Source organism: Ranitomeya variabilis, chromosome 2 (assembly GCF_051348905.1).
Source record: "Ranitomeya variabilis isolate aRanVar5 chromosome 2, aRanVar5.hap1, whole genome shotgun sequence".
NCBI lineage: Eukaryota > Metazoa > Chordata > Amphibia > Anura > Dendrobatidae > Ranitomeya > Ranitomeya variabilis.
In genome coordinates this window covers 845,734,110-845,878,288 of record NC_135233.1, presented here as the reverse complement: position 1 = coordinate 845,878,288, position 144,179 = coordinate 845,734,110, and the positions used below count along the sequence as shown (strand labels likewise).

The following is a 144,179-nucleotide window of genomic DNA, read 5'->3' as shown; positions in this document are numbered from 1 at the left end:
GCTCCAGCTATTAAGGATCAGGCGGTGCTGTAATTTAGATAAAAACCCAGTCTAAAGAAATGGCATGTACCAGGTAATGTAACATGCAATCACAGCAAATAGTGAAATAAATATAAAGGGAAAAAATGAAAAGATTTATTAATTTAAAATGGTTATGTGTAAAATTTAAGAATTCACAGTTTTGTAAGATTTTCTGACATCCCTCTCACACCTCAAAAAAACTATCAAAGTCATAGAGGATACATACAATTTATAACATGTAATTTATGCAAAGTAACAACCTGTTAAATGAAGACACAGGAAAATTGCTAAACTTGCTTTGGTCATTAAATCCCTGATTCCATGCAGGAGGAAGGACTTAATCTGCTATATAGCAGTATTTTTTTTATTGCCATAACAAATATGCTAAAAACGTATGGTCAGTATTTTACCTCAGTATTTGTAAGCCAAAACCAAGAGTGCGTGAAAAATGCAGAAGTGGTGACGTGTTTCTGTGAACATGGCTTTTGGGTGTCTGTACAATTCTGTCTCTGAGCTCCTTGGCCAGTTCTTTTGACCTCATGATTCTCATTTGGTCTGACATGCACTGTGATCTGTGAGGTCTTATTTAGACAGGTGTGTGCCTTTCCAAATCAAATCCTATCAGTTTAATTAAACACAGCTGGACTCCAATCTAACAAATCTAATAGGTACATATTACTTGGATAGAAATAGTGTTCCCCAATGTCCTGCCGCGTGGCACGCTATACCTCTGCACCCCCGACACGCGTTTCGCGACTGCTTCCTCCAGGAAGATTTGTTAAATCTCCTTCCAGACTGAATATGCGGTACCCATGGGGTGAATGAGTATGTAACATTGCGGTTTCATACCGTTTAGTTAGCAACAGGTTTTGGTTCCATATTGTGTGTTTTGGCGGTGGAATCAGCCTTGTGTTTAGGAGATCTCATTTATACCTAATATGTAGTCGCACTTCCTTGCAATATGGTTTTCCTATGAGTAACCTGCACTGTCATCCTGAATTTTTGGAATGTCTGCTGCAAGCATGTGATACCTGAGAGGTTGATAATTACGTAATATATCTGACGGTTCTGATGCTTAATTTAGCAACAGATTATGGTCCCATATTGCATATTGCGCGGTTTGGCGGTGGGAATCAGTTTTTGTGGCCAGGAGAACTCATTTACAACTAATATGCATTTGCACCTTATTGCGATATAGTCTACTAATGAGCAATGTGCACTGTCACTTTAAAATTCTGAGATGTTTTTACTACAAGAGATTTTTCTATGATCAAAGGGTTCTCATGAATGTTCATGGACACTGCTGCATGATAGGGGATAGAGTTGATTAACCCTTCCTGGATATTTATTTCCTTCGCTTACCTTATATGCATGATTCGGTCTGGTTTTGAGGCACTAATTTTAATTGTATGTACTGTTTGTGTTAATAAAGTTGTATCTTTTATTAAACAAAAACACTCCTTGACTAAGCGCAGTTTAATAACTAGCCTTTGCAGTCGGTATGTTTATATATAGTTTGGAGTGTTGCCCTTCCTGAGGTTAAGGAGATGGGCTGGTGTGTTATGTTTATGATATATAAGTTCAGGAATACCAAAAGTTCCAACTGCACGGGACAAGACCAGGACGTGCCCCCTACACTGGTCAAGACTCAGAGACCAGATGCCACCAGTCAAGAGCCGAGGCCCAGTTGTTTCCACTCCCGGCCCAGGAGACATTCGCGACTGTCAAGCAGTAAAGACCTGCGAGGAGACAATGACAACATGCCTGCAATTGCAGGGCCATCACTTCCAGCGTTAACATACAGTATCGGAGTCAAGACAACAGGTTGGGAGGGGGCTGGTCAGTTCGAACCTGAAGCGCATTAATAAAAGTATTGACACATGTGCTTCATAGCAGCATGGCCAACTAGAATGTCTATATCTTACTTCTCTTTAATTCGTTATTTTTAGCAATAGATCACAAACCCATTACAATCAATGAGTCTTTTCACATGTAAAAACAGACAATGCCCTATGAAAATTGGAAAACACACAGAGGTGATCCATGTGCCAGCTGTAATTTAACGGCTTAAAGCCTTATTCAAACATCTGTGTTGTACGTATGTGTTCTATCCATGTTTTTTTTTTTTAAAAAGCGAAGTGTAAAACATAGTGAGCGGAAGCTGTAACCGCACCCCCAGCACTGACTGATAGCCAGCTCTAAAATCCTTGTTTTTATGAGCAACTGCGAACAAAGAGATTTCTCCATCTTTGTCTCGTTGCGCTTATATGACATCAAAGTACAGTCCGATGTTTCACATGCTTCCATAGACTTGTATATCGGAGCCACGTGCTGTGATTGTTTTCTCATGCTGAATCTGCAAAATAAAAAAACGCAGATCAGCACTGCTCTATAGTATAATGTAACACCCCAGGTTCCTGGTTGTCACAGTGGCATTGCTTTCCTTACTGGGAGAGTGATGTCATGCTTGGAAGCGAGGAAGGATTCCTTTTATCAGGTATTCACAAACATGCAACATGCTCTTACTCCAGGCCAGAAGGGGGAGCTCTGATCCAGCTTGTGGGTGGCTCCCCTATATATATATTCTGGCTGGAGGGAAAGTAGTCAGTCAGTGAGAGGAGTCTGTGAGAGAGACAGAGGAAAGGAGGGGCCATGCAGCCACGAAAAGTGCTGCAGCTCCTGTGAGGGAAGTAGGGGCTGTGCAGACTAAGTTCTGGAGCTCCTGGAAAGGAAAGGATGGAATAAGTTGTAGAGAGCATGAAGGAGGAAGGAGCAAAGGTGAAGTGAAGAGCTGGAGAGAGAATCTGCGACTGGGCTTCCTCCATGCTGAGCGCAGATACCGGTAGCCGGAAGACCGAGGTTGTGGGGGTAACTCTATGCCCCACGGCAGAAACCGGCGGACAGCAGAAAGTTACCTGTCCACCATTGACACCTGAGGACACAGTAGCAAATAGAGCCTGGGTCGTAATAGAGATCCTGTAAAAAGGCTCGAGCTACCTGTCGTACAGGTAGTGTCCTACACAGAGAAAATGTGAGGACCATGTGAGAGGCCTAAGGCAGCAAGGGACTACAACACCACAGCGCTAGAGGGAAGGCTTCCAACCCCACCTGGTAAGAGGGATTCCAGACACTCTTCCAAGCCGACCATCAACACCTGTGATCCAATACCCTGGACTGTGGATGCCTGAACCCTTCAGTAAAGATGTAAAGAGACTGCAACCCCGTGTCCTTCGTTTCTTTTTAACACCACACCATCCTTGCCAAACACACCTGGAGCCCCGGAAGACCCAGTTTCACCTGACGGAAGCCATATCATCCCAGCTGCCATAACATCTCCCCAGCGGACCCCTTTAAGCAGCGTCAGTCACCCCTGACCGAGTTCCACAGGTGGCGTCACGAACTTTTATTATTTTACAATCCCCTTTAAAGACCATCCCTTTTACTTGGGTGCCCAGGGCCACGGACCGGGTCGCCGCCGCCATGACACATCCCTTTAAGTACCGGTACCGAGTACCCCACGGCCCTGGCGGGTGTTCCAATAACATTGGGCCAAGTGTTATCCGATAAAACATCGGATGGCACTTGGCCATGTTATATGCCAGTGTGAGCGAACCCTTTTTTCCTTCGACTCTAAGGTTGCATTCACATGTCTATGTTTAATATGTATGGCACATTGATACATAGAGTTTAATCTCTTAACGACCAATGACGGACAAAACAGATCATGAGCAGGTGTCCGTTCCCGCACAATGACATGCTGTGTCTGTCATGCATTTAAATTGTTACTGTGTGAAAGTCACTGACAGCTGAGTAGCACGAGAATAGGTGCGGGGACCGATGCCATTATTCCTCGCACTCAGGGCAATGTGATCAATCATCCAATCTGACTGACCGATCACAGCATGATCACGCAGGAGGTGCTGAAATATCAGCACCTCCCACCTGATCACGGACAAAGCTCAGCACTGCTACTGGCTGAGCTCCTGCGGTAACAGCTAGAGACAGTGCCAGCATCGCCCCAGGTTGTTTACCCCCTAAATGCTGTGATTGAGAGTGATTGCAACATTTAGGCCATGTTCACACTTCGCGGTTTTTACCGCGGATCCGCGGCGATTTTGATGCTGCGGGTCCGCAGCAGTTTCCATTGCATTTACATTAACATGTAAACCCTATGGAAACCGCAAACCGCTGTGCACATGCTGCGGGAAAAACCGCGCAGAAACGCAGCGGTTTAAAACCCACAGCATGTCACTTCTTTGTGCAGAATCGCTGCGATTCTGCACCCATAGAAATGCATTGAACCGCTTACTTCCCGCATGGGGCTGTGCCCACTTTGCGGGAAGTAAGCGGATAATGCGCGGTTGCTACCCGGGGTGGAGGAGAGGAGACTCTCCTCCAGGCCCTGGGAAGCATGAATAGTGTAAAAAAAAAGAATTAAAATAAAAAATGATGCTATACTCACCTCTCAGCACTGCCCACGGCCGTCCCCGGTCTTCGGTTTGCTGTGCGAGCAGGACCTGTGGTGACGTCGCGGTCACATGACCGTGATGATGCCGCGGTCACATGACCGTGACGTCACGAAGGTCCTTCTCGGCACAGCAGCTTTGGAATCGGACCGCCGAGTGCAGCGCCGAGGAGATCGGGATGTCAGAGGGTGAGTATAACCAATTTTTATTATTTTTATCATTACTATTGATGCTGCATATTGCTGCATATGCAGCATCAATAGTACAGGAGTAATCCCGCAGCGGAAACCGCAGAACAAACCGCGATAAATCTGCAGGGATAACCGCAGCGGTTTTGCCCTGCAGATTTATCAATTCCGCTGCGGGAAAAACCCGCAGAGCACACCGCAAAGTGTGCACATGGCCTTAGGAGACTTGGAGAGGGAGGGGGATATCTCTCCCTTCAGATCGGTGACCCTGCAATGTCATCGCGTGGGCCTGACTGTTGCCATGGTGACCCGAGGTCATCATGACGACCCCCGGTTCGCCAAACTACAGAAAGCCTCTTGGAGTATCCTCTAACTATGGTCTAAGAAGCATCTGTCAGTGAAGAACTGAAAGGTATACCTCATTGCACTGCTAGTGCATTGCAGTGCTTTATACCAGTGATCAAAGTGGAAAAAATGAAAGTCCCATAGGGATTAAGTAATAAAGTAAATAAAGGTAATTTAAAAAAAATATGTACAATATATACAGAAAAAAAATTACAATAATATGTAGATTATATCAATAATTACACATTTTTATATAAAAAAATAAACAAAAACATACACATATTTTGTATCACCTTGTCTTGAATGACCCGATCTATAAAACTGTCACAGTAGATAACCCCTTCAGTGAAAGCCATAAGAAAAAAAATAACGTGTTAAACTATGATTTTTCATCATACCACTGGAAAGAAGTGAAATAAAAGCTGATCAGAAAGATGAATGTAAATAAATGTAAAAAAAACCAAACCACCATACAGCTCCATCAGCGGAGAAATTGAAAAGTTAAAGCTCTCAGAATATAGCGATGCTTTTTTTTGTGGGAAAAATGTGATTTCTTTATTTTCACGGCTCTACATTATAAATTTCTGTGAAGCACCTGTGGGTTCAAGGTGTTCAACACACATCTAGATACATTGCTTGAGGGGACTAGTTTTCCAAAATGGGTTCACTTGTGGGGAGTTTCCACAGTTTAGGCACATCAGGGGCTCTCCAAATGTGACATGGCATCCGCTCTTGATTCCAGCCATTTTTGCGTTCAAAAAGTCAAAGGGTGCTCCTTCCCTTCTGAGCCCTGCCATGCGCCCAAACAGTAGTTGTCCCCCACATATGGGGTATCGGCGTACTCAGGAGAAATTGAACAACAATATTTAGGGTCCAGTTTCTCATGTCTCTCTTGTAAAAATAAAAATATTGGGGCAAAATGAAAATTTTTGTGAAAGAAAAAGTAAAATGCTAATTTTTTCCTTCCACATCTGCATTAATTCCTGTGAAGCACCTGAAGGATTAATAAACTTCTTGAATGTGGTGTTGAGGGGGTGCAGATTTTAGAATGGTGTCACTTTGGGGTATTTTCTGCCATATAGGACACCCAGAGTTACTGTCGTTGAATACAGCCCTGTATGTTATGTTGTATTTTATTTTCTGTAGGTTTAATCCCTATGTATACTTCAATGTTTGTCAGTCTAAAGTAATGTATACACTGTTTGTTGTTATTTTCTTAAAACCAAGTAAAAAGATATTGTTAATAAATAACATTTCCCACATGTCTACTTTACATCAGCACAATTTTTTTAAACTATTTTGTGTGACACATCTCTCTGATTTAAGGGCATAAGAATTAAAAGTTTGAAAATTGCTAAAATTTCATCAAATTTCCAACATTTTCACAAATAAATGCAAGTCATATAGAACAAATTTTACCACTATCCTGAAGCACAATATGTCACAAGAAAAAAGTCTCAAAATCGGTGGGATCCTTTGAAGTGTTCCACAGTTATTACCACATAAAGTGACACTGGTCAGTTTACATTTTTTTGCCTTTTCCTTAACGTACAAAGTGGCTCGGTCCTTAAGGGGTTAATGGAACCATTCACATATTCTATTCTTTAATGGATCTATGTGTCCATTTTCTAAGGCTTCTTTCACAGGGAGTTTTTGAATAAAAAAATTGATAAATGCATGGAAAACTTTCAATTAATTTTAAAGGGAAATCCAATTTACTATTTATATGTGTTTGAGCTTTTTTTTCCAGAAGAGGTTTTGAATTCTGCTTGGTAGAAAAAAACATCTAACTGTCAAATCCAAAGGCAGAAAAATTCACTTCAGTAAAAAAAACTCTTCCAACACTATTACAAATCTCCCCAGAAAAACATTTCAGAAGGAACAAAAAACTCCCCCAAAGAAGGAACGTTTACTGGAGCAGCTTTTGCGTGAAAGACTCATAGTTTTTGAACTTCTCAAAAATCTCCATGTGAACATAGCCTTAACAAATTCTCATCGGTTTTTATGGATCAGGCTCAATGACTGCGGATTTGAAACATGAATCGCTGGTCAGGTCGGGTCATTATGCTGCTTTGAGATAGGGTAGCAAAACCTGGTGACAGATTCCCTTTAGGCTACATTCACACGATGAGTTTTTGGTGAGTTTTCTACCCTGCGTATTTTTTTTTTTAAAAATGCAAGTTTGCTACTTAATGTGTGCAGAAATGGTGCAGAAAATCTTCATTAAGCAAAATAAATTACTTGCGTTTTTTTGAAAATATGCAGAGTGAAAAATTCACCAAAAACTCATTGTGGGAATGTAGCCTAACAGTACAAGATTTCTAAGTGTTTTTTTGTGAATGGGATTTCCGTGAGCTTACTTCATAATATAGTCAGTCAGAATTTTCTCTGTCCTGAACTTCCACGTACCACTCTATAGATGGAGCTCTGTACAGATTACAAAGTTACAGCTTTTCCACACATATCTATTTGTAATGAACATGTTCCTTTGTTTGGAAACAGATTATAAATGCGGTTCTATATTACAACAGGACATATCTAGCAAATCTGACATTGTTATTGAACATTCATAATATCTGCACTTTGTAATTAATTACATACTAATAAGTTGAAATGACTGCCTTGATGATAACAGATTAACTCCTTAAAGGGAACCTCTCACTAGAAAGAATGCTATTAACCTGCCGATATGGGATTCATCTGCAGGTTAATAGTGTTACTAACCTACCCAGCGCCTGCACGTAGCCGAATGCTAGCAAACAAAACCTTAAGGACAATATTAATGTAAATGTGGGTGACTAGCAGCCTAAATAACCCAGCCACCACATGCAAAAGCCATGGAACCACTCCCGACAGTATCTTAAACAAGAAAAAAATGGAGTACCAAGATCCACCAAAAAGTAAAATCATAACAGTTTATTTATTGAAAATCATACATATAAAGCACCGAAAAGAGTTACAAAAAACATATCAAGACACAAGTTTTTCTGAGATTGAGAACAGAGGTGCAGCAATCACGGACAGTCAGACCAAGCAGCAGGGTAGGATAAAGTAAACCCTCATAAAGTGCCAGTGCTTCAAGTGTAGTTTACATACCCATATAAGTGGTAAGAATAGCCATAAGGATGCTAGTATAATCACAGTGAAATCCAATAATATGAATATAAGTTACCATATCCCATGGCACCCACTCAGAGTATGAATATACAGTTAGTGTTCCTTACCCATAGCTTTGAAGTCCGCACATATATATACAGACCTCCCCGTTCATCTGTAAATGATCACCATCAACAGCGCATGACGCGACTTCCGGCTCCTGTTTGCGAGGAACATGCGCCGTTGATGGTGATCATTTACAGCGGAACAGGGAGGTCTGTATATAAGGCTGGTTTCACATTTGCGTTTAAAAACGCAGCGTTTTTAACGCAAACGCATTTGGTGCAAAAACGCATGTAAACGCGTTTAAACGCTGCGTTTTTTAGACACATGCGTTTTTGCATGTGGTAAAAAAACGCGGCGTTTTGATGCGTTTACAAGCGTTTTTTCCTGCGTTTGCGTTTTTGAAACGCATGATGAGAAGTGTGTGACAGCTGCCAATCATCAAAATCAACTAGAAAACCCACTATAAACAGAAATAGCTAGGGTTAGGGTTAGGATCCCTAGTAACCCTAGGGATCCTAACCCTAGGGATCCTAACCCTAACCCTAACCCTAAGGGTTAGGATCCTAAACCTAACCCTAAGGGTTAGGGTTAGGATCCCTAGTAACCCTAGGGATCCTAACCCTAACCCTAACCCTAACCCTAGGGATCCTAACCCTAACCCTAACCCTAGGGATCCTAACCCTAACCCCCTAGGGTTAGGGTTAGGATCTCTAGGGTTACTAGGGATCCTAACCTCAGGGTTAGGGTTAGGGTTAGGGTTAGGATCCCTAGTAACCCTAGGGTTAGGGTTAGGGTTTTCTTGTTTTTTCTTGTGTTTTCTTGTGTTTTTCTATACAAACGCATGTTCTTAAAAGGCATGCGTTTACATAGACAGCAATACATGTTTTTGCCGCCAAAAAACGCATGCATTTTTTTGCGGCAAAAAAACGCAGCTAGAAATTACTACAGGTTGCATTTCTGCAACAAAACGCAAGCATAAAAAAAACCGCATGCGTTGCCAAAAACGCATCAAAACGCATGCAAAAAAACGCATGCGTTTTTTTATGTTAAGTATAGAAAAAAAACGCATGCATTCAGAGGTATTACAAAAATTAATGGAGAGAGCCATACATGTGCATCATCCTCTCCATTCCTGACAGCTTGAGCTTTGGGACACAAATGAGTAAGCCTCCTTACCTTGACAAGCCAGAGATGGTATGTCACTCTCCATAAGGAGAAACGATACCCCTTAGACCCCAGTCCAGAGCCCCTCACCTAGCTAAATCGGTACTCATGCTTCGCACTGATGAGGGCCAACAGCCCGAAACACCGTGTCTGCGAATTGAGATACTGATTTGGCTTTTATCCTAAGTCATATTGCACGACTCGTTAGAGGGTTGATTGTGACTTGTAGGATCGCTACTTCCAACAGGTGGCGCTATAGAGTTAAGTCCTCTTTTTCTCAGAAGAGGCAATTTGCATATTTAATTTCCCAGAGGAGCATTGTTCGGCCAATAAGCCTCCTTACCTTGACAAGCCAGAGATGGTATGTCACTCTCCATAAGGAGAAATGATACCCCTTAGACCCCAGGCCAGAGCCTCTCACCTAGCCAAATCAGTTCTCATGCTTCGCACTGACGAGGGCCAACAGCCCGAAACACCGTGTCTGCGAATTGAGATACTGATTTGGCTTTTATCCTAAGTCATATTGCACGACTCGTTAGAGGGTTGATTGTGACTTGTAGGATCGCTACTTCCAACAGGTGGCGCTATAGAGTTAAGTCCTCTTTTTCTCAGAAGAGGCAATTTGCATATTTAATTTCCCAGAGGAGCATTGTACGGCAAATAAGCCTCCTTACCTTGACAAGCCAGAGATGGTATGTCACTCTCCATAAGGAGAAATGATACCCCTTAGACCCCAGGCCAGAGCCTCTCACCTAGCCAAATCAGTTCTCATGCTTCGCACTGACGAGGGCCAACAGCCCGAAACACCGTGTCTGCGAATTGAGATACTGATTTGGCTTTTATCCTAAGTCATATTGCACGACTCATTAGAGGGTTGATTGTGACTTGTAGGATCGCTACTTCCAACAGGTGGCACTATAGAGTTAAGTCCTCTTTTTCTCAGAAGAGGCAATTTGCATATTTAATTTCCCAGAGGAGCATTGTACGGCAAATAAGCCTCCTTACCTTGACAAGCCAGAGATGGTATGTCACTCTCCATAAGGAGAAACGATACCCCTTAGACCCCAGGCCAGAGCCTCTCACCTAGCCAAATCAGTTCTCATGCTTCGCACTGACGAGGGCCAACAGCCCGAAACACCGTGTCTGCGAATTGAGATACTGATTTGGCTTTTATCCTAAGTCATATTGCATGACTCATTAGAGGGTTGATTGTGACTTGTAGGATCGCTACTTCCAACAGGTGGCGCTATAGAGTTAAGTCCTCTTTTTCTCAGAAGAGGCAATTTGCATATTCAAAATTACTGGCATGTCCTATCAATATGCTGTCAGATGAGACAATCCCTTGATATTTTATTCAATTGGGAGAGGGGGCTAATAATGCTTCAAAGCAATTTGATCACATTGCACATGATGATGGGCCAACACCTTAGATGCTGGAGTTTTTTTAAAGTTAGTATCTAAGCATCTAAGGGTTTAAATAATTGGAGACTAAAATGGTGTTCCATAATTGCCTGATGGTGCAGCACATAGTGTAGGAATCTTCTTTTGATGTGTTGCTATTAAAATAGAAAAGACATCCCCTTAAATCCTAAATTGTTAACATTGCTAATTGCTTGTAATTAAAAACCCTCTCAGTTTTTATAAATGGAGGAATTTTTCATCCAATTGTTAACTACTTGATATGTAGGTTATTAGACACTGCTGCAGTCTAATAGCAGTGGGTGGTCTTCTACGGTAGAAGCAGAGTGCTTGCAAGCTGTTTTCAACAGAGCTCGTAAGCAGTGCACTGAAGCATTGTTACTCTGTAGAGAGGATGCCCAGCAGGTGGCGCAACATGAGGGGAACACCAGGGAAGATACACAAGGAAGGCCCTGGCGATAGGGAGAAGGGAGAGGGGTCACCGCCTAAATCTGAGTTAGATCCCTGCAATCCCTATTGTCCTTTCCCTTGTGCGCGATCACGTGCCTATGTAAGGAGACTGGTACATGTCCCTACCCCTTTAAGTATGTCCCTGTTGCTGCACTGCGTAAAGATCATTTTGTTTTGCAATGTATATGGTGTCTTCTATTGTTATATGAATGTTTAATACTACTATGTATAGTGTTTTTCCATAATCGTATAGAGACATTGTAGTACCTTAGTTGGGCCACAAGATGGGTACATTATAAATAGTTTATTATAGGAAGAGTTTACTGGGGTAAGGCACGAACAGTTTCCTGGTTAGAGTCAGAGGGGCTAGGGAGCCCAAACAGCTTGGGTGGGCCTTAGAGTCCGAGCTACCCAGTAGCTCCCTAATGTTATAGGTGAGTAGCCCAGCCATACAGGGCCCAGGAGGGTCAGAAGTACAGCGTGTGGCAGTAGTGTGGAGCAGAAGCGAGAGGAGAGGTCCTATACAGTACAGGGACACAGGTCGCTCATCATATGGCAGATCATCGCATGGGCTGATGCCCTCAGATCCAGACGAGGGAACCCCCAAGTGCAGTGAGTCTGGACAGGGAGGACGCTGCTTTACCACAAGAGGCGGTACAACCCGGGCATGTACTGAGGACCGTAGAAGGAAGTGCAGAGAATGTGGACTGTAAGAAACTCTATGCTGATGGTTTATCTGAAAAGGATGTGCTGCAAGCCAAGGAAAGTAAAGTTTTACGTTATAAGTTTGAAATGGACTCTGTCTCTTTATATGCAACAACGCCAGCTGCAGAATTTCAACCAGCCGGATGGAACCCTGATGGTGCAGAAGATAGATGCGCCATTTCTGGCACTTTACCCAGCTCACCCCACTTGGTGTTGGCATGTGGGATTTATATTTGTGGGTTGATATCACCTTTGCATTGTCCGGTGGCATCAAGCCCAGAGGTTAGTAATGGAGAGGCGTCTATAAGACACCCCCATTACTAACCCCGTAGTATTGTATAAAAAAACACAGACACAGAATAAAGTCCTTTATTTGAAATAATGACACAGACTCCTTTACAGACTCTAAATTAAACCATACCCACGTCATCGCCCAGTACACTGAAGCCAATTTCCCCTGCAAATGAATTAAAATAATAAATAACAAACGAATTTAAAAAAAAATAAAATAAATAAATAACGATATTCCTCAGCTGTCCGAAGTGAAGAGATAATAATGTCCCACATCAATCCTGATGACTTTGAGAGCAGTCACATTACTGTCAGTGTGTCACCGGCTGTTGGGTAGAGCAGTCACATTAGTGACTGCTCTACCCAACAGCCGGTGACACACTGACAGGAGCGTATAATTAGTATAATTAGCCCTGCAGTGTGTAGCGCTGAGCTGCAGTGAGAAAGTTCACTGGAGTTCATCAGCTGATGAGCCCCAGTGATCACACTTATGGCATCTCTGCTGCGTGAGAACTTTCTAACAGCGGTGCTATAAGTGAAGTCACCGGGGCTCATCAGCTGATAAACTCTAGTGAACTTTCTCACCGCAGCTCAGTGCTACACACTGCAGGAGTCAGAGGCGTAGCTAGGGGCTTGGTTCAGGGGGGGGGGCAAAACTTCTGAGTGGTCCACTGACCATGCAACCCTGATAACAACTATGGTGGCACACCCTAATAGTGGATGTAGTGGAATCAAAGCAGATCACTGCGCTGTTACTGAAAAAATTTCCATACAAAGACAAACATCAATATTACCGCCATATGGTGACAGTTGTAGATACCAGCCCTGCAGAACAATAAGACTACAGCACAGTTATAGATGATGACTTACAGCTGACAATCTTTCTGGTAGAGTCATTCACTTTTTCCGTCTTTTCCATCTGGCCTCGACTGACATGATGAATTCTCCAGCCAGGACTCGTCTGCAGAGACTACAACAAAAACACATCTGACTTCTCACATTTCCTGCACCGTCTCCATCTATCCACAACCTCCTCAACCTGCTGATACCCCAATATTGTGCAGCTGCTGTTGCATGTGTCCCTTTTATTGCACCTACAGTGTGGTACTGTGTGCCCCTCTATTTTTCCTCCTACTGAAACACTAGATTTCATTGTCATTGCACTTGTAAAGTATGATGTCAACAAAGGTGCCCAACAAACACTAAGATACCCCCATAGAGAATTCCTCCACAGTACCCTCTACACGCACAGTATGATGACCCTACTGTACCCCACCTCGCAACTGTCCCGGAAAAGTATGGTGACCCCAACACAGTATGATCCCCCAACTGTGACTCCCACAGAGCCCTCCATATAGTATAATGGCCCCACACCTCTCCACACTGTATATTGCCCCCACAAAGTATGATGGACCCTGCACAAACCTTCACACTGTATAATAGCTTGCATACAGTTTAAAGACTCCCATGTAAGCCTCCAAATGTTTGAATAGCCCTTCAAAGTCCTCCATACAGCATAATGCACCCCATGTCCCATACAGTATAATGTATCCTCCCATGGCCCATACAGTATAATGCATCCCCACATGGTCCATACAGCATAATACATCCCCACATGATCCATACAGCATAATGCATCCCCACATGGTCCATACAGTATAATACATCCCCTCATGGTCCATACTGTATAATGCATCACCCATTGTCTATACAGTATATTGCATCCCCTCCATGGTCCTCAATACAGTTTTATCGGCAGACCGTTGTAAAAAACAATAAAATACAATACTCACCTATCCTCCTCGTTCTTCTGATGCTCTGGTCTCTGCAGCACCAGCTTGTCTTCTGAAACGTTGCACATCTCAGCGTACAGGACGCCATTTAGTGACGTAATCGCACTTAGATGTCAGACGCGGAAGAAGAATGATGGGGGAGGAAGCGACAGCTGACGCGCACTCCTCCAACTTGCTTTCATCTGTATCGACACTCGGCAGGTGCACTGGAAACAGCTCCTCCCCCAGCTCCTGGGCCCCAAGGGCCCACAGTTTAACTACCGATTCAGTTAAAAGTAGGATAGCTCTGGGTGGGCCTCTTCAGAGCAATGGGCCCGGGGCGGCCGCACCCTCTGCCCCTCCAGTAGCTACACTACTGGCAGGAGTGATTATACTCTCCTGTCAGTGTGTAGCCGGCTGCCGGGTAGATCAATCGCATCAGCTGATGTGACTGCTCTACCAGTGATCCGAATCGCCATGGGACAGTATGAATTACGGCGAATAGGTGAAGCATATGATACTTTATTATTTTTCCTCTTTTCCAGATGACATGGTCATCGGGGATTAGGCATTAAGGTGAGAATGTGGTGTTTTTTTAATTTTTTACAGAAGACAGTGATTAGGTCTACGGGGTCAGTATATACTGTGCCTTTTGTTTTTATTTCAATATTTATTTCAACTTTTTTTTTCTTGCTTACTTCGAGCACAGGCGTCGGCTGATGACTACACCCATCCCCCCACTCACCATACTGTGTCTGCACCCATCCCCACACTCACTTCCCATACTGCATTCAAACCAATCCCCCCTTTCACCATACTGTGTCTTCATCCATCCCCCATAAGGTTTCCACATACATGCCCACATTTTCCCTCCTTACTAATCATACTTTGTCTCCAAAGTTCTCCCACTCGCCATATTCTGTCTGAACCTGTCCCTTCCCTGCTTCCCAAACTTGTGTCCTCAAATATTCCTACAGCGCCCCAGAGTCCTGGTCATTGCAGTACTGACGCTCCGCCGCTAAGGGGAGTGATGGTACGTCTGATGGCACTTAAGGAGTTCACCTGACCAGGTATCACAGACACCAATACACTTCATAGTCTGGCCTCCAGGGGGAGCAAAGGGCACTATGTATTAGGCCACTCCTCACAATTTGGTAAAACTGGGGGTTGGATAGAAAGTTAGACAGAAGCTGACTGGGTTGGAACCAGGCAACATCCTGTAGCAGAGGGTGTTGCGGGGGAAGATTCAGGGGGGTCCCTGTCAGGGGTGGGATCCTGACAGAGGCCTAGCGAACAAGACAGAACATTAAGGAACCACGCCTGCACTACATCGCGGCGGTATCTCAAGAAAGGACAAGAAGCGAGGTTTATTGTGAAGAGTGAGAAACGAGATCATAGCAAAAAGGAGATAACACCAGTAGGAGTCGTGCCGTAAGATCGAGGCAACATCCTACTGAGGCGCGTAGCCGGTGGCCGGAACGCCGAGGAAGTATTGGGCTCCAAGCATTACTTCAAACCAACGGCAGGACAGTTAATTATAGGTTGGCTGTCTCACCTAAATCACCTAAGCAGACATAGGGGGCAACTGTGGGAGAGGGGCATCACTAGGGTCCCGGAAGAACTCCAGGCCTACCCGTCATATGGGTGCGTCCTAGCCATATCATCTGGGGACGGAGAAGAACATCAGAACAGATATAAGTTGTGGGAAAGAACATCAGAAACAGACACAACAGTTGTGAGGACTATCCCGTGGTGCTCAGCAGGGAAGTACTACAACACACAGGCGCTAGAAGGTAGGCACAGATTTCCACCTGCAAAGGGAACTCTGGAGGTGCTATCGGACCGGCCGGTCTCAGCCAGCCCTGTTAACCTTACTCTGAATTGAGGATCTTGAAGCCTTCAGTAAAGAGGTAAAGAGACTGCAACCCTGTGTCCTCGTTATTCACCGCGACCTGCACCACGCACCACCACCTACACCTTTCATTGGATGCCCCTTAGCAGGGTCACGGACCGGGTCTAGCCACCGTGACAACCCCAGAGCTGAGACAGAGAGGCCCGGTACCGAGTACCCCACGGCCCTGCGCCTGGGGGCGCTCCATTCCACAGTTACATTAAGTCTCCCCGCCCTTCCCCTCCACACTAAATCCCTCACACAGACTAAACTTTTGTGCAGCGCATAACACTTAAACTTCAGTGTCTTCAGCTCCACTGGGCTGGAACACTTACCAAGCAATGTTCTGCACGCCGCAAGTGATGTCCGCAGCGTGATCACACAACTTGATTACACTGCGGATGTCCCTCTGACCCGGCAGTCAGAGCTTCAATTGTACTCACGTCTTTCAGATGTGAGTACAATTTTTAACTGGGAAACAGCACATTGCACCTTCAGGGAGCTGGTCCAGAGAATGGCCCAGTCCAGAAGGTGGCAAAATCCAGCCCAACGACACTTCCCTGCAAGATGCGCCCTGGGCTGATGCCCCATCTACCCACCCTAGATACGCCTCTGGCCTAAGTCCTCGCTGGCCCTGAACTTAACATGTCTAGTGTTTAGGCCAGCAAGACACTAGTCCCACTACTAAAATAAGACAACACAAGGAACGTAAGACAAACAGATGGGAAAATGCACAACAAATACCTCAGCTTATCCAGAGACTGGCTCCTTCAAAGAGGTCAGTATAGAAGATCTATAAGTAGCAAGGAGTGAAGCTGCAGTGGTTACAAGATGCTACAGCTAGGAGTGGTCACAAGGAGCTACAATGCTACAAGTTCACAGCCAGAAGGGAAAGGATCTTTAACCTTTTCAGCACTGAATGAAAGTAAATCCACTCCAATTCAAGTTACTAGACAAACAGACAAAGAGGACCTGCGATCTATTAAACGTTGTGACTTTCTGATGCCAGATCCCACCAGGGGTCACATCAGGATGTGACACACTTGTAACAGTACCTCCCTTTTATGAGGGGCCACTGGATCAGGTTTATTCGGATGAGCCAGATGGGAAAAACATACTAAGCTACAAGTTTGACTTCCAATCAGGCACGGACTGGGGCTGAAATTCAGCCCTGGCATTTGAAATCACACAGGCCCATGCTGTCCCCATCCCCAAGCACTAGATGGGAATATATTGCTAATATTACCCTGGATGGAAGAAAGCAAGATTTACTACAAGACCAATATTTTTAATGATACCCATGGCCTGCTGGGGTAAATGACCGAGTCCGCGACTTTGTGCTCCATCACAACTCTTAACAGTATGGGTGTCTTGAGAACACAGATTCTGCTAACAACGTAGCAGACAAGGCAGCCCACGACCAGACAGGCCCTTCTGGCATTTGCCAGAATTGCCAGATGGCCAGTCCGGCCCTGTGTCCAATGCAAGTAGCCACACCCTTCCTCCAGGAATATAACCCCTACAGTGCAACAAATATTGGAGAGAGCAATGAGGAAAATGAGAGTCAACAATTCTTGTCACCTGAAATTCTATATTACTATCAATAATAACAGGAGGCGGCAATAGGGATGACAGCTCGAAAGGCACAACATATTTTTTGAGCAATGACCTGTTAAAAACATTATGGATTTTAAATGCTTCAGGTAGCTCAAGATGAGAAGCCACAGGGTTAATTACGGTGACCAATTTATATGGACCAATGAACCTAAGACCTAATTTCCAAGAAGGAATCTTCAATATAATATTTCTGGTGGACAGCTATACATAATCATTAACACACAGGTCTGGACCTGACAAATGTTTTTTTATCAGCCATGCGTTTGTATCTGTCCCCCTATAACCCACCATAACCTTAAGTTGTTCTGTACCCTTTGTCATACAGAAGAGAACGATGAAGAAAAACGTTCATCCCAGGAACCCCCAAATACCCAATTCTATTGAAAGCAATGAACTGAGGGTGGAAACCATACGCACCAAAAAATGGTGACCTACCAGTAGATTCGTTGCAATGACTGTTCAACGCAAACTCAGCCAGTGGTAAGTAAGATGACCAATTTTCCTGATTATCAGACACAAAACACTTAAGATATGTCTCTAAACTTTGATTTAAACGTTCCGTCTGACCATTACTTTGGGGATGGAACGCCAAGGAAAAGAATAGATGCATCCTCAGACGAGAATAAAATGCCCTCCAAAACTTTGGGACAAAGCATCAGCTTTAAAGTACTTGATCCCAGAACGATAAATAACAATAAAATTAAACCTGGTAAAAAATATAGACTATCTAGCTTGTCTAAGATAAAGACTTTTAGCGGATTAGAAGCAAAGTAGATTTTTATGGTAATTACTCTGACAGAGTGAACTGCCCCCTCCAAGAAAAGACACAAATGGCTGGAAGACATTGGGTTAAATGAGTACAGAAGCCGTGGCAAAGCATCTCTTCAAGGAGAAAAATGCCCAACTTTCTACCACCTCGAAGCGTCCCTTGACAATCGATGGTAAGTTCGGAATAAACTTCCGATAGTGGTTGGCAAACCCCAGAATGTGTTGCATGGCTTTCAGATTTTCCAGAGGATCCCATTTCAGAACTGTGTGGACTTTATCTGGATCTATCCGGGTACCCGCAGATGACAAAAGGTAGCCCAAAAATTGAACCTCCGGTATGGCTTATACACATTGTTCCAGTTTGGCACTCAGTTTATTATCCCTTAATAGCTGTAACACCTGACTGACATGCATCTGATGTGTTTTGAAATATCATCGAGATAAATCACCACATATCTACCCACCAGATGACACAAAATGTAATTGACAAACTGCTGAAAAACAGCGGGTACATTAATCAGACCAAAATGCATGACAAGGTTTTCATAATAGCTTTCAGGAGTCTTTAAAGGCCGTTGTCCACTCATCCCCCTTTCTGATTCTAATCAGATTATAGGCTCCCATGAGATCCAACTTGGAGAACCATTTAGCCCCAACAATTTGATTTAAAAAAAAGGCAAGGATGAGTGGGAGAGGATAAGGGTCTCTGATGGTAATTCCGTTCAACTCGTGAAAATCTAAACAAGGACGCAGACCCCCATTTTTCTTCTTAACAAATAGGAAACCCGTTGCCACAGGAGTTTTTTAGCAAGACTCTCAGAGATGTAATCTTTCATTGTCTACCTTTCTGGACCATTTTCCTTTTTGTAATTTTTAAAATGTAAAAGATGAAAATAAATATATATATTTTTTGCCTAAAATACCAAGGAAATGTTTCATCTTTAACTTTAGGCCTTTTAGAGATCATTTCATCTTCAACAGTAGGGATTTAATTGTTCACAATAACAGTAGTTTTGACCAAGGGTGCCCAAACTTTTATATGCCACTGTATATAATCTGGTCTTGGGTAGTTAGGCTCCCTTGCGCAAGTTAATGGGGCAATCATATGCAGTTCTTAGCACCCTTTTCCTGAGAATACATTCATAAAATCAGACAAAAAGAGGGTATAGATTTAGTGAAGATGGCAGAGATAATTGTACTCAGGCAATTATTCTTGAAAATCACTCCACCTAACTATTTACCAGGACTGCCAGTCAACCACAGGATTATGCATCATCAAACAGGGAAGGCCTAGTACAATAGGACTAGAAAGACCTTGCAAAACATACCAAGAAAGGAGCTCCTACATGTGCAGCGCCCCAGAGTCCTGGTCGTTACAGTACTGTGGCTCCGCCACTATGGGGAGCTATGGTGCGTCTGATGGCACTGAAGGAGTTCATCTGATCAGGTATCACAGACACCAATACATTTCACAGCCGGGCCTCCGGGGGGAGCTAAGGGTTCTATTCACTAGGCCACTCCCCACCATAGTGGGTAAACTGGGGGTCAGGCAGGAAGTTAGATGAGAAAGCTGACTGGGTTGGAACCAGGCAACACCTTGTGGCAGAGGGTGTTGTGGGGGAAGATACAGTAGGGTCTCTGTCAGGGGTGGGATCCTGACAGAGGCTTGGCAACTTGAACGAACGTAACGGGACCGTGCCTGCTCCGGGTAGCGGCGGTGCCCAAGGAAGGATTAGAAGCGAGATAGATTGTGCTGAGTGAGAAACGAGATCACGCAAAAGGAGAAATACCAGTAGGAGTCGTGCTGTAAGACCGAAGCAACATCCTACTGAGGCGCACTACCGGTGGCCGGAACGCCGAGGGAGTATCATAACATTCAGCTTCAAGCAATACTCCAAACAGCGGCAGGACAGTCAGTCTAAGGCGGGCTGTCTAACTTTAATCACCTATGCAGTCTTGGGGGGCAACTTGTGGAGAGGGGCGACTCTAGGGTCCCGGAAGAGCTCCGAGCCTACCCGTCAAACGGGTGCCGTCCCAACCAGAACACCAGGGAGGGACGGAGGATTAGCAAAACATCATCTAATCGAGTTGTGAGGGAACTTAAGAAACAGACACAACAGTTGTGGGGACTTTCTGTAAGCACAGCAGGGAAGGACCACAACACATAGCGCTAGAAGGAAGGCACAGATTTCCACCTGCTAAGAGAACTCTGGAGGTGCCATTGGGCCGGCCGGACTTGCGCAGCCTGGTTATCCGGATTCCGGACTGAGGACCTAGAGACCTTCAGTAAAGAGGTAAAGAGACTGCAACCTGGTGTCCTCGTTATTTACTGCACCGCACCACTACAGCCTCACCACCACCTTCACCCGTCACATCATTCACCGCGCACCCCTCGGCAGGGTCACAGACTGGGCCTAGCCACCGTGACAACCCCAGAGCAGAGACTCAAAGGCCCGGTACCGGGTACCCCTCGGCCCTGCGGCAGTGGGGGCACTGCAAATTTTGGCGTCACGAACAGGATCTACTTAAGCCTGAAGAACCAGGTCATGTGTGCCTTGGGACTGTGATTTGTTGTGCTTGGACTGTACTTTATTACAAAGACTGTGGATTGTCACTTGCCGTCAAAAGTTCGCGCCAAAACCGCCGCCATTGCGGCGTCACAGGGAGCGCAGAGGAAGAAGAAGGGCGTGCCATGGGAGGAGACTACCAAAGCGGCGCCAGAAGTAGCGACCGCCCCCTCGAACTCCTGCTGCGAGAGGACAACCTACCCAGCAGCAGAGGAGAACCGCCCCCTGACTTGTAACGGCGGGAACGAGGTGAAGGAGGAGCTCGACCTCGGAGAAATGGCGGAGCCAGGTGCATGCATTGCCGCCGAATGCCAGACAGCGATGATGAGCAGCAAGTGCCCGAGCAATGGCGAGGTGATCCCGGCTTGCTCTCACCCATCAGAAGCGGACTCGCGTCCACCGCCGGTGAGGGACCCGAACTCCTTGGAGCCGCCAATGGAGGAGCCGAGCCAACCTATCCCAGCCACGGAACCAGGGAGGGCGGAGTTACATCAAGAGGTGACTCCGGAGGAGCCGCGGTCCGGGCTGCAGCCGATTCCAGTGCCCTTGTCAACGGACCGGAGCGACATCGGTGGAATCACATCAGGCGCAGGTATGGACGGCATCCCTACTCCCCTGGCCGATTCTGCTCCCCCGACCGATCCGGCTCCCCTGAGCGATCCCGCCCCTGTGACCGCTCCTCACCCCAGCAATGATCGTTCCTTCTTGGTGGAGCGGGTCATCCTTACCTCTAACGCGATGGGGAAGCTAGTGCCTCCGCTACCAACCAAGATGGGAGAACCCCTAGATGTGGGCCTAGACGGGGTGATCCTCCGGTGGGACACCCCCTGGACCGGGCCAGATGGGACCCGGGAGGATGGCCTCACCCTTGCGGTACTTACCTGGGAACAGTATAAGCAATGTCTAATACAACACTGGAAAGATCGAGACGAGACCGAACAACCTGACACACAACGTAAGAAGTCTGCTCCCGGCAGGAAAGACGTGGTAAAGCGGGGAACTGTGCTGGCCTACCACCCGAAGAGGGGATGGGGCTCCATACAGGAACCGGGGCTACCAAATGATGTCTTTGTTACTAGCTATAACGTGAAAACCCCCTGCTGCAGTCGAGATGGCGACCCATTACAAAGGGGGGATTAGGTGACCTACACCCGTCATCGGAATGCACGAGGATGGTGTGCCCGGAACGTTCGACGGTGTGAACCTGAGAGAGCGCCCCCTGTTGCCCCGATCGTGACTGATCCCGATTTGCCAGACCTTGTTCCTATCACCACTGTACGCCTTGTAGCGGCTACCGAACTTGCAAGCAGGATTAGCCTTCAAATCCAGACACCGGCTGATCTGATGGCATCTGAGAGACCAACTACCAGTACAGGTGCTGCGTTGGCCGGGGAACAAAGATCACCCCCAGATTTAGAAGGATAAACCTCGATACCATGAATATGTACATAGTTTCTTAACTGTTTGTTTGTTTCCTGATTTGGCTGCTAAAACCCGTTTAGGGTTAACTCTTAAGGGGATCCTTTTGTTGACCCGGGATCCCTATTGTTTTGTTTGTTTTTTCTAAGTTTTGCACAAGTTTCCAGAACTGCCGCAATCATGAACAGTGCATGATACAAACTTTTTGTACATAGTTTGCACCTTATTAAAGGTGCTCCCTACTGGTTTTACTTCAAAAAGGACTCTTTGTGAAGATACCACACTGGAACCTTTGCCGAGTACGGACTGGTAGCTTGAGAAGATATGCTACCTCATAGAGACTTGGTTCCCTCTTAAAGAGGATGTTCATTTATTGCACTTAAATGGTGATATTGCTTTAAAGGCTAAGAGATAGCAATAATGTTTGATGAAAGAAAGTGATGATAATGTTTATATGAGAAAGTTATATGTATCCAACTAGTTAATTGTAAAATGCTGATGATGTTCTCCGAAAGAAAGTGAAAGATAGAAGAAGGATGCAGTGGGCCCGTAGGGGTAGACGTGGTGTCCAGCATGCATGTTAGTGAGAAAGATAATGAGAAGAATTAATGTTCGATAAAAGAAACTGTTTTTGATAATGTTGACAGATAGTGGGGATAGAAGGTGAACCCTGAGTCCTCAGAGGAGTCATGTAAAAATGGCTTGGTGCTCTTAAACTGGAAGTAATGTTATGTTCTATACTGTGTATAGTAGTTGAAAAGGCAGTAGGCCCGGGCTGAACGGGGCGGTCCTGCATAGAAGGGAGAGGCAGTAGGTCTGGTGCCGTTAGGACAGGCGGTCCTGCAGATTTTAAGAAGGAGAATGGAAAAGTTAAATTGCCTTATAATGTGATTATAAGAAGGTCTTTAGTGGATGCAGAGTGTATGTCCTTAAAGGCAATGTTAAATTATTGTTCAACAATTTTGCACTTAGTAGAATACCCGGTTGGGTAAAAGGAAAGTTAATTATAGCATGTTGCTATGATATTTAACCATGTTTGTAACGTTCAAGTGTCCTCACCTCCCATAAAGGGAAGCTCTGTTTAAGTATACTTATTGTTATTGCACTCAACAAAACTGTATGTCTTTTTGCTAACTTGTATTGTTGTTTTCTTCTCAGTCCCAGAGTACTGTGTTTAACCAGGGGGGAGTGCAGCGCCCCAGAGTCCTGGTCGTTGCAGTACTGTGGCTCCGCCACTATGGGGAGCTATGGTGCGTCTGATGGCACTGAAGGAGTTCATCTGATCAGGTATCACAGACACCAATACATTTCACAGCCGGGCCTCCGGGGGGAGCTAAGGGTTCTATTCACTAGGCCACTCCCCACCATAGTGGGTAAACTGGGGGTCAGGCAGGAAGTTAGATGAGAAAGCTGACTGGGTTGGAACCAGGCAACACCTTGTGGCAGAGGGTGTTGTGGGGGAAGATACAGTAGGGTCTCTGTCAGGGGTAGGATCCTGACAGAGGCTTGGCAACTTGAACGAACGTAACGGGACCGTGCCTGCTCCGGGTAGCGGCGGTGCCCAAGGAAGGATTAGAAGCGAGATAGATTGTGCTGAGTGAGAAACGAGATCACGCAAAAGGAGAAATACCAGTAGGAGTCGTGCTGTAAGACCGAAGCAACATCCTACTGAGGCGCACTACCGGTGGCCGGAACGCCGAGGGAGTATCATAACATTCAGCTTCAAGCAATACTCCAAACAGCGGCAGGACAGTCAGTCTAAGGCGGGCTGTCTAACTTTAATCACCTATGCAGTCTTGGGGGGCAACTTGTGGAGAGGGGCGACTCTAGGGTCCCGGAAGAGCTCCGAGCCTACCCGTCAAACGGGTGCCGTCCCAACCAGAACACCAGGGAGGGACGGAGGATTAGCAGAACATCATCTAATCGAGTTGTGAGGGAACTTAAGAAACAGACACAACAGTTGTGGGGACTTTCTGTAAGCACAGCAGGGAAGGACCACAACACATAGCGCTAGAAGGAAGGCACAGATTTCCACCTGCTAAGAGAACTCTGGAGGTGCCATTGGGCCGGCCGGACTTGCGCAGCCTGGTTATCCGGATTCCGGACTGAGGACCTAGAGACCTTCAGTAAAGAGGTAAAGAGACTGCAACCTGGTGTCCTCGTTATTTACTGCACCGCACCACTACAGCCTCACCACCACCTTCACCCGTCACATCATTCACCGCGCGCCCCTCGGCAGGGTCACGGACTGGGCCTAGCCACCGTGACAACCCCAGAGCAGAGACTCAAAGGCCCGGTACCGGGTACCCCTCGGCCCTGCGGCAGTGGGGGCGCTGCACATGCACTACATGAGTAAAACTTCCCTGACCAAGAGGTACAGAGTTGATCGCAAAAAATGAGGATGGACTTCTCCAGCATGCTATGGGAGAGACCAAGGGTCTGAGCTAACCGAGCATTTACCATATTGGCTCCCATCCCACTATCCAAGAGAACAGATCTCCGTTTTCGTACCTAAATCCACCACTGCAGGTAAGATAAACTGAGATGTATATGCGGAGGAGATATATACGCTCAGGTTGTAATCCTCCACACAACCTGGTGTCAGTAATTTTTCAATGGTTTCTTGTGCATAGGTACAGAAGGGAAGACCCTAATAAAATGACCCTTTCGACCACAGAAGAAACACCCCCCCATCTTGCGGCGAACCGCAATAGAACCATTCTGAGGAGAGGCCCACCCTAACTGCACTGGTTCATCCGAGCACACGGGAACTTTCAGCTTTTGGAAGTACAACTGGAGGTGGAGTGATTACAAGTCTATCCCTGAAGCATCTATCAATTCGTATGTCTAGAGCCATAGTGGCCTCAGGAGACTAAGGAGTTTCTTATAGCACCAGTGCGTCTTTTAAGCTGTCAGACAGACCTTGACAAAAATGGTTTCTCAAGGCAGGGTCATTACATCCGATGTCAGTAGCCCATGTACGAAATTTTAAGCAAAAGTCCTCAGCTGGCCGATTCCCCTGCTGGACCTTATGTAGCTTGGACTCAGCAAGGGAAATACAGTCCGGATCATCATAAAGAAGGCCTATAGGCGCAAAAAAAATCAACCATGATCGGAGTGACTGTGAATCGGACGCAAGTGAAAAGGCCCAGGATTGAGAGTCTCCCTGTAAGAGAGAGATAACAATTCCCACCCGTTGTTCCTCCCCCTCAGACGATCGTGAACGAAGCTTATAATAGAGCTTGCAAGTGTCATGACACAGCTATTTGATGACCTGGGACCAGGGGCTCTTTCTCTCTCCCTAACACTAGGGGGCACCCTAGCCCGCCCTGTTCCCCAGGATACTTCAAATGGAAAAGATGCCGGGGCTTCCGCCCCTGCCTTATCTCCTAAGTTAGCCCTCCATCTGTTCTCCTCCCTCACCCAGGGAAGAGGGGGCGCTACTGTGCACCGTAGTACACCAACCCGACAAACAAGGCAACACGGACAAGGGCTAACAGAAAACTCCTGGCATACAAAATATTCACTCACATACAGTATAACAGAGGAATGTACCGAAGTGAGGAGGTAGGGGAATAAACAAAAACAGAAAAGGATAAGGAATTACCATGCATACAAACCAAGCAACAGCCACTAATAACTCCTTCAACTCTTCTTTTCATATGTACTCCTCTCGCACCGATAGCCATGCAGCAAATGCTAGCTCTGATGAGGATTAGCAACAGAGCCCAGATTATAAAGGGAAAGGAGTGGCTAACCGAGCTCCGCTGTGAACACATGGATTTCCAACATGGCCAATTAACCCCTGTTCTGCCAGAAGAAATAAACACATTTAAAATGAAAGAGTAGTGCTTCTTCTCAACCGTAGTAATCAGACGCTGCGGTCTTCTGGCTCCACACTGTCACGGTAACTCCGTGACAGCAAGCTTCATGAAAAAGATCAAATTTATCCTGTCCCCCCCCCCCCGAAAACCTATCCAGGAGGGCCACTTTGGGTTCAGGTTCAGCATGGCTGGCTGCCAGACCCATGGTCTGCTGTTGCAAAACCCTATATCACAGGTCTGAGGGTCTGTCAGTTCAAGAGACAGACTTTGCATCTGTTTTGCCAAGGCCACTACGGAATCCATATTAAGATCCAGAAAAATGTGGGCCGATTATAATGTTGCACTGTAGGCGAGAGAACGCCTAGAGTACAGCGCAACTCGAGGGGAACACCATGGAAAATGTACAAGTAAGGACCTGGCAAAAGGGAGAGGGGTCACCTGCTATCATAAACCTGAGTCAGATCTCTGCACTCTCCATCGCCCCTAGAAATTACCCTGTCTAGTACGTAGGCCAGCGAAACACTAATTCCACTACTACAATAAGACCACATGAGGAAGGTAAGACAAACCGGTGGAAAAAGTCACAACAAATAACACTCCTTAGCTTCTCCAAAAGGAAACTCCACTGCTGCAACAGAATGAACACCTGAAGTTATCCAGAGACAACTGACTTCAAAGAGGTCAGTATAGAAGAGCTATAACCGGCAAGGAATGAAGCTAGCAGTGGGTTTATATAGTGGAAGGGAGTGGTCACAAGGTGCTACAGCTGAGTACTCGTGCTACAAGTTCACAGTCAGAAGGGAAAGGATCGCTAGTGATGAGCGAACATGCTCGGATAACGTCTTATCCGAAAATGCTTGGGTGTTATCCGAGCATCTGGGAGTGCTCTTATATTATGTTCAAGTCCCTGCAGCCGCATGATTAGCGGCTGCTAGACAACCTCAACACATGTGGGGAATTCCTTTTTGTTAGGGAATCCCCCCATGTGCTCAGGCTGTCTAACCTCCGCAAATCATGTAGCCGCAGGGACTCGAACATAATATGCGAGCACTCCCAGATGCTCAGATAACACCCGATCATGCTCAGATAAGATGCTATCCGAGTACGTTTGCTCATCACTAATCCTTTACCCTTTCAGCACTGAATGAAAGTAGTTCCATTCCAATTCAAGGTACTAGACAAACGGACACTAAAGAGGACCTGCGATTGATTAAACATGACTTTCTGATCCGAGATCTCCCTGTGGTCACATTAGGACATGACACACTTGTGATAAGCTCCCTGTGTCTGGCTATCTTCAGTGGCCCTGCTATCCTATGATACTGCAGAGGCAATGCTACCTTTGCTTGCAGCACCTGAGAGCACACAGTTTGAGCCGGTGATGATTGCTGCTGGTTTGAACTGTCAATCAAACTATAGCAAACAGCTGTGAGGAAGCGCCAGAGCCGTAGTCGTAGCTGAGCATATCAGATCTTGTGCGCTCTGGTCTCCTTTCACATAAAATGACCGTCCATTAGTCAGGGTACTTGCCTCTCTGTTCTCCACCTCTTCAGGTTCTCCTCCAGGTTGTTGGGGGTCTTCTCCATACATTTGTGCACAAACAGAGACACAGTCCAGTTGTAACTTAAAGTGTAAAGCTTTACTTGTCTCTCTTCGCAGCACATCCTTATTCGATACAACAACAGCATAGGGTTCCATACGGTCCTCATTCTCCACTTTCCCTGCACCTCTTCCTACGGTACGTGCCCGGGTCCTACCGTCTCTTGTGGTAACGCAGTGTCCTCCCTGTTCAGACTCGCTATGCTTAGGAGTTCCCTCATCCATTTTGCCTGGATCTGAGGGCATCTGCCACATTATATAGTTATTAAGGTTGAAGGAAGTCCATCTAGTTCAACCCATAGCCTAACCTAACATGCCCTAACATGTTGATCCAGAGGAAGGCAAAAAAATCCCATGTGGCAAAGAGGAAGCTCCACATTGGGGAAAAAATTCCTTCCTTCCTTATAGAGCCACCTGCGTCCCTGTACTGTTGTGACCTCTTCTGTAGCCTCTTCTCCACCACTGCTGTCACACTGCTGCTCAAGCTGTACTTCTGGCCCACTGGGCCCTGGATGGCTGGTCTTCTCTCTTTCAATAGGTAGCTCGGGCTCTAAAGCCCACCCGAGCTGTACGGGCTCTTTAGCCCCCTCTGACTCTCACCAGGAAACTGTTCCGGCCTTACCCCAGTTAACTCCTCCTATAATTAACTATTTATTATGTACCCATCTTGTGGCCCAACTAATGTACCACACTGTCCCTATACACCTATGTAGAAACTATGCACAATAAACATTCATATAGCAGCATACCGTTAGAAGACACTATATACATTGCAGAATGAGATTACAATTGCGGGACATACTTAAAGGGGTAGGGGTGTGTACCACTCTTTGTGACCCCTTATACAGGCACCCGCAAACAGGTAGATAATGGCACAGTGTACGCCAGAATACAAGATGTGTAAAAACACAAGGAAGGTCAGTAAGCAGTAAGGTTGTCAGGTTTCTTCTAAACATGTCATCTTGCATTTCATGCTGGATTCTGATATGAGAGAGCGGGCCATAAGACACACCTTTTATAAGATACATCCTTGAAAAGTTTTCACATCATTAGTCCTTTGTATTTAAAAAAGTATAATATAAGGCATGTAACTGTAAACAAGGGTGAACTGAATGTTCATAGGGTAAATCCTCAATTTATTTCAACTGTGCCTGGATTAAACCAAGATAGATGTGTGCTAAGGGAGAGCGTGGTGGAAAAATAAATATAAACAGGTGCAGAATATATTTATATATTTGCTATGCAAGTCCTGCTGGAAGGAACGTAACCATAAAATACTCATACGGTATAGAGAAGTGGCATCTGCTGCCTCTGTAGAACCTAGTAAGAAACTGACACATGCACTTGATGTGATATAAACTGATGAAATAGGATGATAAACAGAAATATTCAAAAACAACAAAAAAGTGAAATACATCTCAGTTAACCCCTTCATCCCTAAGCCTGTTTTCACCTCTATAACCAGGCCAAATTTTACAACTCTGACCAGTGTCAAGTTATGTGGTAATAACTCTGGAACGCTTCAACGGGTCCCATTGATTCTGAGAAATCTTTTTTGCGACATATTGTACTTCATGATAGTCGTAAAATTTGTTCGATATGACTTGCGTTTACTTGTAGAAAAATCTAAAATTTGGGAAAAATGTTGCAATTTTCTAAATTTTAAGTTTTATGTCCTTAAACCAGAGAGTTATGTCACACATAATAGTTAATAAATAACATTTCCCACATGTCTACTTTATATCAGTACAATTTTTGAAAATTAATTTTTTTTTGATAGGATGTTAGAAGGGTTAAAAGTTGACCAGCGACTTCTCATTTTTCCAACAAAATTTACAAAACCATTTTTTTAGGGAACATCTCACATTTGAAGTGACTTAGAAGGGCCAATATGACAGAAAATACCTAAAAGTTACACCATGATAAAAACTGCACCACTCAAGGTACTCAAAACCATATTTAAGAAGTTCATTAAACCTTCAGGTGATTCACAGGAATTTATGGAATGTGGAAAGAAAAAATGAACATTTAACTTTTTTCACAAAAATTTTAATTAAGACCCTAATTTTTTTATTTTCACAAGGGTAACAGGAGAAATGGACCCCAACCTTTGTTCTGCAATTTCTCCTGAGCACATTGATACCCCATATGTGGGAAAAAACTACTGTTTGGGACACACAGCAGGGCATGTCACATTTGTAGAGCTCCTGATGTGCATAAGCAGTGAAAACCCCCGACAAGTGACACTATTTTGGAAACTAGACCAACTCAAGAAACTTATCTAGATGTGTGATGAGCACCTTGAACCCTCCTTGTGCTTCAGAGAAACTTATAACGTTCAGCCAAGAAAATTAAAAAATGTTTTTGCCACAATTTTTTTATTTTTAAAAGGGTAAGACGGGAAATGGACCTCAAAATTTGTTGTGCAATTCCTCCTGAGCACGCCGACACACCATATGTGGAGGAAACTACTGTTTGGGTGCACTATAAGGCTCGGAAGAGAAAGAGCGCCATTTGACTTTTTGAACGCAAAATTAGTTGGAATCATTAGCAGATGTCATGACGCAATTGGAGAGCCCCTGATGTAGGCCAGGGTCACACTTGCGAGTGTGATGCAAGAAACTCAGGCGAGTCTCTCGCATCAATACCCGGCACTGCCGCCGGCACTCAGGACCAGAGCGTGCTGCTACATAGAAATACATGCAGCCACATGCTCCAGTCCTAAGTGCTGGCAGCAGTACCGGGTATTGATACGAGAGACCGGCGCGAGTTTCTCGCATCACACTTGCAAATGTGACCCCGGCCATACCTAAAGAGTGTAATCCCCCCACATGTGACCCCATCTTGGAAACTAGACCCCTCAAGGAATGTATCTAGGTTTGTGGTGAGCACCTTGGACCCACAGGTGCTTCACAAACGTTTATAACGTAGAGCCATGAAAATATCAAATATTACATTTTCCCACAAAAATGTTCTTTAAGCCTCAAATTTTTTTCTCAATTTTTTTAATTTCACAAGGGTAACATGAGAAAATGGAACCCAAAATAAATTGTACAATTTCTCCTGAGTATGCAAATACCCCATATGTGTGGGAATACTACTGTTTTGGCACACTGAAGAGCTCAGAAATGAAGAAGTGACATTTTGGAACTCAAACTTTGATGGAATGGTCTGTGGGTGTCATGTCGCATTTGGAGAGCCTCTGATGTGCCTAAACAGTGTAAAACCTCCGCAAGTGACTCCATTTTAGAAACTAGACCCCTCAAGGAGTGTATCTTGATGTGTGGTGAGCACCTTGAACTCACAGGTGCTTCACAAATTTTACAATGTAACATATGCGGTCAAAAACTGCTTTTGAGCCACAGGGCAAAGCTCAGAAGAGAAGATGCACCATATTAGAGTTCAGATTTTGCTTGACTGGTTTGAGGGTGCCATGTCACATTCGCAGAGCCCTTGAGGTGCCAGAACATCTGGAATCTCCCATAAGTGACCTCATTTACAAACTACACCCCCAATGAATTCATCTCTGGGTGCTGTTGTAATAGAGTGCAGGGTTGCGTATGTCACCACGGAACAGACAGACCAACTGTTGAGGGGAATTTATTAACAGGAGTAGATTCTCCTCGCAGGGAGTAAACAGGGGGTTAATAGAGGTAAATCAATAGTAAACAGTTAAATGGAAACGAAAGGGTTAACGAGTGTTCTTGTAACTTATCAGTCCAGGGAGGTCCTGACTGAAGGGTCCTTATTCCAATGTGGGTACAGTCACCAGCAGCACTTGAAAAGTCTGAAGTCTTTCCTGCCTTCTGAGAACTGGAGACTCCTGAAGACTCCGGGGTTAAACTTTTGCAGCCTGTTCTTCTCAAAGTGAAACTGGAACCAGGAAATAGCACAGTCTCGTCGCTGCTGCAAGAGCCTCTGTGCACCAGGCTGACAGTCTCTCTGTAGTAACGCTGTCACACACACACTGGGTAGTTACTTATCACACTCAGGGATTCTTTGCTTGTCACTGCGGTCACCAGGGATTCTTTGCTTGTCACTGCGGTCACCAGGGCTGTACAGTCACTGTCTCTGATTCTGGAGGCTTCCAAATCTACACCCCCACATCCAGCCTTCACTCTGGTGGGTATCTCAGCCTCAGTGCCCTCACGGGGAGCACTATTTTTCGGCGAGCGCGGCGCTGCAGCCTGCCCTCTCTTTGGCGCGCTGCCTTCTCTCTGCTCTCCCGCTCTTTTCTGTCCACACCTCTCTCTTCCCAGCAGTCACCTCGTCCCCTCTGTCCAGGGCAGAAAGTCTTCCCCCCAACAACCCAGCTGTCTGACTAAGTGGTTCCAGGTAAGGAGCAGGGAAAGCAACCTCTTTAAATTCCCCCTCTCTTAAAGCTCGCCATTCCACGGGCGAGGACTCTTCGTGCTTCTCTTTGTTCTTTGGAGGGGAGTCAGATACCTGCGATTATCGCATCTTCTTCTGCCTTTCTTCTTGTACATACTCCCAGACTAAATGGTTTAGGAGCTGCTCATCAGTCAGGTTGAGATATGCTTTCTCTGCTTCATCAACAACTGCTGTCTTCTTCTTTTTCTTCTTCTTCTTCTTCTTAGCTTTGCCGCTAGCAGATGTCTGCGTAGATGATTCTTCCTCCTCCTTGTCGTTATCGGAAACTTTAGGGACTTCTTGTTCGGGCTCCTCAGTTTGGGGGCTTAGTACAAGCAATTCTTCTCCATGGCTCCCCCTCTCTTTGACAGGAGCATTCTCGTCGAAGCTTGAGCCAGATGAATTAAGACCATGCAGGCCGGACTCTGCGGACATCACTTCCCAGGGCTTCTCAACCACACGCCCTGTCTCACACAGCTGTTCCATTTCCCCTGTCCGATCAGGAACTGGTGAGCTGACAGCCAGCACATTCTTCACCTCAGGGGACAACATCAGTGGTTCCTCCTTCTCATCGGCTCGGACCTTGAAAACGAGTGTCGCAGGAACACTTGGCACTTTCTCTCCTTCTTCAGGAACTCGTGCTGGACAGGGTAGTAAAGCACTTTGGTGGTCTTCTCGAGTGAACGTCACTTTCTTTCCTCCGGACTGAGTCTCACCAACAAAACCTTCAGACCCAGGCTGTAGATCCACCAGGTTCGCCTTTACACGTTGGGACAGCACAGTCATTTCACCAGAGATGCTTGACACCTTCTCCACCTCTCCTTGGCGTCCGACATTGTGGTACTGTCTTGCCCTAGGTGGAACTCTCCTCTTCCTGCCGTACCATTCCCTCCAGGGGCGACGTTCCCTCCAGTTAGCAGGACCCTCAGAGGGGTAAGCGGATCTCTGCCACCGCTCTTCTCGGGTAGGGCAATTTCTGGACATGTGTCCCACCTTTCTGCACGTCCAGCACTCACGTCTGCGTCTGTCTGGAGGGCGCTTCAGTCTGGATCGTTGACCTCGGCAGGGGACATCTTTCATCTGCGGTTGCTCTTCACCCCAGGATACGGAGTTACACTCTGGGGCCACCACCGAAGCCTTCTTCATGCTGCGCACCTCTCCTCTAACTCTTTCTGGCGGCTTCCAGACGTTAACTCGGGGTATGCCGCTGGTCCCCAAAACGGCAGTAAGGGCTTTTCCCAGACTCTCAATTTCCTCCCAGATTCTTCTTATCTTCAGCTGGGAATCTAGGGTCCACATCGCCTCCTCTTCATTTTGACTGGGTGCTCCGCAGTTGTAGCATCTAGGCAGTCTTCTTCGCCGAGCAGCACTAGTCTCACTTTGGGGGGCGGTCTCTCTTTCTCGCACCGGAGGGCTGTACTCTGCAGCAGGGATCTTCTTATATTCAGCCACCTCCTTCTTCAAGTCTTCTACCCATTGAGGGGCTGTTACCTCCCTGCTCCATACCTTTCCCACTGGCTCTACCACCCCTTGCTCTTGCTCGCGCGTGCGTGCCTCACTCCCGACCTCAGAGAAAGTCATATCTAGCTTTACGCCCATGCGCTCTCGCAGGGCCTGTTTCATCAACACGTCTTGCAAGCCTGTCACCAGTTGGTCTCGCAGCACAACGTCAACTGACCCCACACCTACGCCGTCCTTCCGTATAATGGCAGTATGAAGCTCCTGCAGTGCGTTCATATATTGAGTCACGGTCTCCCCCTCTCTTTGTACCCCGCGGAACAGTCGCATGCGCAGCTCCCCTACGTCAGTGGGGTCCCCATGCGTCTCCTCAAGTATATGTAATACTTTGTCCAGGGTATCTCTCGCCTGGGGGGGTCTGAGCATAACAGAGTCCCGTGCATCCCCCTCTAGGGCCATCACAGCTATTTCCACCTGCAGAGCCGGTGTCATAGGATGCATCCGCATCATCCCTTGGATGTGCTCCGTCCAACCCCACAACATGACATTACTCCCTGAAAATTTTGGCAGGTTAGCTAACATGGCTCCCAGGGAGATGCTAGACCTGGGGCCTCCCTCAACTGCTTGGTCTGCCCCTTCCGCGCTACCGTGTGACATCCTGCCGACTACGCCACGTGTAATAGAGTGCAGGGTTGCGTATGTCACCACGGAACAGACAGACCAACTGTTGAGGGGAATTTATTAACAGGAGTAGATTCTCCTCGCAGGGAGTAAACGGGGTTAATAGAGGTAAATCAATAGTAAACAGTTAAACGGAAATGAAAGGGTTAACGAGTGTTCTTGTAACTTATCAGTCCAGGGAGGTCCTGACTGAAGGGTCCTTATTCCAATGTGGGTACAGTCACCAGGAGCACTTGAAAAGTCTGAAGTCTTTCCTGCCTTCTGAGAACTGGAGACTCCTGAAGACTCCGGGGTTAAACTTTTGCAGCCTGTTCTTCTCAAAGTGAAACTGGAACCAGGAAATAGCACAGTCTCGTCGCTGCTGCAAGAGCCTCTGTGCACCAGGCTGACAGTCTCTCTGTAGTAACGCTGTCACACACACACTGGGTAGTTACTTATCACACTCAGGGATTCTTTGCTTGTCACTGCGGTCACCAGGGATTCTTTGCTTGTCACTGCGGTCACCAGGGCTGCACAGTCACTGTCTCTGATTCTGGAGGCTTCCAAATCTACACCCCCACATCCAGCCTTCTCTCTGGTGGGTATCTCAGCCTCAGTGCCCTCACGGGGAGCACTACTTTTAGGGGAGCGCGGCGCTGCAGCCTGCCCTCTCTTTGGCGCGCTGCCTTCTCTCTGCTCTCCAGCTCTTTTCTGACCACACCTTTCTCTTCCCAGCAGTCACCTCGTCCCCTCTGTCCAGGGCAGAAAGTCTTCCCCCCAACAACCCAGCTGTCTAAGTGGTTCCAGGTAAGGAGCAGGGAAAGCAACCTCCTTACACTGTGATCATATTGACATCACATATTGAGAATTTTATACCATTGGGGGGTGAGCAAAGAATAATTCACATTTTTACCACTAAAATGTTGTTTTAGACCCAAGTTTTTAATTTTTCTAAGAGCCAGTAGGAAAAAATAGACCTCAGTTTCTCCTGAGTGTGCCAATGCCCTATATATAATCAGGAAATGCTTTTCAGGCAGTGTTTGCTCATAAAGGAAGGAGCACCATATTAAAGTGCAGATTTTCCTGTTCTGGTTTGCTGGTGCCATGACCTACAAGGAGAGCCCCTGAGGTGCCAGAACAGCAGAACCCCCCATATGTGACCCCATTTTACAAACTACACCACTCAATGAATTCATCCAGGGGTGCAGTGATCATATTGAAACCACAGGTGTGTCCCACAATGTCTGCTGAATATAGAAATACCCCATATATGGCTGTACAGTACTACTTAGCCACAGGCGAGACTCTGGAGGGAGAGAGCGCTATTTGCCTCCTGGAGTGCAGATTTTCCTAGAATGTATTGCAGACTCCATATACAGAGCCCCTAAGTGCTAGAAGAGCAGAATGCCCCCTCAATTTTGGAAATTATACCCCTTTATGAATTTATCTCCAGGTGTAGTGATGATTTTGACTCCATGGATGTTTTCCAGAAGCAAGCCACAGAGAAAACGGCAGAAAAAAAACACAAAAAATCCTGAACGTGTGCACATAGCCTTAGGGAGCGCCACCGAGTTGTAATCAAGGTTACCTGGTTAGGGGCCCACTGAGATATTTCGCCCCCCCTGAACCAAAACCCTAGCTACGCCCCTGATAAACCCTGTTACTTACTTTGTAATACCCTATCTAATAAACAGATGCCTAATATCAGTAGCAAGTTACTTTCTCATAGCCTCACTGACATTATGAGAAAGCAAAGTATAGAGGAAAATAGCTTTGAAAAAGCCAGCAGGGACTTGTTGAGAAAGGAAACCTCTGCCGTTGGCAATATATTTGACATAACTTCTAGTGAATATAAAACCTGTAAATCTGCTTGGCATCTAAGGCAAAAACTGAATGAGATTCTATAATGTAAAGTGTATTAGATGTTTCTTGCTCCAACCCTATAGAAAAAAACATTGACACAAAAAAATCCCAAAACAATTGTTACCTGTGCCCTTGAAGACAACAATCGAGCTGTGTGAATGGTGTCATGCTCTTTTACATGTAATAATAATAATAATAATAATAATCTTTATTTTTATATAGTGCTAACATATTCCGCAGCGCTTTACAGTTTTGCACACATTATCATCGCTGTCCCCGATGGCGCTCACAATCTAGATTCCCTATCAGTATGTCTTTGGAATGTGGGAGGAAACTGGAGAAACCAGAGGAAACCCACGCAAACACGGACAGAAAATACAAACTCCTTGCAGATGTTGCCCTTGGTGGGATTTAAACCCAGGACTCCAGCGTGATGTGACCCTTATATAATGTGTTATGGTAATGTACAGCATATAAGTCATTTAAAGTATTGACCGCTTTACACCTTCAAGCCTGTTTTCACCAGGCCAAATTTTACATTTCTGACCAGTGTCACTTTATGAGATAATAACTTTGGATTCTGAGACTGTTTTTTTAGTGACATATTGTACTTCTTGATAGTGGTAATAGTTGTTTGATATGACTTGCATTTATTTGTGTAAAAAATGGAAATTTGAAGAAAATGTTGCAATTTTCAAACTTTTAATTCTTATGTACTTAAACCAGAAAGTTATGTCACGCAAAATAGGCAATAAATTTCCCACATGTCTACTATACATCAGCACAAATTTTGAAACATAATTTTTTATTTTTTTTTTTTGTTAGGAAGTTATAAGAGTTAAAAGTTGACCAGTGATTTCTTATTTTTCCAACAAAATTTACAAAACCATTTGTTTAGGGACCACCTCACATTTGAAGTGACTTTGAGGGGTTTATATCCCAAAAGTGACACCATTCTAAAAACTGCACCCCTCAAGGTGCTGAAAACCACACTCAAGAAGTTTATTAACCCTTTAGGTGCTTCACAGGAATTAATGGAATGCGGAAGGAAAAAATTAATATTTAACTTTTGTTTTACCCATTTTTTTTTATTTGCACAAAGGTGACAGGAAAAATGGACCCAAAAAGTTGTTGTGCCATTTCTCTTGAGCACACCAATACCCATATGTGTAGGAAAACCATTGTTTAGGTGCACAACAGGGTTCGGAAGCGAAGGAGCGCCATTTGACTTTTTGAATATAACATTTACTGAAATAATTAGCGGACGCCATGTCACATTTCGAGAGCCCCTAATGTGCCTAAGGCTTCTTTTACACTTGCCGTGTTTTTGTGGACCCAATAGATTTCAATGGGGTTGCAAAAACGGGCCGCCAAAAAATCGTAGGAGCAGCGTACGCTGTTTGCCCAGGAGGGACGTGTTTACGGCCGTGAAAAAATATCGAGCTTGCTTCATCTTTTTCACGGCTTACAGACACGGTCCCCATTGTAAATCAATGGGGCCACAAAAACAACGGAAGGTTGTTTTTGCGGTGCACCGTCACTTCCGGTTTTGCGGACCTCCGTTGTTTTTCCCAATACTTTTGCTATAGTATTGGAAACCTTGAAAATGGTGATCCGCAAGTTTTTTGTGGTCCGATATTGCGACAGACCTTGAAAATTGCGGCAATACGGCCCGCCAAAAAAGGACCACAATAACGGGCCGCAAAAAACCCGGTAGTGTAAAAGAAGCCTAAACAGTGGAAACCCCACAAGTGACACTTTTCTGGAATATAGACCTCTCATGGAACTTAGCTAGTGGTGAGAAAAATAATACCCAAAGTAAAAATCCAAGCAGGAGCATCTGAATAAAATGTTATACATCTTTATTGTAAATAGCTAAAAACCATATACAAAATATTTATAAGGAGAAAATGATAACAAGTACAACACCACTCCAGGGAGCACATAGGATAGCAATATCAAATAGATCAAACCATATGCAGAGAATGCACAACAATAGTACATATACTGTAAATCCTGTAGTGGGTATATATATAAAATAGGTGCAAAAAACAGCTCCATATGACATAGTCTTGATACAATTTAAAGTGCCAGTGCAAACAAAATCATGGGGAAAGTCATGAGGGGTAGGCCAAGTGATAGTCCAGTACAAAGGGGATCAGATTTGGGATTTGTTCATATAAATAAGTAGATAACAACCTTAAAATATTAATAAGTCATGAACACATGTGTCAGGAAAAATTTGTTAGAACAAAGCTCAAAACATCTCAAATCCCCAAAACAGCAATGGAAAAAGTAAATGAATATCTCTTAATACATCAATGCAATCTTGTGGTGATATGGATGATCACCCCAAACCTTCAGGAGGGGCATTTTATGTGTGGCGAGCACCTTGAACCCCAGGTGCTTCACAGAAGTTTATAACGATGAGCCGTGAAAATAACAAAACAAAAATTTTTTCCCTACAAATGTGTTTTTTAGCCCCAAATTTGGCATTTTGACAAGGGTAACAGGAGAGATTGCACTGTACAGTTTGCTGTGCAATTTCTCCTGGGTATGCCGATACCCCATATGTTGGGGGAAACTACTGTTAGGGCGCATGACAGGGTTCGGAAGGGAAGGAGCGTCATTTGACTTTCTTAAATGGAAACTTTACTGGAATAATTAGGTAATGCTATAATCTGTTTTGAAAACCCCTGATGTGCCTAAACAGTGGAAATTGCACACATGTGACACCATTTTGGAAACTAGACCCCTCATGGAACTCAGCTAGATGTGTGGTGAGCACCTTAAACCCCCAGGTGCTTCACAGAGGTTTATAATGTTGAGCCATGAAAATAAAAAAACCTACAATTTTGCCACAATTTTGCCGCAAACAATGTTCTTTTAGCACCAATTTTTTTATTTTTACAAGAGTAACAGAAGAAAATGGAACCCAAAATTTGTTGTGCAATTTCTCCTGAGTACACAGATACCCCATATGTGGGGGTAAACTACTGTTTGGGCAAAGCAAAGGAAAGAATGAGTGACATTTTAGGACACAGACTTTGATGGAAAGGTCTGCGGGGGTCATGTCACATTTGGAGAGCCCATGATGTGCTTAAACAGTGGAAAACCTCCACAAGTGACCCAATTTTGGAAACTAGACCCCTCAAGGAATTTATCTAGATGTGTGGTGAGCACTGTTAACTCACAGGTAATTCACATAATTTTACAATAGCAGGAGAAAATGGACTGCAAAATTTGTTGTGCAATTATTTCTGAGTACGCCAATACCCAATATGTGGTAGAAAGTCAGAAGGGAAGAAAAGCCATATTGGAGTTTAGATTATGTTGGACTTGTTTGAGGATGTCATATCACATTGGCAGAGCCCCTGAGGTGCCGGAACATCAAAACCCCCATTTTTACAAATTACACTTCTCAATGAAATCATCTAGGAGTGCATTGATCATATTGACACTACAGGTGGGTCGAGGGCCGGACTGGCCTTCGGGCAATTCTGGCAATGATGTCATCGCGCACCCGCATTGTCAAAGGGAGAGCGGGGAATGATGGGAGAGGGAGCGTCAGCAGATGCTCTCTCCTCCATCATTGCATTGAACTGTACCGGCATCATAGACGCCGGTATAGTTGAATGCGGCGGCGCTGGTGGGGGAGAGCGTGTGGGTGCAGGGATCGAGTGGCCTACTACTGGCATTTGCCAGAATTGCCCGAACGCCAGTCCGGCCCTCGACCCACCTGTAGTGTCAATACTGTATGCCGGTCAGACCGTCACTGCAGCTGCTGAGACCGGAGCCAGGAGCAGCGTGGGGCACGAGGAGAGGTGAGGATTGTATGTCTTTTTTTTATATATCAATCAGTGATAACTGGATTGTGGGGCTATTGGGGGGAGCTACATTATATTCTATGGGAGGCTGTATTACATTCTATGGGGGCTGTATTACATTCTATGGGGCTGCATTACATTCTATGGGGGTCTGTATTACATTCTATGGGGGCTGTATTACATTCTATGGGGGGTGTATTGTATTCTATGGGGGTTGTATTATATTCAATGGGGGGCTGCATTATAGTATATGAGGGGGCTGCATTACATTCTCTGGGGGTTACATTATACTCAAGGGGCTACAATATATTCTGTGGGGTGGCTGCATTATACTCTGGGGTGGCATCATTATACTATATATACTATATATATGTTGGGTGCATTATACTGTATCGAGGACTATGGGGAATACATTATACTATATGAAGAACTATGGGGTGCATTATACTATGGGAAGTGAATTGTACTACATGGATGCCTATGGCGGTGCATTATACTATATGGAGCACTATGAGGAGTGTATTATACTATATGGAGGACTTTGGCGGTGCATTATACTATATGGAGCACTATGAGGAGTGTATTATACTATATGGAGGACTGAAGAATGTATTATACTATATGGAGGACTGAGGTGCACATTATAATATATGGAGGACTATGGGGTGTATTACACTAAACAAGCAAAATGCTGCCTATTCATTGAGTGATTGGATTGTTTATGTGGGAACAGAAATCCTTGTTCTCAGCAGCACATCGCCGGTGTAAACTGTAGTTGTGCTGCTGATAACATGATACTGTATTGGGACAGATTAAACTAATTGTGATTGTTCTGTTCCCTTCATACTTTCTCAGTTGGTGTAAAGAGGCTGGGAAACAAGCGAACAACTTCAGTATTGTCGATCACACTCGTTTAAAGGCCTTAGATCAGCGCATGTAAATACAACAGAAATGCTTCGCAGGGAGACCAGGCAAGGATGATGACAGTTGTAGTTAGCACCCGGCGCCTGGGAATAGCGCTAACTCTATGGCTTTTCCCAGCCACCAGAGCATTTAATTCTGGTATGTGTAATGATTTTTAGGGTTGATGTCAGCTGCGTAATGTCAGCTGCTATCAATCCCTGGCGTAAGTAACGGAGAGGTGTCTATCAGACACCCCCACTACTAGCCCAGACCTAGCGAGACCCAATGACTCTGAATAGGACTGAGCTGTAATGCTGGATACAGCTGTAATTATATGTTATATAGTCATGTTACACTCCCCTCACTTCTTGTAACCTACAAGTGTACAAAGATATTATACAGTCACCATGTGACAAGTGGGCCTGTGTAACTTCAAATGCCAGTGCTGAATTTTAGTCCCAGTCCGGCCCTGGGTGGGTCACAGAATTTGATAACATTGGGTAGTGAAGAAAAAAATAATTATATTTTTACCACCAAAATTTTGTTTTAGCCCTAGATTTTACAATTTCACACTGGGAAATGGGTAAAAATGGCAATAAACTTTGTTCAACAATTTCTGCTTAATCTAGAAATACCCAATAAGTGGCTGTACAGTACTGCTTAGCCATAGCGAGACTCGAGAGGGACTGAGTGCTATTTGCCTCTTAGAGTGCAGATTTTCCTAGAATAGTTATGTGGACTCCATATACAGAGCCCCTAAGGCTAGTTTCACACTAGCGTTTATCCGGGCTGTGGAGGAATGCGGACTTCCTCCGTGAAGCCCCACCCACTTCCGCGCCTCTTCGTTCAGCTCCGCCTATGGCTGCATGCGGTGTGCGCACCCTATCTTTAACATTGGGTACGCAGGCCATGCCGCTGTATGCGGATGCCGCTGTATGCGGATGCCGCCGCATGCGTCGTTTTGACGGTGCGACGACCTGCACAGAACACGCATGGGTGTTTTCCAGATTGAAGCAGCAGTGGATGTTGCTGAGTGACAAATGGAATCCGCTGTTGTGCCCAGTATGTTGTAGTGCCCAGTACGTTGTAGTCCCCAGTATGTTGTAGTGATGAGTACGTTGTAGTGCCTGTACATGGTGCCCAGCTCATGTTTCCGGAAACACGCACCCATAAATCAGGCAGGCTCTCATAGCTACAGAAATGCCAAATATGTGGACACTAAATGTAGTTTAAGCACACTGGGGCTCAGAAGGGAGAAGGGGTATTTGGCTTTGGGAGCGCAGAATTTGTTAATTTCGTTGGGAGGAAAGGGCTATTTCGCTTTTCCAGAGCCTTTGTACTACTAGTAATGTGGAAGCCCCTATATTTCTGTTGACAGATGAGGGATCTGAGTGGGAACTTGCCTTTTTTGTGGATTGATTTGAAGCTTTCGTTCGGAACATTTTACATAACATTTAGAATCACATTCATTTATCCTGAGATCTACGCTGAGCACTTATATAAGGCTTTCCATCTAAATCTCTAAGTGACGTGATTCAGATGAAACTCCCGAGGAATCCATTCACTATAATGAAGCAGCAGAGTTACTCTGATCTCCCTCTGGCCTCTATTCAGTGTTGTCCTTTTTATCAGAAGTGCACAAAACTGTGGCCGACGGCACTTTTATACACACCTAAGAAGGCGGGCACTGCCGGCTCACACTTCAGACGACATCCACAGTGCCTCCATCTGCCTTATCATAGGGAATCTTACGCCCGGGCAGGGCCGGACTGGCCATTTGGCAATTCTGGCAAATGCCAGAAGGGCTGGTCTGGTTGTGGGCTGGCTTGTGTGCTACGTTGTTAACAGAATCAATGTTCTCAAGACACCCATACTGTTAACAGTTGTGACGGAGCACAAAGCCGGTCACTCCATCACTTACCTCAACATGCCGTGGTATAATTAGGAATATTGGTCTTGTAGTAAATCTTCCTTTCCTCCATGCAGGGTAATATTAGTAATATATCCCATCTGGTTCTTGGGGATGAAGACAACATGGGCGTGTGTGATTTAAAAATGCCAGGGCTGAATTTCATCCCCAGTCCGTACCTGCGCCCGGGGGTTCTGTCTAAATCACGTATTTCAGAGATTTACCCAGAAAATCCAGGATAAATGTGAGCTGAGCCTCACTGCGATAGGCAGAATAAACAAGTTAGCATTAGGTCAAGAATTGGTTTTATTAATTTTTTACGCCAATACCAGATTTATATCGGGTTTTTATGTTTGGCTACTATTATTGCACACCAAAAGACACACTATTTTTGAGAGCTATAATTTTTCCATATTTCTGCTGACAGTCATGTGAGGGTTTTTTTTTTTTGCAGGACTAGTTACTGTTTTAATTAGTACCATTTTCGGCCACAAGACATTTTTTGATCGCTTTGTATTCTGACTGGGAGGCAGAATTGGCAAAACCAGGAATCTAGGAATTGTTTTTTTGTTTTCTTTTTATGCAATACCACGTGTGTCGAAAATAATAAAACAGCTTTATTCTTTTGTGTCAGTACAATTACAGCGATACCATATTAATATATGTTTTTGTGTGTTTTGGTGCTTTTTCGCGATAAAATCTATTTTACAGAAAAAAAAAATATTTTTGAATCGCTTTATTCTGAGAGCTATAATTTTTTATTTTTCCGCTGATGCAGCTGTCTTGTCTTATTGTCTTATTTTTTGCGAGACAAGATTACATTTTCAGAGATACCATTTTTATTTACATTCATCTTTTTGATTGTGTTTTAATTTATTTTTTGTTCGCTGATATGAAGAAAAAGCATAGTTTTTGGCCTTGTCTTTTATTTAGTAGTTTTACGGTGTTCACTGAAGTGGTTAATTAGTGGGACATTTTTATAGGTCGGGTCACTCCGGATGCGCCAATATCAAATGTGTACTTTTTAAAAAAAAAATATATATATATATTTATTTATGTACTTCAAAAAAAGAGGCAGCACTCCATTCTTTTGGTGAAAAATATGCAGGGTTTAATCTACCCACATTCTCAGGCAACGTTTCAGCTCACAATGAGCTTTTCTCAAGCAGTGAGTATATTCATGTGTTTCCCTTTTATACATTTTCTCAACATCCTTAATTGTGTCCAATTATACTTTATAAAGTGCTAATTCCATTTATAATTTTACAAGGTGATGATGATGAATTTGAATATTGTAGTTATTTATCAAATAGTAAAGATTATGGTACCGTATATATGGGCATACTAATAAATATATGAGAACCAGGGTTATGGTGGTATTACCCGTGTGGTTTCGGTTGGGGTATATTGATCTGTAAAGGTTAATTGCCGCAACTTTATATCACGTGACTCCCGGAGGCAACCTGACAAAGGTGTTGTCCGGAGCGTCAGGGTGAGATTTAACACCAAAAAGAAATTCCCATGGTAATAATAGAAGAAAGAATGTGCCTAATACGAAAATACCAATAGAAAGCCACAACAAAGATGGCGCTATTCAAAGGACGCGCGCATGCGCTAACAGGGAATGCCACACAAAGCAGTGGATTGGCTTTCTATTCATCGCATAGGGATGACGTAGAGAGACATGCGCAGTACACCTAATAAGACGCCGACAGGATAGAATGGCGTCCTCCACGCTTAACACGCTGGGCCAATACTATAGAGAACACAGGATACCAAGGGGATTGAGGTCCAACATAAGACCTAATTTATTTATGAATAACCCTACGTTTTGCAGCAGATTCTGTATGATATCAAATAAATATGCTATGGATGTGATGCTGCTTAACATTGAATATTTACAATCAGAGGTTAAGAAATTACAACTAAATGTGAGTGAAAAAGAAAAAAAGATACAAGAAGTGTTGAACAAAGAGGATTGGATTCATTATAGAGAAAAGGTGGACAAGGACTTTTGTAAATTTCGGGGTGATCTTGAGGAAACAAAACGAAAGAAGTGGAGTCGTGATGCTAGTGACTATGAAAACGGCCAAGTGTATACATGGCAAAATGACAACATTAAAATGCCATGGAGAAAAAGAGGTTATTTAAACTACAAAGGGGTACCTAATGAGAGAAACATACAGCTTAATAATGACTTTATACCTTTTAGATCCAACAGATGGAATGGAAGACGTAAAAGAAGGGGAGGCAAGCACCACCACAGGAAACAAAAGGAAACCAGAGAGGAGCAAAACCCAGAGACAACCAAACCTTTGGAAGAAGGAGCAGAATTAGTAGTCAATATCTCACAAAAGGTACTGACAGATATGGAAATAAGAGTATTGAGTAAAGGATTATCATTTAGTCCGTGCTCCCATACGAATTGCTTTGAACTGCAATTGGACTTGGGACAATTTTTTAGAAAAATTAAACTTAAAGAGTGGTTCTCTGATAAAAACATTTCTAAAAAAGAGAAAAGAAGTGAATATGACCTAAGAATGGTTGAGCTGAGAAAGGAGAGTACCTTTACTCCACCCGACAACTCCAATGTAGTTGAGGCATTTGAAAAAGCTGTACTCATGGACATTGAGATCCTTAGAAAAAATGCAGTGAAAGAGTATAGACATCCCAATATGTTGAAAGAGGAGTTTGAGGCACTGCAGGGACTTGTCCATGACGACGGCATCATCATTAAACCAGCGGACAAGGGGGGTGCTGTCGTCGTCATGGACAGGTCCATGTATGTCAGTGAAGCTATGATACAACTGCAGGATGAAAATGTGTATCAGAAGATGGATATTGACCCCAAATATAGTATTGATAAGGAAATTAGAACGATCCTAAAGGAAGCACTAGATTGTTATATTATAGACCAAGATTTGCATGACTATTTAATAGTTAAATATCCACGGACACCAGTATTGTATTTAACACCTAAAATTCATAAAAGCTTAAAAAAAAACCCGGGTCGTCCGATTATATCGGGGGTTAAATCAATATTTAATAAAATAGGCATTTTCTTAGATGGAATACTTAATCCGATGGTAAGAAATGGTAAATCATACATTAAAGACACAACAGACTTTCTTAGAAAATTAGAAGGGGTAAAATTGAGTCAGGAAGTGATACTTGCGTCGTTTGACGTAGTATCACTGTATACATCTATTGATCACGAACGAGGGCTCAAAGCAATAGAGAAAAAATTGGATATAGCGAAACATACCTGTGAAGGAAAGACCTTTATATTAAAACTGTTGGAAATTATCCTTAAAAGAAATTATTTTTTATTTGGGGATGTCTTTTACACCCAAAAACGGGGAACTGCGATGGGGGCCATGTTCCTCGTATGCAAATTTAGTGATGGAGGTCCTTGAGGAGGAGCGGGTCTACGTGTCTGACCATTTCCAGCATGTGCTGGTATGGTGGAGATACGTGGATGATGTTTTCCTCCTCTGGACTGGAACACAAATGGAGTTGGATGACTTTTTGGGCTTTCTTAACACCATAGATTTAACCATTAAATTCACACTAGTCTCCTCAAAAAAAGAATTGCAATTTTTGGATGTGTTGGTTAAACAGAAGGAGGATAAATTGGAAACCACCCTGTTTGTAAAAGAAACAGATAAAAACAACCTACTAATATATGATAGCCACCATCCACGCAATATGGTGAAATCTATACCATTGGGGCAATTACTTAGAGTACGCCGTATAGTACAAAATGAGGAAGAAGTGGATTCCGTAATGGACTCACTTATAAAGAAATTTAAAGATAGAGGATACCCAAAGAAACTCTTGATAGATACTAAACAAAGAGTCCTAAAATTGGAGAGAAATGAATTAATAAGTGAAAGAACGAGCAATATTAAGAAAAAATATCTAGATCGTATACCATTTGTTGCAACGTATGTGGAAGAGAGCAGGGAAATAAATAACATCATAAAAAAGCACTGGGGGATGCTGGGAAAATGTCTACCAAATGTAAAAGAATACAAATTGTCACCTCTTTTTTTCTATAGAAAAAACTGAAATATTAAAGATTATCTTGTAAAATCAGATATAGGACCCTCCAAAAAAAGTACACAAACAACCTTGACAGGTAGGAATAAAACTGGTTGTTTTCCCTGTCTAGGATGTGTTAACTGTATATATATGGATAAAGGCCCCACATTCCAACACCCTGAAACAAAAAAAAGTATATAAAATTAACCAATTTCTGACTTGTAGTTCAGATCACGTTGTCTACCTATTAATGTGCCCATGCAATCTGTGGTACATTGGGGAGACAACGTGTGAATTCAAAGTCAGAATGAATCAACACAGATACACAATTAGGAAAAAAAGAATGGACCTTCCGGTACCAAAGCATTTCACAGAACATAATCACTCAGAAAAAGACCTCAGGTGTAAAATTATTGATGCAGTGCCTATTCAGAGGAGAGGAGGGAATAGGGAACAAATCCTAAAGAAAAAAGAATTAATGTGGATTTACGAGCTGAATACCTTGAAACCTAAAGGATTAAATGTTGATTTCAAGCTACATGCCATCACTTAATAGTAATATGTGTAACTTGCTTTGACATGTAATGTAAGGACTCTTTGTATATGTATTGGAGGTAGAATTTAATATCTCTAATCTTTTATCTTTTATTTATATGTCCCCATTTTCTTAGATGGAGAGAAGCAGAGCATGGAAGTGTGGAGGACAAATTAAACATATGAAACCTGTGCAAAATTTAAACGAATTTGAATAAATGAATTAATGATGAATTTGAATATTGTAGTTATTTATCAAATAGTAAAGATTATGGTACCGTATATATGGGCATACTAATAAATATATGAGAACCAGGGTTATGGTGGTATTACCCGTGTGGTTTCGGTTGGGGTATATTGATCTGTAAAGGTTAATTGCCGCAACTTTATATCACGTGACTCCCGGAGGCAACCTGACAAAGGTGTTGTCCGGAGCGTCAGGGTGAGATTTAACACCAAAAAGAAATTCCCATGGTAATAATAGAAGAAAGAATGTGCCTAATACGAAAATACCAATAGAAAGCCACAACAAAGATGGCGCTATTCAAAGGACGCGCGCATGCGCTAACAGGGAATGCCACACAAAGCAGTGGATTGGCTTTCTATTCATCGCATAGGGATGACGTAGAGAGACATGCGCAGTACACCTAATAAGACGCCGACAGGATAGAATGGCGTCCTCCACGCTTAACATGCATCTGCTCGGTAAAGTAAAGTATTTTAATGCATAACGTACTGTATAATATGGGGAATTAGGAGACTTTTATAGTCTTATCGGCACGGTTATCACTAAATAACGTTAGCACATATGCACCTTGTAAAATTATAAATGGAATTAGCACTTTATAAAGTATAATTGGACACAATTAAGGATGTTGAGAAAATGTATAAAAGGGAAACACATGAATATACTCACTGCTTGAGAAAAGCTCATTGTGAGCTGAAACGTTGCCTGAGAATGTGGGTAGATTAAACCCTGCATATTTTTCACCAAAAGAATGGAGTGCTGCCTCTTTTTTTGAAGTACATGTAACTTGGATGATCTGTGGACTGGTTGTCTGGGGGCCTTGCACCTGAAGATAAGTACATCTCTATGCTGTTCCTCTTTATTCTTATATTTATTTATGGGTACAATATATACTGTATATGTTTTTTTATAATTTTGTGATTTTTTTTCCCCCCCTTTTTTTTCTTTTTTTAATGAGTCCCTCTATGGAACTTTCACTTTCAGCAGTCTGATTGTAGTTCTAATGCATTGCATGACAACATCAGGTCACCATGGCAACCATCAGGCACTGGTGATGACGTCGCCGAGGCGACGATCGGAGGGCAGAGGGGGCTCCCTCTCTCTGCCTGCCTTCTAAATGCTATGAGATTGATTACATAATTTAGGAGGTTAAACTGCTGGGAGTGGTGGGAGCACTGCTCATGGCATCGAGTGCTGGGTGTCAGCTGTCAGAATTGCTCATGCACTGCACTGTGTGAGCAAAAAATTGCCTGGATGTTGGGGGTTGTTGTACGGGACATGGCCCCTGCAGTTCTCCGGCTGGTGCCACCTGGCACGTGGTTTCCCGGTCCAGCTGCATCTGCAGGAGCTGGTCAATTAACTCCTCTACTCCAGTCTGCAGGAGTCCATGGACGGCTGGTGACGGCTCCCCGCGGCTTCCTTCCAGGTTGCTGGGGGAGTCCCCTGCTTCCACCCCACACTCGGGTTCTGGGCTGCTGGCCATGGCGTCCTCCATGTGGCTCCCTGCGTCCAGGTCTCTTTCCCGCTCTCTCCTTAGGGGACGGTTCCTTCTTCTTGGCCTCCTCCCGCCATTTAGGATCAGGAGGCGGATCTCGGCTGCTGACGGACACGTCCTCAGGGTACAGAGATACTGGACTGGGCGGCCATTATTTTTCGCGCTTCTTAGTTAGTTCCCGCCCACGATGGCATGCCCTTCTTCTCCAGTGCTCCTCGTGGCGCTGTAATGGCGGCGGTTTTGGCAGAAATGTTGGCGGTCTTTTGCAATACACAGTCTCTGAACACAAATACAGTTAGGCACAGTCCTTTAGGCGCACATGACCCGTCTTGCAGGCTTTAGTCCTTCCTGTTCGTGACACCAAGTTTGGAGCGCCCCGCAAGGGCAAGGGGTTACTCGGTATCGGGTCCGGTGTTCACAGGGGGATGTCACGGTGGCTGACCCAGTCCTTGGCCCTGTGACGTCCATATAATAGGGAAAGGTCTTTAAAGGGAATAAAGTTTATGTTCGTGACGCCACCTGTGGTATTCGGTCAGAGTGACCGACGCTGCTTTAAGGGGTCCGCTGGGGTGATGTTATGGCAGCTAGATGGTATACCTTCCCACAGGTGAAGTATGTCCTCAGGGCTTCTCAGTATGTAGATGGTGAATGGTGAATGGCGCAGTGAAGAACGAGGACACAGGGTTGCAGTCTCTTTACCTTTACTGAAGACTTCAGCATCCACAGTCCAGGGCACCAGACCACAGGGCAGGCAGAGTCTGGCAGGTTCAGAGGCAAGTACAGAGTCCCCTTATCCAGGTGGAAATCAATAGCCTTCCCTTGCACTGTAGTGGTGTAGTCCCTTACTGCATAAGCTTCAAATAAGGTCCTCACAGATGTAGTGTCTCTCTCTCTGCCCCCCATATAGGATAGGACAAAACCCGTATGACTGGTGACTTGAGCCTGTTTATAGGGTCTCTTAGACAATCCGGCTCTGTGGGGTGTCACCGTGCCTCCTGGGTGTAGGTGCGGACAGGTAACATGCAATTAGGAGGCAGCCTGTTCGGGGCTGGTCCCCTTCTGGTATCATCTCCTTTGCTTTGCCTTCCTTCACACTCGCTGCAATACAATTCTGCCTTCAAAATGTCCCTTTCTGGGAGCTGCAGCTCTGAGGGCATGCACAGCTCGGTGGACCCTCTGTCCTCCTCAGACTGATGTCTGGAACTTTCTCTGCTGATGTTCTTTCCTTCTCAGTTTCCTCTTGCTGCCAGGAGCTGCAGACCCCCACGTCTGCTCAGCTATTCTCCTAGCTGATGTTCCTCGACAAGCTCCCTTCTGGCAATCTCTCTCTCTAGCACATTTTTTTGTGCTTCCTTCCCCTCTGACTCTCTGACAGGAACTGAACTGACTCTCCCTACAGACTACCAGTTATATATATATGGGGAGTCACCTAGTAAATAGGATCAGAAGCTCCCCCTAGTGGCCTGGAGTATGAAATGTGTTGCATGTTTGTGATACCTGGATGCAGTTATGCTTCCTTGCCTCTGAACGTAGCATCACTCTCCCCGAGAGGAAAGCGACACTACTGCGACGACCAGGACCCTGGGGCGCCGCACCCCTGTAGACTGACCATGGGCCTCTTGGCTTCTTCTCTAATTAATGCTCTCCTTCGAGATGTCAGATAAGGTGTCTTGTGTGTCAGTCTCAAAACTTTTTTGCCCTGACTGTATAGGCTGATATCTGGTACTCCAGGCACCCTACACAGTCTCACTGCTTTCTTGCTTCTGAAATCAAAACACTCTCTTGTATACAATGCCCTTTGTTCCCTCCTACCAGCATTGTGGAACAGTCAGTGCTTCAAGTGCCACAACACACATCAGCATCTTGCTCTTCCTGAGTCTGGCAACCCTGTTAGCCTACAGCCAGATAACCTACATACATATACACAAACACACACTAACAGCAATATGAACTCAAATTAACATGTTATTGAAGTGATAAATGTACAGTCATTTTGCATGAGGGGAAAGGATGATACAACCTCCTTCAAAACAAAAGAGAGGTGCTGTAGTGCACGCAAAAGCATTGTCTTAATTTCATGACCTCTGAAAAGTTACTCTATTCATTTTCTCAAATTAAGTAAACTTTCAAAGTTGAGACACACATTCCTAAAAAGTGAACTGAAAGCATCACATACTTAAGACACCCATACACATTAGACTAATGTTGGTTGAACCCGCGGTGAGTTTGTCTGACCGTCTAATATATATGAGGGCGCCAGCCAACTGATAGTCAGGGGAAATGTCGATCGGGCATGTCCGATCAAAGACTGACATTCGTTTTGTACTACCATAGGTAAGCCTCCTCATGGCTTTCTCATAGAGAGCACAGGTGGCAGGCTGAACGAGTGCTCTTGTGTATGGGAGAGGCAACTGAGATGGCTACCAGTCGAACGACTGAATGAAGCATCGTTCAGACCTCAGCTATCTAATGTGTATGTCAGGCTTTAACCTAGACTGTATAAATCTAATCACTACATTAAGTTTAGGGTTCATTTAGACAATCATACTTTTGGTCCATGTACAGGTGCTTCTCACAAAATTAGAATATCATCAAAGAGTTAATATACTTCAGTTCTTCAATACAAAAAGTGAAACTCATGTTATATAGAGTCATTACAAACTGAGTGATCTATCTCAAGTGTTTATTTCTGTTAATGTTGATGATTATAGCTTACAGCCAATGAAAACCCAAAAGTCATTATCTCAGTAAATTAGAATACTTTGTAATACCAGCTTGAAAAATAATTTCAAAATCTGAAATGTTGGCCTAGTGAAATGTATATATAAATACACTCAATACTTGGTCGGGGCTCCTTTTGCATCAATTACTGCATCAATGTGGTGCTGCATGGAGGTGATCAGTCTGGTACTGCTGAGGTGTTATGGAAGCCCAGGTTGCTTTGATAGTGGCCTTCAGCTCGTCTGCATTGTTTACTCTATATAATATAAGTTTCACTTTTTGTATTGAAGAACTGAAATAAATTAACTTTTTGATGACATTCTAATTTTGTGAGAAGCACCTGTACTTTTCCCATGCCAAACAGACCACACATGGACCAATGCAAATGACCAGATTAGTTCCCCTGTACGGTTTACGCACTGACCAATCTTCTGATTCCTTTTTTGGGTCAGATTCAACCACTAACTCAATGGCAGGTAAAAAAAACCCAGATGCCATACAGACACCATTTGTACGGTATCCGTTTGTAAGGTATCTATTGCAATGATTACATAGGTAATTGTGGATGTATAAAACAGATGTCATACGGATTCAAATTCAGACATTCAGATGTAAAAAAAATTGACATATAAAACACCAAGGGGATAAGTTGACTGTTCACACTGTGTTGTTAGTGCAAGTTCACCATATACACTGAAATGACAAACAGCTGCCTACCTTTGCCACTGACATTGTAAAAAAGTGTATCTTTGTGGGTCTAATTAGTGTTAAAGAGTGTAGCAGACTAACACAAATATGTCAATGCGTCCCAAGGACCCGTTCTCTGACGTGATGCCAAGAGAATACTGTGGATCCACACGGAAGTTTGAAAACAGCCTCACCTTCTTCTACCTTTCAGAAAAAAAAAGCTGACGAGGCTGGCTTTCCTTCCAGAATGTCTGCATACAAAACAAGCCTATTTCCCTAAGGTTGGTTTGTCTAGTTTAACTGCTTTCAGTGGTTGGTTATGAAATAGGAGGAGGCCCAAAAGCCACTGAATCAGTGCGATGACCGGTTTTATTACTGCACTTCCTTCTTCTCACTAGGGCTGCAATGTAACAGCCAGGTTATCGGTCGTAGAATGCATGGAAGTAGAGTTTATGATAACATTATTTAGCACAGGATGGATGACAACTTTTTTTATTGTAAGTACAATTCTAATGAAATGGGATGCATCACTTTTGGTAGTTTTTATAATTAAAAGCAAACAGTAAAATGGATTTGTTTCCTAATTACATATTTTTCTGACTATAGAATGAGCTTCTGCTAACTGCATTCAGAGACATGCTCTACAGCAACTACATGGACCACAAGGTACCACAGATGAGAAATGTTCATTGACTTCTATGAGCGTGTTGTGGGCATGCTCTGTGATCTGTCCAGAGAGTGGGAGGTGGTGGGCTGTGACCATCACTTACTAATGAATGGTGCAATCATTTGTTATCAACATGTAGGTGTTACGTTTCGTCACAATCCTGCCTGTTATGATCAGATGACCGATGAAAAGTGACTTCTGCAGGACATGAAGTACAAGTCAAATTGTAGGCATAGTGCCAGTGTGACAATCACCAATTTTTAACCCCTTCTCGTTGCTGCTAATTTTAGTTTTTGTGTTTATTCTTCCTCTTTTTCAGAGTCATTACCTTGTTCATTGTTATAGTAGCACGAGGGCTTGTTTTAATCTTGAACAGTAGTAGTTAGAATGTTTTCAAGTTTTTCACTACATTACATAGTAAAATTAATAATATCATTCAAAGTAATGTGAAATGAAGAAAGAAAGGATGCCATTGTTTTTGGGTTAAATTTTTATGGCTTTCACTGTACAATCAAAATGACCACTTCACTTGATTCTGCAGGTGAACGAATATGGCAATACCAAATTTTAGTTTTTGTTTTTTAGATTTTACGGCTTTTAAAAAATGTGAAACTTTTTTTTAATGGCTTATAACAATGTCTTGAGAACTATAGCTTTTCTTTCTCTTACAGGACTTTATAGGACAAGTGGATAAATAATGGATCCCTGAGCACTATATACGAGAAATTGCCATTTCTGCTTTTTTCGGTTCTACTGAGCTCAATAGGAAGGGTGGTAAGAACAGACTGAACAGCAGTTTTCTTTTTCTATGCAGGTCCTTCCTGGACTCGAAATTACAGGGATTACATAGAATTATCTGTCTGTAATAATCTTAAAGGGGTTTTCAGGGCTTATAAGAAAAGTCTGCTCTATGTGGCTACAGCTGGCAAATCGTGACAGTGTGTGATGAACTCCTCCACTCTCCTCTACTTCTCAATGTTGTAGCAGAGGAAAGTCTAGACATGACTGCAAGCACGCAAAACGCAAACTTGTGGTCACATGACCGCCCATTCACATAGTGAATACAAGGGAATCGTGACAGTGTGTGCGTCGCACAATTTCAAGGTTCAGCATACTGCAGTCATGTAGATTGAGCACAAATTTTTATCCTCAGCCTGGAAAATCCCTTTAAACTTCATTCAAATCAATTTAGCAGGCTAATAACAGGATTATACTTATCTGACTGCTCTGTCTTTGGAGCATGCCATTTACATTTGCCACATCTTTGGCAGCATGTGGACATACTGTATTGGTTTACTATGGGTTTTTTAATTCACCCACATACTTCTGCTAAGAGATAATCAGTTTATATGGTGTCCACCAGTTACCCAGTTAAATAGGAATAAGGCTAGTGCTTCTCTTATACCTGCATCTCTCCTGAGACTCTGCTATATACATTGCTCAAAGAAATAATGGGAACACTTAAACAACAGATTATAACTCCAAGTAAATCAAACTTCTGTGAAATCAAACTGTCCACTTAGGAAGCAACACTGATTGACAATCAATTTCACATGCTGTTATGCAAATGGGATAGACAACAGATGGAAATTAATGGCAATTATCAAGACACACTCAATAAAGGAGTGGTTCTGCAGGTGGGGACCACAGACCACATCTCAGTACCAATGCTTTCTGGCTGATGTTTTGGTCACTTTTGAATGTTGGTTGGGCTTTCACACTCGAGGTAGCATGAGACGGACTCTACAACCCACACAAGTGGCTCAGGTAGTGCAGCTCATCCAGGATGGCACATCAATGCGAGCTGTGGCAAGAAGGTTTGCTGTGTCTGTCAGCGTAGTGTCCAGAGGCTGGAGGTGCTACTAGGAGACAGGCCAGTACACCAGGAGATGTGGAGGGGGCCGTAGGAGGGCAACAACCCAGCAGCAGGACTGCTACCTCAGCCTTTGTGCAAGGAGGAACAGGAGGAGCACTGCCAGAGCCCTGCAAAATGACCTCCAGCAGGCCACAAATGTGCATGTGTCTGCACAAACGGTTAGAAACCGACTCCATGAGGATGGTCTGAGTGCCCGACGTCCACAGATGGGGTTGTGCTCACAGCCCAACACCGTGCAGGACAATTGGCATTTGCCACAGAACACCAGGATTAGCAAATTCGCCACTGGAACCCTGTGCTCTTCACAGATGAAAGCAGGTTCACACTGAGCACATGTGACAGACGTGACAGAGTCTGGAGACGCCGTGGAGAGCGATCTGCTGCCTGCAACATCCTTCAGCATGACCAGTTTGGCAGTGCGTCAGTAATAGTGTGGGGTGGAATTTCTTTGGAGGGCCACACAGCCCTCCATGTGCTCACCAGAGGTAGCCTGACTGCCATTAGGTACCAAGATGAGATCCTGAGACCCCTTGTGAGACCACATGCTGGTGCGGTTGGCCCTGGGTTCCTCCTAATGCAGGACAATGCCAGACCTCATGTGGCTGGAGTGTGTCAGCAGTTCCTTCAAGATGAAGGCATTGAAGCTATGAACTGGCCCGCCCGTTCCCTAGACCTGAATCTGATTGAACACATCTGGGACATCATGTCTCGCACCATCCACCAACGTCACGTTGCACCACAGACTGTCCAGGAGTTGGCGGATGCTTTTTTCCAGGTCTGGGAGGAGATCCCTCAGGAGACCATCCACCGTTTCATCAGGAGCATGTCCAGGCGTTGTAGGGAGGTCATTCAGGCACATGGAGGCCACACACACAACTGAACATCATTTCCTTGTTTTGAGGCAGTTCCACTAAAGTTGGCTCAGCCTGTAACTTCATTTTCCACTTTGATTTTGAGTAACATTCCAAATCCAGACCTCCATTGATTTTGAGCATCATTCCAAATGCAGACCTCCATGGGATATTAATTTTGATTTACATTGATCATTTTTATGTTTTATTGTTCTCAACACATTCCACTATGTAAACTATGTAATGAATAAAGATTTGCAACTGAAAAATTTCATTCAGTGATATCTAGGATGTGGTAATTTTGTGTTCCCTTTATTTTTTTGAGCAGTGTATGTATATATATATATATATATATATATATATATATATATATATATATATATATATATATATATACAGTGGGGCAAAAAAGTATTTAGTCAGTCAGCAATAGTGCAAGTTCCACCACTTAAAAAGATGAGAGGCGTCTGTAATTTACATCATAGGTAGACCTCAACTATGGGAGACAAACTGAGAAAAAAAAATCCAGAAAATCACATTGTCTGTTTTTTTATCATTTTATTTGCATTTTATGGTGGAAAATAAGTATTTGGTCAGAAACAAAATTTCATCTCAATACTTTGTAATATATCCTTTGTTGGCAATGACAGAGGTCAAACGTTTTCTGTAAGTCTTCACAAGGTTGCCACACACTGTTGTTGGTATGTTGGCCCATTCCTCCATGCAGATCTCCTCTAGAGCAGTGATGTTTTTGGCTTTTCGCTTGGCAACACGGACTTTCAACTCCCTCCAAAGGTTTTCTATAGGGTTGAGATCTGGAGACTGGCTAGGCCACTCCAGGACCTTGAAATGCTTCTTACAAAGCCACTCCTTCGTTGCCCTGGCGGTGTGCTTTGGATCATTGTCATGTTGAAAGACCCAGCCACGTTTCATCTTCAATACCCTTGCTGATGGAAGGAGGTTTGCACTCAAAATCTCACGATACATGGCCCCATTCATTCTTTCATGTACCCGGATCAGTCGTCCTGGCCCCTTTGCAGAGAAACAGCCTCAAAGCATGATGTTTCCACCACCATGCTTTACAGTAGGTATGGTGTTTGATGGATGCAACTCAGTATTCTTTTTCCTCCAAACACGACAAGTTGTGTTTCTACCAAACAGTTCCAGTTTGGTTTCATCAGACCATAGGACATTCTCCCAAAACTCCTCTGGATCATCCAAATGCTCTCTAGCAAACTTCAGACGGGCCCGGACATGTACTGGCTTAAGCAGTGGGACACGTCTGGCACTGCAGGATCTGAGTCCATGGTGGCGTAGTGTGTTACTTATGGTAGGCCTTGTTACATTGGTCCCAGCTCTCTGCAGTTCATTCACTAGGTCCCCCCGCGTGGTTCTGGGATTTTTGCTCACCGTTCTTGTGATCATTCTGACCCCACGGGGTGGGATTTTGCGTGGAGCCCCAGATCGAGGGAGATTATCAGTGGTCTTGTATGTCTTCCATTTTCTAATTATTGCTCCCACTGTTGATTTCTTCACTCCAAGCTGGTTGGCTATTGCAGATTCAGTCTTCCCAGCCTGGTGCAGGGCTACAATTTTGTTTCTGGTGTCCTTTGACAGCTCTTTGGTCTTCACCATAGTGGAGTTTGGAGTCAGACTGTTTGAGGGTGTGCACAGGTGTCTTTTTATACTGATAACAAGTTTAAACAGGTGCCATTACTACAGGTAATGAGTGGAGGAAAGAGGAGACTCTTAAAGAAGAAGTTACAGGTCTGTGAGAGCCAGAAATCTTGATTGTTTGTTTCTGACCAAATACTTATTTTCCACCATAAAATGCAAATAAAATGATAAAAAAACAGACAATGTGATTTTCTGGATTTTTTTTTCTCAGTTTGTCTCCCATAGTTGAGGTCTACCTATGATGTAAATTACAGACGCCTCTCATCTTTTTAAGTGGTGGAACTTGCACTATTGCTGAATGACTAAATACTTTTTTGCCCCATTGTATATATATATATATATATATATATATATATATATATATATATATATATATATATATATATATATATATATATATATGTGTGTGTATTGTGTATATACACTGTATATATATATATATATATATATATATATATATACTCATACACACAGTGGCATGTAAAGGTTTGGGCACCCCTGGTCAAAATTACTGTTAATGTGAACAGTTAAGCAAATTGAAGATTAAACAATCTCTAAAAGGCCTAAAATTAATGGTGGCACATTTCCTTTGTATTTTAGGCAAAAAAATATATTTTAACTTTTACATTTTCAAAAACTACAAAAAGTGCATGGGCACCCGTGGAGATTTGTGTGGTCAGATAACTATGACCAAGGTTTCTGACATTAATTAGCCTGTTAGGGTTATGGCTTATTCACTATCACCAATAAGAAAGGCCAGGTGATGTAAATTTCCCAGCTTTATAAAAATCCAGCCTCCTCTAACCTTCTGCCAAAAAAATCAGTTCTTCTAACCAGCTGCCTAGCACTCTGAAAATGAAAATTCAGAATACCTTTTTTAAATAATTACTGCTCGATGTTGAATCTGTGGCGAGATATTGTTTTCTGTATCAACTTGTTCAGTTCCAGTATGAGATATTGGGAATTCTTCTGTCATGGCCTCCTTGTGGCCAGTTTTTAAACTGCAACTGTGCATATTAATCTCCGTAATTCAGCAGGTGAATAACTGAGTTACTTACGAAGTTACGTAATTAAGAAGAAAGCATGATAGATCCCAAATAATATGTTTAAGATATGTTTTTAACAATTATTAATAATAACAATGCAATAATACAATAATAACAAAATAATAACAATTGCTACCTAGGAACGTAAAGAGACAAAACCTAAGCCAGAAACAAAATGAACATATACTCTGCTGTAAGTAATTAAGTAAAAGCAATAGTGCAGATAAATAATGTAGGTAAACACCATTTTTTAATCAAAGTGTAAAAGCCACCCTATCAGCGTCAAGGTGTTCCCTGTAGGGACAGTCCTAACCCCTAGTATTAAAGCTTATAGTGTGTCAAAAATGACATCAATGTGAATAAGGGCCGAGCAGAAACCTGAAACTTAACCCAAAAAAATGAAGTGGAGTATAAGTTGGTATGATACATAATAGGGGCATGTTCACACTGTCCATTAAACAGACAAAACCTAAGACTGAAACAAAATGAACATGTACTCTGCTGTACGTATATAGGTAAAAGCAATAGTGCATATAAATAGCATGGGGTACTTAGTAATCACCGTGTTTGTTAAAGAAAAAAGCATATAATATATTTCCCTAGCGTCAAGGTTTACCCAAATCAGAATGGTCCTAACCTCTAATATTAAAACCTTACCAGTTCATTTTCTTTGGCTAAGTTAAGGGTGTGGCCTCCATTTCTTTGAGCTGGGCATTATATATATATAGTAGCTTCGCATTTGCTGGGTATCCATATTCGGGGCCCGGTCCTGCTTGGCACTTGTTCACCCTGACGTCACTGTGGTGGTCATTGACCATTGTGAAAGTCATATAAATGTTAGCTTAGCCTCCTTAGAGAAGCAGCTTTAGTAAGAGTTCTGACAGGCAAGTTAGAAGTGTCCTCCAGAGTCTATTACATCAGACTCCAAAACTCCTCTGAGAGCCAGGCAGACATCTCCCAGGTAGTCTAGAGAACACATCCAGACACCATTAGTGTTCAAGGATAGCCCTAAAAACATGCAGCGTTCTTCAGTCTCAATATCCTGAAGATAATTTGCCTAACTTTCTGCAATCTTTTTCCATTGATTTGTTTGTGGATGGTGAATGTTTTGTTAGTACCATGGGTTTATTTCATCCAGAAGGTAAAGTATGGCATGGTCATACCTCTCCTAGCCATAAATCTATATTGGCTGAGTAGCGTGGTTTTTTTTTTCACTTACTCATGCAGCTGAATTATGGGAAAATCTATTGTCTCAAGGAAGCCAAACTCGTCAACTTCCTGAAAGTTCATACTGCTCTACTGACATCCCATGGACTGTTTGAACCTGAGAAATTATTAGTTGGTAGGCTTCCTACTAATGTGGCTATCTCCAGAAACAAAGAGTTAATCACTGTATGATGTATAGAGTAAAATTTTGCAAGTGTGTGGTCCTCACTTTGAGACCTTGAGGGAAAATTTAGATAAAACACTGCAAAAAACAACAAATAAACTTCATACTTTGAGTTATTCAGAACCTTTCATTTCATCCAGAATAAATCATGCTAAGGTGTTATCACTAATTTACCCAAAGATTTCCTTCCTTTGCTTATAATAATCATCCTTGTTCTCTTTTCCAGTTCTCCAGCAAGAGTGTACATCTGAAGAATATTCTCAGTTGGCAATATCCTTGTCCTATCTGAGAACTGTAGCTTGGAAGAAGATACATTTCTACATTAAAAAAGGAGAAAACCTCCTAAAATATCTACTAACCAGCACTGCTTAAAATAAAGCGATTTTCAGGCCGAGAAATCAGCAATTCAGTAAGATTGTTGAGGCCTAGAATCTTATCCTCAAGTATTGCATTACTGTGTCAGTGGAGCAAATGTGTAATGTGGCCTTTCGGCCACTCCTAATTATTTTCTTCACTGAGCGTAAGACTTTGCAAAAGGCAATCCTTTCTATGGATCTTTACACTGTCAATTTTGAGAAATGTGCCACTCCCTGTCCCTAGGGATTTTCTTGCTATCCCCATCTGTTGTGAGTTTCGGGCACCTTACATAGTGTTCAGGTGTCAATTAAAATTTTCACCTGCTATATCCGCTCACAGGACAGAGACTATCCTCATCTGTTGTGCTGTCGACGGGGCTTAGTTAAAACAGACTTATGTGACAAAACTGGGATCGCCTTTGCTGGGGTCAAAGGTCACGTGGTTTGCGCATTGAATTCTGAGGCGACAGCAGGTTTCCAAGTTGACTGACCTCAGGTCAGGTTTATTAAAGTGAAAGCAAATAGAAAAAACAAAACATAAAAATAAATCCTAGCCTGTCCGGCGCTAACTAAACAAATACGTTGCTATCTAACAACTGGGGGGGCTTCTCCCTCCCAGCTAACATTACACAGATCATGAGCACAGCTCTCACTCACGTTTGTCTCATACAGACAGGCAATCTGTGTGCCCCAGGCTGACGCTGAAAACCCCCAGCTGGTCATCCTTTATTCCTACACTTATTAACCCCTGAGTATCCTGAAAATACTGAGCGGCCTAATTCACATAGGACAAGTACCTGGGCGAGATATACCTGCCCCCGACTACCAGACCGACATGACTCTTACATATCCTCCCCCCCTGCTCAGACCACTCAGGTCGAGCAAGAATACTCTCGAAACAGTGTACTCGGGACAGGGCATCAGCGTTCCCCATCTGCACCCCGGGGCGGTGCTCCACCGTGAAAGAGTAAGCCTGCAGGGCAAGGAACCACCGGGTTACCCGACTATTACGGTCCTTGTGGAGGTGCATCCACATGAGAGGGGAATGTGTTGTGGATTCTGTTTGTGGGCTCCCTCTGGTGGTTACTGCTGGTACTGGGTGACTTTGGTGGGTTGCGGCCTTTGGTTTCCACCTGTCCATCAGAGGCTGGGTGTTTCCTATTTTACCTGGTCTTTCTGTCATTCCCTTGCCGGCTATCAATGTATTCAGATGTGCTCTGTTTGGTTCCTGCCTACCTGCTCCCAGATCTTTCAGGATAAGCTAAGTGCTGATTTTCAGTTGTTTGGTTTTTTGTCCAGCTTGCTTATTATGTCTCTATGCTAGCTGGTAGCTCTAGTGGACTGAGGTTCTCCCCATGTGCCATGAGTTGGCACATGGGTTCTTGTAATCTCAGGATGGTTTTTTTGATTAGGGTTTTTTGCTGACCGCTCAGACCCCTTTTGTATCGTTCTGCTTTCTAGTTTACAGCGGGCCTCAATTTGCTGAACCTATATATCATCTCTATGTGTGTGCCTTCCTCTCATTTCACCGTCAATACATGTGGGGGGCAACTGTATCTTTGGGGTTCATTCCTCTGGAGGCAAGTGAGGTCTTTATTTTCTCTGCAGTACTAGTTAGCTCTTAGGCTGGTGCGTGGCGTCTAGAACCAACGTAGGCACGCTCCCTGGCTTTCTCTAGTTGCGTTTGTCAGGCGTAGGGCAGCGGTCAGCCCAGGTTCCATTACCCTAGAGCTCGTCCGATATTTTGTATTACTTTGCTTGTCCCTTGCTATCCCTAGCCATTGGGATTCATGACAGTATAGCCGGCCCACAAAGTGTTAATTGTTTGGGCTGAAGCAGGAGAAAAAAAAGTGTTTAAGGGAAATTTTTTTTTTTTTTTTTTTTTTCCCTTCAGAGTTTTGCTGCCTAGCCCTTAATTGCTGTCTAGCTGCTTCTTACCTCCTCTTAACCCTTGAATGGCTCTGATCTTAGCTGTTTAACATGGATGTCCAGAGTTTGGCTTCCAGCCTAAGTAATCTCGCGGCAAAAGTTCAAAACATACAGGATTTTGTTGTTCACACTCCCATGTCTGAACCTAGAATTCCTATTCCAGAGTTCTTCTCTGGAGATAGATCTACCTTCCTGAATTTCAGGAACAATTGTAAATTGTTTCTTTCTTTAAAATCTCGCTCCTCTGGAGACCCTGCTCAACAGGTCAGGATTGTAATATCTTTCCTGCGGGGCGACCCTCAGAATTGGGCATTTGCATTGGCACCAGGGGATCCTGCATTGCTCAGTGTGGATGCGTTTTTTCTGGCATTGGGATTGCTCTATGAGGAACCCAACCTGGAGATTCAGGCTGAAAAGGCTTTGTTAGCCCTCTCTCAGGGGCATGATGAAGCGGAAATATATTGTCAAAAATTTCGGAAATGGTCGGTGCTTACTCAGTGGAATGAGTGCGCCCTGGCTGCAAACTTCAGAAATGGTCTTTCTAAGGCCATTAAGGATATTATGGTGGGGTTCCCTACGCCTACAGGTCTGAATGAGTCTATGGCTATGGCCATTCAGATTGATCGGCGTTTACGGGAGCGCAAACCCGTGCACCAGTTGGCAGTGTCTTCTGAACAGGCACCTGAGACTATGCAATGTGATAGAATTCAGTCCAGAAGTGAACGGCAAAATTATAGGCGGAAAAATGGATTGTGTTTTTATTGTGGTGATTCAGCTCATGTTATATCAGCATGCTCTAAACGCACAAAAAAGCTTGATAAATCTTTTGCCATTGGTACTCTGCAGCCTAAGTTCATTTTGTCTGTGACTCTGATTTTTTCACTGTCTTCCATTTCCGTTGATGCCTATGTGGATTCGGGCGCTGCCCTGAGTCTTATGGATTGGTCATTTGCTAAACGCTGCGGTTTTAGTCTGGAGCCTCTGGAAGTTCCTATTCCTCTGAAGGGAATTGACTCTACACCATTGGCTATGAATAAACCGCAGTATTGGACACAAGTGACCATGCGCATGACTCCCGTTCATCAGGAGGTGATTCGCTTCCTTGTACTGTATAATTTACATGATGTACTAGTGCTGGGTCTGCCATGGTTACAAACTCATAATCCTGTCCTGGACTGGAAAACAATGTCTGTGTTAAGCTGGGGATGTCGGGGGGTTCATGATGAGGCACCTCCGATTTCAATCGCTTCATCTACTCCTTCTGAGATCCCTGAGTTTTTGTCTGACTATAGGGATGTTTTTGAGGAGCCTAAGCTCAATTCGCTCCCTCCTCATAGAGATTGTGACTGTGCTATAGAATTGATTCCTGGCAGTAAGTTCCCTAAGGGTCGTTTATTTAATCTGTCACTGCCAGAGCATACTGCTATGCGGAATTATATTAAGGAGTCCTTGGAAAAGGGACATATTCGTCCATCTTCGTCCCCTCTGGGAGCAGGTTTTTTTTTCGTGGCAAAAAAAGATGGTTCCCTGAGGCCTTGTATAGATTATCGCCTTCTGAATAAGATTACAGTCAAATATCAGTATCCATTGCCATTATTGACTGATTTGTTTGCTCGCATTAAGGGGGCTAGGTGGTTCACTAAGATAGATCTTCGCGGTGCGTATAATCTGGTGCGGATAAAACAGGGTGATGAGTGGAAAACCGCATTTAATACGCCTGAGGGCCATTTTGAGTATTTGGTAATGCCTTTTGGACTCTCCAATGCTCCGTCAGTCTTTCAGTCCTTTATGCACAATATTTTCCGTGAATATCTGGATAAGTTTATGATTGTGTATTTGGATGATATTTTGGTGTTTCCTGATGACTGGGAGTCTCATGTTCTACAGGTCAGGAAGGTGTTTCAGGTTCTGCGGGCCAATTCTCTGTTTGTGAAGGGCTCAAAGTGTCTCTTCGGAGTCCAGAAGATTTCTTTTTTGGGGTACATTTTTTCTCCTTCTACTATTGAGATGGATCCCGTCAAGGTTCAGGCAATTTGTGACTGGACACAACCTACATCTGTTAAGAGCCTACAGAAGTTCTTGGGGTTTGCTAATTTTTATCGTCGGTTCATTGCTAATTTTTCCAGTATTGTTAAACCTTTGACTGATTTGACTAAAAAGGGGGCTGATGTTGCTGATTGGCCTCCTGCGGCCGTGGGGGCCTTTCAGGAACTTAAGCGCCGGTTTTCTTCTGCTCCTGTGTTGTGTCAACCAGATGTTTCACTTCCTTTTCAGGTTGAGGTTGATGCTTCCGAGATTGGAGCGGGGGCGGTTTTGTCACAGAGAAGTTCTAATGGCTCGGTGATGAAGCCATGTGCATTCTTCTCTAGAAAATTCTCGCCCGCCGAGCGCAATTATGATGTGGGTAATCGGGAGCTTTTGGCCATGAAGTGGGCATTTGAGGAGTGGCGTCATTGGCTTGAGGGTGCTAAACATCGTGTGGTGGTCTTGACTGATCACAAGAATCTCATTTACCTTGAGTCTGCCAGGCGTTTGAATCCTAGACAGGCTCGTTGGTCGTTGTTTTTTTCTCGTTTCAATTTCGTGGTTTCATACCTGCCAGGTTCAAAGAATGTGAAGGCAGATGCTCTTTCCAGGAGTTTTGTGCCTGACTCTCCTGGAGATTCTGGGCCTACTGGTATCCTTAGGGATGGGGTAATATTGTCCGCCGTATCCCCAGACTTGCGACGTGCATTGCAGGAGTTTCAGGCGGATAAACCGGATCGTTGTCCACCAGAAAGACTGTTTGTTCCGGATGATTGGACCAGTAGAGTCATCTCCGAGGTCCATTCTTCTGTGTTGGCTGGTCATCCTGGAATATTTGGTACTAGAGACTTGGTGGCCAGGTCTTTTTGGTGGCCTTCCTTGTCTAGGGATGTGCGTACCTTTGTGCAGTCTTGTGAAGTGTGTGCTCGAGCTAAGCCTTGCTGTTCTCGGGCCAGTGGGTTGTTGTTATCCTTGCCCATCCCGAAGAGGCCTTGGACGCACATTTCCATGGATTTTATTTCTGATCTCCCGGTTTCACAGAAAATGTCCGTTATCTGGGTTGTGTGTGACCGCTTTTCTAAGATGGTTCATTTGGTGCCCTTGCCTAAGTTGCCTTCCTCCTCTGAGTTGGTTCCTTTGTTTTTTCAGAACGTGGTTCGTTTGCATGGGATTCCGGAGAATATCGTTTCTGACAGGGGATCCCAGTTTGTGTCTAGATTTTGGCGGACGTTTTGTGCCAAGATGGGCATTGATTTGTCTTTCTCGTCTGCATTCCATCCTCAGACGAATGGCCAGACAGAGCGAACTAATCAGACCTTGGAAACTTATTTGAGGTGTTTTGTTTCTGCTGATCAAGATGACTGGGTTGCTTTTTTGCCACTGGCCGAATTTGCTCTTAATAATCGGACTAGTTCTGCCACGTTGGTCTCTCCTTTTTTTTGTAATTCGGGGTTTCATCCTCGTTTTTCCTCTGGTCAGGTGGAGTCTTCGGATTGTCCTGGAGTGGACGTGGTGGTGGACAGGCTACATCAGATTTGGAATCAGGTGGTGGACAATTTGAAGTTATCTCAGGAGAAGACTCAGCAGTTTGCTAATCGCCGTCGCCGCGTGGGTCCCCGACTTCTTGTTGGGGATTTGGTGTGGTTGTCTTCTCGTTTTGTCCCTATGAAGGTCTCTTCTCCTAAGTTCAAGCCTCGGTTCATCGGTCCTTATAGGATCTCGGAGATTCTTAACCCTGTATCTTTTCGTTTGGATCTCCCAGCATCGTTTGCTATTCATAATGTGTTCCATCGGTCGTTGTTGCGGAGGTATGAGGTGCCCGTTGTTCCTTCGGTTGAGCCTCCTGCTCCGGTGCTGGTGGAGGGAGAATTGGAGTATGTTGTTGAGAAGATCTTGGATTCTCGTGTTTCCAGACGCAAACTCCAGTATTTGGTTAAGTGGAAGGGTTATGGTCAGGAGGATAATTCCTGGGTGGTCGCCTCCGATGTTCATGCGACTGATTTGGTCCGCGCCTTCCATAGAGCTCACCCTGATCGCCCTGGGGGTTCTCGTGAGGGTTCGGTGACCCCTCCTCAAGGGGGGGGTACTGTTGTGGATTCTGTTTGTGGGCTCCCTCTGGTGGTTACTGCTGGTACTGGGTGACTTTGGTGGGTTGCGGCCTTTGGTTTCCACCTGTCCATCAGAGGCTGGGTGTTTCCTATTTTACCTGGTCTTTCTGTCATTCCCTTGCCGGCTATCAATGTATTCAGATGTGCTCTGTTTGGTTCCTGCCTACCTGCTCCCAGATCTTTCAGGATAAGCTAAGTGCTGATTTTCAGTTGTTTGGTTTTTTGTCCAGCTTGCTTATTATGTCTCTATGCTAGCTGGTAGCTCTAGTGGACTGAGGTTCTCCCCATGTGCCATGAGTTGGCACATGGGTTCTTGTAATCTCAGGATGGTTTTTTTGATTAGGGTTTTTTGCTGACCGCTCAGACCCCTTTTGTATCGTTCTGCTTTCTAGTTTACAGCGGGCCTCAATTTGCTGAACCTATATATCATCTCTATGTGTGTGCCTTCCTCTCATTTCACCGTCAATACATGTGGGGGGCAACTGTACCTTTTGGGGTTCATTCCTCTGGAGGCAAGTGAGGTCTTTATTTTCTCTGCAGTACTAGTTAGCTCTTAGGCTGGTGCGTGGCGTCTAGAACCAACGTAGGCACGCTCCCTGGCTATCTCTAGTTGCGTTTGTCAGGCGTAGGGCAGCGGTCAGCCCAGGTTCCATCACCCTAGAGCTCGTCCGATATTTTGTATTACTTTGCTTGTCCCTTGCTATCCCTAGCCATTGGGATTCATGACAGGAATGGTCCGTGACCAGCCTAAACTTCCTACCTGCCAGGTAATATTTGAGGGAGTCGAGAGCCCATTTGATGGCTAGGCACTCTTTTTCAACCACGGCATACCTCTGCTCATGTACATTCAGTTTCCGACTGAGGTAGAGGACCGGGTGTTCGACTCCGTCCCTTACGTGGGAAAGTACAGCTCCGACACCAGTATCAGAAGCATCAGTTTGCACCACAAACTCGCTGCTGAAATCAGGAGTCACTAGTACGGGCTGAGAGCACAAAGCCCGTTTCAGACTGTGGAAGGCCTCTTCAGCCGCTGAGGTCCATTTTACCATGACGGAATCCCTCCCTTTGGTAAGATCCGTCAAGGGGGTAGCTGTCATGATCTCCATGGCCAGAGAACTAGCATAAGCCTATATAGGAACAAGCTCTTGGAAGATGGTAACTGTACTGACCATGAACTAAACCTTACCGCACAACTAGAAGTAGCCAGGTAGCATGTCCTACTTTTTATCCCTATATGCCCAGCGCCGGCCGGAGAACTAAATAATGCTAGCAGAGGGAAATATAAGACCTGACTCACCTCTAGAGAAATGCCCAAAAAGGAGACAGAGGCCCCCCACATATATTGGCGGTGATTTTAGATGAAATAACAAACGCAGCAGGAAAATAGTTTTAGCAAATTTGAGGTCCGCTTTCTAGATAGCAGAAGACAGAAAGCACACTTTCATGGTCAGTAGAAAACCCTAACAAAACACCATCCAGAAATTACTTTAGGACTCTGGCATTAACTCATAATACCAGAGTGGCAATTCCTGATCAACAAGAGCTTTCCAGACACAGTAACGAAACTGCAGCTGTGAACTGGAACCAAAAAACAAAAACAAACAAGGACGAAAGTCCAACTTATCTAGTAGATGTCTGGGAGCAGGAACAAGCACAGAGAGGCTTCTGATAACATTGTTGACCGGCAAGCAACTAACAGAGAAGCCAGGTTATATAGCGACACCCAGATCTGATGAGAACAGGTGAACAGGAAAGATGATGACACAAGTTCAATTCCACCAGTAGCCACCGGGGGAGCCCAGAATCCAAATTCACAACAGTACCCCCCCCTCAAGGAGGGGGCACCGAACCCTCACCAGAACCACCAGGGCGATCAGGATGGGCCCTATGAAAGGCACGAACCAGATCGGAGGCATGAACATCAGATGCAGTGACCCAAGAATTATCCTCCTGGCCGTATCCCTTCCACTTGACCAGATACTGGAGTCTCCGTCTGGAAACACGGGAGTCTAGGATTTTCTCCACAACGTACTCCAACTCACCCTCAACCAACACCGGAGCAGGAGGCTCAACGGAAGGCACAACCGGTGCCTCATACCTGCGCAATAACGACCGATGAAAAACGTTATGAATAGAAAAGGATGCAGGGAGGTCTAAACGGAAGGAAACAGGGTTAAGAATCTCCAATATTTTATACGGACCGATGAACCGAGGCTTAAACTTAGGAGATGAGACCCTCATAGGGACAAAACGAGAAGACAACCACACCAAATCTCCAACACAAAGCCGAGGACCAACACGACGGTGACGGTTGGCAAAAAGCTGAGTCTTCTCCTGGGACAACTTCAAATTGTCCATCACCTGCCCCCAGATATGATGCAATCTCTCCATCACCGCATCCACTCCAGGACAATCCGAGGATTCCACCTGACCGGAGGAAAATCGAGGATGGAACCCCGAATTACAGAAAAACGGGGACACCAAGGTGGCAGAGCTGGCCCGATTATTGAGGGCGAACTCCGCCAATGGCAAAAAAGCAACCCAATCATCCTGGTCAGCAGACACAAAACACCTCAGATATGTCTCCAGGGTCTGATTAGTCCGCTCGGTCTGGCCATTAGTCTGAGGGTGAAAAGCAGACGAAAAAGACAAATCTATGCCCATCCTAGCACAGAATGCCCGCCAAAATCTAGACACAAATTGGGTTCCTCTGTCAGAAACGATATTCTCAGGAATACCATGCAAACGAACAACATTTTGAAAAAACAGGGGAACCAACTCGGAAGAAGAAGGCAATTTGGGCAGGGGAACCAAATGGACCATCTTAGAAAAACGGTCACACACCACCCAGATGACAGACATCTTCTGGGAAACAGGCAGATCTGAAATAAAATCCATCGAGATGTGCGTCCAAGGCCTCTTAGGAATAGGCAAGGGCAACAATAATCCACTAGCCCGAGAACAACAAGGCTTGGCCCGAGCACAAACGTCACAAGACTGCACAAAGCCTCGCACATCTCGTGACAGGGAAGGCCACCAGAAGGATCTTGCCACCAAATCCCTGGTACCAAAAATTCCAGGATGACCTGCCAATGCAGAAGAATGCACCTCAGAGATGACTCTACTGGTCCAATCATCAGGAACAAACAGCCTATCAGGCGGACAACGATCCGGTCTATCCGCCTGAAACTCCTGCAAGGCCCGCCGCAGGTCTGGAGAAACGGCTGACAAAATAACTCCATCCTTAAGGATACCTGTGGGCTCAGAGTTGCCGGGTGAATCAGGCTCAAAACTCCTAGAAAGGGCATCCGCCCTAACATTCTTAGAACCCGGTAGGTATGACACCACAAAATTAAACCGAGAAAAAAATAATGACCAGCGCGCCTGTCTAGGATTCAGGCGCCTGGCGGTCTCAAGATAAATCAAATTTTTGTGGTCAGTCAATACCACCACCTGATGTCTGGCCCCCTCAAGCCAATGGCGCCACTCCTCAAACGCCCACTTCATGGCCAAAAGCTCCCGATTCCCAACATCATAATTCCGCTCAGCGGGCGAAAATTTACGGGAAAAGAAGGCACAAGGCCTCATCACGGAGCAGTCAGAACTTTTCTGCGACAACACTGCCCCAGCTCCGATCTCAGAAGCGTCGACCTCAACCTGAAAAGGAAGAGCCACATCAGGCTGACGCAACACAGGGGCAGAAGAAAAACGGCGCTTAAGCTCCTGAAAGGCCTCCACAGCATCAGGGGACCAATTAGCAACATCAGCACCCTGTCTAGTCAAATCGGTCAATGGCTTAACGACATCCGAAAAACCAGAAATAAATCGACGATAAAAGTTGGCAAAGCCCAAAAATTTCTGAAGACTTTTAAGAGAAGAGGGCTGCGTCCAATCACAAATAGCTTGAACCTTGACAGGATCCATCTCAATGGAAGAGGGAGAAAAAATATATCCCAAAAAGGAAATTCTCTGAACCCCAAATACGCACTTAGAACCCTTGACACACAGAGAATTAGACCGCAAAACCTGAAAAACCCTCTTAACTTGCTGGACATGAGAGTCCCAGTCATCCGAAAAAATCAGAATATCATCCAGATACACTATCATAAATTTATCCAAAACATCGCGGAAAATATCATGCATAAAGGACTGGAAGACTGAAGGGGCATTAGAAAGACCAAAAGGCATCACCAAATACTCAAAGTGGCCCTCGGGCGTATTAAATGCGGTTTTCCACTCATCCCCCTGCCTGATCCGCACCAAATTATACGCCCCACGGAGATCAATCTTAGAGAACCACTTGGCCCCCTTTATGCGAGCAAACAAATCAGTCAGCAACGGCAATGGGTATTGATATTTAACCGTGATTTTATTCAAAAGCCGATAATCAATACATGGTCTCAAAGAGCCGTCTTTTTTTGACACAAAGAAAAAACCGGCTCCTAAGGGAGATGACGATGGACGAATATGTCCCCTTTCCAAGGACTCCTTTATATATTCTCGCATAGCAGCATGTTCAGGCACAGACAGATTAAATAAACGACCCTTTGGGTATTTACTACCCGGAATTAAATCTATAGCACAATCGCACTCACGGTGCGGAGGTAGTGAACCCAGCTTGGGTTCTTCAAAGACGTCACGATAATCAGACAGGAACTCAGGGATTTCAGAGGGAATAGATGATGAAATGGAAACCAAAGGTACATCCCCATGAGTCCCCCTACATCCCCAGCTCAACACAGACATAGCTCTCCAGTCAAGGACTGGGTTGTGAGACTGCAGCCATGGCAATCCTAGCACCAAATCATCATGTAGATTATACAGCACCAGAAAACGAATAGTCTCCTGGTGATCCGGATTAATACGCATAGTTACTTGTGTCCAGTATTGTGGTTTATTATTAGCCAATGGGGTGGAGTCAATCCCCTTCAGAGGAATAAGAGTCTCCAAAGGCTCTAAATCATACCCACAACGATTGGCAAAGGACCAATCCATAAGACTCAAAGCGGCGCCAGAGTCGATATAGGCGTCCGTGGTAATAGATGACAAAGAGCAAATCAGGGTCACAGACAAAATAAACTTAGACTGTAAAGTGCCAATGGAAACGGATTTATCAAGCTTTTTAGTACGCTTAGAGCATGCTGATATAACATGAGTAGAATCCCCACAATAGAAACACAACCCATTTTTCCGTCTAAAATTCTGCCGCTCGCTTCTGGACAGAATTCTATCACACTGCATGCTTTCTGGCGTCTTCTCAGTGGACACCGCCAGATGGTGCACTGGTTTGCGCTCCCGCAGACGCCTATCGATCTGAATGGCCATTGTCATGGACTCATTCAGACCCGCAGGCACAGGGAACCCCACCATAACATCCTTAATGGCATCAGAGAGACCCTCTCTGAAAGTAGCCGCCAAGGCACACTCATTCCACTGAGTAAGCACAGACCATTTACGGAATCTTTGGCAGTAAATTTCAGCTTCATCTTGCCCCTGCGATAGGGACATCAAAGTTTTTTCTGCCTGAAGTTCCAAATGAGGTTCCTCATAGAGCAACCCCAAGGCCAGAAAAAACGCATCCACATTGCGCAACGCAGGATCCCCTGGTGCCAATGAAAAAGCCCAGTCTTGAGGGTCGCCGCGGAGCAAGGAAATCACAATCCCAACCTGCTGTGCAGGGTCTCCAGCAGAACGAGATTTCAGGGACAAAAATAACTTGCAATTATTTCTAAAATTCTGAAAGCCAGATCTATTCCCTGAGAAGAATTCCGGCAAAGGAATTCTCGGCTCTGATACCGGAGCATGAACAACAAAATCTTGCAAACTTTGTACTTTCGTGGCGAGATTATTCAAACCTGCAGTTACACTCTGAAGATCCATTATAGACAGGTGCACACAGAGCCATTCAAAGATTAGAAGGAGAGAGAAAAAAAAGAAAGACTGCAGCATAGACAGACTGGCAAGTGATCCAATTAAGAGCACAAAAAAAAAACAAAAAAAAAAAAAACTCTCAGCAGACTTCTTATTTCTCTCCTTTCTCAGCCAAGGATTTTAACCCTTTAGTGGGCCGGTCAAACTGTCATGATCTCCATGGCCAGAGAACTAGCATAAGCCTATATAGGAACAAGCTCTTGGAAGATGGTAACTGTACTGACCATGAACTAAACCTTACCGCACAACTAGAAGTAGCCAGGTAGCATGTCCTACTTTTTATCCCTATATGCCCAGCGCCGGCCGGAGAACTAAATAATGCTAGCAGAGGGAAATATAAGACCTGACTCACCTCTAGAGAAATGCCCAAAAAGGAGACAGAGGCCCCCCACATATATTGGCGGTGATTTTAGATGAAATAACAAACGCAGCAGGAAAATAGTTTTAGCAAATTTGAGGTCCGCTTTCTAGATAGCAGAAGACAGAAAGCACACTTTCATGGTCAGTAGAAAACCCTAACAAAACACCATCCAGAAATTACTTTAGGACTCTGGCATTAACTCATAATACCAGAGTGGCAATTCCTGATCAACAAGAGCTTTCCAGACACAGTAACGAAACTGCAGCTGTGAACTGGAACCAAAAAACAAAAACAAACAAGGACGAAAGTCCAACTTATCTAGTAGATGTCTGGGAGCAGGAACAAGCACAGAGAGGCTTCTGATAACATTGTTGACCGGCAAGCAACTAACAGAGAAGCCAGGTTATATAGCGACACCCAGATCTGATGAGAACAGGTGAACAGGAAAGATGATGACACAAGTTCAATTCCACCAGTAGCCACCGGGGGAGCCCAGAATCCAAATTCACAACAGGTAGCCATGGCCGCAAAGTTGGGTATGAACCGGCGATAATAGCCGGCAATGCCCAGGAAAGCTTGAACTTGTTTCTTGTTCACTGGTTGCGGCCAGCCCTGAATTGCCTGTATTTTGTCGATCTGGGGTTTAACCACTCCTCTGCCAATCACATAGCCCAAGTATGGGGCTTCTTCAAGGCCGATGTGACATTTCTTGGGATTCGCCGTTAAGCCTGCGTCTTGCAGGTCATCAATCACCGCCTGTACCTTCCGGAGGTGAGCTTCCCAGTCCATGCTGTAAATTATGATGTCGTCTAGGTAGGCAGAAGCGTACTGCCTGTGGGGCCTCAAGACTCGATCCATCAATCTCTGGAACGTTGCTGGGCCTCCGTGAAGTCCAAACGGCATGTAGATACACTGGAACAGCCCTTCCGGTGTAGCAAATGCCGTCTTCTCTCTGGCCGCCTCGGCCAGAGGGATCTGCCAGTACCCCTTTGTTAGATCCAGGGTCGCAATGTATCGGGCTTGACCAAGCCGGTCGATCAACTCATTGACCCGGGGCATAGGGTACGCATCAAATTTAGAAACCGCATTCAGTTTCCTAAAGTCATTGCAAAACCGTATAGAGCCATCCGGCTTAGGTATCAACACGATTGGACTGGACCAGGCGCTGTGTGACTCTTCAATGACTCCTAAGTCCAACATTGCCTTCACCTCCCGGGAGACGGCTTCACGGCGTGCTTCCGGAATCAGGTATGGCTTCACATGAACCGTGACACCAGGCTCTGTGACAATCTCATGTTTCACTAGCCTAGTCTGGCCAGGTTTTTCCAAGAAAAACTGTTGGTTCTGTAACAAAAACTGCTTAACCTCAGATTTTTGTCGTTCAGAGAGAGTCTCGGCAATCTGCACCTCCGGTACGGTCGGTGAGCAAACTGGACGGGGCAGATCCGCTGTTAGGGCAGCGCGGTCTTTCCAGGGTTTTATCAGATTCACATGATAAATCTGTTCTGGTTTTCTCTTACCAGGCTGGTGCACTTTATAATTCACTTCACCAACTCGTTCCACGACCTCAAAGGGGCCCTGCCATTTCGCCAGAAATTTACTATCCACTGTAGGGATTAGGATCAACACCCTATCCCCGGGTGCAAACGTACGGACCTTAGCGCCTCTATCATAACTTAGCCTCTGGGCTCCCTGGACCTGTAACATATGTTCCCTAACAATGGGCATGACAGCAGCAATACGGTCCTGCATTTGCGTTACATGGTCTATCACCGTTTTAAAGGGAGTGACTTGACCTTCCCAGGTTTCTTTTGCGACGTCCAACAGTCCACGGGGACGACGGGCGTATAATAGCTCGAAAGGCGAGAATCCTGTGGAAGACTGGGGAACTTCCCTAATGGCAAACAGCAAATAGAGTAACAAGTAATCCCAGTTCTTCCCATCTTTGTCTATCGCCTTCCGGAGCATCTGTTTTAAGGTTTTATTGAACCGCTCAACCAACCCATCTGTTTGAGGGTGATAGACAGATGTACGCAACGGATCTATTTGTAAGAGTCTGCAGAGCTCCTTCTTTACCCTCGACATAAAGGGAGTCCCCTGGTCGGTGAGTATCTGTTTTGGAATTCCTACCCGACTAAACACTTGCACCAATTCTTTGGCGATCGTTTTGGTAGCAGTGTTACGCAAAGGGATGGCTTCCGGGTAGCGAGTGGCATAGTCCATGATGACGAGAATATGTTGGTGCTCACGTGCGGACCGGGGAAGGGGCCCAACCAAATCCATCCCAATTCTCTCAAATGGGACCCCAATGATAGGGAGGGGTACCAAAGGGCTACAGAACCGAGGTTTAGGTGCCGAGATTTGGCACTCTGGACAGGACTCACAATAGTTACGCACATCATTGTGTATTCCAGGCCACACAAAACAATGCAATATCCTTTCTGTGGTTTTTTGTACCCCCAGATGTCCCCCCATTATATGTCCGTGGGCCAGGTCCAGTACCTTCCGCCGATAAGGTTTGGGTACCACTAACTGTTGCACAGTGTCTTCCCCTTTTTTTCCTACCTGGTAGAGTAAATCATTTTCAAGAACCATGTACGGGTATGCTAGCCTAGTGTCAGGTTCTACGGGTACCCCATCTATCATTTTTACATTTTTCCTAGCCTGAGTCAGGGTAGGATCTTTCATTTGTTCGCTGTGGAAGTCATCCAACTGAACTCCCAAATCTGGCAGGCAGGGTGCGGGATGGCTGTCTGCCTCCGCCTCTCGCTGAGTTTCCTCAGTTTCCTCAGTTTCCCCCGCCAGAACTGAGAAGGGGTTCTGAAGGTTAGATTCAACAACCTCCCCAGCAACGTCTTCCTGTGGGACCTCCTCTAGGAGTTCAGGACTTCCAGATGGCATGGGAAAAGATTCACAGATACCGTGACGGAGCAACTGATTCTCCCACAACTGCCAGAAATGGGGAAAATCCCTGCCCAGGATTACATCCTGTAACAATGCGGGAACGAGTCCCACTTTGTGTTGCACAGACCCATAGAGGGTGGAAATCGATATGACCGACGAGCAGGTGTCACCATGCACACACGTTACAGAAAATTTGTCAGACGAACCAGATGGAAGTGCCACCAGACTAGCTTTCACCAGAGTCACCACACTTCCAGAATCTAGTAACGCCACAACATTTTTCCCATCAACAGATAATTCACACAGGTGTTTTGCTATATCATTTTGACCCGCATTCACATTCACCAGCCGTGTAACCAAAGACATGCGTTTCTTAGAGTCTATAACATCGCACTGCATGGGTTCCGTGGTAACAGGACAGTTCGCAGAAACATGGCCCTTCTCACGGCAGTGGAAACACCTAACAGGCCCCCTACTGAGACCACCGTCCAATACTCTCGGTCTCGGAGTGCGAGCAGTCCCGGGTTCCTCCCCCACAGTTTTTGGCGATTTTCCTTCACCCGTAGTCGCTGGAACAGTCTTACCGGTTCCACGAGGAGAAGGCACAGACCGGTTGCTAGCGGTTTCGTCGGGAAGTCCTTCTGCCACGGAATAACGCTCGACCAACTCCACAAGTTGATCCGCTGTCGTGGGATTTCCTTGGCTTACCCACCTTTTCAGCGCTGGAGGTAGCACTCTCAGATACTTGTCCAGGACAACCCGCTGGATTATTTCTGGGGTTGTCAGTACCTCGGGTTGCAGCCATTTCTTTGTCAAGTAAATCAGGTCGAACATCTGAGACCGTGGCGGTTTATCTGGCTGGTATGTCCACTGATGTACCCTCTGTGCACGGACAGCTGTTGTCACACCTAGCCGGGCCAGGATCTCAACTTTCAGCTTCTCAAAGTCCTGAGCGACTTCCGGGTCTAAGTCATGGTAAGCTTTTTGGGCCTAGCCGGAGAGAAACGGAGCAATCAAATCAGCCCATCGTGCCTTCGGCCACTTCTCCCTCAACGCCGTCCGCTCAAACGTTGTCAGGTATGCCTCGACGTCATCTTCTGCAGTCAGCTTTTGCCAGTATCGACTCACATGGATCCTTCTGGACTCTGCTTCTGGGTCCACCTCAGGCATGCTCACCAGGCGCTGCGCCACCTGTTGGAGAAGGTGGCGGTCTGCAGCCGTCATGTCCACTAACTCCTTCAGCTGTGCGGCCATCAAGCGATTAGCTTCATGCTGTGCGGCAGTGGCCTGCTGCTGTACGGCAGTGGACTGTACTAGGGCTTTCACCACGTCTTCCATACTGTTGCCTGTGCCACGCGATGCCCGCATCCTCCACCACAATGAGACAAAACACTCTGGGATCGCCTTTGCTGGGGTCAAAGGTCACGTGGTTTGCGCATTGAATTCTGAGGCAACAGCAGGTTTCCAAGTTGACTGACCTCAGGTCAGGTTTATTAAAGTGAAAGCAAATAGAAAAAACAAAACATAAAAATAAATCCTAGCCTGTCCGGCGCTAACTAAACAAATACGTTGCTATCTAACAACTGGGGGGGCTTCTCCCTCCCAGCTAACATTACACAGATCATGAGCACAGCTCCCACTCACGTTTGTCTCACACAGACAGGCAATCTGTGTGCCCCAGGCTGACGCTGAAAACCCCCAGCTGGTCATCCTTTATTCCTACACTTATTAACCCCTGAGTATCCTGAAAATACTGAGCGGCCTAATTCACATAGGACAAGTACCTGGGCGAGATATACCTGCCCCCGACTACCAGACCGACATGACTCTTACACTTACATTGTAAATCAACAATTTTCTGTAAATGAGGAGTTGTTTTTTCATGGCGAGCTGTAGTTTTTATTGGTACCATTTGGGGATAAATATGGACTTTTTAGTTATCATTTTATGCAATATATATATATATATATATATATATATATATATATATACTTTTTTTAAACGACGAGCAAAACAAACAATACAGTCTTATTCAATTTTTTGGGAGGGAGGGCTAAGAGACTAAAAAACTGCATTTTTAACAGCACTTACGGAATTTTACATTTTAAAAAAATTGCCCTTTTTTCAGATGCAATAATACCTCATATGCTTTATTTTCCCTAGAATGGAAAGGGGTAGGTTAGAACTTTAAGGCTATGTGCACACGTAGCAGAATTGCCGCGGAAATTTCCGCGGCAATTCTGCACCTCCTGCCGCGGGTATATCGCATGCAGAATTTGCATGCATATACCCGCAGAAAACTAGCGTTTTGCAAGCATAATTAGCTTGCAGAATGCTATCATTTCCCAAGCGATCTGTAGCATCGCTTGGAAAACTGTTTGACAGGTTGGTCACACTTGTCAAACATAGTGTTTGACAAGTGTGACCAACTTTTTACTATAGATGCAGCCTATGCAGCATCTATAGTAAAAGATAGAATGTTAAAAAAAATAAAAAAAATAAAAAAAAAGGTTATACACCTGCAGACCTCAGCGGCTTCCGTTCCTAATGCTGTGTGTTCAGGACCTTCCATTGACGTAGCGGTCACTTGACCCGCGGTCATGTGACCGTGACGTCATCGCAGGTCCTTCACACACACCACAGAAGCTGTTGAGGAGGTCGGGCCGCCCGAAGGTGAGTATATCGCTATTTTTTATTTTAATTCTTTTTTTTTTACCACTTATATGGTGCCCAGTCCGTGGAGGAGAGTCTCCTCTCCTCCACCCTGGGTACCAACCGCACTTGATCTGCTTACTTCCCGCATGGTGTGCACAGCCCCGTGCGGGAAGTAAGCAGATCAATGCATTCCTATGTGTGCAGAATCGCCGTGATTCCGCAATTTTAATGAACATGCTGTGTTTTTTTCTGGATTGCGATTCCGCTCAGGAAAAAAATGCAGCATGTGCACAAAAAATGCGGATTGCATTCTGTTACATAGGATGCTTAATGTTAGCGTTTTTTTCGCGGTTTTATAGCGAAAAACCGCGAAAAAAACGCAAAAAATCTGCTACGTGTGCACGCAGCCTAAGGCTTTTTTTAATTGTTATATATATATATATATATATATATATATATATATATATATATTGAAATATTCCAGTTGTAAATCTTTATTCATTACATAGTGGAATGTGTTGAGGACAATAAAACCTAAAAATTATCAACGTAAATCACAACTAATGTCCCACGGGGGTGTGAAGTTGGAATGATGCTTAATAATCAAAGTGGAAAATTAAGTTGCAAGCTGATTCAACTTCACTGGAAATGCCTCAAGACAAGCAAATGATGCTCAGTAGTGTGTGTGGTCTCCAAGTGCCTGTATGACCTCCCTACAATACCTGGGCATGCTCCTGATGAGGCGGCAGATGGTCTCCTGAGGGATCTCCTCCCAGACCTGGAAAAAAGCATCCGCCAACTCCTGGATAGTCTGTGGTGCAACGTGACGTTGGTGGATGGTACGAAACACGATATCTCAGATGTGTTCAATCGGATTCAGGTCTGGGGAAAGGGCGGGCCAGTCCATAGCTCCAATGCCTTCATCTTGCAGGAACTGCTGACACACTCCAACCACATGAGGTCTGGCATTGTCCTGCATTAGGAGGAACCCAGGGCCAACCGCACCAGCATATGGTCTCACAAGGAGTCTGAGGATCTCATCTTGGTACCTAATGGCAGTCAGGCTACCTCTGGCGAGCACATAGAAGGCTGTGCAGCCCTCCAAAAAAATGCCACCCCACACCATTACTGACCCACTGCCAAGCCGGTCATGCTGAAGGATGTTGCAGGCAGCAGATCGCTCTCCACGGCATCTCCAGACTCTGTCACGTCTGTCACATGTGCTCAGTGTGAACCTGCTTTCATCTGTGAAGAGTACAGGGCACCAGTGGCGAATTTGCCAATCCTGGTGTTCTGTGGCAAATGCCAAGCATCCTGCACAGTGTTGGGCTGTGAGCACAAACCCCATCTGTGGATGTTGGGCACTCAGACCATCCTCATGGAGTCGGTTTCCAAGCATTGGTGCAGACACATGCACATTATGGGCCTGCTGGAGGTCATTTTGCAAGGCTCTGGCAGTGTGCTCCTGTTCCTCCTTGCACAAAGGCTGAGGTAGCTGTCCTGCTGCTGGGTTGTTGCCCTCCTATGGCCCCCTCCATGTCTTCTGGTGTACTGGCCTGTCTCCTGGTAGTGCCTCCAGCCTCTGAACACTATGCTGACAGACACAGCAAACCTTCTTACCACAGCTCGCATTGATGTGCCATCTTGGATGAGCTGCACTACCTGAGCCACTTGTGTGGGTTGTAGAGTCTGTCTCATGCTACCACGAGTGTGAAAGCACAACCAACATTCAAAAGTGACCAAAACATCAGCCAGAAAGCATTGGTACCGAGATGTGGTCTGTGGTCCCCATCTGCAGAACCACTCCTTTATTGAGCGTGTCTTGATAATTGCCAATAATTTCCATCAGTTGTTTATTCCATTTAAACAACAGCATGTAAAATTGATTGTCAAACAGTGTTGCTTCCTAAGTGGACAGTTTGATTTCACAGAAGTTTGATTTACTTGGAGTTATATTCTGTTGTTTAAGTGTTCCCTTTATTTTGTTGAGCAGTATATATATATATATATATATACTAGATGGTAACCCGATTCTAACGCATCGGGTATTCTAGAATGTGTATGTAGTTTATTTATAAAGATTTTAGAATGATGCAATTTATACACAGGATTCGGACTGCGCCTGTCGCTGATTGTTCGCGGCCGGCCACGTAGTACATAGCACAGCCACATAGTATATAGCACAGCCCACGGAGTATATAGCACAGCCTGTTATGATCTGGTGGCCTAAGAGCAGCATGGGACGTACCCTGGAGAAGGTGGTACCTGTACTGACCGCAGACCCTGAACCTAACACCGCAACTAGAAGTAGCCGTGGAATGTACCTAGCGCTCCCTAGACATCTCGACACAGCCGGAGGACTAATTACCCCTAGAGATAGAAAAGGGAAAACTATCTTGCCTCAGAGAAAATCCCCAAAGAACAGGCAGCCCCCCACAAATATTGACTGTGAGAGGAGAGGGAAAAAACATACACAGACTGAAATGAGAATTTAGCAAAGGAGGCCACTTCTAGCTAAATAGAAAGGACAGGACAGAGTACTATGCGGTCAGTATTAAAACACTAGAAAATATCCACCACAGAAAATACAAAAACTCCACAGCTAACTAAAGACATGGAGGGTATATCTGCATCTCCAGAGATACCAGCTTGGCTAAACAAATCCTTATACAGACCAAGCTGGACAAGACAAAACATGGAAAATAAATGAACAATAAGACCACAGCATGTGGACAGCAAAATCAAGGCCAGAACTTATCTTTGTTGAAAAGAACTGCAAAGCAGAAGAGACCAGGCAGGGATGTGAATCCTCCAGGAACAATGGACAACTGGCACTGACTAAAGGGTGAAGCAAGACTAAATAGCCCTGTCCAAATTGCAAAAAGTGAAAACACCTGATAAATGCTGTGATTCAGAGACAGCAGCGCTACCACTTACAACCATCGGAGGGAGCCCAAGAGCAGAATTCACAACAGTACCCCCCCCCTTGAGGAGGGATCACCGAACCCTCACCAGAGCCCCCAGGCCGATCTGGACGAGCCAAATGAAAGGCACAAACCAAATCATCAGCATGAACATCGGAGGCAACAACCCAAGAATTATCCTCCTGGCCATAACCCTTCCATTTGACAAGATACTGAAGCCTCCGCCTCGAAAAACGAGAATCCAAAATCTTCTCAACCACATACTCCAACTCCCCATCAATCAACACCGGGGCAGGAGGATCAACAGAGGGAACAACGGGCACCACATATTTCCGCAACAAAGATCTATGAAAAACATTATGGATGGAAAAAGAGGCTGGAAGGGCCAAACGAAAAGACACTGGATTGATAATCTCAGAAATCCTATCAGGGCCAATAAACCGAGGCTTAAACTTAGGGGAAGAAACCTTCATAGGGACATGACGGGAAGACAACCAGACCAAATCCCCAACCCGAAGCCGGGAACCAACACAGCGACGACGGTTAGCAAAACGCTGAGCCCCTTCCTGAGACAACACCAAATTGTCAACAACATGAGCCCAAATTTGCTGCAACCTGTCAACCACAGAGTCCACCCCAGGACAATCAGAAGGCTCAACCTGCCCTGAAGAAAAACGAGGATGAAAACCAGAGTTACAAAAGAAGGGTGAAACCAAGGTAGCAGAACTAGCCAGATTATTAAGGGCAAACTCGGCCAATGGCAAGAAAGCCACCCAATCATCCCGATCAGCAGACACAAAGCATCTCAAATAAGTTTCCAAAGTCTGACTAGATCGCTCGGTTTGGCCATTTGTCTGAGGATGAAATGCGGAAGAAAAAGACAAATCAATGCCCAGCCTAGCACAAAAGGCCCGCCAAAACCCAGAAACAAACCGGGAACCTCTATCGGACACAATGCTCTCCGGAATGCCATGCAAACGAACCACATGCTGAAAAAACAATGGAACCAAATCAGAAGAGGAAGGCAACTTAGGCAAAGGTACCAAATGAACCATCTTAGAAAACCAGTCACAAACCACCCAGATAACTGACATCCTCTGGGAAACCGGAAGATCCGAAATAAAATCCATAGAAATATGCGTCCAAGGCCTCTCAGGGACCGGCAAAGGCAAAAGCAACCCACTAGCGCGGGAACAGCAAGGCTTGGCCCGCGCACAAGTCCCACAGGACTGCACAAAAGAACGCACATCCCGTGACAAAGAAGGCCACCAAAAGGACCTACCAACCAAATCTCTGGTACCAAAAATCCCAGGATGACCGGCCAACACAGAACAATGAACCTCCGAAATCACTTTACTAGTCCATCTGTCAGGAACAAACAATTTCCCCACTGGACAGCGGTCAGGTTTATCAGCCTGAAATTTCTGAAGAACCCGTCGTAAATCAGGGGAGATGGCAGAAAGAATCACCCCTTCCTTCAGAATACCGACCGGCTCAAGGACCCCAGGAGAATCAGGCAAAAAGCTCCTAGAGAGGGCATCAGCCTTAACATTCTTAGAACCCGGAAGATACGAGACCACAAAATCAAAACGGGAGAAAAACAGGGACCATCGGGCCTGTCTAGGATTCAGCCGTTTGGCAGACTCGAGATAAATCAGATTCTTATGATCGGTCAAGACCACAATACGGTGCTTGGCCCCCTCAAGCCAATGTCGCCACTCCTCAAATGCCCACTTCATAGCCAACAACTCACCATTGCCGACATCATAATTGCGTTCCGCAGGCGAAAACTTTCGAGAAAAGAAGGCACACGGTTTCATCAAGGAACCATCAGAATTCCTCTGAGACAAAACGGCCCCTGCCCCAATCTCAGAAGCGTCAACCTCAACCTGAAAAGGAAGAGAAACATCCGGCTGACGCAACACAGGGGCAGAAGTAAATCGGCGTTTAAGCTCCTGAAAGGCAGAAACAGCCGCAGAGGACCAATTCGTAATATCAGCGCCTTTCTTCGTCAAATCGGTCAGGGGTTTAACCACACTGGAGAAGTTGGCAATGAAACGGCGATAAAAATTAGCAAAGCCCAAAAATTTCTGAAGGCTCTTCACGGATGTGGGCTGGATCCAATCATGAATGGCCTGAACCTTAACCGGATCCATTTCTATAGATGAGGGAGAAAAAATGAAGCCCAAAAAAGAAATCTTCTGTACTCCAAAGAGGCACTTAGACCCCTTCACAAACAAGGCATTATCACGAAGGATCTGAAATACCATCCTGACTTGTTTCACATGAGACTCCCAATCATCTGAAAAAATCAAAATATCATCCAAATATACAATCATGAATTTATCAAGATAATTCCGAAATATATCATGCATGAAGGACTGAAACACAGATGGAGCATTAGAGAGTCCGAATGGCATCACAAGGTATTCAAAATGGCCTTCGGGCGTATTAAACGCAGTTTTCCATTCGTCCCCCTGCTTAATACGAACCAGATTATATGCCCCTCGAAGGTCAATCTTAGTAAACCAACTAGCCCCCTTAATCCTAGCAAACAGATCAGAAAGCAAAGGCAAAGGGTATTGGAATTTGACCATGATCTTATTCAAGAGGCGATAATCAATACAGGGTCTCAAGGAGCCATCTTTTTTGGCAACAAAGAACAAACCTGCTCCCAATGGTGAAGAAGATGGCCGAATATGCCCCTTCTCCAAGGACTCCTTCACATAGCTCCGCATGGCGGTATGTTCTGGCACAGACAGGTTGAAAAGTCGGCCTTTAGGGAACTTACAGCCTGGAATCAAGTCAATAGCACAATCACAGTCCCTATGCGGTGGAAGGGAACTGGACTTGGGCTCATTGAATACATCCTGGAAATCTGACAAAAACTCAGGAATTTCAGAAGAGGGGGAGGAGGCAATGGACATCACAGGAACGTCGCCATGAACCCCCTGACAACCCGAACTAGTCACAGACATAGATTTCCAATCTAATACCGGATTATGCACCTGTAACCATGGGAAACCCAGCACAATAGCATCATGCAAATTATGCAACACCAGAAAACGACAATCTTCCTGATGGGCTGGCGCCATGCACATGGTCAGCTGTGTCCAAAACTGAGGTTTATTTTTAGCCAACAGTGTAGCATCAATGCCCCTCAAAGGAATAGGACTCTGCAAAGGCTGCAAGGGGAAACCACAACGTCTGGCAAATTCTAAGTCTATTAAATTTAGAGCGGCGCCTGAATCCACAAATGCCATGACAGAAAATGACGATAATGAGCAGATCAGGGTCACAGATAACAGAAATTTAGGTTGTACAGTACTGATGGTAACAGAACTAGCGATTCTCTTGGTACGCTTAGGGCAATCAGAAATAACATGAGCAGAATCGCCGCAGTAAAAACACAACCTATTCTGGCGTCTGAATCCTTGTCGTTCAGCTCTAGACACAATCCTATCACACTGCATAGGCTCAGGACTCCGCTCGGAAGACAATGCCATAGTGTGCACAACTCTGCGCTCGCGCAAGCGCCGATCAATCTGAATGGCCAGAGACATAGAATCACTCAGACCAGCAGGCGTGGGGAACCCCACCATAACATCTTTAACGGATTCAGAAAGACCCTTTCTGAAGATTGCCGCCAAGGCATCCTCATTCCATTTAGTCAGTACAGACCATTTTCTAAACTTCTGGCAATATGATTCTGCCACTTCTTGACCCTGAGACAGGGCCAACAAGGTCTTCTCAGCATGATCCACTGAATTAGGTTCGTCATACAATAACCCAAGCGCCTGAAAAAAGAGTGTCTACATTAAGCAACGCCGGATTCCCAGGTTCCAGGGCAAATGCCCAATCCTGGGGGTCACCACACAGCAGAGATATAATAATTTTAACCTGATGGATGGGATCACCAGAGGAACGGGGTTTCAGAGAAAAAAACAGTTTACAGTTATTTTTAAAGCTCAGAAATTTGGACCTATCCCCAAAAAACAAATCAGGAGTTGGAATTCTAGGCTCTAAAACTGGAGTCTGAACGATATAATCGGAAATACCCTGTACTCTAGCAGCAAGTTGATCCACACGAGAAGCCAATCCCTGAACATCCATACCAGCGCCGAACTCCTGAGCCACCCAGAGGCAAAGAGGGAAGAGAAAAAAAAAACACAACAGACTACAGAAAAAAAAATGGCTCAGCACTTTCCTTCCCTTCTTCTGAGATGCGGTTAACTCATTGTTGGCCAGTTGTACTGTTATGATCTGGTGGCCTAAGAGCAGCATGAGACGTACTCTGGAAAAGGTGGTACCTGTACTGACCGCAGACCCTGAACCTAACACCGCAACTAGAAGTAGCCGTGGAATGTACCTAGTGCTCCCTAGACATCTCGACACAGCCGGAGGACTAATTACCCCTAAAGATAGAAAAGGGAAAACTATCTTGCCTCAGAGAAAATCCCCAAAGAACAGGCAGCCCCCCACAAATATTGACTGTGAGAGGAGAGGGAAAAAACATACACAGACTGAAATGAGAATTTAGCAAAGGAGGCCACTTCTAGCTAAATAGAAAGGACAGGACAGAGTACTATGCGGTCAGTATTAAAACACTAGAAAATATCCACCACAGAAAATACAAAAACTCCACAGCTAACTAAAGACATGGAGGGTATATCTGCATCTCCAGAGATACCAGATTGGCTAAACAAATCCTTATACAGACCAAGCTGGACAAGACAAACCATGGAAAATAAATGAACAATAAGACCACAGCATGTGGACAGCAAAATCAAGGCCAGAACTTATCTTTGTTGAAAAGAACTGCAAAGCAGAAGAGACCAGGCAGGGATGTGAATCTTCCAGGAACAATGGACAACTGGCACTGACTAAAGGGTGAAGCAAGACTAAATAGCCCTGTCCATATTGCAAAAAGTGAAAACACCTGATAAATGCTGTGATTCAGAGACAGCAGCGCTACCACTTACAACCACCGGAGGGAGCCCAAGAGCAGAATTCACAACAACAGCCCACGGAGGATATAGCACAGCCCAAGTAGTACATTGCACAGCCCACGTAGTACATTGCGCAGCCCACGTAGTACATTGCGCAGCCCACATAGTACATTGCGCAGCCCACGTAGTATGTTGTACAGCCCACGTAGTATATTGCAATGTGGGCATCATATTCCTGTTAAAAAAAGAATTAAAATAAAAAATAATTATATACTCACCGTCCGTTGGCCCCCGGATGCAGGAGAAGCGTTTACCAATGCTCCTCGTGCGCTCCGGTCCCAAGAGTGCATTGCAGTCTCGCGAGACCGCACGTCATCATCTCGCGAGACCGCAATGCATGGAGCAGTCACCGGAGCGTCGCGAGGAGCTGGAAAGGCCTATTCTGGATCTGAGGGGCCGACGGACGGTGAGTATATAACTATTTTTTATTTTTTTTATTATTTTTAACATTAGATCTTTTTACTATTGATGCTGCATAGGCAGCATCAATAGTAAAAAGTTGGTCACACAGGGTTAATAGCAGCATTAACGGAGTGCGTTACACCGCGGCATAACGCGGTCCGCTAACGCTGCCATTAACCCTGTGTGAACGCTGACTGCGGGGAATATGGAGCGGGCACTGACTGCGGGGAGTAAGGAATGGCCATTTTGCCACCAGACTGTGCCCGTCGCTGATTGGTCGTGGCTGTTTTGCCGCGACCAATCAGCGACTTGGGATTTCCGTTGCAGACAGACAGACAGACAGAGAGACGGAAGGGACCCTTAGACAATTATATAGTAGACTAGATGGTGGTCCGTTTCTAACGCATCAGATATTCTAGAATATGTATGTAGTTTATTTATGAAGATTTTAGAATAATGCAATTTATACACAGGATTCGGCCAGCCGGGCTCGACCAATTAGCGAAGCGTGGTTCAAATTCCGCCCCAATTTGCGGCCGGACTGCGCCTGTCACTGAGTGGTCACGCCCGGCCGGGCGTGTCCAATCAGTGAAGCCAGGGCCTGCTTCAGGTTTTTGAGGGCCCCGGGTGAAAGAGTCTCAGTGGGCCCCCCTCTTTAACACATACCACAATTCATGATGCACAGATACAGCAGAGAAATATACCACAACCAAGTAGCATATAACACAGCCCACGTAGCATATAACACAGCCCACGTAGCGTAAAGCACAGCCACGTAGCATATAACACAGCCATGTAGTATATAACAGCCCACGTTGCATATAACACAGCCCACGTAGTATATAGCACAGCCACGTAGTATATAGCACAGCCCATGTAATATATAGTACAGCCCACACAGTATGTAGCACAGCCCACGCAGTGTATAACACAGCCCACTTAGTATATAGCACAGCCCACGCAGTGTATAACACAGCCCATGTAGTATATAGCACAGCCAACGTAGTATGTAACACAGCCCACGTAGTATATAACACAGCCCATGTAGTGTATAACACAGTCCATGCAGTGTATAACACAGCCCATGCAGTGTAAAGCACAGCCCACTAAGCCTGTGGCTGATTGTTCGCGGCCGGCCACGTAGTATATAGCACAGCCACGTAGTATATAACAGCCCACATAGTAAATAGCACAGCCACGTAGTACATAGCACAGCCACGTAGTATATTACACAGCCACGTAGTATATAGCACAGCCACGTAGCATATAGCACAGCCCACAGAGTATATAGCACAGTCATGTAGTATATAACACAGCCAACGGAGTATATAGCACAGCCACATAGTATATAGCACAGTCCACGGAGTGTATAACAGCCCACATAACATATAACACAGCCACTTAATTTATAACAGCCCACATAGCATATAACACAGCTCACGTAGTATATAACAGCCTACACACGCCGTATATAACACAGCCCATGTAGTGTATAACACAGCCCGCGTAGTGTATAACACAGGCCACATAGTATATAACAGGCCACGTAGTGTATAACACAGCCCACGTAGTATATAGCAAAGCGCACGTAGTATATAGCACAGCCACGTAGTACCGTATACTGTACAGCCACGTAGTATATAGCACAGCCCACGTAGTACATTGCACAGCCCACGTAGTATATTGCACAGCCCACGTAGTATATTGCACAGCCCACGTAGTACATTGCACAGCCCACGTAGTACATTGCACAGCCCACGTAGTACATTGCACAGCCCACGTAGTACATTGCAGCCCACGTAGTATATTGCACAGCCTACGTAGTACATTGCACAGCCCACGTAGTATATTGAACAGCCCACGTAGTATATTGCACAGCCCACGTAGTATATAGCACAGTCATGTAGTATATAACACAGCCAACGGAGTATATAGCACAGCCACGTAGTATATAGCACAGTCCACGGAGTGTATAACAGCCCACATAGCATATAACACAGCTCACGTAGTATATAACAGCCTACGCACGCCGTATATAACACAGCCCATGTAGTGTATAACACAGCCCGCGTAGTGTATAACACAGGCCACATAGTATATAACAGGCCACGTAGTGTATAACACAGCCCACGTAGTATATAGCACAGCCCACGTAGTATATAGCACAGCCACGTAGTACCGTATACTGTACAGCCACGTAGTATATAGCACAGCCCACGTAGTACATTGCACAGCCCACGTAGTATATTGCACAGCCCACGTAGTATATTGCACAGCCCACGTAGTACATTGCACAGCCCACGTAGTACATTGCACAGCCCACGTAGTACATTGCACAGCCCACGTAGTACATTGCAGCCCACGTAGTATATTGCACAGCCTACGTAGTACATTGCACAGCCCACGTAGTATATTGCACAGCCCACGTAGTATATTGCACAGCCCACGTAGTATATTGCACAGCCCACGTAGTATATTGCACAGCCCACGTAGTATAAAGCAATGTGGGCATCATATCCCTGTTAAAAAAAAGAATTCAAATAAAAAATAGTTATATACTCACCTTCCGTTGGCCCCCGGATGCAGGTGAAGCGTTTACCGATGCTCCTCGCGTGCTCCGGTCCCAAGAGTGCATTGCGGTCTCACGACATGATGACGTAGCGGTGTCGCGAGACCGCTACGTCATCATCTCGCGAGACCGCAATGCATGGTGCGGTCATCGGAGCGTCGCGAGGAGCGGGAAAGGCCTGTTCTGGATCCGAGGGGCCGACGGACGGTGAGTATATAACGATTTATTTTTTTTTATTATTATTTTTGACATTAGATCTTTTTACTATTGATGCTGCATAGGCAGCATCAATAGTAAAAAGTTGGTCACACAGGGTTAATAGCAGCGTTAACCGAGTGCGTTACACCGCGGCATAAGGCGGTCCACTAACCAGCTGCCATTAACCCTGTGTGAGCGCTGACTGTGGGGAGTATGGACTGGCCGCTGACTGCGGGGAGTAAGGAGCGGCCATTTTGCCGCCGGACTGTACCCGTCGCTGATTGGTCGTGGCTGTTTTGCCGCGACCAATCATCGACTTGGGATTTCCGTTACAGACAGACAGAAAGACGGAAGTGACCCTTAGACAATTATATAGTAGATATACACTGTATATATATTTATTTAAAACAATAAGTCATTTTCTGATGACATATTACCATAACCTTCTAAATAATGGCAAACACCAAGATTATTTTACATATAGAATTAGTCAACATAAAACACTTCAAAGCTTCAGGGCTTCAAACACTTCAAGGCTTCAAAGCTGAATTCACCCAGCATGCGTTGCTGACTAAATCTGTACAAAAAGGTCTCTGCTGATTTGCAGTCATTATACAAAGCCTGTATAGTAATGTCATGTAGCACAAAAAAAGCTGCCCCCAAATTGCTAGATCGTGGACTGTTAATAAGCTTGTTGACATTTCTAATACCAGCGAAGCTAGCGATCTGGCCAGCTTCCAAGTGATGTGAGCGGGCTCTAAAGCAATAGCTGCAAGCATTATGCCCTAATTCCGCAGGTAACCGGCCACTCTGATCCTGTAGGTGTAATCTAGGCAACGAACAGATATGATGTTCAACCCTTTTTTTTTCACTTTTTGTTATATTCTAGGAGCCATATCTTTTTGATAACATAGTTATATGAGGGCTTGTTTTTTTTTCGGATTGCGTTGTATTTATTAGCAGCATTATTTTTGGGATACAAATAAACTGTTAACAAACTTTTTATCAAATTTTTAAGGAATATAAACAAATCAACAGTTTTGCTACGGCTTTTTGTTTTAAAAGTTACACTATTTGCTATGCTGCACAAATTAAGTGTTAACTTTATTCTGTAGGTTAATATAAATACGGCTTACTGAATTTATATAGTTGCTATATATATATCTATTGCTGATAGATGCTACTACGCACATACCGCCACAGACGTCATTTTGATGGAGCCAATTTTTTTTATTCCTAGCAAAATGGCGCCGGCACCTGCGCAGTAGCATCTACCTCGTTCCGATAGATGCTACTGCGCAGGCGCCATTTTTTTCTGCAAAATATGATAGGCAGTATGTAAACTAGGGGTCAGGTCAGTGAGGGATCAGTGACCTGTCAGAAGCCATACTGATGAATATGTAAGCAGAGCACCACATGAAGGACCCCCCTCCAGGCCGCCCTGGGACACGAGCATATTATTAACTAAAAACTGATAAAGATTACACAACAACCGCAAGACGGATTTCATCAACCAAGGTATCATTTTAATCAGTATAATGGCGCCGTCCTGACATTGTCTGTAGTTTACTACTCACAAACGCTTTAAAGAAAAACTTGTCACCCTATTTTGATACCTATAACTATTTTTTCCCATAGATTGAGCTTCATGAAGACTTGTTTTTTTTCTTGACAAGCTGTAGTTTTTACTGATACCACTTTGGATTATATACATCTTATGGATCACTATTTATCTCTTTAACTGGTAGCAAGCATGAACAAAAACATGATATCTGGAATAGTATTTACATTTTATTTTTTACCGATTGGCACAAATGCAGTGGAGGGGTGGTGACAAATAAACCATTTTTTTAAAGAAAAATTATGATTTTTTTGTATTTTTTATTTTTACATTCTTTCCATATTTTACATTATTAGTTTTTTTTTACATTTACAGAACTTACTAGTTCCACAAGGTGACAGTCCTGCGATCCTGACAAAACACATACATAAGCAATACAATGCATTATCTCATCTGTGATTGTTTGACTGACAGCTTATCTGGAGATTGGCTGAGGTATATGGCAGCTATAGAGACCATTGTCAGGCCTACTGTTCCCGTAACAACTGCACCCATTTATCATGTAGGGGTGCTGATGGGTGACAAAAGGTACCATTTCCTTTTATCTAACTCCTCACTTGCCGCTGTCAGTGCTGAGAGCGGAATCTGAGGGTTTAAAGTGCTGAGATGAGCGCTATGTCCAGTCTTGGCACACGCAGCAGGAGCTTAGCTCTCTCTAAGTCTCGAGTCACACTAGCGTATCATAAATCGATTTGATATTGATCCAGAAAGTAGGACGAGTGTCATGTGAGTACAATGTGATTTTTCTCAACTCGCATCCGTATGACATCCATATACAATATGTTTTTAACATCATTTTTTACATACTGTAATACTGTCATTTAAGCTAGTTTTATAACTAATAAAGCAATCTTAAATACGGTACATATATAGAAAGACATATAGAGAGATAGAATAGATGGATAGATATATAGATATCCTGTAAGCAAATAATTTCACAAGCCCCTACATAAACTTTCACCCTTTAGTGCCTTTCGTGTGGCACTAAAGGGTGCACGACAGCGTCATATATTTCTATGTAACTGTCACGCTTGGGTTGGGAAAGCCACCCCCCAGTCCATGGACTGAATTTCAATCTCAGTCCGATTTATACGGCCATCTGAATGAGCCATAATAGGAGGCTCCTGCTGCGGACGGCACAACTGCTGTGCCCATGCCATCCTTCTCCTGCAATCTGGGTGTGCTGTTACATCTATTTGCAGGAAGGGGGTAAAAGGAGGTAAATTGTAAAGTTGTTTGTTTTTAAAAGCAATTTGCATTACTACCTAATTAAAGGGGTTGTTTGGTCCAAATCGATAAATCTGCAGTCTTGCGACCTCGCCCCATACACAGGTCTGGAATTCCAGTTAAAGGTAACAAAAAAAGGGTCGATATTGACTTGTGGGATTTCTACTTCCAAGTGCAAGTTCTCTTCCTCTCTGAAGAAACAATTTGCTTATTTAATTTCCCAGAGGAGCATGCGAAGCATTTTAAGGCTATGTGCACACGTTGTAGATTTGGGTGCAGAATTTTCTGCACAAAATCTGCATCTCCTGGCAGAAAACGCAGCTGCTTTTTTGATGCGTTTTAATGCTTTTTATGCATTTTTTGCGCGGTTTTGATGCAGTTTTTGATTCGTTTTTATTCATTTTTTAATACATTTTAATGCATTTTTGTATGCGTTTTTGAAAGCTAAATAAAGATGTATTATTGAACGAAAAAAAAAGATTTGTGATGTCATTAGTGTCCAACCTCCTCTTTTACATTTGTCCAACCCACACTCCATTCACACAGATTGACAGATAGATAGGTAATAATAATAATGTAATAATAATTTTTATTTATATAGCGCCAACATATTCCGCAGCGCTTTACAACTTATAGAGGGGACTTGTACAGACAATAGACATTACAGCATAACAGAAATCACAGTTCAAAACAGATACCAGGAGGAATGAGGGCCCTGCTCGCAAGCTTACAAACTATGAGGAAAAGGGGAGACACGAGAGGTGGATGGTAACAATTGCTTTAGTTATTTGGACCAGCCATAGTGTAAGGCTCGGGTGTTCATGTAAAGCTGCATGAACCAGTTAACTGCCTAATAATAATAGATATAAATATAGATAGATCTATAGATAGAAGGAATGAGATGGATAGATACTGTAGATCTATAGATAGATATATACATAGATGGATAGATATTATCTATCGATCTGTAGATCTATCTCATTCCTTCTATCTATCTATTCTATCTATCATCTATTATATCTATCATCTATCTATCTCATTCCTTCTATCTATCGACAGATAGATAGATAGATAGATAGATAGATAGAAGGAATGAGATGGATAGATAGATCTACATATAGATAGATGTATAGATCTATCTATTCATATATCCATCTATAGATATATCTATTCATATATCTATCTATAGATATATCTGGATAGATATATCTATGGATAGATGTAGATAGATATATGGATAGTTAGATAGATATATCTATAGATATATCTATCTATAAATATATGTATAGATAGATTATCCATAGATGTATAATAGCAAGGCCAATGTTTATTAATGAACGTTTAAGTAAAAGAAAAAATCGGAAAAAAAATGGCGTGGGCTCCCGCGCAATTTTCTGCGCCAGAGGGGGAAAGCCGACGGCCAATATTTGTAGCCTGGGAAGGGGGTAATACCCATGGCCCCTTCCCAGGCTATGAATATCAGCCCGCAGCTGTCTGCGTAGCCTTTACTGGCTATTAAAATAGGGGGACCCCCAAAAAAATGACGTGGGGTCCCCCTGTATTTTATAGCCAGGAAGGCTACACAGACAGCTGCGGGCTGATATTCATAAGCTAGAGAGGGGCCATGGATATTTGCCCCCCCAGCTACAAATACCAGACCCCAGTTGCCCCAGAAATGGCACATCTGTAAGATGCACCAATTCTGGCACTTAGCCCCTCTCTACCCACTCCCCTGTAGTGGTGGGATATGGGGTAATAAGGGGTTAATGTCACCTTGTAAGGTGACATTAAGCCCGGTTGATAATGTAGAGGCATCAATAAGACGCCTATCCATTATTAATCCTATAATAGTGAAAGAGTTAAAAAAAAATAAAGACACAGCCAGAAAAAAGTATTTTAATATTCTTAATTTCACCATACTTACCATACTCGATCGCCTGCAAAAAATTAAAAATAATAAACCAACCGTATACTCCCTTTCCGCCGTAGTCCAATTAATAACGAGTATCCCACGACGATCTTCCCTATAGAACAGTGACATCGGGTGATGTCACTGCTCTATAGACCTTCAGTGACACACTGACAGGAGACAATGGCTCCTGCAATGCATCACTGAAGAGGTTACCTGAGTTCAGGGTCTCACTTTATGGCAAAGCAGTGTGGGAATTTTCCCACACAGTAGTGCCACAAGTGAGAATAGGGACTATTTCTCACAGCGGCGGAATACCTTGCGGAAGGATACCTCAGTCATTGTATTGCTGGAGCCCCTAGAGAGTGGTCGCATCAGCTGATGTGGCTGCTCTCCACGGGAGATTGTCATGGGACACTCGTTTTAAAAAGGATATATGCGAATTAGGGAGTATATTGTTTGTTTATTATTTTAATATTTTTTACAGGTGAGCAATAGTTTCGGGGATCAAGGTGATGGTGAGTATGTACTCTATGTTGTATGTACTGTATGCGTTGTGTATATGTACTGTAGGTCTATATGTATGTGTTGTATGTATGTACTGTATGTTGTATACACTGTATGTTGTATGTACTGTATGTTGTATGTTGTGTTATATGTACTGTATGTGTTGTATGTTTCATGGTGTATGTTGCATGTTGTATGTACTGTATGTTGCATGCTGTTTGTACTGTATGTTATATGTTGTATGTTATATGTACTGTGTGTTGTATGTACTGTATGTTTTGTTTTTTTTTTACATTCAACACATTAGCCGGATGATGGGACTACTACTGTCCCATCATTGGCCAATGTGTCAATCACTGTCACTGTAGCAGGCATAGCCCGATGGGACTTGTAGTCTCATCGGACGATGCCTGCACAAACACACACCAAAGACCCCCGCACACACCAGGACAGGGCTGCACACACCCGGACAGCCCCGCACACACCCGAACAGCCCGCAGATCCCCTGGACAGGCCCGCAGATGCCTCGGCAGGCCCTCGGACAGCCCGCAGACCCCGCCCGCACACACATACACGCACACAGTCACTACCCACACACTTCCCTCCTCCCGAACTGCAGCGTTTCTCGGACCCACATCCGCAGCAAAACTGCAGATCTTTTTTACATCTGCGGTTTTGCTGCGGATGTGCCTGACTCAATGCAAGTCTATGGGTGCAGAAACGCTGCAGTTCCGCACAAATGAAGTGACATGCTGCGGGAAAGAAAAGCTGCGTTTTGGTGCGGCTTTTTTCCGCAGTATGTGCACATCAAGTCTGCGATTCTCATAGACTTACATTGGTTGTGAACTACACTGCGGATTTGATGCAATTATGCGTGGCAAAAAACGCTGCGGATCTGCAATCAAATCCGCAATGTGTGCACACAGCCTAAGTCTCTTCATACTGGCATTCCAGACCTGGCTTGTCACTCTCTACAAGGAGAACCCTTACCCCTTAGATCCCAGTGTTAGCCTCTCACCTAGCCGAATCAGAGCTCATACTTTGCTCTGATGAAGGGAAATACCCTAAAACACAGTGTCTGCAAACTGGGATTCTAGTTTGGCTTTTATCCTAAGTCATATTGCATGGCTCGTTAAAGGGTTGATATTGACTTGTAGGATTGCTGCTTCTAATAGGTGGCACTAGAGTTCAAGTACTCTTCCTGTCTGGAGAGACAATTTGAATATTCAATTTCCGAGAGGATCAGGCAAAGCATTTAAGTCTCTTCATACTGGCATGCCAGACCTGGCTTTTCGTGATGAGCGCGTGTGCTCGTTACTCGAGTTTTCTGAGCATGCTAGGGTGTTCTCCGAGTATCTTTGCCGTCCTCATAGATTATGTTTGTGTTCCTGCAGCTGCATGATTTGTGGCTGTTAGACAGCCTGAATACATGTGGGGATTGCCTGTTTGTTAGGGAATCGCCCAAGGTACTCAGAGCATGCTCGGAAAACTCGAGTAACGAGCACACTTGCTCATCACTACTGACTTTTCATTCTCCAAAAGGAGAAACCTTACCCCTTAAATCCCAATGTATCCATAGAAATTCAAGTTCAATTGAAGGATGTTAGATGGAACATTCAGTGCATTCTGGATGTACAAACCTCTGACCTAAAGATTAAAGAAATGGCTGACATCTGGACATAAATAAGCACATAGAATATAGATTGTGTAGTCTGCTTTTAACATTGTATATTTCTACAGGTGCTTATAATTTTTTTGATGCCTCAGGCAAAAAATGAACTGGCGGATACAAAAGAGGCAGATAATTTCCAGACTCCAATGACTCCTGCAGAGAAAATGTGGTTCCAGTGCTGAGAACGATAGAGCATGCTGCTTAAAAATACAGCTATGTGAATGACTGCAGTGACCAACATTAGGACCATGTATGGGACCTTCCAAATACAGAAGTAACAGTGAGATGAAATAAGCTTCCTTCCTCTTCCTCTTCCTCAAAGCATTCTTGAAGACAAAACTGAAAAATCCCACATGGTGTTGTACAGCTCACTCTCAGTCCACAGTTACTGATATCAAAATGTTTATTCTGGACCTACTGGAACTGAATTCTGAATATTGCACATTTTACAACCTGAAAAGACAAACCACAGCTCGTGACAAACTCCTACAGGAAAAGTTACTTCCTCTTTAATCTCTAATTGCGGTGCGGCCTAGGTTCTAATCTTCTTATATAAAACCTGGATCTTTTTAGTCTTTTGCCAGGTGACTACTGATTCCATTCACTGAAGCTGACCTTCTGAACCTCATCTGTGTACACGAAAAAAGTAAGTGCTAACTGTAATGTTACAGGAACATCTACATGATACACATTTCGTTCAAACTGGTTTACTGATTTTTATTGCTGGGATTCCTGTAACTGTAAAAGGTTTTAAAACACATTGGGGAGAATTTACTAAACCTGTGTAATAGTTAACCAGAATAGCATAAATTAAGGATCATTCAGGCGTTAGTGATTTTTCTTGTACCCAAAAAAAATCGTTTCTTCAATGTTGTTGATCAGATTCTGGTCAGTGTGTCCGTTTACCATAAGGCTGTGTGTCCACGGTCAGTAAACGCTGCTTGTTTGACGCTGCGCAGAGCTGCAGCGTCAAACACGCAGCGTCCAGATGTTCCAGCATAGTGGAGGGGATTTTTTGAAATCCCGTGTCCACTATGCGTGGAAACCCGCACGCGGCGGGACTGCGACTCCGGACATGCTGCGCGTCTTTTCAGATCGCAGCATGTCCGTACACCTTGCGGGGACGCAGCGTCCCCGCAAGGCATAACACAGGGCCCTATGGGAGGGGGGCGATGATCCCGGATGTGTACAGTTAACACATCCGGCATCATCGCATCCCAGAAGGGCGCCGGCCATCCTGAACATGGACACGCAGCCTAAGAGTAGTTGTAGCGCCCCCACTGCCGCAGGGCCGAGGGGTACCCGGTACCGGGCCTCTGAGTCTCTGTTCTGGGGTTGTCACGGTGGCTAGACCCGGTCCGTGACCCTGCTGAGGGGCGCCCAATAATAGGTGTGGATGGTGGTGGTAGTGCGGTGCAGTGCCGGTCACAGTAAATAACGAGGACACCAGGTTGCAGTCTCTTTACCTCTTTACTGAAGGCTTCGAGTTAGCCAATCCAGAGCACTGTTAACCGAGCTGTCTGAGACCGGCCGGTCCAAAGGCACATTAGGAGTTCCCCTTGACAGGTGAGAATCAGCGTCTACCTGCTAGCGCCTATGTGTTGTAGTCCTTCCCTGCTGAGCACCCCGGGATAGTCCTCACAACTGATTCTGTCTGTCTCTGATGTTTGTTCTCTCTCCGTCCCCCAGATGATATGGCAGGACGCACCCATATGACGGGGTAGGCCTGGAGTTCTTCCGGGACTCTAGAGCCGCCCCTCTCCCACAGCTGCCTCCGTTGTCTGCTTAGGTGTTTAAGTGGGACAGCCAACCTATAATTGGCTGTCCTGCCGTGGTTTGAAGTAATGCTTAAAGTCTCTTACTTTCTCGGCGTTCCGGCCACCGACTGTTTGCACCTCAGAAGGATGTTGCCTTGATCTTTCAGCACGACTCCTTCTGGTCCTATTGCCTCTTTGCTGTATTCCCGTTGCTCACTAGTTGCGTTGTTCTCTTAGGAGTCTGCCAGGATCCCATCCCTGACAGGTCCTCTCTCTAGCTCTTCCCAGTTACTTCTCACTGTCTTCCTGTCCAACCCCCAGTTTTACCAGAGTGTGAGGAGTGGCCTACTAGATAGAACCACCCCCCCTGGTGGCCGGAGTGTGAAGTGTAGTGTGAGTGTTACCTGGTCAGGTGAACTCCTTTAGTGCAATCAGACGCAACATCACTCCCCTAGCGGCAGAGCGACGTTACTGCAACGACCAGGACTCTGGGGCGCTGCACTCCCCCCCCGGTTAAATCCAGTACTCCCGGACTGGGAAAATAAGAACAACAATACATGTTAACAGAAAACACACAAAATTTTGAAACATCATAAACAATTAAACATAACAGTGCTTCCCTCTATGGGAGGTGAGGACTCTTGAACGTTGCAAAAGTTAGGTCATGCACAGTTTATGACTCTCAGTTCAGTGGTTGAAACAGCGGGGACCCCGGGTAAACAAAGGGGTCCCCTTTTAGAAGTTTTTGGAGTAATCTACTGTCCATTACTCCGTTGTCCATTTTAAAACCTGCAACAAAAGATATGCACACAAACAATTGTTAACTAAATAGCAGCCCTCACTAATACCTCCAAGTTTTGTAGCGGAGGGGAGTTTGATTCTGAGTGCTGCGCGTAGACCTTCGCAGCGCAGGGGTTGCTACTGGCCTAACAGGGCCCACTATGCTTGCTACTGCTGGTGTAGTGCACTGCCTTCTAGCTACACTTCTAGTGCGTCTGGGTAGCACTGGCAGGCTGGGGTTCTCAGGGCTGCTGCTAGCAACAGTGGGTACGGCAGGCTCGCCGATAGCAGAGGGAGGATTTGCCAGTTCAACGGTCGGCACGGCATCTTCAGGTAGGGCTTGTTGAGGTTGCGGGGCCAGATGATCTGGTACCACCATTGGTTCTGGTGGGTTCGGCTGTGGGAACGTTAGAACAGGTACCACGATGGCCTGATTTATCTGAGTCCAGGACTGGGGAAAGTCACCAAGGACAGTGTGGATCATCTTCTCCTTTTCTACAGTTGGGGAGGTTCCTGGATCCATTTCCTTCGCTCTCAGTTTATCAGGGCAGGCTTTAAGGTGGTCCCTGGATATCACCGTCGAGGTCTCCCCTCCATCCTTGCTGATGAGGCAAACCTTCGTGTTGTCGAAATCGGATGGCAGGACAGTATACGGTTCCGCTTCCCATTGGTCGTCGAGTTTGTGTAGCCTCCTCTTTTGTTTGAGTACGTGCTCACCAGGTGGCAAGGGAATTGCAGGGGCATGCTGGTTGTAGTCCCTTTCCTGTTTTTGCCTGGCCTGAGCAAGGCTTCTTTCCACGCACTCCTGTACCTTGCGGTACCTTTGCCGCCTCTCGGCATCCCAATCGGCATCCGGCGAGGTATCTTCGGGGTTTAGGACCCCCATGTCCAGATCAACGGGTAACTTGCTAGACCTTCCTCGCATCAGGTACGCTGGAGTGCAGTTGGTGGAATTTACTGGGATGTGATTATATATGTCCAACAAGTCAGGCAACTTCGTTGGCCACAGGTTCCGTTCCTCTACGGGCAAGGTCTTTAGTAAGTCGATCACCACCTGGTTCATCTTTTCGCACATCCCATTGGTTTGGGGATGGTACGGTGTGGTCCTGATCTTCTTACACCCGTACAATTGGCAGAACTCCTGGAACACTTCCGCTTCGAAGGCTGGTCCCTGATCGGTCAGTACCTTCTCCGGGTAGCCATGGGGCCTACAAAAGTACTGCTGGAAAGCCTTGGCGGCCGTCCTGGCCGTTAGGTCCTTGACAGGCACAACCACCAAAAATCTGGAGTAGTGATCCACGATGGTAAGAGCGTAGACATAGCCTGACCGGCTAGGTGTCAGCTTCACATGATCCAGCGCGACCAGTTCGAGCGGCCGCTTGGTGATGATAGGCTGCAAGGGAGCCCGTTGGCTGCCATGGTCCCTCCTGCGTAGGCTACATGGACCGCACTCTCGACACCACTTCTCAATGGCTCTCTTCATGCCAATCCAATAGAACCTCCCTCGGAGTAGCCTCTCCAGCTTCTTCCACCCGAAGTGTCCGGCTCCATCGTGGTAGGCTCCCAGAACCATGGGCGCATCTCGCCTTGGCACTACTATCTGCCATACCAATTTGTGAGTACGTGGGTCGATGCCTCTCCGGCACAGCTTGCCATCATGGATAAACAGTTTACTTCTCCCCTTCCACAGCTGTTGGGTCTACTGTGGATCGTCTGGGCCGGGATGCAACCCTGCCTGCGTCAAGAGCTCTTTCACCCGACGGACCGCGGGGTCACCATCCTGGGTCCCCGCCCATCCATGGTGGGGCAGGGGATTCAGCAGGACATCCGGTTGGTTCTTGTGCCTGTTCTTCACATGATGGGAGTTCTGAGTGGCTTTGGGGCGATGGAATGCAGGCAGCTCCACCTCTTCAAGTGCCTCCGGGTCTTCTCCCGTTTCGGGCAAATTGGGCATTCGGGACAGGGCATCGGCATTCGCATTCTTGCGTCCGGCCCGGTACTTGATGGTGAAGTCGTAGTTGGACAGTCGGGCCATCCACCGCTGTTCCAAGGCCCCGAGTTTGGCGGTATCCAGATGCGTTAGCGGATTGTTATCCGTGAAGACGGTGAATTTCGCTGAGGCCAAGTAGTGTTTGAACCTCTCCGTCACTGCCCAGACGATGGCAAGGAATTCCAGCTTAAAGGAACTGTAGTTGTCAGGGTTCTTTTCCGTGGGACGAAGCTTCCTGCTGGCTAAGCGATTACCCTCTCCTGGCCTTTCTGGACCTGGGACAGCACGGCCCCCAATCCTACATTGCTGGCATCCGTGTACAGCACAAACGGTTGGTCGTATTCGGGGTAGGCCAGTACCTCTTCTCCCGTCAGTGCCGACTTTAAGCAAGTGAAGGATCCCTCCAGCCCCTCGTTCCAATCAAATGGGGTGTTCCTCCCCTTGGTCTTCTTCGATTGGCCCACCAACAGGTCTTGCAAGGGCGCGGCCTTCTTGGTGAAGTCCTTAATGAACCTCCGGTAATAGCCTACCAGCCCGAGGAACTGCCGGACTTCGTGGAGGTTGCTGGGCTTTGGCCAGTCCTGGATCACCGTGACCTTGTCGGGGTCTGGGGCCACTCCTTCGGCGCTCACCACATGGCCCAGGTACTGCACTTTAGGTTTCAGCAGATGACATTTGGACGGTTTCACCTTTAAGCCAAAGTTGAATAGGGCTTCAAACACCTCAGCCAGGTGCTTCAGATGGTCTTTGTAGGTCTTAGAGAAGACAATGACATCATCCAAATACAGCATTACGGTTTCAAAGTTCTTGTGCCCCAGACAGCACTCCAACATCCTCTGAAACGTCCCCGGGGCATTGCACAATCCGAAGGGCATGTAGTTAAATTCGCAGAGACCCATCGGTGTCGTGAAGGCCGTCTTCTCCTTGTCCGCCTCCGCCACGGGAACCTGCCAGTACCCACTGGTGAGATCTAAGGTAGAGAAGTAGTTAGCAGATTTTAAGGCAGCCAGAGACTCCTCTATCCTGGGCAGTGGGTATGCGTCCTTATGTGTAATGCGATTCAACTGCCTGTAATCAACACACATCCTCATTGTACCATCCTTCTTTTTAACAAGGACTAATGGAGCTGCCCAGGGGCTACAACTGTCTCTCACCACCCCGGCCTCTTTCATTTCTCGCAACATGTCCTTGGCACACTGGTAATGAGCTGGGTGTACAGGGCGATATCTCTCTTTTATGGGTTGGTGATCTCCCGTGGGGATGTGATGTTGGATCCCTTTCACCTGTCCAAAATCTAAGGAGTGTTTGCTGAATACCTGCTCGTACTCGTGGACCACCCTGTAGGCCCCCTGTTTCTGATGGGATGGGGTAGAGTCAGTGCCCACATGCAATTCCCGACACCAATCTTTCGAGTGCCCTGCAGAACCGTTGTCCTCCGCCACGTTTGACGGGACCAAGGGTTCAGGTGTCTGTATCACACTGTTATTGACAGCGAACAGTTTGGCGAGCGTGGCATACTTGGTGAGGTGGACCTCTTCCTCCCCACAATTGAGGACACGTACGGGCACCCTCCCTTGGCGGACGTCGACCACCCCCCGGGCTGTCAGGATAGTAGGCCTATTGTCTGAGTATACGGGTTCTACCAAGGCCTGGTAGTCCTTACCCCTGAGGCCTATGGCTGCCCGACACCATATTAACATCTCACTCCTGGGGGGTATCGCGATGGGGTTTGAATCACTCACAGTGACACGACCAATCTCACCACCAGTCAACTCTACCTGCTGTCTCTGCATCAGAGCTCTGATTTCTTTTTGCAGGGCGCGTTGTTCACTATGGCCAGCGGTTTCTGCTACCTGTTGCAACAAAACAATAACTTCTGCAAGACAATTTTCTATAACAATAGTACCGATGGTCATCATAGGATTACATTCACGGCGGTCAATATCAACAATCACAATCCCTTGGGCCTTCAGTTCCACCCGCCCCACCTTGATGGTGACCTCTTTATATCCCACTTGTGGCAACGGCTGACCATTACTGGCTATGATGGTGACATCGTCATCGGGGCCACGAGTAATATCGGTGTCCTCCCAATACCGTTTATAAAGCACGTAAGGCATAGTCGTCACCTGAGAACCGGTGTCCAGCAGAGCATTCATGGGGATACCGTCGACCACAACAGGAAGAACTGGTCGCCCTCCAACGTATTTAGCTCTCCAATGCTGCGGGCCTGATCGTCCTACTCCTGGGGGTTGGCCCTTTGCCCCAGGGGTTGCTCGTTTAAAGGACAGTACCTTGCAAGGTGGCCCACCTGGTGACAGCGGCGGCAAATGGGTCGTCCGTCCGGATGGAAGCGATCGCTGTCCCGGCCTCTGGTCGGTGGAGTCCTCCTCTGTTGCAATCAGGGGACATCTTCTGGTCTGGAGGCCAGCTGGATCTTCTCCTTGGGGGCCTCCTGTAGGGACTGCACCGTCCGGGCCAGGGCAGCAACGCTCTTGGTCAGCTCCTGCATCTGGAGGCGGAGTCCTGCAGGGGAGTCGTCCCCTAGGCTCTGGGCGTCGGCCTCGGCGGCAACTGGGGCATCCGACGCCACCTCCTGGTGGTATGTGAGAGCGGGACGCCTGGGTGGTATTGTGCAGCTGGGTTGTCGCTCCTGCAGCGCCTGGATAGCTTTATCCTTGAATTGCGCAAAAGTCAAGTCTGGATTCTGCATGGCCAGGAAGTGTAATTGGCTCCTTTGGTGACTGCACAGGAGCCCCTCAATGAACCGCTCTTTCAGGAGTTTATCCTCATCTTGCATGCTGCCGGGGTCACTCTGCTTAATGGCCCGCAGCGCCTCCTGGAGATTAAGGGCATAGTCCCGTAAGCTATCCTGCGGTCTCTGTTTGCATCCATAGAAAGTCAGTTTAATTTCTGTAGCAGTGCGGGTATCAAAGGTGGCTTTGAGCTTTGCAAAGACCTGCTGCGCAGTTCCCTTATCCGCGGCGGGCCAGGACTTCACTTCTCTCAGAGCCGCCCCGAAGAGTTGGCCGATTATCATATGAACCTTCTGTGGCTCCGTCAGGGGATAGAACTCGAGCAGGCTGCAGATTCCCTCTTTAAAGTCAGTTAATGTGTGCGACTCCCCGGAGTATCGCGGGAGCCAGGCCGCTCCGGGCAGGTATGGCATAGAGAAGGGCATTATGGCCTTTGTGGTAGCGGCAGTGTCCGACTGGTTGATGGGGGCAGCGGGCTCTGCGGCCACCGGTGGTGATATTAGGGCCGCGGCTACATCCGCTAAGGGGACCGGAGCTGCCTCTGCGTTCACGGCTGCGACCGCCGCCTCCCCTGACTCGGACATGGCTGTCCCTTCCTCCCACTAACCTGCTGGAGGTCGGAGTTCCTCTTCCGGGGTTGGCACTTTACCGCGCTTTCTCGTTCCGCGCTTCTTTTGACCGGTTCCGCCCACGAAGCTAAGGCTCCTCCCTCCGTGCGCGGCAATGGCGAATTGTGGCGGGAACCCTTGGCAGCAATTGGCAATGCACAGTCTTTGCAATAAGTCACAGTCCAAGCACAACAAATCACAGTTCCAAGGCACACATGACCTGATTCTTCAGGCTTAAGTGGATCCTGTTCATGACGCCAAGTTGTAGCACCCCCACTGCCGCAGGGCCGAGGGGTACCCGGTACCGGGCCTCTGAGTCTCTGTTCTGGGGTTGTCACGGTGGCTAGACCCGGTCCGTGACCCTGCTGAGGGGCGCCCAATAATAGGTGTGGATGGTGGTGGTAGTGTGGTGCAGTGCCGGTCACAGTAAATAACGAGGACACCAGGTTGCAGTCTCTTTACCTCTTTACTGAAGGCTTCGAGTTAGCCAATCCAGAGCACTGTTAACCGAGCTGTCTGAGACCGGCCGGTCCAAAGGCACATTAGGAGTTCCCCTTGACAGGTGAGAATCAGCGTCTACCTGCTAGCGCCTATGTGTTGTAGTCCTTCCCTGCTGAGCACCCCGGGATAGTCCTCACAACTGATTCTGTCTGTCTCTGATGTTCGTTCTCTCTCCGTCCCCCAGATGATATGGCAGGACGCACCCGTATGACGGGGTAGGCCTGGAGTTCTTCCGGGACTCTAGAGCCGCCCCTCTCCCACAGCTGCGTCCGTTGTCTGCTTAGGTGTTTAAGTGGGACAGCCAACCTATAATTGGCTGTCCTGCCGTGGTTTGAAGTAATGCTTAAAGTCTCTTACTTTCTCGGCGTTCCGGCCACCGACTGTTTGCGCCTCAGAAGGATGTTGCCTCGATCTTTCAGCACGACTCCTTCTGGTCCTATTGCCTCTTTGCTGTATTCCCGTTGCTCACTAGTTGCGTTGTTCTCTTAGGAGTCTGCCAGGATCCCATCCCTGACAGGTCCTCTCTCTAGCTCTTCCCAGTTACTTCTCACTGTCTTCCTGTCCAACCCCCAGTTTTACCAGAGTGAGGAGTGGCCTACTAGATAGAACCACCCCCCCTGGTGGCCGGAGTGTGAAGTGTAGTGTGAGTGTTACCTGGTCAGGTGAACTCCTTTAGTGCAATCAGACGCAACATCACTTCCCTAGCGGCAGAGCGACGTTACTGCAACGACCAGGACTCTGGGGCGCTGCATATGTGTCCACGTTCAGGATTGCATCAGGATTTGATCAGGATTTTTCATCAGTATTTGTAAGCCAAAACCAGGAGTGGGTGATAAATGCAGAAGTGGTGCATATGTTTCTGTTATACTTTTCCTCTAATTGTTCCACTCCTGGTTTTGGCTTACAAATACTGATGAAAAATCCTGACCAAATTGTGATGCAATCCTGAACGTGGACACATACCCTTAGAGTTTAATCAAAGTTTCATCAGTTTTTCTTGATTGAAAAACAAAAACTGATGGAGGTTTCTCGTATAAAGCAGTCCATGAATAGGATAGCACACGAATAACATAAAAGTGCTGTCAGATTTTTTCACAGATCCAGTGCATTGGAGAGTATGATCTGAGGCTTGGATCAAAACTTGGACACATCTCCGTGATTTTGTGTGGAACATTCAGTCCGCAAAAATACACGGACATGTGAACAGCCCCCATAGAACTTGTACATATTAGCTCATCTGTGAAAAATGGATAGAAGTTGTATGAGAAAAACTGATGTCTGAATGACCCTCAAGACAAGATAGTATTAAAACCAACCACATCCATAACAATGGCTCACACTGAATGATAAATCCGCACGAGACTGTTTAGTCTAAGCCCACACCATATATTTCTTGGCTACTTTGAAACCACTTTGTAGGACAAATTGGAGAACATGTTCAGCAAATTTGGTCTGTTTTACAAACATCCTGGGTCACAACAGCTTTTGTAGCTTTCTAAAACCCTTAAGGCTATGTGCACACGTAGGAAAAGAGGTGCAGAATTTTCTGCACAAAATCCGCATCTCCTGGCAGAATCCGCAGCCGCGGATTTGCCGTGGTTTTTATGCGGATTTTGTGCGTTTTTTACGTGGAATTGATGCGGATTTTGTGTGGATTTTCAGCGGTTTTTGCCACTGTAGATTTTTATCATGGAGGGGTGCAGAAACGCTGCAGATACGCACAAAAGATGTGACATGCACTTCTTTGAAATCCGCAGCAATTCCACACTGATTTTTCTGCACCATGTGCACAGCTTTTTTTTTTCCCATTGAATAACATTATACTGTACATCACAGTGCAGATCTGCAGCGTTTCTGCGCAGAAAAACAAATCCGCATGGTGTGCACATAGCCTAATAAATGTCACATATTATGTATGCCAGAATTCTGGCTTGTATACTTGTTAGGAAATCTTTCCCTATAATTTAAAATGAGAAACTTTACAGTTGTACACTAAAGACACCTTTGGATATTTGTAATTTTGGTTCTTAGAAGGGGCATAGAGAAGTCAAGTTCGACTTTTTAAATTGTTTTTTTCCGGTTTCAGAAAGCACCTTTTCCCCAGCTGCAGCTTGTTTGAAGAAACAAACCATGCTTTACTCACCCTCTTTGGGTCCAGCTAAGATTTTCCTACCTGCTCCCCATGTCTGCTATTGTTTGTAGCGCTGATGTCACGCCAATAGCATTGTAGCCAATAACTAAGTGCAGAGACTCTGCTGGAATTGACAGCACAAGCCGCTCACCTCAGTTATTGACTGCGGTGCTCTCTACATGACGTCAGAACTGTAGACAATAACAGACAGGAGCAGCAAACGATACTCGGAATGGGACTTAAGAAGGGTTTGTAAAGACAAATGCTTTTTTTTAACAAACAGCAGCTAGATGAAAGGTGTTTTCTGGAATCAAAAAATCCTTTCACGAGTATAATTTTCAAATTGCAAATTAATCAATAGAAGTTTTAATTCTGATTACTATTGTTAGATCCATGGAAATGTGTATATGGAAGGACAGCTGACATGTGCCGGGAAGGACAGCTGACATGTGCCGGGAAAAATGTGGGCTCACCGCCAGAGCCCACATCAAAGGGAGAGAAGCAACATGCGCCGTACTAGTACGGCACATGTTGCAAAGGGGCTAAGGGCATAAAAATTTAAAGTTTCTATGTAAAATGATAGTGCTACTAGTTCAACAAAAATGTTATAGCAGATTCATGAAACCACATCAATGAAAACAGGTAAGAGTATATATGGTCAGATCAACTAGTCACATAAGTCATAACATTGATGATGGTGGCATCAATCCTACAAATCACTAACTCTTACCCATATTCATATCTGTGGTGCCACACAGACTGCTCCTACTCACATTTCATGAAGGCTTCCTCAGGGGGCCAAGATGTTATTACTTATGTGACTAGTTGATCTGACTTGTTTCAATGTTAGGTTCTCCCTGATAACATTATATCTGTGGTGCTACACCACATTTCTTTCTGTGCACCCGATATCTGATCTAAATAGCTCTGTCATTGATATGGTTTTTTACTTATGTGCTGCCTTGTATGTAATTAATTATTGATTAAAGACTTCTCCCTCTCTTTTAGAGTACGAGTATGCTCCAATCTTTTCTGTTTACAACAACCCCAAACATGCAGCCAATTTCATTAATAAAAATCTTCAATCAGTTCAAAGATTTGCCTCCACAGAGCCTTGATCTCAACATCATTGAGTCTTTCTTGGATTACATGAAGAAACAGAAGAGTTTGTGTATCTCTACAGTACATCCACAGAAGATCTGTGATTAGTTCTCCAAGATGATTGGATCAACTTCCTTGCCGATTTCCTTCAAAGGCTGGAGACACACCAATTTTCAAATTGGTCCGATTTTGATGCAGGAGAGTCGGACAAGTCCTGGATTTCCAAGCAATACATTTTGTATTTTTTTTCGGACAAAGAAAAATGATCAAAATTAAAAAAACAAACAAACAGTGGTTTCAGACCTCAAATAATGCAAACAAAACAAGTTAATAATCATTTAGAAACAACAATACTGATGTTTTAACTCAGGAAGAGTTCAGAAATCAATATTTTGTGGAATAACCATGATTTTTAATCGCAGCTTTCATGCGTCTTGGCATGCTTTCCACCAGTCTTTCACACTGCTTCTGGTGCAAACATTTAAGCAGTTCTTTGTTTGATGGCTCGTGACCATCCATCATCTTCTTGATTACATTCCAGAGGTTTTCAATGTGGGAATAAGTGAGGTCGTAAGTATGGTTTGATCTAATATATAAAGCTGAATGTGTGTGTGTGTATGTGTGTGTGTATGTGCGGGATTGGCATCTGCACCGTCGCAGCTACAGCCACAAAATATTTCACAGTCACACATCTGAACCCTGAGAGCATCATAGGCTATGTTGTGAGGCAAAATTTTAGCCCCGCGCGTTCCAATTTACCAAACAATTTTGCCCTTATCTACATAATGGGGAAAAAGTGAAGGGAAAAGTGTTGGAGGCAAATTGACAGCTGCCAGATGTGAACAAGGGGGACTTAAAGAATGAGAGCGATGGCGCCAAAGAGTACATACCATACAGTTGCTAAGGTGGGGCCACGATATGGGATACTCACCACACACGGGGATATGAACACACACACAAAATGCGCCACACACTACCACGTGCTCTAACACATATACCACCCTCAGCGCACATTTCACCACACATACACCAACCTCGCCACATAAAAGTCGAAACACAAAAGTCGCCGCTCAAAACTCGCCACGCGCAAAATTCGCCACATGCAAAACTCGCTACATGCAAAACTAGGCTCACGCAAAACTCGCCACACGTGCAAAACTCACCTCATGGAAAACTCGCCACACGCAAAACTTGCACACGTGGAAAAATTGCCACATGCACAAAAGTTGCAACACATGCAAAAGTTGCCTCACACAAAACTTGCACATACTCAAAACGCACCACACATAAAACTCGCCACGCACAAAACTCGCCATGCGCAAAACTTGCTGCACACAACTTTCTACACTAACCTGTCACATGCAACTCGACACACAAAAAGTTGCTACACGCAAGTCGCCACACAAAACTCATCTCACAAAAGTCGCTACATGCTTGTCGCCACGTGCAACTCAACACACACAACTTGACACATGAAACTCGCCCTAAAACACACACAAGTCTAGGATTATCCTTCAAAAATAAAAATCTGATTAATAAGCAGACAAACTACAAGTGCAACAACTGTACCATATAGGAAATACGGCAGCTGTCAGTCACATGACCTGTCTATTATGTGTATGTGTGAGCTAATATATACTGCCAGGGGGGAGGGCTTCCTGTTGGCTGGGGATTTATCAGGCTGCCAATTTAGCTTACAAATACTGAGGTAAAAATACTGAGCAAATAACGTGTGAACGAAGTCTAATACAGGAGGAGATGACACACAGATATATACTATATACAGGAGGAGATGACACACAGGCATATACTATATACAGGGGAGATGACACACACATATATACTATATATAGGGGAGATGACACACAGGTATATACTATACACAGGAGGAGATGACATACAGGTATAAACTATATAAAAGAGGAGATGACACATAGGTATATAGAGGAGATGACATACAGCAGATATATACTATATACAGGGGAGATGACATACAGGTATATACTATATACAGGAGATGACATACAGGTATATACTATATATAGGAGATGACATACAGGTATATAGTATATACAGAAGAGATGACATACAGGTATATACTATATACAGGAGATGACACAGGTATATACAATATACAGGAGATGACATACAGCAGGTATATACTATTTACAGGGGAGATGACATACAGATATATACTATATACAGGAGATGACATACAGGTGTATACTATATATAAGGGAGATGACAAACATGTACGGTATATACTGAGGGGAAAATGAGGGGTGTGAGGTAAAAATGAAAAGGTGTGAGTGCAAAATGAGAGGAGTGAGGGAAAATAGTGGAGTGATCGGAAAATGACAGATGTGAGGTCGAAATGACAAGTGTTAGGGGGGAATGAGAGGAGTGAGGGGGGAATGAGAGGAGTGAGGGGGAAAATAAGAGGAGTGAGGGGGAAAATGAGAGGTGTGAGGGGGAAAATGAGAGGCGTGATGGGAAAATAAGAGAAGTGAGGTGCTATAACTAACTACAGATATTTACTATGCCCAGGCAACGCCGGGCTCTTCAGCTAGGTAATAATATTAAAGGAGTCTGTGTCTTTCTTTCAATTAAATGACTTTTTTTCTGGGTGTCTGTTTTCTTACAATGTGACTATTGGGGTTAGTAATGGGGGCATCTTATTGACGTCTCTCCATTACTAACCTCGGGCTGACGGTGACATCAACCCCCCAACTATTACCCCAATTGCCACCGCTACAGGGCAAGTGGGAAGAGCGAGGCTATGTGCCAGAATTGGCACATCTTAGAGATGTGCGCTTTCTGGGGTGGCTGAGAGCTGATGTTTTTAGCCTGGGGGGAGGCCAGTATCCATGGCCCATTCCTAGGCTATTAGTATCAGCCTACAGCTGTCTGCATAGCCTTTGCTGGTTATTAATTATAGGGGGACCCCACGTCATTTTTTGGGGGGTCCCCCTTTTAATAGCCAGTAAAAGCTAATTATACAGCTGTGAGCTGATATTAATAGCCTAGGAAGCTCCATGGGTATTACCCCCTTCCCAGGCTATAAACATCTGCCCCTAGGCATTGGCTTTCCCTCTGCTGGTTACGAAAATTGTGCGGGAGCCAATGCCATTTTTTTCCGAAAAATATTTTTTTATGAATTACATACATATACAGTAAGCTGCACACACACTGTACTAATTGTATGTGTCCCTGACATCTGTATATCTACCTATTCTATTTGTATTTACTGTATGTAGTCCATCTCTTCTATCCTGTCGGCTCCGGCAGTGATTTTACAGAACATGGCAGATGAATTACTGGCTATTCTTCTATCTATGTAATATATATACATCTATATATATGTGTGTGTCACTGACATCTATTTACCTATGTATTCTATGCGTATATACAGCTCTGGAAAAAATTAACCCCTTCATGACCTTGGGATTTTCCGTTTTTCAGTGTTCGTTTTTTGCTCCCCTTTTCCAGAGCCATAACTTTTTTATTTTTCCGTCAATATGGCCATGTGAGGGCTTATTTTTTGCGAAACAAGTTGTACTTTTGAACGACATCATTGGTTTTAGCATGTCGTGTACTAGAAAACGGTAAAAAAATTCCAAGTGCAGTGAAATTGCAAAAAAAGTGCAATCCCACACTTGTTTTTTGATTAGCTTTTTTACTAGGTTCACTAAATGCTAAAACTGACCTGCCACTATGATTCTCCAGGTCATTATGAGTTCATAGACACCTAACATGACTAGGTTATTTTTTATCTAAGTGGTGAAAAAAAATTCCAAACTTTGCTAAAAAAATTAAAAATAAAAAAATTGTGCCAATTTCCGATACCTGTTGCGTCTCCATTTTTCATGCTCTGGGGTCGGGGGAGGGCTTATTTTTTGCGTGCTGAGCTGACGTTTTTAATGATAGCATTTCAGTGCATATATGTTCTTTTGATCGCCCGTTATTGCATTTTAATGCAATGTCGCAGCGACCAAAAAACGTAATTATGGCGTTTTGAATTTTTTTCTCGCTACGCCGTTTAGCGATCATTTTAATCCTTTTTTTTATTGATAGATCGGGCAATTCTGAACGCGGCGATACCAAATATGTGTAGGTTCGATTTTTTTTTTATTGATTTATTTTGAATGGGGCGAAAGGGGGGTGATTTAAACTTTTATATATTTTTTATTTTTTTCACATGTTTTGTAACTTTTTTTTCTTACTTTTGCCATGCTTCAATAGCCTCCATGGAAGCTAGAAGCTGGCACAACGCGAACGGCTGCTACATAGCAGCGATCATCAGATCGCTGCTATGCAGCAGAAATGCAAGTGTGCTATGAACGCCGACCACAGGGTGGCAATCACAGCAGGCCGGCATCAGTAACCATAGAGGTCTCAAGGACCTCTATGGTTACACTGCAGAAGCATTGCTGACCCCCGATCATGTGACGGGGGTCGGCGATGCGCTCATTTCCGGCCGCCCGGCCAGAAGCGCCGGTTAAATGCCGCTGTCCGCGTTTGACAGCGGCATTTAACTAGCTAATAGCGGCGGGTGAATCGCGATTTCACCCGCCGCTATTGCGGGCAGATGTCAGCTGTTCAAAACAGCTGATAAGTCCCGGCTTTGATGCGGGCTCACCACCGGAGCCCTGCATCAAAGCGCGGTATCTGATCTCGTACGTACTATCCCGTCCGAGGTCAGAAAGAGGTTAAGAGACCACTGCAAAATGTGCAGTTTGTCTGATTTTTCTCTTTATAGGTATATTTTGGAGTAAAACGCAAATTGTTGTTTTAGTCTATAAACTTCTGACAACATGTCTCCGAATTTCCAAGCAATAAATTTTGTATTTTTTTTCTGACAAAGAAAAATGGTAAAAATAAAAAAAAAGTGCTTTCAGACCTCAAATAAAAGAAAACAAGTTCAAAATCATTTAGAAACAACAATACTGATGTTTTAACTCGGGAAGAGTTCAGAAATCAATATTTTGTGGAATGATGGCCACCCGTTTTTCTTTACTTAGCTGCTTTTTTCTTGCCATAATACAAATTCGAACTGTCTATTCAGTAGGACTATCAGCTGTGTATCCACCAGACTTCTGCACAACACAACTGATGGTCCCAACCCCATTTATAAGGCAAGAAATCCCACTTATTTAACCTGACAGGGCACACCTGTGAAGTGAAAACCATTCCCGGTGACTACCTCTTGAAGCTCATCAAGAGAATGCCAAGAATGTGCAAAGCAGTCATCAAAGCAAAAGGTGGCTACTTTGAAGAACCTAGAATATCTAATATATAATTGCCTAGAATACTACTTCCTGCAATTTGTGCCAACTTCCGTGGCTTTGTCCGGAGCTAATGTCCGGAGCTAATGTCCGGAGCTAATGTCCGGAGCTAATGTCCGGAGATAAGTGACGTCACCAGTGTCCTACACCCAGGCAGAGCACAGGGGCCCCAGGCAGCATATGGGGCCCCAGGCAGAGCACAGTGGCCCCAGGCAGAGCACAGGGGCCCCAGGCAGCATATGGGGCCCCAGGCAGAGCACAGTGGTCCCAGGCAGAGCACAGGGGCCCCAGGCAGCCTATGGGGCCCCAGGCAGAGCACAGTGGCCCCAGGCAGAGCACAGGGGCCCCAGGCAGCATATGGGGCCCCAGGCAGAGCACAGGGGCCCAAGGCAGCATATGGGGCCCCAGGCAGAGCACAGTGGCTCCAGGCAGAGCACAGGGGCCCCAGGCAGAACATGGGGCCCCAGGCAGAGCACAGGGGCCCCAGGCAGAGCACAGGGGCCCCAGGCAGCATATGGGGCCCCAGGCAGAGCACAGGGGCCCCAGGCAGCATATGGGGCCCCAGGCAGAGCACAGGGGCCCCAGGCAGCATATGGGGCCCCAGGCAGAGCACAGGGGCCCCAGGCAGCATATGGGGCCCCAGGCAGAGCACAGTGGCCCCAGGCAGAGCACAGGGGCCCCAGGCAGAACATGGGGCCCCAGGCAGAGCACAGGGGTCCCAGGCAGAGCACAGGGGCCCCAGGCAGCATATGGGGCCCCAGGCAGAGCACAGTGGCCCCAGGCAGAGCACAGGGGCCCCAGGCAGCATATGGGGCCCCAGGCAGAGCACAGTGGTCCCAGGCAGAGCACAGGGGCCCCAGGCAGCTTATGGGGCCCCAGGCAGAGCACAGTGGCCCCAGGCAGAACATGGGGCCCCAGGCAGAGCACAGTGGCCCCAGGCAGAGCACAGGGGCCCCAGGCAGAACATGGGGCCCCAGGCAGAGCACAGGGGCCCCAGGCAGAGCACAGGGGCCCCAGGCAGCATATGGGGCCCCAGGCAGAGCACAGGGGCCCCAGGCAGCATATGGGGCCCCAGGCAGAGCACAGTGGCCCCAGGCAGAGCACAGGGGCCCCAGGCAGCATATGGGGCCCCAGGCAGAGCACAGTGGTCCCAGGCAGAGCACAGGGGCCCCAGGCAGCCTATGGGGCCCCAGGCAGAGCACAGTGGCCCCAGGCAGAGCACAGGGGCCCCAGGCAGAGCACAGGGGCCCCAGGCAGCATATGGGGCCCCAGGCAGAGCACAGTGGTCCCAGGTAGAGCACAGGGGCCCCAGGCAGAGCACAGGGGCCCCAGGCAGCATATGGGGCCCCAGGCAGAGCACAGTGGCCCCAGGCAGAGCACAGGGGCCCCAGGCAGAGCACAGGGGCCCCAGGCAGCATATGGGGCCCCAGGCAGAGCACAGCGATATTTTGGACCACTGTGCGGTGTTTCAGACCCCCTGTGTGATGTCTGGGGCCCTGTTCTTAAGTATATTAAAGATTAAAGTAACGTATATTAAAGTATATTATAGATCAAATTTGACACGTTTATGAGCACCATTGAGTGATATACTCAAGAATGACATAATTTTTCAACATTTTATGGTTTCAAACTGTAAACACTCAGAGTTTTTTTTACTTCAACCAGAAAACCTTAACGGTTCATAAAAAACTTGACTGTTCAGGATATGATAAAAGTCATAGTATTCTGAATCTTTAACTTATAAAGATACCTTTACATGGGGTGATTATTGGTTCCAGAGAGGCTTTCGGCCGATAATCGTACACATGGCTGGTGACAGGACAATACAATATAAACGTTCAAAGGTAAACACTGATAACATTAAAATCTAATATATAATTGCCTAGAATACTACTTCCGGCAATTTGTGCCAACTTCCGTGGCTTTGTCCGGAGATAATGTCCGGAGACAAGTGACGTCACCAGCGTCCTACACCCGCTCAGGGTGGACAAAGATATATGCCTTCGTGGTGCGCGGCACTTTTCTGATTGGTTGCCGCCTGCCGCGAGCGACCAATCAGAAATGTGCCGTACTGTCAAGAATTGTCAAGAGCTGGTGAGTGCAGCCATTTTTTGTTCTTTCTTACTATTATTTATTAATTGTATTATTCTTACATTTGAATAAATAAAGTATATATGGATTCTAGACTCCCGATTCTTTAGAATCGGGCTGCCATCTAGTAAGACATAATTTCAGTTGTTTCACACTTTTTTGTTAAGTATATAATTCCACATGTGTTAATTCATAGTTTTGATGCCTTCAGTGTGAATGTACAATTTTCATAGTCATGAAAATACAGAAAAATCTTTAAATGAGGTGTGTCCAAACTTTTGGTCTGTACTGTACATACAACACATTCTGAATCCAGGCCAGAAGGGGGAGGTCTGAACCTGGATTCAGGGGAGCTTCCCCAGCTTTAAGTGTTTTGGTCTGGAGGAGGAGTAAAACACTCTGGAGCGGACAGCGGAAGAGTGAGGACTGAGAGCAGAGAGCGGAGCTGTGCAGCCAGGACTGAGCTGCAGCTCCAGGAAAGGAAGTGAACCCAAGGGGTTGAATGTAGTGAAGCATCAGAGGAAAGAAGCACAGAAGGAAAAGGGCTTAAGAGGGGAACTGTGACTGGACACCATCAGAGACGAATCGCAGGAATCGGGCACCGGGAGCCCGAGGCTGTGTAGTACTCCAGGTCACACGGCAGAACCGGAGGGCATAGGACTTTATGTAATTTTCTCGCACCCACACCTGAAGGTCTGTACTGTATGCTTATGGAAAAAGTATTTTATTTACCTAAATTAAAAACAGCTAATAATCAACAGCAGAAAAAATGACATTCCAAATAACAGAATTGGCATAAAAAATATGTAGAGAATGCAGAGGCGCATACTAGCCACTGAATTACCTTACAAAGTGTAGACAAAAATAAAAATAGAACAACCCGTGACTAGATGTGACATGAACAGGACTCGCGACCATGTCAGACTGCACTAGCTGAAGGAGCTCTCCTATGTTATAAAATGATGCGTATCATTAGGATGTGGCATCACCTATGATCAGTGGGGGTCAGACGTCTTACTGATCCTGAGAATGAAGGGGACATGGCGCTGGTGGTTTTCCTCAGCATAGTGACCCTTTCCATCAGGTTGAATAGAGAACTGCAGCCAACAGTACTGAGTGAGACCTTTGATACATGTCTTGGCCATAAAGTATTCACTTTATGAAAAGGTATGAAATGGGAATACCCCAGGCGTTATCCACACTGTCATGATTACCCGGTATTCCCGTTGTGAGCAAGCGGTCACATGACCACATGTATGCGATCTACATACCTGGAGTCAGGTGTCAACTAATCTTATCTGGCGTCTCTCAATTCACTTTTATGGAGAGAAGAGAAAAGCGCTTAGTCGCCACAAGGTGGCAAGTATGCAGATCGCATACATGTGGTCACATGACCGCCTGCTCACACCAGCAATACCGGGAATTGTGACAGTGTGCACATTACACACTGTCACGATTCAGCAGTCTGAAGTCACATAGAGTGACCACAGGCTTTTGAACCAAGTCTGGACAACCCCTTTAAAGTAAATAGTTCAATTTTACCAAGCTGCTAAGCTATAAAGTAGGAGAAGCTGAGCAAACCGATATATAGTTTTGTGGGAAAGAATTCAGTAATTGTAATTTACTGGTAGAAATTTATTTCTCTCTTTGGGCCTATAAATTTACTATGTGGTCTCTCTTAAAGGGAACCTGTAACCTCTAGTAATGCTACTCATCTGCATTTATGCAGGTAATCTGCAGGTAAATAGTATTTAACTCATGCCTAGCTGGCTTAATCGAGCAGGGCAACAGGGAGAAAATCAAGTTTTATTCTCCCTGCAGCCACTCAATTTCAGTCATGAGGGCGCTGCTGGGAACTGTAACAGTTACCGATTTCTGAGCGTGCGGTAATAACTCCCCAGCACATTGATTGACAGCCTGCAGCACGTGTGTGTGTGTGACGTGTGTGCAGAGCAGGCCGTCAATCAAGAGGTGGTATTGCAGTTTAGCCCTATTTATTACAAAGGAGCTGAGATGCAATGCCAGACACAAACCATAGACTGGTGTGGCGCTTTTATTTGAAAAAGGTAGCCAGGCTTTTCTAATCCTGTACAACAATTTTATACCCAGATTAAGCAGGATTTATCATCAATCAATCATTTGTCACAAAGTTAGATATCAATCTGCTCTGCTTCTGCTCTATAACATGCTGTCCGCACATTAGATAGTACATTATACTCATAGATTCCGGCTAAATTCACTTTCCAGGAATATCCATTTAAATCCAAAGAAACGTATTTTATCTAAGACATGCCTGTACAAATTAGTTTACATAAAGAGATATAAAATCTCAGATGGAAAAGAAATATTTTTTGAACTTTTTTTATATATATCAAATGTTTTGATCATATCATGCTTAGGCTTGGGACACATTGCATTAATGGCCACTGTGGGGAACATTCACTCAGGTAGAATATGTGCAACGTTGGACACAGGACAGATGCTCTGGCATCCAGCCACCATTGACCCATTGTGAAAAAAACAAAGAAAATACAAACAGCATGGTATGGTTTTCTTTTTGCATTGGCTTAGGCTGCAGTCACACTATTAGGCCGGTGTCACACTAGCGAGTTTTACGGACGTATGAGAGGCGCAGAAAATACGCATTGCACACGGTACAATGATTCTCTATGGCCCAGCTCCTATCTGGCGTATTTTACGCATCTGTATTTTACGGTCTTTTATGGCCGTAGAAAATCGCAGCATGCTGCGTTTGTCAGTGTATTGCGCAAAAAATCCGCCAATGAAAGTCAATGGGGGCGAGAAAAATACGGATTACACACGGACCAACAGTGTGACTTGCGAGAAATACGCAGCGGTGTTCTATAGAAAAGCCGGTAATTCAGTGCCGTGTACAGTAAAATCACACTGACAGGATAGAATAGAATAGCTAAAATAAATGTCTACACATAGTATAGGGGTATATGTCAGTGAGACACATATATATATATATATATATATATATATATATATATATATATATATATATTTCATACAGCGCTAGATAGCAGAATAGCTGGTAATTCAATTGTCAACTTTTGTTATCTCCTTCCCAAACCCGACAGGATATGAGACATGGTTTACATACAGTAAACCATTTCATATCCCTTATTTTTTTACATATTCCTCATTAGTAATGTTCCAAGTGTCTGTGTGCAAACTTTTGAGGCTCTAGCTGTTAAAATAAAGGGTTAAATCAAGGAAAAAATTGTAGTGGGCTCCCGCGCAATTTTCTCCGCCAGAGTGGGAAAGCCAGTGACTGAGGGCAGATATTAATAGCCTAGAGAGGGACCATGGTTATTGCCCCCCCCTGGCTACAAACATCTGCCCCCAGCCACCCCAGAAAAGGCACATCTGGAAGATGCGCCTATTCTGGCACTTAGCCTCTCTCTTCCCACTCCCGTGTAGAGGTGGGATATGGGGTAATAAAGGGTTAATGTCACCTTGCTATTGTGACATTAAGCCAGGTTAATAATGGAGAGGTGTCAATAAGACACCTATCCATTATTAATCCAATAGTAGTAAATGGTTAATAAAGCACACACACATTAGGAAAAAAGTATTTCATTGAAATAAAGACACATGGTGTTGTATTAGTTTATTATACTCTCAATCCAACTGAAGACCCTTGTCACCTGAAACAAAGTTAAAATAAAAAATCAACGATATCCCATACCTTCCGTCGTTCACGGCCCACGCTGTAAATCCATCTGAAGGGGTTAAATAATTTTACAGCCAGGAGCCTGCTAATGCAGCTGTGCTCCTGCCTGTAAACGTTGGGGAATGAATGGAATGCAGGGGAACGTAGCTACCTAGACTTGCGGTGCTGCGCCCTGTGCTGGCATAACCTCATATGAAATCGAGCGTGGGAATTTTTCTGATTATTTTCTCACGCTCGAGTTCAGCATGCTGCGATTTTCTACGGCCGCACAAGACCGTATAATACGGATCAGTAAAATACGGCAGATAGGAGCTGGGCCACAGAGAATCATTGTACCGTATGCAATCCGTATTTTCTGCACCTCTCATACGTCCGTAAAACTCGCTAGTGTGGGGCCGGCCTTAATGTATAGGAAAGTGGTGCTTTTTCCTATACAGGTAAAAAAGGAGTATGGCCTTTATCTGGTAAATGGATCCTATGAGAACTTTACTGGACATTTTGGGAAAAGTTCCCAAAATATACAGTACTTAAAGCACCACTCCAGAAGGTTTATTTTCAGCACTGAAGTGGCACTTTAAATGTTAGTCCCCTGTCCCTGTTCTTATACTCAACCTCCGATGTCTTCACGTTTTACCGACGTTGCTCTGGTTCTGCGGCGCCATCTTGTGCCAGTAGCTTCTGACTGTGACCTCCAACGCACTTCGATAGACACTGAAGCGCGCGGCAGGGCACTTTTCAGTGAAGATGGACTGGAGGGACGCCGGAACGAACCAAAGGGACGACTGGTGAATATAAGATGGGGCAGGGGACTTACATTTAAAGTACCACTCCAGCGGTGCAATAAAAAAAACCGTTGGAGTGGTTCTTTAAAATTAAATGAACAAACACCATTCTCTATTATGTCTCCTTTATTAATACTTTCCACACAGATCATTATCACTTCAGTTCTCTTTCAATGGATCCAACTTTATGGATGATTTTTTTTTTTTTTAAACAGACAGATTTTGGATTGCTGGTTACAGAGGGGCAAACCTTCCTATCTGTGACCAGCTTTACAAAGAAGGCATTTTGTGCTGAATTGGCTATCCACTACCTCACTTCCCACGGAAATCTGCACGACTGTAGCCAAAAGCATAACAATTACGTTTCTCCATTTATTAACATGTGATATTTGCTGTCAATTATTGTCAGTTGCTGTCAGGACCATTTTCTGCTTAGGATGACGTGTTTTTTGTTGTTGTTACAAAAACTCATTGTTTTACTGGGATTTACTAAAATTGCAACAACTACGTTTCATTTCTACCCCAACCGTTGCCCCCTCCCAAAAAAAAGGGCTGCAGCTGCAATGTGCAAATGTAAGCCTACGGGTATGTGCACACGTTAAGTATTTGGTCCAGAAATTTCTGCACCATTTCTTCATCTTTTCATAGGAAAAACACTGCGTAAAATAGGTGCATTTTAATGTTTTTTATACATGCATTTTTGGTGCAGATATTTCAAGAAAAAATAAGTGTGGTCTCTCATATAGTGTTTTATCATAGAAAAAAGACCTAAAACAATCTTTATTAGATATGCTTTAAGGGTATGTGCACACGTATTCTTGGCCACTGTGGATTTTTCCACAGCAGATTTGATAAATCTGCAGAGCAAAAATGCTGCGTTTTTGCTGCAGATTTATCGCGGATTTACCGCTGTTTTTCTGCGGTTTTCCAACTGCGGTTTTCCATAGGGGCAGCTGTAAAAGCGCTGTGGAATCCGCAGGAAGAAGTGACACCTGCCTGTCAGCGGAGGTTGGCACCCTAGGGGAGAGGGTAAAAATGATGCTCCCGCTCCTCACCGGCTCTCCCTACTGCCTTAAATGACCCTTCTAAAACTCAGGGAAAGAAACAAAAATATGGTGGGAGCAGAAGGTATGCTTGGTATATCCCCCAGGCCGCCTGTGTAGCATCTGAATCTAGGCCTGATACATCTATAGCACCCAGTTACATCACAACCGGCAGGTTTCTCTAGGCAAGTGTACGATAAGGGGTGAGCTGCTAATGATAGGCATATGTTAGCATGAGTATTCCCCTAGTGCAATGCCCAGCTGATTTAACCCTACATGCACCTGCCTAACAGCGAAGGTTGGCACCCTAACCTGAGCATCAATGGCGCCCCCATTCCTCGGTGGCTGTCCCTATAGAAAGCCCTAATTACTTGTAAGGTGGGACCCCACACTGTAATATTTTGTAGAGGGAATTAGACAGCCGAGGTATAAAAAGTAACAGACCTACAAAGACGTATCCCACCAGCCTTATCCGATAATTAAAGGAAACGGGTGAGATACGACAGAAAAGTAGCAAATAAAAATCAAATTAAAAAATCAATCAAAGTATATAAATAACTTCATCCAACGGACTGACCCGTGAGGAAGCCACGGTAGTCATTACTGACTACCACATTTTTTGTTCTTGATTTCTTTTAGTGTTTCTTAAAGCAAGAAAGTTGCCATTTGAAATGACTTTAGTTTTGTGCCATGTCTGTGATCTGCTTTTTTTCTACAAAATTAAACAACTGAATGAACATCCTCCAAGGTCGGTGATTCCATAATGTTTGCCAGGGGTTTTATATTTGGGCATAGTGCAGTATTTGGTAAGACAGTATATTTATTTTGTCAAGTAGAGCTCTGTGTGGAAATATGTTTGTTATTTCGGTGTAAACATTGTTTTTAAATGTTTTTATTGTGTGGTTTGGTTTGTACACCTACATTAATAAAAGTTTGTTTTATTAGATATAGTTTCGTAGTCAGTGGTCCCCTTTCTTTTGTAAACATGCCTCTTTGGGTTTGTGCACTGGCATGTTATGGGGTTGACCACCTGTTTACTTCACATTGGAATTTGATGGTGCCCTCCATTTTTTTAATGTACAAACCTTACAGACATAATCATCGTTGTCCTCATTGGGGCTCACGATCTAAATTGCCTATCAGTATGTCTTTGGAGTGTGGCAGGAAACAGGGCCGGCTCTAGGTTTTCGTGAGCCCTGGGCAAGACTCTCAGTGGGGCCCTTTAACACATACAACAATTCACAATGCACAGATACAGCAGAGAAATATAGGTATAGTACAAAGCCAAATATTTCCCTTACTTCTTATGTTACATGAGTGATCGCTCAAAAACCGGACAGTATAGTCCTCCATACAGTATTCTGGGCACCACATAGCGCTCCATGCAGAATAATGAGACCATATACTGCTTCATACAGAATAATGAACACCATATATTGCTCCATACAGAATAATGAGCCCTATATATTGCTCCATACAGTATTATTGGCACCACACAGTGCTCCATACAGAATAATGAGCCCCATATATTGCTCCATACAGTATCATTGGCACCACACAGTGTACCATGCAGAATAATGAGCCCTATATATTGCTCCATATACAGTGCCTAAAAGTAGTATTCAACCCCCTGCAGATTTAGCAGGTTTAATAAGATGCAAATAAGTTAGAGCCTTCAAACTTCAAACAAGAGCAGGATTTATTAACAGATGCATAAATCTTACAAACCAAAAAGTTTTGTTGCTCAGTTAAATTTTTATAAATTTTAAACATAAAAGTGTGGGTCAATTATTATTCAACCCCTAAGTTTAATATTTTGTGGAATAACCTTTGTTTGCAATTACAGCTAATAATCGTCTTTTATAAGACCTGATCAGGCCGGCACAGGTCTCTGGAGTTATCTTGGCCCACTCCTCCATGCAGATCTTCTCCAAGTTATCTAGGTTCTTTGGGTGTCTCATGTGGACTTTAATCTTGAGCTCCTTCCACAAGTTTTCAATTGGGTTAAGGTCAGGAGACTGACTAGGCCACTGCAACACCTTGATTTTTTGCCTCTTGAACCAGGCCTTGGTTTTCTTGGCTGTGTGCTTTGGGTCGTTGTCTTGTTGGAAGATTAAATGACGACCCATCTTAAGATCCTTGATGGAGGAGCGGAGGTTCTTGGCCAAAATCTCCAGGTAGGCCGTGCTATCCATCTTCCCATGGATGCGGACCAGATGGCCAGGCCCCTTGGCTGAGAAACAGCCCCACAGCATGATGCTGCCACCACCATGCTTGACTGTAGGGATGGTATTCTTGGGGTCGTATGCAGTGCCATCCAGTCTCCAAACGTCACGTGTGTGGTTGGCACCAAAGATCTCGATCTTGGTCTCATCAGACCAGAGAACCTTGAACCAGTCAGTCTCAGAGTCCTCCAAGTGATCATGAGCAAACTGTAGACGAGCCTTGACATGACGCTTTGAAAGTAAAGGTACCTTACGGGCTCGTCTGGAACGGAGACCATTGCGGTGGAGTACGTTACTTATGGTATTGACTGAAACCAATGTCTCCACTGCCATGAGATCTTCCCGGAGCTCCTTCCTTGTTGTCCTTGGGTTAGCCTTGACTCTTCGGACAAGCCTGGCCTCGGCACGGGAGGAAACTTTCAAAGGCTGTCCAGGCCGTGGAAGGTTAACAGTAGTTCCATAAGCCTTCCACTTCCGGATGATGCTCCCAACAGTGGAGACAGGTAGGCCCAACTCCTTGGAAAGGGTTTTGTACCCCTTGCCAGCCTTGTGACCCTCCACGATCTTGTCTCTGATGGCCTTGGAATGCTCCTTTGTCTTTCCCATGTTGACCATGTTTGAGTGCTGCTCACAAGTTTGGGGAGGGTCTTAAATAGTCAGAAAAGGCTGGAAAAAGAGATAATTAATCCAAACATGTGAAGCTCATTGTTCTTTGTGCCTGAGCTACTTCTTAATACTTTAGGGGAACCAAACAGAATTCTGGTGGGTTGAGGGGTTGAATAATAAATGACCCTCTGAAAAGACTTTTCCCACTTTAAAAAAAAAATAAACAAAGAAATAACATTCTTTTTTGCTGCAGTGCATTTCACACTTCCAGGCTGATCTACAGTCCAAATGTCACAATGCCAAGTTAATTCCAAATGTGTAAACCTGCTAAATCTGCAGGGGGTTGAATACTACTTGTAGGCACTGTATTTCTCCATGCAGTATTATAGGCACCAACATAGTGCTCCATACAGAATAATGAGCTTCATATATTGCTCCATACAGTATTATAGGCACCAACATAGTGCTCCATACAGAATAATGAGCCCATATATGGCTCCATACAGTATTATGGGCACCACATAGTGCTCCATGCAGAATAATGAACCCCATATATTTCTCCATACAGTATTATAGGCACCAACATAGTGCTCCATACAGAATAATGAGCCTCATATATTGCTCCATAGAGCATTATGGGCACCACATAGTGCTCCATACAGAATAATAAGCCTCATATATCTCATATATTGCTCCACACAGTATTATGGACACCACATAGTGCTCCATCTATATATATAATTGTCTAAGGGGTACTTCCGTCTTTCTGTCGGCAACTTCCGTCACGGAAATCCCGCGTCGCTGATTGGTCGCGCCAGCTGCCTGTCATGGCTGCCGCAACCAATCAGTGACGGCTACAGTCCGATTAGTCCCTCCCTACTCCCCTGCAGTCAGTGCCCGGCGTCCGCTCCATACTCCCCGCAGTCACAGCTCACACAGGGTTAATGCCAGAGGTAATGGACGCGTTATGCCGCGGGTAACTCACTCCGTTACCGCCGCTATTAACGATGTGACCAAGTTTTTACTATTGATGCTGCCTATGCGGCGTCAATAGTAAAAACATCTGTTAAAAATAATTTAAAAAATAAAAAATCATTATATACTCACCTTCTGCCGCCTTTCCCGCTCCTCGCGACGTTCCGGTGTCAAGGATGGTATGCCAGAAGGACCTTCCATGACGTCACGGTCATGTGACCGCGACGTCATCACAGGCCTTGCGCGCCTGCGCGAGAAGGACCTGCCGTGACGTCACGGTCATGTGACCGCGACGTCATCGCAGGCCCTGCGCGCCTGCGCGAGAAGGACCTGCCGTGATGTCACGGTCATGTGACCGCGACGTCATCGCAGGCCCTGCGCGAGAAGGACCTGCCGTGACGTCACGGTCATGTGACCGCGACGTCATCACACCCTGGGACCGGAAGCTGCCGCCTGCACCGAACACAGGCGACAGAACTACAAGGGGCCCCTCGGAAGGTGAGTATATGTTTATTTTTTAACCTGTGACATACATGGCTGGGCAATATACTACGTAGCTGGGCAATATACTACGTGGCTCTGTGCTGTATACTACGTGGCTGGGCAATATACTACGTGGCTCTGTGCTGTATACTACGTCGCTGGGCAATCTACTACGTGACTGGCCAATATACTACGTGGCTGGGCAATATACTACGTGGCTCTGTGCTGTATACTACGTCACTGGTCAATATACTACGTGGCTCTGTGCTGTATACCACGTAACTGGACAACATACTACGTGGCTTTGTGCTGTATACTATGTGGCTGGGCAATATACTACGTGGCTCTGTTCTGTATACTACGTCGCTGGGCAATATACTACCTCACTGGCCAATATACTACGTGGCTGGGCAATATACTATGTCACTGGGCTATATAATACGTAACTGGGCAATATACTACGTGGCTCTGTGCTGTATACTACGTCGCTGTGCAATATACTATGTGGCTCTGTGCTGTATACTATGTAACTGGACAATATACTACGTGGCTCTGTGCTGTATACTATGTGGCTGGGCAATATACTACGTGGCTCTGTTCTGTATACTAGGTCGCTGGGCAATATACTACCTCACTGGCCAATACACTACGTGGCTGGGCAGTATACTACGTCACTGGGCTATATAATACGTAACTGGGCTATATACTACATGGGCTGTGCAATATACTACGTGGACATGCATATTCTAGAATACCCAATGCGTTAGAATCGGGCCACCATCTAGTACTAAATAATGAGCCTCATACATTGCTTCATACAGTATTATGGGCTCCACATAGTGTTCCATACAGAATAATGAGCCCCATATGTTGCTCCATACCGTATTATGGGCAACACATAGCACTCCATACAGAATAATGAACACCATATATTACTTCATAGATTATTATGGGCACCACACAGTACTCTATACAGAATAATGATACCTATATATTGTTCGACACAGTATTATTGGCACCACATAGTGTTCCATACAGAATAAGGACCCCTATATATTGCTCCACACCGTATTATGGGCACCGCATAGCGCTTCATACAGAATTTTGAACTCCATATATTCCTCCATAGAGTATTATGGGCACCACACAGTGCTCCAAACAGAATAATGAGCCACATATTTTGCTCCATACAGTATAATTGGCACCACATAATGCTCCATACAGAATAATGAGCTCCATATATTCCTCCATACAGTATTATGGGCACCACACTGTGCTCCATACAGAATAATGAGCCCCATATATTGCTAAACACAATATTATTGGCACTACACAGTGCTCCATACAGAATAATAGGCTTCACATATTCCTCCATACAGTATTATGGGCAGCACATAATGCTACATACAGAATAATGTGCCCCATATATTGCTCCATACAGTATTATTGGCACTACATAGTGCTCCATACAGAATAATGAGCTAAATATATTGCTATATACAGTATTATTGTCACCACATAGTGCTCCATACAGAACAATGAGCCTCATATATTGCTCTATACAGTATTATTGGCACCACGTAGTGATCCATACAGAATAATGATACCCATATATTGTTCCATACAGTATTATGGGCACCACATAGTGCTCCATACAGAATAATGAGGGTCAAATATTGCTCCATAGAGTATGATGGGTACCACATAGTGTTCCATACAGAATAATGAGCCTAAAATATTGCTCCATAGCGTATTATAGGTACCACATAGTGCTCCATACAGAATAATGAGCCTCCAATATTGCTCCATACAGTATTATGGGCACCACATAGTTATCCATACAGAATAATGATACCCATATATTGTTACATACAGTATTATGGGCACCACATAGTGCTCCATACAGACTAATGAGCCCCATATATTGACCTATGCAGACTAATGAGCCCCATATATTGCTCCAGACAGTATAATGAGACTCATATATTGCTCCAAACTGTATTATGGGTCCCATATAAATCTACATAAAGACTAATGAACCCTATATATTGCTTCATACAGTATGAGCCCTATATACTGCTCCCTACAGTATGAGCACCATATAATGCTTCAGTGAGTCCCATATACTGTATTGCTCCATACATAATGGGCCCTATATAATGCTCCATACAGTATATGATTGGCCCCATATAATGCTCCATATCTTATTGGCCCTATATAATTCTCCAGTTTATTATGGGCCTCATATATTGCTCCATACAGAATAGGCCCCATATAATACTCCATACAATATATGATGGGCCCCAAATAATACTCCAGTATATGATGGGCCCCATGAGATACTCCATATATAATGGGACCCATACTATGCTCCATATATATTGGGCCCCATATGATGCTCCATATATGATGGGCCCTATGATATTGTTCCAAACATAAAAAAAAATTAAATACTTCTCCTCGCTGGCTGCTGCTCTGCTCTGGACTCCTCAGCACTGGCGTCTTCCGGCTCTCAGCACTGAGACTGTTCAGGCAGAGGGCGCACAGACCTGAAACGTCACAGTCAGAGGACGTGGAAAAATGTGGAGGTATCACAGGTACCAGTGCCCTGATCAGGCGGGTGGACCCACTCGTGAGCACCGGTGCTGGACTTCCATGGTGTCCCCGATGGCGAGTTGACTTCCCCCCGTCTGCTCAGGCGTGCTCGGTGCTGATGTTGGCATGAAACCAGAGGAAACCCACGCAACCACGGGGAGAACGATATTATTCTTGGTGGGATCTGAACCCAGGACCCCTGTGCTGCAAGGCTGCAGTGCTAACCACTGAGCCACCGTGCTGCCCTTCATTTATGATGTGTTTCACAAATGCGATCTGTTTTTATTGGTGGAAATAGAAATCTTTTCTTTGCTTTCATACATTTCCTGATAAGTACCAATTCTGTCTTGGGCACAAATATTATTATTATAGCGCCATTTATTCCATGGCGCTTTACATATGAGGAGGGGTATACATAATAAAAACAGGTACAATAATCTTGAACAATACTAGTCGCAACTGGTACAGGAGGAGAGAGGACCCTGCCCGCGAGGGCTCACAATCTACAAGGGATGGGTGAGGATATAGTAGGTGAGGCTAGAGCTGGTCGTGCAGTGGGTTGGTCGATCGGTGGTTACTGCAGGTTGTAGGCTTGCCGGAAGAGGTAGGTCTTCAGGTTCTTTTTGAAGGTTTCGATGGTAGGTGAGAGTCTAATATGTTGTGGTAGAGAGTTCCAGAGTAGGGGTGATGCGTGAGAGACATCTTGTATGCGATTGTGGGAAGAGGAGATAAGAGGGGAGTATTGAAGGAGATCTTGTGAGGATCGGAGGTTGCGTGCAGGAAAGTACCGGGAGACAAGGTCACAGATGTATGGAGGAGACAGGTTGTGGATGGCTTTGTATGTCATGGTTAGGTTTTTGTACTGGAGTCTCTTGGTAATGGGGAGCCAGTGAAGGGATTGACAGAGGGGAGAGGCCGTGGAATAGCGGGGGGGACAGGTGGATTAGTCGGGCAGCTGAGTTTAGAATAGATTTGAGGGGTGCGAGAGTGTTAGAGGGGAGGCCACAGAGCAGGAGGTTACAGTAGTCGAGGCGGGAGATGATGAGGGCATGGACTAGGGTTTTTGCAGATTCTTAGTTTAGGAATGTACGGATCCGTGAAATATTTTTGAGTTGAAGGCGGCAGGAAGTGGAAAGGGCTTGGATATGCGGTTTGAAGGAGAGATCAGTGTCGAGGATTACCCCGAGACAGCGAGCTTGTGGGACTGGGGAGAGTGGGCAGCCGTTTACTGTAATGTATAGGTTCGTTGGGGGGGTTGTGTGAGATGGGGGAAAGACAATGAATTCTGTTTTGTCCATGTTAAGTTTTAGAAATCTAGCGGAGAAGGATGAAATAGCGGATAAACATTGAGGGATTCTGGTTAGTAGGGTGGTGATATCTGGTCCCGAGATGTAGATCTGTGTATCATCAGCATAGAGATGATACTGAAAACCGTGAGATTCTATGAGCTGTCCCAGGCCAAAAGTGTAAATGGAGAAGAGCAGGGGCCCTAGAACTGAACCTTGCGGGACTCCGGCAGATAGGGGGCGAGGTGAGGAGGTGGTGTGTGAATGGGAGACGCTGAATGTTCGGTCAGTTAGGTATGACGAGATCCAGGATAGGGCCAAGTCTGTGATGCCAAGGGATGAGAGGGTCTGTAGTAATAGGGAATGGTCCACTATGTCAAAGGCAGAGGACAGGTCCAGGAGGAGGAGGATAGAGTAGTGTCTCTTGCTCTTGGCGGTTAATAGGTCATTGGTGACCTTAGTTACGGCAGTTTCAGTGGAGTGGTGTGACCGGAAGCATGGTTGTAAGCGGTCGAAGAGGGAGCAGGAAAATAGATGGGAGGACTGTTCAAGATGGACGTGTTGTTCCAGTAGTTTTGAGGCATAGGGGAGAAGTGATATAGGGCGATAGCTAGATACAGAGGATTGGTCAAGAGAGGGCTTTTTGATGATAGGTGTGATTGAGGCATGTTTAAAGCTTGAGGGGAAAACACCAGTTGTTAGTGATAGGTTCAAGAGATAGGTTAGGGTTGGGATGAAGACTGTGGCGAGGTTTGGGATGAAGTGGGAAGGGATCGGGTCAAGTGCACAGGTGGTGAGATGCGATCTTGAGAGTAGAGTGGAGAGTCGATCTTCTGTAATGGTGGAGAAGTTGGTTTTGGAGGTGGAGGGCTAGGTAGTTGGGAGGAAGGGCTCTGGGGGTTGTCGACTAAAACTGTCTCTGATGTTCTCAATCTTCTGCTTGAAAAATGAGGCAGTCTTCAGCTGAGATGAGTGGGGAGGGAGGAGGTGCTGGGGGATGGAGGAGAGAGTTGAAGGTGTTGAATAACTGTTTAGGGTTGTGAGACAGGGAGGATATGAGAGATGAGAAGTAGGTTTGTTTAGCTGTGGCGAGTCTGGTCTTGAAAGTAGTGAGGGACTGTTTGAATGCGATAAAGTGCTCATTGGAGTGGGATCTTTTCCATCTCCGCTCAGCAGCCCTGGAAGCTCGCCTCAGTTCTTTGGTGAGGCTGGTGTGCCAGGGCTGTCTGTTGATTTTGCGAGCTTTGGTATGTGTGAGAGGGGCAAGAGATTCCAAAGCTACAGCTATTGTGGTGTTATATAGAGCAGCAGCATCATCCACATTGTGTAGGGAACTTATGTCTGTGAGAGGGAGAAGGGATTCAGAGAGTGAATGTAGATCAAAGTGTTTAAGATTTCTGCGAGGGTGTGCAAGTTTGTGGGGTGGGGATTGTAGATAAGGAGTGGAGAGGGAAGAGAATGTGAGTAGATTGTGGTCAGAAAGGGGAAGAGGTGAGTTGGAGAGGTTAGATAGGGAGCAGAGGCGGGTGAAGATAAGGTCCAATGTGTGATCATCTTTGTGAGTGGCTGCAGAAGACCATTGATTGAGGCCGAAGGAAGAAGTGAGAGATAGAAGTTTAGTGGCAGCTGAGAGGGAAGTGTCAATGGGTATGTTGAAGTCGCCCATGATGATAGTGGGGATGTCCACAGAAAGGAAATGAAGTAGCCAGGTGGTGAAGTGGTCAAAGAAGGTGGTGGCTGGCCCTGGGGGGCGGTAAATGACAGCCAGTTGGAGCTTGGTGGGGGCATAGATGCGCACAGAGTGCACCTCAAAGGAAGGGTGGGTAACAAAGGTTGGCAGTGGGATTCGGGTGAAGGAGCAGTTATCTGACAGGAGAAAACCAACTCTTCCGCCATGCTTGCTGCTGGGGTGGGGTGTGTGAGAAAGGTGGAAGCCACCATATGAAAGTGCAGCAGGAGAGGCTGTGTCAGGAGTGAGCCAGGTTTCGGTGATGGCGAGGAAGGAAAGTTTACAAATATGTACCTTTCCAGATACACAGGATGCCCGACTCTTTGAATGAACCCATAGGTTACAGTAAGTCCACTCAGGGCATACCAGCTGCGGAAAAGAAAATCTGTATTGACACCAGTGATGGGCTGGTGGTGATGAAGATCTTGCACACAGAGACAATGGGAGCCTACTAGTGATGAGCGAGGGTACTCGTTGCTTGGGTGAGCACGCTTGAGTGATCTCCGACTATTTGTAAGTGCTCAGAGATTAAGGCTACGTGAACATGTTGCGGAAAGTCCTGCGGATTTTGGTAAATCTGCAGGTAAACCGCACTGTTTTTTGTGCTGATTTCACATGCGGTTTTACACCTGCGGATTCCTATTATGGAGCAGGCGTAAACCGCTGCGGAATCTGCACAAAGAATTGACATGCTGCGGAATAAACGCTACGTTTCTCGCAGTTTTTTCTGCAGCATGTGCACTGCGGATTTTGTTTTCCATAGGTTTACATGGTACTGTAAACTCAGGGAAAACTGCTGCGAATCTGCAGCATGTGCACATACCCTTAGTCTTCGTCACCTCAGCTGCATGATTTACAGCAGATAGACAGTTTGAATACATGTGGGGATTCCTTAGCAAGCAGGCAACCCCCACATGTACTCAGGCTGGCTAGCAGCCGTAAATCATGCAGCTGCGTCAACCAAAACTAAATCTCCGAGCAGTTACAAATACTCAGAGACCACCCGAGCAACGTGTACACTCGCTCATCACTAGAGCCTACACCTTGAGACACTGGCAGCTACAAACAGCTCTCGCTCAGAGTAAGGGTAAGTTCACACTATGCGTTGTTCAGGTGTTTTTCTTCTACAGCAAAACCTAATCTCTTGGCAGGAAAGAAGCTGCAGAAAAAAAGCATGTTTTTCTTTTTTATGCTTTCTTGCTGCGGTTTTGACATGCTAGATTTGTCTCTTGTGCATGCTGATAAAGCTTAGTGTTGAAAAAAAAAGTCCTATTCTATAGAATCAGGTTTTGGCACAAACATCGCAGCAAACCCTGATACCTGCGTTTTTTTCACCACCCATTCATTTCAATGGGTGAAAAAAACACTGGAAAAAAACGCTGAAAAAAGTGACATGCTCAATTGTGCAACAAACCATGCAAAGAGCAAAATCCTGATGCCTAAAAAACCAAGCTGTGTGCAGGATATTTCTGAAATCTCATAGACTTTGCTGGCACTGTAAAACGCAGCTAAAGATTTGCATTAAAAAAGCTGCAAAAACGCCCAGTGTGAACTTAGCCTTCCAATACACAGCCCTCGTGCCGATGCAAGCGGCACACTACATCGGGGCGGTTTTACCATGCTGTAATCGATTTATTTTAATTGGAATCCGTTTGGGCTCCAATAGAGCGGACTTTTTTAGCGCTAGGCGCCAACTGATCCAGCTCGCCCAGAACAGCCTGTCACATGATCCGGTACACTGAAAGTGGGGAACTCTGTGGTGAAAATCAGCAACCATGTTATTTCTGAGCAGAATCTTTTTTTTTTTTTTTTCTTTTTTTTGCAGCAAGCAAGCGAGATTTCTACTATTTCTATCCTGAGTGAATTCCCATGCTCTCACCATAACAGGGCCAAGGGAGGTCTGTCCTACAGCCTGGCACTGCTTTCCTCAGGTACAGGCAGTGATATAGCTGTACACAGCGGCTCCTGCACGTTACTAATCCGTCAGGTAGCCAAATCCTCTCCCTGACCTAATACTTTCCATCCAGCTTCCTGACTCCAGGCTCCGGCTCTTGTCTCCGGGTTTTCCCAACGCCACGCTCTAGACATGACATATGATGGGCATTACCTCTGACCAATGGGCAGACGCAAAGCGTCAGTTTTGTGTTCGTTCTAAAGCTCTAACCAATCACACAAGCTTCTGGGCGTGTCTAACCGCAACCATCTCTACTAAGACCAATCATAGCGCAGATCCACGCAGTGGCGTCACTCTGTCTGACATCTACTTAGCGCCATGTTGTGTGTGGCACAAACGTAGCTGTTTTTACTTCGCATTCGTCGACGGTTTTGACTAAACGAGGGCATTTGGGGCTTGTTTCTCTGCGGCTGGCTGCTTGCCTGTATCTGTTTAGAGGCATAGTGGGTGAAGCGTGTGACTTTTACTTGGAGATTTGCGGATTATTCGGTGAAATGTGTGACCCTGGTTGTCCGGGCGCCATATTAGTTGTGGCGATTTCTTTCTGTAGCTAACGAGCGCCTGGACTTGCTCAGCATTGCATTATCTAATGGCCGCGTTATCACCGTGACGGAGCAGACGCCCCTCACACCAGCCGTGCTCGGGCTCTTTTAGCGGGTTTTTGTGTGAGGCAGAGTAGGGAGGGGCTGGGCACGGTCTCCGGCGGGTCCGGTAATAGTGTGTGCAGATCGTGTTGTGGAGCACAAGTGTGACTGGACACCGCTACGGTGCGTTACTAAACCGGTTCCAGTATAACGACTAGTCTGGCTGTGGAGGTGTTTTTTTTAACTCCTCCATGGCCAGCACATACAATGAAGGCAGCATACAGCTCCTTCTACTATTGTCCGACGCCATTGCCGTTAATAATCGGACAATGAGGGCTGAGCAGCCGCTGGACCGCGACAGTCTCGGGGCTGTGTGAACAACACAGCGCGCGCTATAGCTGGAGGTTCCGCGCCCTCACATTGCAGCGACTGTGAAGCGTCGGGAAACCGTCCCAAAGGCTCAACTGTTAGCGCCGCCTGAGGGACCTAGCGGCAGGGAGCGGTACTGCACCGCCGCTCGGCAGGGAAGGGGTGTGTGGGAGGGGAGCGGGGGACGGCGCGGGACGGAGAGCTGACAGTTGGGGGAGGGTTAATGGCGAATGGAAAATTTCCACTCCGTCTGCCCTTCACCTGAAGGGTTAAAAGCGGGAAAAAAAGCCCCTTCCCTCGCAAACCTTGCCTCGTGCGCGAAGGCTGCAGGCACGCGCGTGTTATATGCGCGCACACGACGGCGACGCCTGTAGCAGCTGGTCGGCCGATATTCTCCAGACTTCACGTACAACTCTCATCGTGCCGATAAAAATCGTTGCGTTATAGTAATGGGTTGTGCGCGGCAGCGCCCCGCACTGGGGATACTGTGTAAATGCACTGTGTGATCTTGCGCCTGTCATTTACCTAGGACAATACTCGGCAGTGTGCGCAGAGGGCAAGTAAATGCCCAGGGGGCATGTTTCACAATGTACGGGGGCTGCCCGGGTTTTTGTGTGTAATTTTGCACACGCCACTATCCCGCGCCCTCCTCTCCAGGAGAAAGAAAAAAAATCATATTCATTTGCATTGGATTGCCAAAGCTAGAGCTTCTAATGCTCAGCCACTGCGCATGCTCCGCAGACGAGGCAAGCGGCGCAGCGGTCACTGCTGGTACTGCAGCGTAGCGAGGGAAGGCAAACAAGCCCCCCTCCCCCATTGTTCGTGCTCGGACGAATCAGGAGCTGGGCATGCCTCACCCCCCTCTTCGCGGAGGACATTAACCAATGAGGTAATAAGAAGCCGGTGAGTTGCTCCTCCCACTAATCTATATTAAAGTCCCTGGCGCCGCGTGAGTCCTTCACTGGCAGTCACTATAAAAAATAAAAAAAGCCATCTTTGCATTGTTCCCGCACCAGCTCCCGCTCTCAGCCCCGGGATCTACCTGCACTCTTCTTTTTTATTTTCTCCATCTCTAGACTAGACTCTATTTTCCTCCATTCACCATGTCAGACACCGCCAGTGTAGAGAAGGACGCCAGTGTAGAGAAGCCAACCAAGGTAAGCGGCGGGTCAGCTGTGTGCCCCCATTGTGGCGGCACCTGCGCCCAGCACAAGTGTGGGACCGTGCTGCCTCCCGGGTACCAGATGGCGCCACACACAGGGAAGCTCCGGTGTGCTGCTGCCGCGGAGCGGCGTGTTCCCGGCCGGTGCCCACGCAACAGGGTGGGAGGACTGTCATCCCCCGCCACAGGAGCGATGCGCTGGAGAATGTCGGCGCGGCTGGACGGCAGATCTGCCCCCGGGCGGTGTGTGGGGAGATCGCTCACTGGTCCCCTGTATGTGTGGGGAGATCGCTCACTGGTCCCCTGTATGTATGGGGAGATCGCTCACTGGTCCCCTGTATGTATGGGGGAGATCGCTCACTGGTCCCCTGTATGTATGGGGAGATCGCTCACTGGTCCCCTGTATATAAACTGTAGGGGGAGATCGCTCACTGGTCCCCTGTATATAAACTAGGGGGAGATCGCTCACTGGTCCCCTGTATGTATGGGGATATCGCTCTTTAGCCCTCTGTATATATGGGGAGATCGCTCATTAGCCCGCTGTATATATGGCGTCATCTGTCATTACCCCCCTGTATATGCGCTGTAGGGGGCGATCGGTCATTAGCCCGCTGTACATATGGAGAGATCCCTCCCTCACTGGTCCCCATGTCACTGTGATGTGATGTCAGTAGCCCCGGTATAGACGGTCTATGCGCTGTATGGGGTTATCTGTCACTGCCCCTTTATATATGGGGTGGTCGGTTAGTAGTCCCTTGTATAGACTGCATAGTGTGATTGGTCACTAGGTCCCTGTATGTGTGCGCTGTATGGGGTAATGTCACTGCCCCCCCAAATATGAGGCGATAGGTCATTAGCCCCCCCGTTTAGACTATATGCGCTGTATGAGGAGATCGGGCAAGTGCCTCCTGTAGATATGCGCGGTGTGGGCTGATCGGTCACTTGTCCTGTCTCTATGATGTGATCGGTCCTAGCTGCCTGTGGACATGTGCTGTATAGTGTGATCGGTCACCAGCTCGCCTGCAAATATGTCCGATATGGGATGATCTGTATATATGCCCTGTATGGGATGATCGGTCACCAGCCCCGTGTATATCGTGTGATCGGTCACTAGTGCCTGTATATATGCCCTGCATGGGATGATCGGTCACCAGCCCCGTGTATATGGTGTGATCGGTCAGTAGCTGCCTGTATATATGCCCTGTATGGGATGATCGTTCACCAGCCCCGTGTATATGGTGTGATCGGTCAGTAGCTGCCTGTATATATGCCCTGTATGGGATGATCGGTCACCAGCCCACCTGTATATATGCCCTGTATAGGATGATTGGTCACCAGCCCCGTGTATATGGTGTGATCGGTCAGTAGCTGCCTGTATATATGCCCTGTATGGGATGATCGGTCACCAGCCCACCTGTATATATGCCCTGTATAGGATGATTGGTCACCAGCCCCGTGTATATGGTGTGATCGGTCAGTAGCTGCCTGTATATATGCCCTGTATGGGATGATCGGTCACCAGCCCACCTGTATATATGCCCTGTATAGGATGATCGGTCACCAGCCCCGTGTATATGGTGTGATCGGTCAGTAGCTGCCTGTATATATATGCCCTGTATGGGATAATCGGTCACCAGCCCCGTGTATATGGTGTGATCGGTCAGTAGCTGCCTGTATATATGCCCTGTATGGGATGATCGGTCACCAGCCCACCTGTATATATGCCCTGTATAGGATGATCGGTCACCAGCCCCGTGTATATGGTGTGATCGGTCAGTAGCTGCCTGTATATATGCCCTGTATGGGATGATCGGTCACCAGCCCCGTGTATATGGTGTGATCGGTCAGTAGCTGCCTGTACACATGCGCTGTATGGTGTGCTCGGTCGCTGTCCGCCTGCACATATGCCCGGTACTGGCCCCGGTGTCGCCCCGGAGGCAGAGGCTGCTATCTATAGCCCTGTCTGGCCAGTGATGGGCGATCTCGTCACTGCTGGCAGAGGCGTCTACAGCTGGCAGTGCCCTCTTCTCGCCGGGCGGCTTGTGTGCGGGCACTCCGTCCATACTGCGGATGCCATAGCCGGTCTGTATCCCGGGTAGAGATCGCTGCGATCCCCAGCGGAAAGCCTTTGTTGCCGTGCAGGGGTTAATAAGGTCCCAGCTGCGCGGCGGAGTTCTGATGGAGGGGGAGGGCTCTGCCACTTGTTTGTGTTGTACACAGTTCACCACGTCCACCGGCTCAGTCCCGGGAGACGCTGGAGCTACGGGACTCGGGGAGGGGGACAGATGGTAACCGGATTAAGCCGCAGAGCCTTTAATGAGCGGTGGGGGAGGGCTAATTACTGGCCCCGCTCGTGGCACGGAGGCTACCTGCGCTGTCACTTCCTACAGGGACAGTGCTAGATGGGGTCGCCTCTTTAACCCCTCCCGTGCCGGGTGGCTAGAGGTGACCCTGCACATCACGGTAGCGGCTATCGTTTCCAGTGACACTGGCTCGTCAATTACCATGTTACCTCGTTTATTCTATACATCATTGTTCACCCCCAGCGTGAAGCCCGTGCGTCACTCCCCAGAACTTGCGTTGAACAGCCTCCTGGGAGTTGTAGTTTCTCCGCCTGTTCTCTCCGGGCGTGTCTGCTAAGGGAGTAAGGCGCGCCCAGTGGTAGCGCTCTACAAATCCCGTCAGCCTGTGCGAGAAATGTGGGCCGGGTCTAGGAGGCTCCAGCCAATGAGCGGCTCCGGAACCCAGGAGAAGGACAGGGGCGGGGTCAGGAGCCCAGAGCCGGCCAATAGCGGCGGGGCATCCAGGGCTCTAAATTTGAAATGGGGTTTACAGTGTGGAGCGGGCCCCTGTCAGGTGCAGGTAGGTGTGTGGCCGGGAGCCCTGCCAGCTGGGGAGAAGAATCACTTCTGCTATTGGTGGGGGAGGACACATTTTGCTCAGTCTTACTTTGGGCTTTGTGTTCCTGCACGTTCAACTTTGATGATGAGCTCAGAAAAAGCCAGATCCAAACTACTGTCAGAATAAGCTCCCTGGCTGATCCTCTGCTAGTCATACTGCCTGCAGTGCCGTGTAGAGGCTGCAGAAGGTGAACGGCCACATTGTTACTGATGCTCGATACACACATTCAGTTACTGTATCCCAAACCACCCTATCATTCAGCGATAAGCCCGGCAGGTCCCCATCAGCTGCTGTGTGCTCATATGGCACGTGTAAGGGCAGTTCAGTGTGGGGGGACTGGTCATTGCAGAATGTGATCCGCTCCCCCATGTAGGAGGCTAGATCTGCCTAATTGGATCATTATAGTCATGCAAAAAGGAACAGCACAAGTCCTCTACTTATCTCTGGGTGCAAAGCCTCCAGGCAACCTGTCCACTGGTTATCCCAGATCCATAGAATTCAAAAAAGAAGGCAGCACTCCATTTTCTTAGTAAATATGCAGGATTTATTCAGACCCACTTGTCTGGGCAACGTTTCGGCTCCAAATGAGCCTTTCTCAAGCCTTGTGGCTCATTTGGAGCCGAAACGTTGCCCAGACAAGTGGGTCTGAATAAATCCTGCACATTTACTAAGAAAATGGAAGGCTGCCTTCTTTTTTGAATTCTATTAATTGGATCATTAGTGATACAACAAAAAGTCACTCATGTATGGCTCAGGGTTACTACAGCAGCACTGCCTCTCAGGTTAATTTTCACAATTTGAAATCACTCGCCCCTATCAATCAATGAGATGTGTGTGTGTGTGTGTGTGTGTGTGTGCGTGTGCGCGCACTAATCTGTTAGGCCAGATTGGGCTGTGTGTGTGTGTGCAGGCAGTAATCTGTTAGGCCAGATTGGGCTGTGTTACATAGTTATTAAAGTTGAAGGAAGACTTTAAGTCCATCTAGTTCAACCCATAGCCTAACCTAACATGTTGATCCATGTGTGTGCAGGCAGTAATCTGTTAGGCCAGACTGGGCTGTGTGTGTGCAGGCACTAATCTGTTAGGCCAGACTGGGCTGTGTGTGTGCAGGCACTAATCTGTTAGGCCAGACTGGGCTGTGTGTGCAGGCACTAATCTGTTAGGCCAGATTGGGCTGTGTGTGTGCAGGCAGTAATCTGTTAGGCTAGATTGGGCTGTGTGTGTGTGTGCAGACAGTAATCTGTTAGGCTAGATTGGGCTGTGTGTGTGTGCAGACAGTAATCTGTTAGGCCAGATTGGGCTGTGTGTGTGTGTGCAGGCACTAATCTGTTAGGCCAGATTGGGCTGGGTGTGTGTGTGTGTGTGTGTGTGTGTGTGTGTGTGTATGTGTGTGTGCAGGCACTAATCTGTTAGGCCAGATTGGACTGTGTGTGTGTGTGTGTATGCAGGCACTAATCTGTTAGGCCAGACTGGGCTGTGTGTGTGCAGGCAGTAATCTGTTAGGCCAGATTGGGCTGTGTGTGTGTGTGTGCAGGCAGTAATCTGTTAGGCCAGATTTGGCTGTGTGTGTGTGCAGGCAGTAATCTGTTAGGCCAGATTGGGCTGTGTGTGTGTGTGCAGGCAGTAATCTGTTAGGCCAGATTGGGCTGTGTGTGTGCAGGCAGTAATCTGTTAGGCCAGACTGGGCTGTGTGTGTGCAGGCACTAATCTGTTAGGCCAGATTGGGCTGTGTGTGTGTGTGTGTGTGTGTGTGTGTGTGTGTGTGTGTGTGTGTGTGTGTGTGCGTGCGTGCAGGCACTAATCTGTTAGGCCAGATTGGGCTGTGTGTGTGTGTGTGTGTGTGTGTGTGTGTGTGTGCAGGCACTAATCTGTTAGGCCAGATTGGGGTGTGTGTGTGTGCGTGTGTGTGCGTGTGCGTGCGTGTGTGCAGGCACTAATCTGTTAGGCCAGATTGGGCTGTGTGTGTGTGTGTGTGTGTGTGCAGGCACTAATCTGTTAGGCCAGATTGGGCTGTGTGTGTGTGTGTGTGTGTGTGTGCGTGTGCGTGCGTGCGTGCAGGCACTAATCTGTTAGGCCAGATTGGGCTGTGTGTGTGTGTGCAGGCACTAATCTGTTAGGCCAGATTGGGCTGTGTGTGTGCAGGCAGTAATCTGTTAGGCCAGACTGGGCTGTGTGTGTGCAGGCACTAATCTGTTAGGCCAGATTGGGCTGTGTGTGTGTGCGTGCGTGCGTGCGTGCGTGCAGGCACTAATCTGTTAGGCCAGATTGGGCTGTGTGTGTGTGTGCAGGCACTAATCTGTTAGGCCAGATTGGGCTGTGTGTGTGTGTGTGCGCGTGTGTGTGCAGGCACTAATCTGTTAGGCCAGATTGGGCTGTGTGCGTGCGTGCGTGCAGGCACTAATCTGTTAGGCCAGATTTGGCTGTGTGTGTGTGCAGGCACTAATCTGTTAGGCTAGATTGGGCTGTGTGGTGGCAGATATCTTGGGTCTCCCATTTAGGAATATTGCCATATTGCCGCCCCTCTAATTATCACCATGCAATGCTGGGTCGTGTGGTGCTAACATTGAAGCAAGAAATGCCCTATAATGACAGCTGAACAAGTGTTTGTCATCTTCCACCTGGGAGTTGGTAGAAGTTGAGTTCTCACAGACTTCTCTCTGTACAGGACTTGAAGGCAAAAGATAGGGAAGTTGTTGAAGAAACAGAAAATGGAAAGGAGAAGCCAGCAAATGGAAACGCAGTAAGTGCTCACTGTACTTCTATGCTGTAGTGCTTGCACAGGCCTCTAGAGGGCTCTGCAGTGTAATCCGTGCTGCCATTACCTACCAGCCGTTTCCCTGATTGACTTGTTTTCGTTCACTTTACATCACAAATGGGTTTTCATATTATTTTTTTTTTTTTTTTAAATCTGGCGAGCACTAAAAACCACCTGCTGTGATATAATGGGGTATATGGGGCAGAACTAAACACTGTGTAAAGACTGTAACACTTAACTTTAGGAGAATGAAGAGAACGGCGATGATGGGGGAGACAATGATGGGGATGAAGAGGAAGAGGTTGACGAAGAAGACGAGGAGGATGAAGTAGAAGGTGCGGTTTCATTGAAACTTTTTCTTTTCTTTTCTTTTAGGAACAAAGGGAAGTGCAGTGAGATGGAATTGTTCTCTACACCCCAGCACTAACAAACCCTGATACATCAGATTGGGGAACTGCTAGGGAAGGGAAATTTCTTTCGCATGTATGGCACTGATTCCTTTAAAGTGAACCTGTCAGCTGGATTGTGCTCAGTAAACTACAGACACTGTCAGGTTGGCACAGTTCTACTGATTAAAGTACCTCGGGTGATGAAATCCATCTTGTGGTCGTTGTTTAATCTGTATATGTAGTTTTCAGATAATGAGATTCTCGTGCTCCAGGGCGGCCTGTGGGGGGGTCTTTATGTGGTGCTCTGCTTACATATTCATCTGTATTGCTTATGACCGGTCACTGATCATTCAGTGATCTGCCCCCTATTTTACATACTGCATATACTATTGTGGTGTTAGAAAAAAACATTTACATTAAGTAAAATGGTGGCAGTGTTACGCCATAGCATGAATCGCATTATGCATATAATATGGTAGGGTAAAAAAATGAAAAAAATAAAAAATCATAAAAATGACGCCACAGTGCATGCTTAGTAGCATCTATAGCGTTCCGATAGAAGCTACTGTGCAAGGGCTGGTGTAATTTTGCTGTAGCCACACTTTATTTTTTTTTTTCCTCCAGCAAAATGGTGGCGCAGTAGCATCTATCAGAATGTGATAGATGCTACTACGTATGCGCCGCCGACGCCATATTGATGAAGAAAATTTTTTTCTTTTCCATATGTGCATAATGTGATACATGCTATTGTGCAAGCGCCGCCGCCATTTTGCTTAGTGTAAATGCTTTTTTATCAAAATAGTATATGCAGTATGTAAAACAGGGGCAGGTCAGTAAGGTTTCGGAGTCCTATCATAAGCCCATACAGATGAATATGTAAGCAGAGCACCACATAAAGCCCCTTACCACCCCACAGCCCCGCCCCGGAGCACGGGCATATCATAAACTGCAAATAAAGATTAAACAACCACAAGATGGATCATTGTAATCAGTATAATGGCGCCAACCTGACACTGCCTGTAGGTTACTGTGCACAATCCTGCTGACACTTTGCTTTAAAGCACTTTCTTGCAAAGATGGGCCTAGTATTTTGACATGATTTTTATTTATATATATATTTTTTTTTTATTCCCCCCCCCTGCAAAAATCTTTCCAGAAAAGTCTTTTCTTTAGGGATGGATACTTCCATTATAATTCGACTCCAACAACTAGCTAGTTTTATATTACCAATGTTATTTTAACTTGGCATCCAGAATGCAGTCAAGTGTCCCAGGTTCCACGTGCCATGTGAATAGGGCAGTACATTGGCAGGGGCGCTGGGTCAGGGCAGACAGTGGAATGTAGTAATGGGTAACTTTATGCATTTCACCTAACTGTTCTGTTTAGGGGATAGGATTCAGTAGTTTGGCTTAGCGTTGTCCCAGAATTAACTTTAGTTTTCTATTAAAATATGATTTCTTTTCCTAGGAGATGATGATGAGGGTGATGAAGATGATGAAGCAGATGGAGCCACTGGTAAAAGAGCAGCAGAAGATGACGATGTAAGTGGGGGGAAAAACAAATAAAAAAAACAACAACCCAGAACCTAGCCACAGGATGGTATTAGAGAGCACAGATGAATTGGCGATCATATCATACAATTTGCCTCTTAGTAGCTGCTAAAGGTGGCTTCCAATAGAAAAGCCATCAATGTCAGTGTGCCCTTAAAGGGAACCTGTAAACAACAACCAAAAACAATGTCTGTGTAACCCTTTAAAAGATAAGCAAGTTGATCTCTTTAAGATCCCAAAGTGATGCTCCTTCATCAGAAATCACATTTTTAAGTTTTTTTTTATAAATGTGCATGGTAGCATGAGGATGCACTTACATCTCGTCAGCCTCCCGCTGTTTTCCCTGCCTAGCGCCACTCTTCTGTTTGACTGGTCTCTGGCTCTAGTATGTGGCAGGGATTACAGCATGGGGTTAAGAAACTCGAAGTGCATTGCCATGCCTAATGCACTTGCAGACACATAGATGGAAACCTTCAAGACATTGCAGGTTCGTAGCTTCAGGGTCATAAAGGGATTAATTTGCTTTTCTTTTAAAGGGCCAAGCAGCCATATACAGCTTCCCAGTACATGGACAAGTCCTTTTTTGTTATAGAGGTTGAAACGCCAAAATATAGTATTCTAGAATTGCATCAATGTGTTAACATTTCCAGCAATGTTGGTTCCAATCCGATGAACCGTAGTGATCCGAGGGGCACACTTTTTTTTTTTTTTTTTCTTTTTTTCTTTCTTTCCCCTCAGGTGTTTTCATGGAAATATTTAAAACTATAGCCTCTTCGAAACTTAAAATTACGTCTGAAGGGAATAGCACTACAGCTGTGGATGAGTTAAATGGTCAGACTTGGGCGTACCGTGCACCAGTGAAAAACTGTTGCCCTATTGGTTTCTTTTTGGATATTTCCAAATTTATATCCCTTTTTGGTACTAATAATATTGATATATTGCTCTTCTAAAAAGTACTCTTTAAAATTGTTTTAATATAGGCATTTCAATTAGTGTATGTAATCTTTAAAGGACACGCAACCCATAAATATTCTAGACGTTGCTTCCTACCCTACAAGTGATGTTAAAGAGGTAGATGGAGTATAAGGCCGGGGTCACACTTGCGAGTGCAATGCGAGAAACTAGCGCGAGTCTCTCGCATCAATACCCGACACTTGGCACCGGAGCGTGCGCCTGCATGTATTTCAATGCAGCTGAGCGCTCCGGTCCGAACCGCCGGCGGCAGTGCTGGGTATTGATGCGAGAGACTCGCGCTAGTTTCTCACACTGCACTTGCAAGTGTGACCCCGGCCTAAGCGGTATCATCGTTCTTCCAAGAGCATTGATTTACATGAAGACTGTTCAGGGTAATAAAACCCAGAATATATCTGCTCCATGGGGATATGTGGGCTCTGACATGGGACAACCTATGATCATTTGTCGGGACATTCTAGCAAAAAAGATGGTCTAAACCATATGGTGGAAAATTAATAGGACTAGACCATAAAGGTGTGTGAGTGGGATTTTCAATGTATGTCAAGTATGATAAAATGGATATAATTTTTATTTTTTATTTTTTTCCAAGGACGAAGATGACGTTGAAACAAAGAAGCAGAAAAAAGATGAAGATGACTAGAGAGGGGCTATTCCCTGTCTCAAAATAAATTCTATATATAATCCTTCTCCACCGCCTCCCCACCCTTACCACGCTCAGAATATGGTCACTGATAGTGATGCATCCGTCCCACCCTACTTTCTCGCAGGCTCCCATGGCCCTTCTCTCCGTCCGTGCACATTACTGCGTCTGAGGCGCAAGTCAATGTGCCCTTGGTGCATTCTTTTTAAAACAGCCCCTGGCCCTCTTTTAGCTTAGTGGGTCAACCCTTTCACTGCCAGTTTGGGGTGCATTCA

General features: G+C 45.5%; 1 protein-coding gene and 1 long non-coding RNA gene across 4 annotated transcripts in view; both read left to right on the top strand.

Moving 5' to 3' along the window:
- The first annotated feature begins 52,766 nt into the window (after positions 1-52,766).
- LOC143808000 (uncharacterized) lies at positions 52,767-110,223 on the top strand. 3 transcript variants are annotated; one of them, XR_013221855.1, is made up of 6 exons: positions 52,767-52,884; positions 52,994-53,053; positions 53,726-53,828; positions 96,270-96,847; positions 107,733-109,694; positions 109,729-110,223. It is a non-coding gene; the product is annotated as an uncharacterized LOC143808000 (long non-coding RNA). The 3 variants fall into 3 exon arrangements; XR_013221856.1 differs by having other exon boundaries at positions 96,297-96,847; positions 107,733-110,223; XR_013221854.1 differs by having other exon boundaries at positions 107,733-110,223.
- A 24,270-nt stretch (positions 110,224-134,493) lies between these two features.
- Positions 134,494-144,179, top strand: part of PTMA (prothymosin alpha) — a 10,395-nt gene continuing 709 nt past the window's right edge. The window contains exons 1-5 of the mRNA XM_077290185.1: positions 134,494-134,689; positions 140,261-140,335; positions 140,595-140,685; positions 142,207-142,280; positions 143,854-144,179. The exon at positions 143,854-144,179 is cut by the window's right edge and continues 709 nt beyond it. Of these exons, the coding sequence (XP_077146300.1) occupies positions 134,636-134,689; positions 140,261-140,335; positions 140,595-140,685; positions 142,207-142,280; positions 143,854-143,904 (345 nt within the window). The 5' untranslated portion in view covers positions 134,494-134,635 and the 3' untranslated portion in view covers positions 143,905-144,179. The remainder of the gene's footprint in view (positions 134,690-140,260; positions 140,336-140,594; positions 140,686-142,206; positions 142,281-143,853) is intronic.